The sequence below is a fragment of the Eucyclogobius newberryi genome, unplaced genomic scaffold, assembly GCF_026437365.1.
Source record: "Eucyclogobius newberryi isolate DKJ021-1_F unplaced genomic scaffold, fEucNew1.0.hap1 SCAF_2, whole genome shotgun sequence".
Taxonomy (NCBI): Eukaryota; Metazoa; Chordata; class Actinopteri; order Gobiiformes; family Gobiidae; genus Eucyclogobius; species Eucyclogobius newberryi.
The window spans coordinates 8,333,792-8,477,970 of NW_027315834.1; positions in this window are offsets into that span (position 1 = coordinate 8,333,792).

Genomic DNA, 144,179 nt, shown 5'->3' on the forward strand with positions numbered 1-144,179 from the left:
TATGTTTTGGATTTATAGCTGTCTTTGTGTCTATTGCTTCAAAAGCATTTTCAGATGATTTGTGTTTTCTGAAGAAACTACAAGAGATATCTAACCCATACTTTCTGTGCAAGAGGGGCCTGTACATCTGCACAACATGTCTTTTAAAGTTTGAACCTATCTTATTGCGTTTTTGAGTTATAGCAGTTTTTACTGTTTTATTGCTCCAAAAGCCTTTTCAGCCCATGAACAGTTGTTTGTGAGTTTTGAAAAAAAGAGCAAGAGCTATTCAAACCCTTTTTGCTGGGCAAGTAGGACCTGTAAATCTACACAATATAGAGTTTAAAGTTTGAGTCTATCATATTAGGTTTTGGATTTATAGCTGTTTTTGTGTCTATTGCTTCAAAAGCATTTTCAGATGATTTGTGTTTTCTGAAGAAACTACAAGAGATATCTAACCCATACTTTCTGTGCAAGAGGGGCCTGTACATCTGCACAATATGTCTTTTAAAGTTTGAACCTATCTTATTGCGTTTTTGAGTTATAGCAGTTTTTACTGTTTTATTGCTCCAAAAGCCTTTTCAGCCCATGAACAGTTGTTTGTGAGTTTTGAAAAAAAGAGCAAGAGCTATTCAAACCCTTTTTGCTGGGCAAGTAGGACCTGTAAATCTACACAATATAGAGTTTAAAGTTTGAGTCTATCATATTAGGTTTTGGATTTATAGCTGTTTTTGTGTCTATTGCTTCAAAAGCATTTTCAGATGATTTGTGTTTTCTGAAGAAACTACAAGAGATATCTAACCCATACTTTCTGTGCAAGAGGGGCCTGTACATCTGCACAATATGTCTTTTAAAGTTTGAACCTATCTTATTGCGTTTTTGAGTTATAGCAGTTTTTACTGTTTTATTGCTCCAAAAGCCTTTTCAGCCCATGAACAGTTGTTTGTGAGTTTTGAAAAAAAGAGCAAGAGCTATTCAAACCCTTTTTGCTGGGCAAGTAGGACCTGTAAATCTACACAATATAGAGTTTAAAGTTTGAGTCTATCATATTAGGTTTTGGATTTATAGCTGTTTTTGTGTCTTTTGCTTCAAAAGCATTTTCAGATAATTTGTGTGTTCTGAAGAAACCACAAGAGATATCCAACCCATACTTTCTGTGCAAGAGGGGCTTGTACATCTGCACAACATGTCTTTTAAAGTTTGAACCTATCTTATTGCGTTTTTGAGTTATAGCAGTTTTTACTGTTTTATTGCTCCAAAAGCCTTTTCAGCCCATGAACAGTTGTTTGTGAGTTTTGAAAAAAAGAGCAAGAGCTATTCAAACCCTTTTTGCTGGGCAAGTAGGACCTGTAAATCTACACAATATAGAGTTTAAAGTTTGAGTCTATCATATTAGGTTTTGGATTTATAGCTGTTTTTGTGTCTATTGCTTCAAAAGCATTTTCAGATGATTTGTGTTTTCTGAAGAAACTACAAGAGATATCTAACCCATACTTTCTGTGCAAGAGGGGCCTGTACATCTGCACAACATGTCTTTTAAAGTTTGAACCTATCTTATTGCATTTTTGAGTTATAGCAGTTTTTACTGTTTTATTGCTCCAAAAGCCTTTTCAGCCCATGAACAGTTGTTTGTGAGTTTTGAAAAAAAGAGCAAGAGCTATTCAAACCCTTTTTGCTGGGCAAGTAGGACCTGTAAATCTACACAATATAGAGTTTAAAGTTTGAGTCTATCATATTAGGTTTTAGATTTATAGCTGTTTTTGTGTCTATTGCTTCAAAAGCATTTTCAGATGATTTGTGTTTTCTGAAGAAACTACAAGAGATATCTAACCCATACTTTCTGTGCAAGAGGGGCCTGTACATCTGCACAACATGTCTTTTAAAGTTTGAACCTATCTTATTGCGTTTTTGAGTTATAGCAGTTTTTACTGTTTTATTGCTCCAAAAGCCTTTTCAGCCCATGAACAGTTGTTTGTGAGTTTTGAAAAAAAGAGCAAGAGCTATTCAAACCCTTTTTGCTGGGCAAGTAGGACCTGTAAATCTACACAATATAGAGTTTAAAGTTTGAGTCTATCATATTAGGTTTTGGATTTATAGCTGTTTTTGTGTCTATTGCTTCAAAAGCATTTTCAGATGATTTGTGTTTTCTGAAGAAACTACAAGAGATATCTAACCCATACTTTCTGTGCAAGAGGGGCCTGTACATCTGCACAACATGTCTTTTAAAGTTTGAACCTATCTTATTGCATTTTTGAGTTATAGCAGTTTTTACTGTTTTATTGTTTCAAAAGCCTTTTCAGCCCATGAACAGTTGTTTGTGAGTTTTGAAAAAAAGAGCAAGAGCTATTCAAACCCTTTTTGCTGGGCAAGTAGGACCTGTAAATCTACACAATATAGAGTTTAAAGTTTGAGTCTATCATATTATGTTTTGGATTTATAGCTGTTTTTGTGTCTATTGCTTCAAAAGCATTTTCAGATGATTTGTGTTTTCTGAAGAAACTACAAGAGATATCTAACCCATACTTTCTGTGCAAGAGGGGCCTGTACATCTGCACAACATGTCTTTTAAAGTTTGAACCTATCTTATTGCGTTTTTGAGTTATAGCAGTTTTTACTGTTTTATTGCTCCAAAAGCCTTTTCAGCCCATGAACAGTTGTTTGTGAGTTTTGAAAAAAAGAGCAAGAGCTATTCAAACCCTTTTTGCTGGGCAAGTAGGACCTGTAAATCTACACAATATAGAGTTTAAAGTTTGAGTCTATCATATTAGGTTTTGGATTTATAGCTGTTTTTGTGTCTATTGCTTCAAAAGCATTTTCAGATGATTTGTGTTTTCTGAAGAAACTACAAGAGATATCTAACCCATACTTTCTGTGCAAGAGGGGCCTGTACATCTGCACAATATGTCTTTTAAAGTTTGAACCTATCTTATTGCGTTTTTGAGTTATAGCAGTTTTTACTGTTTTATTGCTCCAAAAGCCTTTTCAGCCCATGAACAGTTGTTTGTGAGTTTTGAAAAAAAGAGCAAGAGCTATTCAAACCCTTTTTGCTGGGCAAGTAGGACCTGTAAATCTACACAATATAGAGTTTAAAGTTTGAGTCTATCATATTAGGTTTTGGATTTATAGCTGTTTTTGTGTCTATTGCTTCAAAAGCATTTTCAGATGATTTGTGTTTTCTGAAGAAACTACAAGAGATATCTAACCCATACTTTCTGTGCAAGAGGGGCCTGTACATCTGCACAATATGTCTTTTAAAGTTTGAACCTATCTTATTGCATTTTGAGTTATAGCAGTTTTTACTGTTTTATTGCTCCAAAAGCCTTTTCAGCCCATGAACAGTTGTTTGTGAGTTTTGAAAAAAAGAGCAAGAGCTATTCAAACCCTTTTTGCTGGGCAAGTAGGACCTGTAAATCTACACAATATAGAGTTTAAAGTTTGAGTCTATCATATTAGGTTTTGGATTTATAGCTGTTTTTGTGTCTATTGCTTCAAAAGCATTTTCAGATGATTTGTGTTTTCTGAAGAAACTACAAGAGATATCTAACCCATACTTTCTGTGCAAGAGGGGCCTGTACATCTGCACAATATGTCTTTTAAAGTTTGAACCTATCTTATTGCGTTTTTGAGTTATAGCAGTTTTTACTGTTTTATTGCTCCAAAAGCCTTTTCAGCCCATGAACAGTTGTTTGTGAGTTTTGAAAAAAAGAGCAAGAGCTATTCAAACCCTTTTTGCTGGGCAAGTAGGACCTGTAAATCTACACAATATAGAGTTTAAAGTTTGAGTCTATCATATTAGGTTTTGGATTTATAGCTGTTTTTGTGTCTATTGCTTCAAAAGCATTTTCAGATGATTTGTGTTTTCTGAAGAAACTACAAGAGATATCTAACCCATACTTTCTGTGCAAGAGGGGCCTGTACATCTGCACAACATGTCTTTTAAAGTTTGAATTTATCTTATTGCGTTTTTGAGTTATAGCAGTTTTTACTGTTTTATTGCTCCAAAAGCCTTTTCAGCCCAGTTTGTGAGTTTTGAAAAAAAGAGCAAGAGCTATTCAAACCCTTTTTGCTGGGCAAGTAGGACCTGTAAATCTACACAATATAGAGTTTAAAGTTTGAGTCTATCATATTAGGTTTTGGATTTATAGCTGTTTTTGTGTCTTTTGCTTCAAAAGCATTTTCAGATAATTTGTGTGTTCTGAAGAAACTACAAGAGATATCCAACCCATTCTTTCTGTACAAGAGGGGCTTGTACATCTGCACAACATGTCTTTTAAAGTTTGAACCTATCTTATTGCGTTTTTGAGTTATAGCAGTTTTTACTGTTTTATTGCTCCAAAAGCCTTTTCAGCCCATGAACAGTTGTTTGTGAGTTTTGAAAAAAAGAGCAAGAGCTATTCAAACCCTTTTTGCTGGGCAAGTAGGACCTGTAAATCTACACAATATAGAGTTTAAAGTTTGAGTCTATCATATTAGGTTTTGGATTTATAGCTGTTTTTGTGTCTATTGCTTCAAAAGCATTTTCAGATGATTTGTGTTTTCTGAAGAAACTACAAGAGATATCTAACCCATACTTTCTGTGCAAGAGGGGCCTGTACATCTGCACAACATGTCTTTTAAAGTTTGAACCTATCTTATTGCATTTTTGAGTTATAGCAGTTTTTACTGTTTTATTGCTCCAAAAGCCTTTTCAGCCCATGAACAGTTGTTTGTGAGTTTTGAAAAAAAGAGCAAGAGCTATTCAAACCCTTTTTGCTGGGCAAGTAGGACCTGTAAATCTACACAATATAGAGTTTAAAGTTTGAGTCTATCATATTAGGTTTTGGATTTATAGCTGTTTTTGTGTCTATTGCTTCAAAAGCATTTTCAGATGATTTGTGTTTTCTGAAGAAACTACAAGAGATATCTAACCCATACTTTCTGTGCAAGAGGGGCCTGTACATCTGCACAACATGTCTTTTAAAGTTTGAACCTATCTTATTGCATTTTTGAGTTATAGCAGTTTTTACTGTTTTATTGCTCCAAAAGCCTTTTCAGCCCATGAACAGTTGTTTGTGAGTTTTGAAAAAAAGAGCAAGAGCTATTCAAACCCTTTTTGCTGGGCAAGTAGGACCTGTAAATCTACACAATATAGAGTTTAAAGTTTGAGTCTATCATATTATGTTTTGGATTTATAGCTGTTTTTGTGTCTATTGCTTCAAAAGCATTTTCAGATGATTTGTGTTTTCTGAAGAAACTACAAGAGATATCTAACCCATACTTTCTGTGCAAGAGGAGCCTGTACATCTGCACAACATGTCTTTTAAAGTTTGAACCTATCTTATTGCGTTTTTGAGTTATAGCAGTTTTTACTGTTTTATTGCTCCAAAAGCCTTTTCAGCCCATGAACAGTTGTTTGTGAGTTTTGAAAAAAAGAGCAAGAGCTATTCAAACCCTTTTTGCTGGGCAAGTAGGACCTATAAATCTACACAATATAGAGTTTAAAGTTTGAGTCTATCATATTAGGTTTTGGATTTATAGCTGTTTTTGTGTCTATTGCTTCAAAAGCATTTTCAGATGATTTGTGTTTTCTGAAGAAACTACAAGAGATATCTAACCCATACTTTCTGTGCAAGAGGGGCCTGTACATCTGCACAACATGTCTTTTAAAGTTTGAACTTATCTTATTGCGTTTTTGAGTTATAGCAGTTTTTACTGTTTTATTGCTCCAAAAGCCTTTTCAGCCCATGAACAGTTGTTTGTGAGTTTTGAAAAAAAGAGCAAGAGCTATTCAAACCCTTTTTGCTGGGCAAGTAGGACCTGTAAATCTACACAATATAGAGTTTAAAGTTTGAGTCTATCATATTAGGTTTTGGATTTATAGCTGTTTTTGTGTCTATTGCTTCAAAAGCATTTTCAGATGATTTGTGTTTTCTGAAGAAACTACAAGAGATATCTAACCCATACTTTCTGTGCAAGAGGGGCCTGTACATCTGCACAATATGTCTTTTAAAGTTTGAACCTATCTTATTGCGTTTTTGAGTTATAGCAGTTTTTACTGTTTTATTGCTCCAAAAGCCTTTTCAGCCCATGAACAGTTGTTTGTGAGTTTTGAAAAAAAGAGCAAGAGCTATTCAAACCCTTTTTGCTGGGCAAGTAGGACCTATAAATCTACACAATATAGAGTTTAAAGTTTGAGTCTATCATATTAGGTTTTGGATTTATAGCTGTTTTTGTGTCTATTTCTTCAAAAGCATTTTCAGATGATTTGTGTTTTCTGAAGAAACTACAAGAGATATCTAACCCATACTTTCTGTGCAAGAGGGGCCTGTACATCTGCACAACATGTCTTTTAAAGTTTGAACCTATCTTATTGCGTTTTTGAGTTATAGCAGTTTTTACTGTTTTATTGCTCCAAAAGCCTTTTCAGCCCATGAACAGTTGTTTGTGAGTTTTGAAAAAAAGAGCAAGAGCTATTCAAACCCTTTTTGCTGGGCAAGTAGGACCTGCAAATCTACACAATATAGAGTTTAAAGTTTGAGTCTATCATATTAGGTTTTGGATTTATAGCTGTTTTTGTGTCTATTGCTTCAAGGCAAGGCAAGGCAAGGCAAGTTTATTTGTAGAGCACATTTCATACACAAGGCAATTCAAAGTGCTTCACAGCAGGAAAAATGCATTCAAATCACAAAGAAATTACAGAAACAGAAATACAATAAAATTAACTAAATAAAAAATTATCAATCCAACTGATTTTCTAAACTAATAAAATCACAAACAAAAGAGAAGAGTGCAAAGAAAAAATCCTTTCAGTCATATGCGCAGCTAAGCAAAACTGTTTTTCAAAAGCATTTTCAGATAATTTGTGTTTTCTGAAGAAACTACAAGAGATATCTAACCCATACTTTCTGTGCAAGAGAAGCCTGTACATCTGCACAATATGTCTTTTAAAGTTTGAACCTATCTTATTGCGTTTTTGAGTTATAGCAGTTTTTACTGTTTTATTGCTCCAAAAGCCTTTTCAGCCAATGAACAGTTGTTTGTGAGTTTTGAAAAAAGAGCAAGAGCTATTCAAACCCTTTTTGCTGGGCAAGTAGGACCTGTAAATCTACACAATATAGAGTTTAAAGTTTGAGTCTATCATATTATGTTTTGGATTTATAGCTGTTTTTGTGTCTATTGCTTCAAAAGCATTTTCAGATGATTTGTGTTTTCTGAAGAAACTACAAGAGATATCTAACCCATACTTTCTGTGCAAGAGGAGCCTGTACATCTGCACAACATGTCTTTTAAAGTTTGAACCTATCTTATTGCGTTTTTGAGTTATAGCAGTTTTTACTGTTTTATTGCTCCAAAAGCCTTTTCAGCCCATGAACAGTTGTTTGTGAGTTTTGAAAAAAAGAGCAAGAGCTATTCAAACCCTTTTTGCTGGGCAAGTAGGACCTATAAATCTACACAATATAGAGTTTAAAGTTTGAGTCTATCATATTAGGTTTTGGATTTATAGCTGTTTTTGTGTCTATTGCTTCAAAAGCATTTTCAGATGATTTGTGTTTTCTGAAGAAACTACAAGAGATATCTAACCCATACTTTCTGTGCAAGAGGGGCCTGTACATCTGCACAACATGTCTTTTAAAGTTTGAACTTATCTTATTGCGTTTTTGAGTTATAGCAGTTTTTACTGTTTTATTGCTCCAAAAGCCTTTTCAGCCCATGAACAGTTGTTTGTGAGTTTTGAAAAAAAGAGCAAGAGCTATTCAAACCCTTTTTGCTGGGCAAGTAGGACCTGTAAATCTACACAATATAGAGTTTAAAGTTTGAGTCTATCATATTAGGTTTTGGATTTATAGCTGTTTTTGTGTCTATTGCTTCAAAAGCATTTTCAGATGATTTGTGTTTTCTGAAGAAACTACAAGAGATATCTAACCCATACTTTCTGTGCAAGAGGGGCCTGTACATCTGCACAATATGTCTTTTAAAGTTTGAACCTATCTTATTGCGTTTTTGAGTTATAGCAGTTTTTACTGTTTTATTGCTCCAAAAGCCTTTTCAGCCCATGAACAGTTGTTTGTGAGTTTTGAAAAAAAGAGCAAGAGCTATTCAAACCCTTTTTGCTGGGCAAGTAGGACCTATAAATCTACACAATATAGAGTTTAAAGTTTGAGTCTATCATATTAGGTTTTGGATTTATAGCTGTTTTTGTGTCTATTTCTTCAAAAGCATTTTCAGATGATTTGTGTTTTCTGAAGAAACTACAAGAGATATCTAACCCATACTTTCTGTGCAAGAGGGGCCTGTACATCTGCACAACATGTCTTTTAAAGTTTGAACCTATCTTATTGCGTTTTTGAGTTATAGCAGTTTTTACTGTTTTATTGCTCCAAAAGCCTTTTCAGCCCATGAACAGTTGTTTGTGAGTTTTGAAAAAAAGAGCAAGAGCTATTCAAACCCTTTTTGCTGGGCAAGTAGGACCTGTAAATCTACACAATATAGAGTTTAAAGTTTGAGTCTATCATATTAGGTTTTGGATTTATAGCTGTTTTTGTGTCTATTGCTTCAAGGCAAGGCAAGGCAAGGCAAGTTTATTTGTAGAGCACATTTCATACACAAGGCAATTCAAAGTGCTTCACAGCAGGAAAAATGCATTCAAATCACAAAGAAATTACAGAAACAGAAATACAATAAAATTAACTAAATAAAAAATTATCAATCCAACTGATTTTCTAAACTAATAAAATCACAAACAAAAGAGAAGAGTGCAAAGAAAAAATCCTTTCAGTCATATGCGCAGCTAAGCAAAACTGTTTTTCAAAAGCATTTTCAGATAATTTGTGTTTTCTGAAGAAACTACAAGAGATATCTAACCCATACTTTCTGTGCAAGAGAAGCCTGTACATCTGCACAATATGTCTTTTAAAGTTTGAACCTATCTTATTGCGTTTTTGAGTTATAGCAGTTTTTACTGTTTTATTGCTCCAAAAGCCTTTTCAGCCAATGAACAGTTGTTTGTGAGTTTTGAAAAAAGAGCAAGAGCTATTCAAACCCTTTTTGCTGGGCAAGTAGGACCTGTAAATCTACACAATATAGAGTTTAAAGTTTGAGTCTATCATATTATGTTTTGGATTTATAGCTGTTTTTGTGTCTATTGCTTCAAAAGCATTTTCAGATGATTTGTGTTTTCTGAAGAAACTAAAAGAGATATCTAACCCATACTTTCTGTGCAAGAGGGGCCTGTACATCTGCACAATATGTCTTTTAAAGTTTGAACCTATCTTATTGCGTTTTTGAGTTATAGCAGTTTTTACTGTTTTATTGCTCCAAAAGCCTTTTCAGCCCATGAACAGTTGTTTGTGAGTTTTGAAAAAAAGAGCAAGAGCTATTCAAACCCTTTTTGCTGGGCAAGTAGGACCTGTAAATCTACACAATATAGAGTTTAAAGTTTGAGTCTATCATATTAGGTTTTGGATTTATAGCTGTTTTTGTGTCTATTGCTTCAAAAGCATTTTCAGATGATTTGTGTTTTCTGAAGAAACTACAAGAGATATCTAACCCATACTTTCTGTGCAAGAGGGGCCTGTACATCTGCACAATATCTCATTTAAAGTTTGAACCTATCTTATTGCGTTTTTGAGTTATAGCAGTTTTTACTGTTTTATTGCTCCAAAAGCCTTTTCAGCCCATGAACAGTTGTTTGTGAGTTTTGAAAAAAGAGCAAGAGCTATTCAAACCCTTTTTGCTGGGCAAGTAGGACCTGTAAATCTACACAATATAGAGTTTAAAGTTTGAGTCTATCATATTATGTTTTGGATTTATAGCTGTTTTTGTGTCTATTGCTTCAAAAGCATTTTCAGATGATTTGTGTTTTCTGAAGAAACTACAAGAGATATCTAACCCATACTTTCTGTGCAAGAGGGGCCTGTACATCTGCACAATATGTCTTTTAAAGTTTGAACTTATCTTATTGCGTTTTTGAGTTATAGCAGTTTTTACTGTTTTATTGCTCCAAAAGCCTTTTCAGCCCATGAACAGTTGTTTGTGAGTTTTGAAAAAAAGAGCAAGAGCTATTCAAACCCTTTTTGCTGGGCAAGTAGGACCTGTAAATCTACACAATATAGAGTTTAAAGTTTGAGTCTATCATATTAGGTTTTGGATTTATAGCTGTTTTTGTGTCTATTGCTTCAAAAGCATTTTCAGATGATTTGTGTTTTCTGAAGAAACTACAAGAGATATCTAACCCATACTTTCTGTGCAAGAGGGGCCTGTACATCTGCACAACATGTTTTTTAAAGTTTGAACTTATCTTATTGCGTTTTTGAGTTATAGCAGTTTTTACTGTTTTATTGCTCCAAAAGCCTTTTCAGCCCATGAACAGTTGTTTGTGAGTTTTGAAAAAAAGAGCAAGAGCTATTCAAACCCTTTTTGCTGGGCAAGTAGGACCTATAAATCTACACAATATAGAGTTTAAAGTTTGAGTCTATCATATTAGGTTTTGGATTTATAGCTGTTTTTGTGTCTATTGCTTCAAAAGCATTTTCAGATGATTTGTGTTTTCTGAAGAAACTACAAGAGATATCTAACCCATACTTTCTGTGCAAGAGGGGCCTGTACATCTGCACAACATGTTTTTTAAAGTTTGAACTTATCTTATTGCGTTTTTGAGTTATAGCAGTTTTTACTGTTTTATTGCTCCAAAAGCCTTTTCAGCCCATGAACAGTTGTTTGTGAGTTTTGAAAAAAAGAGCAAGAGCTATTCAAACCCTTTTTGCTGGGCAAGTAGGACCTGTAAATCTACACAATATAGAGTTTAAAGTTTGAGTCTATCATATTAGGTTTTGGATTTATAGCTGTTTTTGTGTCTATTGCTTCAAAAGCATTTTCAGATGATTTGTGTTTTCTGAAGAAACTACAAGAGATATCTAACCCATACTTTCTGTGCAAGAGGGGCCTGTACATCTGCACAACATGTCTTTTAAAGTTTGAACCTATCTTATTGCGTTTTTGAGTTATAGCAGTTTTTACTGTTTTATTGCTCCAAAAGCCTTTTCAGCCCATGAACAGTTGTTTGTGAGTTTTGAAAAAAAGAGCAAGAGCTATTCAAACCCTTTTTGCTGGGCAAGTAGGACCTGTAAATCTACACAATATAGAATTTAAAGTTTGAGTCTATCATATTAGGTTTTGGATTTATAGCTGTTTTTGTGTCTATTGCTTCAAAAGCATTTTCAGATGATTTGTGTTTTCTGAAGAAACTACAAGAGATATCTAACCCATACTTTCTGTGCAAGAGGGGCCTGTACATCTGCACAACATGTCTTTTAAAGTTTGAACCTATCTTATTGCGTTTTTGAGTTATAGCAGTTTTTACTGTTTTATTGCTCCAAAAGCCTTTTCAGCCCATGAACAGTTGTTTGTGAGTTTTGAAAAAAAGAGCAAGAGCTATTCAAACCCTTTTTGCTGGGCAAGTAGGACCTGTAAATCTACACAATATAGAGTTTAAAGTTTGAGTCTATCATATTAGGTTTTGGATTTATAGCTGTTTTTGTGTCTATTGCTTCAAAAGCATTTTCAGATGATTTGTGTTTTCTGAAGAAACTACAAGAGATATCTAACCCATACTTTCTGTGCAAGAGGGGCCTGTACATCTGCACAATATGTCTTTTAAAGTTTGAACCTATCTTATTGCGTTTTTGAGTTATAGCAGTTTTTACTGTTTTATTGCTCCAAAAGCCTTTTCAGCCCATGAACAGTTGTTTGTGAGTTTTGAAAAAAAGAGCAAGAGCTATTCAAACCCTTTTTGCTGGGCAAGTAGGACCTGTAAATCTACACAATATAGAGTTTAAAGTTTGAGTCTATCATTTTAGGTTTTGGATTTATAGCTGTTTTTGTGTCTATTGCTTCAAAAGCATTTTCAGATGATTTGTGTTTTCTGAAGAAACTACAAGAGATATCTAACCCATACTTTCTGTGCAAGAGGGGCCTGTACATCTGCACAATATGTCTTTTAAAGTTTGAACTTATCTTATTGCGTTTTTGAGTTATAGCAGTTTTTACTGTTTTATTGCTCCAAAAGCCTTTTCAGCCCATGAACAGTTGTTTGTGAGTTTTGAAAAAAAGAGCAAGAGCTATTCAAACCCTTTTTGCTGGGCAAGTAGGACCTGTAAATCTACACAATATAGAGTTTAAAGTTTGAGTCTATCATATTAGGTTTTGGATTTATAGCTGTTTTTGTGTCTATTGCTTCAAAAGCATTTTCAGATGATTTGTGTTTTCTGAAGAAACTACAAGAGATATCTAACCCATACTTTCTGTGCAAGAGGGGCCTGTACATCTGCACAACATGTCTTTTAAAGTTTGAACCTATCTTATTGCGTTTTTGAGTTATAGCAGTTTTTACTGTTTTATTGCTCCAAAAGCCTTTTCAGCCCATGAACAGTTGTTTGTGAGTTTTGAAAAAAAGAGCAAGAGCTATTCAAACCCTTTTTGCTGGGCAAGTAGGACCTATAAATCTACACAATATAGAGTTTAAAGTTTGAGTCTATCATATTAGGTTTTGGATTTATAGCTGTTTTTGTGTCTATTGCTTCAAAAGCATTTTCAGATGATTTGTGTTTTCTGAAGAAACTACAAGAGATATCTAACCCATACTTTCTGTGCAAGAGGGGCCTGTACATCTGCACAACATGTCTTTTAAAGTTTGAACCTATCTTATTGCGTTTTTGAGTTATAGCAGTTTTTACTGTTTTATTGCTCCAAAAGCCTTTTCAGCCCATGAACAGTTGTTTGTGAGTTTTGAAAAAAAGAGCAAGAGCTATTCAAACCCTTTTTGCTGGGCAAGTAGGACCTGTAAATCTACACGATATAGAGTTTAAAGTTTGAGTCTATCATATTAGGTTTAGTTTGAGTCTATCATATTAGGTTTTGGATTTATAGCTGTTTTTGTGTCTATTGCTTCAAAAGCATTTTCAGATGATTTGTGTTTTCTGAAGAAACTACAAGAGATATCTAACCCATACTTTCTGTGCAAGAGGGGCCTGTACATCTGCACAATATGTCTTTTAAAGTTTGAACCTATCTTATTGCGTTTTTGAGTTATAGCAGTTTTTACTGTTTTATTGCTCCAAAAGCCTTTTCAGCCCATGAACAGTTGTTTGTAAGTTTTGAAAAAAAGAGCAAGAGCTATTCAAACCCTTTTTGCTGGGCAAGTAGGACCTGTAAATCTACACAATATAGAGTTTAAAGTTTGAGTCTATTATATTAGGTTTTGGATTTATAGCTGTTTTTGTGTCTATTGCTTCAAAAGCATTTTCAGATGATTTGTGTTTTCTGAAGAAACTACAAGAGATATCTAACCCATACTTTCTGTGCAAGAGGGGCCTGTACATCTGCACAACATGTCTTTTAAAGTTTGAACTTATCTTATTGCGTTTTTGAGTTATAGCAGTTTTTACTGTTTTATTGCTCCAAAAGCCTTTTCAGCCCATGAACAGTTGTTTGTGAGTTTTGAAAAAAAGAGCAAGAGCTATTCAAACCCTTTTTGCTGGGCAAGTAGGACCTGTAAATCTACACAATATAGAGTTTAAAGTTTGAGTCTATCATATTAGGTTTTGGATTTATAGCTGTTTTTGTGTCTATTGCTTCAAAAGCATTTTCAGATGATTTGTGTTTTCTGAAGAAACTACAAGAGATATCTAACCCATACTTTCTGTGCAAGAGGGGCCTGTACATCTGCACAACATGTCTTTTAAAGTTTGAACCTATCTTATTGCGTTTTTGAGTTATAGCAGTTTTTACTGTTTTATTGCTCCAAAAGCCTTTTCAGCCCATGAACAGTTGTTTGTGAGTTTTGAAAAAAAGAGCAAGAGCTATTCAAACCCTTTTTGCTGGGCAAGTAGGACCTGTAAATCTACACAATATAGAGTTTAAAGTTTGAGTCTATCATATTAGGTTTTGGATTTATAGCTGTTTTTGTGTCTATTGCTTCAAAAGCATTTTCAGATGATTTGTGTTTTCTGAAGAAACTACAAGAGATATCTAACCCATATTTTCTGTGCAAGAGGGGCCTGTACATCTGCACAACATGTCTTTTAAAGTTTGAACTTATCTTATTGCGTTTTTGAGTTATAGCAGTTTTTACTGTTTTATTGCTCCAAAAGCCTTTTCAGCCCATGAACAGTTGTTTGTGAGTTTTGAAAAAAAGAGCAAGAGCTATTCAAACCCTTTTTGCTGGGAAAGTAGGACCTGTAAATCTACACAATATAGAGTTTAAAGTTTGAGTCTATCATATTAGGTTTTGGATTTATAGCTGTTTTTGTGTCTATTGCTTCAAAAGCATTTTCAGATGATTTGTGTTTTCTGAAGAAACTACAAGAGATATCTAACCCATACTTTCTGTGCAAGAGGGGCCTGTACATCTGCACAACATGTCTTTTAAAGTTTGAACCTATCTTATTGCGTTTTTGAGTTATAATAGTTTTTACTGTTTTATTGCTCCAAAAGCCTTTTCAGCCCATGAACAGTTGTTTGTGAGTTTTGAAAAAAAGAGCAAGAGCTATTCAAAGCCTTTTTGCAGGGCAAGTAGGACCTGTAAATCTACACAATATAGAGTTTAAAGTTTGAGTCTATCATATTAGGTTTTGGATTTATAGCTGTTTTTGTGTCTATAGCTTCAAAAGCATTTTCAGATGATTTGTGTTTTCTGAAGAAAATACAAGAGATATCTAACCCATACTTTCTGTGCAAGAGGGGCCTGTACATCTGCACAACATGTCTTTTAAAGTTTGAACCTATCTTATTGCGTTTTTGAGTTATAGCAGTTTTTACTGTTTTATTGCTCCAAAAGCCTTTTCAGCCCATGAACAGTTGTTTGTGAGTTTTGAAAAAATGAGCAAGAGCTATTCAAACCCTTTTTGCTGGGCAAGTAGGACCTGTAAATCTACACAATATAGAGTTTAAAGTTTGAGTCTATCATATTAGGTTTTGGATTTATAGCTGTTTTTGTGTCTATTGCTTCAAAAGCATTTTCAGATGATTTGTGTTTTCTGAAGAAACTACAAGAGATATCTAACCCATACTTTCTGTGCAAGAGGGGCTTGTACATCTGCACAACATGTCTTTTAAAGTTTGAACCTATCTTATTGCGTTTTTGAGTTATAGCAGTTTTTACTGTTTTATTGCTCCAAAAGCCTTTTCAGCCCATGAACAGTTGTTTGTGAGTTTTGAAAAAAAGAGCAAGAGCTATTCAAACCCTTTTTAATGGGCAAGTAGGACCTGTAAATCTACACAATATAGAGTTTAAAGTTTGAGTCTATCATATTAGGTTTTGGATTTATAGCTGTTTTTGTGTCTATTGCTTCAAAAGCATTTTCAGATAATTTGTGTTTTCTGAAGAAACTACAAGAGATATCTAACCCATACTTTCTGTGCAAGAGGGGCTTGTACATCTGCACAACATGTCTTTTAAAGTTTGAACCTATCTTATTGCGTTTTTGAGTTATAGCAGTTTTTACTGTTTTATTGCTCCAAAAGCCTTTTCAGCCCATGAACAGTTGTTTGTGAGTTTTGAAAAAAAGAGCAAGAGCTATTCAAAGCCTTTTTGCTGGGCAAGTAGGACCTGTAAATCTACACAATATAGAGTTTAAAGTTTGAGTCTATCATATTAGGTTTTGGATTTATAGCTGTTTTTGTGTCTATTGCTTCAAAAGCATTTTCAGATGATTTGTGTTTTCTGAAGAAACTACAAGAGATATCTAACCCATACTTTCTGTGCAAGAGGGGCCTGTACATCTGCACAACATGTCTTTTAAAGTTTGAACTTATCTTATTGCGTTTTTGAGTTATAGCAGTTTTTACTGTTTTATTGCTCCAAAAGCCTTTTCAGCCCATGAACAGTTGTTTGTGAGTTTTGAAAAAAAGAGCAAGAGCTATTCAAACCCTTTTTGCTGGGCAAGTAGGACCTGTAAATCTACACAATATAGAGTTTAAAGTTTGAGTCTATCATATTATGTTTTGGATTTATAGCTGTTTTTGTGTCTATTGCTTCAAAAGCATTTTCAGATGATTTGTGTTTTCTGAAGAAACTACAAGAGATATCTAACCCATACTTTCTGTGCAAGAGGGGCCTGTAGATCTGCACAATATGTCTTTTAAAGTTTGAACTTATCTTATTGCGTTTTTGAGTTATAGCAGTTTTTACTGTTTTATTGCTCCAAAAGCCTTTTCAGCCCATGAACAGTTGTGTGTGAGTTTTGAAAAAAAGAGCAAGAGCTATTCAAACCCTTTTTGCTGGGCAAGTAGGACCTGTAAATCTACACAATATAGAGTTTAAAGTTTGAGTCTATCATATTAGGTTTTGGATTTATAGCTGTTTTTGTGTCTATTGCTTCAAAAGCATTTTCAGATGATTTGTGTTTTCTGAAGAAACTACAAGAGATATCTAACCCATACTTTCTGTGCAAGAGGGGCCTGTACATCTGCACAACATGTCTTTTAAAGTTTGAACCTATCTTATTGCGTTTTTGAGTTATAGCAGTTTTTACTGTTTTATTGCTCCAAAAGCCTTTTCAGCCCATGAACAGTTGTTTGTGAGTTTTGAAAAAAAGAGCAAGAGCTATTCAAACCCTTTTTGCTGGGCAAGTAGGACCTGTAAATCTACACAATATAGAGTTTAAAGTTTGAGTCTATCATATTAGGTTTTGGATTTATAGCTGTTTTTGTGTCTATTGCTTCAAAAGCATTTTCAGATGATTTGTGTTTTCTGAAGAAACTACAAGAGATATCTAACCCATATTTTCTGTGCAAGAGGGGCCTGTACATCTGCACAACATGTCTTTTAAAGTTTGAACTTATCTTATTGCGTTTTTGAGTTATAGCAGTTTTTACTGTTTTATTGCTCCAAAAGCCTTTTCAGCCCATGAACAGTTGTTTGTGAGTTTTGAAAAAAAGAGCAAGAGCTATTCAAACCCTTTTTGCTGGGAAAGTAGGACCTGTAAATCTACACAATATAGAGTTTAAAGTTTGAGTCTATCATATTAGGTTTTGGATTTATAGCTGTTTTTGTGTCTATTGCTTCAAAAGCATTTTCAGATGATTTGTGTTTTCTGAAGAAACTACAAGAGATATCTAACCCATACTTTCTGTGCAAGAGGGGCCTGTACATCTGCACAACATGTCTTTTAAAGTTTGAACCTATCTTATTGCGTTTTTGAGTTATAATAGTTTTTACTGTTTTATTGCTCCAAAAGCCTTTTCAGCCCATGAACAGTTGTTTGTGAGTTTTGAAAAAAAGAGCAAGAGCTATTCAAACCCTTTTTAATGGGCAAGTAGGACCTGTAAATCTACACAATATAGAGTTTAAAGTTTGAGTCTATCATATTAGGTTTTGGATTTATAGCTGTTTTTGTGTCTATTGCTTCAAAAGCATTTTCAGATAATTTGTGTTTTCTGAAGAAACTACAAGAGATATCTAACCCATACTTTCTGTGCAAGAGGGGCCTGTACATCTGCACAACATGTCTTTTAAAGTTTGAACCTATCTTATTGCGTTTTTGAGTTATAGCAGTTTTTACTGTTTTATTGCTCCAAAAGCCTTTTCAGCCCATGAACAGTTGTTTGTGAGTTTTGAAAAAAAGAGCAAGAGCTATTCAAAGCCTTTTTGCTGGGCAAGTAGGACCTGTAAATCTACACAATATAGAGTTTAAAGTTTGAGTCTATCATATTAGGTTTTGGATTTATAGCTGTTTTTGTGTCTATTGCTTCAAAAGCATTTTCAGATGATTTGTGTTTTCTGAAGAAACTACAAGAGATATCTAACCCATACTTTCTGTGCAAGAGGGGCCTGTACATCTGCACAACATGTCTTTTAAAGTTTGAACTTATCTTATTGCGTTTTTGAGTTATAGCAGTTTTTACTGTTTTATTGCTCCAAAAGCCTTTTCAGCCCATGAACAGTTGTTTGTGAGTTTTGAAAAAAAGAGCAAGAGCTATTCAAACCCTTTTTGCTGGGCAAGTAGGACCTGTAAATCTACACAATATAGAGTTTAAAGTTTGAGTCTATCATATTATGTTTTGGATTTATAGCTGTTTTTGTGTCTATTGCTTCAAAAGCATTTTCAGATGATTTGTGTTTTCTGAAGAAACTACAAGAGATATCTAACCCATACTTTCTGTGCAAGAGGGGCCTGTAGATCTGCACAATATGTCTTTTAAAGTTTGAACTTATCTTATTGCGTTTTTGAGTTATAGCAGTTTTTACTGTTTTATTGCTCCAAAAGCCTTTTCAGCCCATGAACAGTTGTTTGTGAGTTTTGAAAAAAAGAGCAAGAGCTATTCAAACCCTTTTTGCTGGGCAAGTAGGACCTGTAAATCTACACAATATAGAGTTTAAAGTTTGAGTCTATCATATTAGGTTTTGGATTTATAGCTGTTTTTGTGTCTATTGCTTCAAAAGCATTTTCAGATGATTTGTGTTTTCTGAAGAAACTACAAGAGATATCTAACCCATACTTTCTGTGCAAGAGGGGCCTGTACATCTGCACAACATGTCTTTTAAAGTTTGAACCTATCTTATTGCGTTTTTGAGTTATAGCAGTTTTTACTGTTTTATTGCTCCAAAAGCCTTTTCAGCCCATGAACAGTTGTTTGTGAGTTTTGAAAAAAAGAGCAAGAGCTATTCAAACCCTTTTTGCTGGGCAAGTAGGACCTGTAAATCTACACAATATAGAGTTTAAAGTTTGAGTCTATCATATTAGGTTTTGGATTTATAGCTGTTTTTGTGTCTATTGCTTCAAAAGCATTTTCAGATGATTTGTGTTTTCTGAAGAAACTACAAGAGATATCTAACCCATATTTTCTGTGCAAGAGGGGCCTGTACATCTGCACAACATGTCTTTTAAAGTTTGAACTTATCTTATTGCGTTTTTGAGTTATAGCAGTTTTTACTGTTTTATTGCTCCAAAAGCCTTTTCAGCCCATGAACAGTTGTTTGTGAGTTTTGAAAAAAAGAGCAAGAGCTATTCAAACCCTTTTTGCTGGGAAAGTAGGACCTGTAAATCTACACAATATAGAGTTTAAAGTTTGAGTCTATCATATTAGGTTTTGGATTTATAGCTGTTTTTGTGTCTATTGCTTCAAAAGCATTTTCAGATGATTTGTGTTTTCTGAAGAAACTACAAGAGATATCTAACCCATACTTTCTGTGCAAGAGGGGCCTGTACATCTGCACAACATGTCTTTTAAAGTTTGAACCTATCTTATTGCGTTTTTGAGTTATAATAGTTTTTACTGTTTTATTGCTCCAAAAGCCTTTTCAGCCCATGAACAGTTGTTTGTGAGTTTTGAAAAAAAGAGCAAGAGCTATTCAAAGCCTTTTTGCAGGGCAAGTAGGACCTGTAAATCTACACAATATAGAGTTTAAAGTTTGAGTCTATCATATTAGGTTTTGGATTTATAGCTGTTTTTGTGTCTATAGCTTCAAAAGCATTTTCAGATGATTTGTGTTTTCTGAAGAAAATACAAGAGATATCTAACCCATACTTTCTGTGCAAGAGGGGCCTGTACATCTGCACAACATGTCTTTTAAAGTTTGAACCTATCTTATTGCGTTTTTGAGTTATAGCAGTTTTTACTGTTTTATTGCTCCAAAAGCCTTTTCAGCCCATGAACAGTTGTTTGTGAGTTTTGAAAAAATGAGCAAGAGCTATTCAAACCCTTTTTGCTGGGCAAGTAGGACCTGTAAATCTACACAATATAGAGTTTAAAGTTTGAGTCTATCATATTAGGTTTTGGATTTATAGCTGTTTTTGTGTCTATTGCTTCAAAAGCATTTTCAGATGATTTGTGTTTTCTGAAGAAACTACAAGAGATATCTAACCCATACTTTCTGTGCAAGAGGGGCTTGTACATCTGCACAACATGTCTTTTAAAGTTTGAACCTATCTTATTGCGTTTTTGAGTTATAGCAGTTTTTACTGTTTTATTGCTCCAAAAGCCTTTTCAGCCCATGAACAGTTGTTTGTGAGTTTTGAAAAAAAGAGCAAGAGCTATTCAAACCCTTTTTAATGGGCAAGTAGGACCTGTAAATCTACACAATATAGAGTTTAAAGTTTGAGTCTATCATATTAGGTTTTGGATTTATAGCTGTTTTTGTGTCTATAGCTTCAAAAGCATTTTCAGATGATTTGTGTTTTCTGAAGAAAATACAAGAGATATCTAACCCATACTTTCTGTGCAAGAGGGGCCTGTACATCTGCACAACATGTCTTTTAAAGTTTGAACCTATCTTATTGCGTTTTTGAGTTATAGCAGTTTTTACTGTTTTATTGCTCCAAAAGCCTTTTCAGCCCATGAACAGTTGTTTGTGAGTTTTGAAAAAATGAGCAAGAGCTATTCAAACCCTTTTTGCTGGGCAAGTAGGACCTGTAAATCTACACAATATAGAGTTTAAAGTTTGAGTCTATCATATTAGGTTTTGGATTTATAGCTGTTTTTGTGTCTATTGCTTCAAAAGCATTTTCAGATGATTTGTGTTTTCTGAAGAAACTACAAGAGATATCTAACCCATACTTTCTGTGCAAGAGGGGCTTGTACATCTGCACAACATGTCTTTTAAAGTTTGAACCTATCTTATTGCGTTTTTGAGTTATAGCAGTTTTTACTGTTTTATTGCTCCAAAAGCCTTTTCAGCCCATGAACAGTTGTTTGTGAGTTTTGAAAAAAAGAGCAAGAGCTATTCAAACCCTTTTTAATGGGCAAGTAGGACCTGTAAATCTACACAATATAGAGTTTAAAGTTTGAGTCTATCATATTAGGTTTTGGATTTATAGCTGTTTTTGTGTCTATTGCTTCAAAAGCATTTTCAGATAATTTGTGTTTTCTGAAGAAACTACAAGAGATACCTAACCCATACTTTCTGTGCAAGAGGGGCTTGTACATCTGCACAACATGTCTTTTAAAGTTTGAACCTATCTTATTGCGTTTTTGAGTTATAGCAGTTTTTACTGTTTTATTGCTCCAAAAGCCTTTTCAGCCCATGAACAGTTGTTTGTGAGTTTTGAAAAAAAGAGCAAGAGCTATTCAAAGCCTTTTTGCTGGGCAAGTAGGACCTGTAAATCTACACAATATAGAGTTTAAAGTTTGAGTCTATCATATTAGGTTTTGGATTTATAGCTGTTTTTGTGTCTATTGCTTCAAAAGCATTTTCAGATGATTTGTGTTTTCTGAAGAAACTACAAGAGATATCTAACCCATACTTTCTGTGCAAGAGGGGCCTGTACATCTGCACAACATGTCTTTTAAAGTTTGAACTTATCTTATTGCGTTTTTGAGTTATAGCAGTTTTTACTGTTTTATTGCTCCAAAAGCCTTTTCAGCCCATGAACAGTTGTTTGTGAGTTTTGAAAAAAAGAGCAAGAGCTATTCAAACCCTTTTTGCTGGGCAAGTAGGACCTGTAAATCTACACAATATAGAGTTTAAAGTTTGAGTCTATCATATTATGTTTTGGATTTATAGCTGTTTTTGTGTCTATTGCTTCAAAAGCATTTTCAGATGATTTGTGTTTTCTGAAGAAACTACAAGAGATATCTAACCCATACTTTCTGTGCAAGAGGGGCCTGTAGATCTGCACAATATGTCTTTTAAAGTTTGAACTTATCTTATTGCGTTTTTGAGTTATAGCAGTTTTTACTGTTTTATTGCTCCAAAAGCCTTTTCAGCCCATGAACAGTTGTTTGTGAGTTTTGAAAAAAAGAGCAAGAGCTATTCAAACCCTTTTTGCTGGGCAAGTAGGACCTGTAAATCTACACAATATAGAGTTTAAAGTTTGAGTCTATCATATTAGGTTTTGGATTTATAGCTGTTTTTGTGTCTATTGCTTCAAAAGCATTTTCAGATGATTTGTGTTTTCTGAAGAAACTACAAGAGATATCTAACCCATACTTTCTGTGCAAGAGGGGCCTGTACATCTGCACAACATGTCTTTTAAAGTTTGAACCTATCTTATTGCGTTTTTGAGTTATAGCAGTTTTTACTGTTTTATTGCTCCAAAAGCCTTTTCAGCCCATGAACAGTTGTTTGTGAGTTTTGAAAAAAAGAGCAAGAGCTATTCAAACCCTTTTTGCTGGGCAAGTAGGACCTGTAAATCTACACAATATAGAGTTTAAAGTTTGAGTCTATCATATTAGGTTTTGGATTTATAGCTGTTTTTGTGTCTATTGCTTCAAAAGCATTTTCAGATGATTTGTGTTTTCTGAAGAAACTACAAGAGATATCTAACCCATACTTTCTGTGCAAGAGGGGCCTGTACATCTGCACAACATGTCTTTTAAAGTTTGAACCTATCTTATTGCGTTTTTGAGTTATAGCAGTTTTTACTGTTTTATTGCTCCAAAAGCCTTTTCAGCCCATGAACAGTTGTTTGTGAGTTTTGAAAAAAAGAGCAAGAGCTATTCAAACCCTTTTTGCTGGGCAAGTAGGACCTGTAAATCTACACAATATAGAGTTTAAAGTTTGAGTCTATCATATTAGGTTTTGGATTTATAGCTGTTTTTGTGTCTATTGCTTCAAAAGCATTTTCAGATGATTTGTGTTTTCTGAAGAAACTACAAGAGATATCTAACCCATATTTTCTGTGCAAGAGGGGCCTGTACATCTGCACAACATGTCTTTTAAAGTTTGAACTTATCTTATTGCGTTTTTGAGTTATAGCAGTTTTTACTGTTTTATTGCTCCAAAAGCCTTTTCAGCCCATGAACAGTTGTTTGTGAGTTTTGAAAAAAAGAGCAAGAGCTATTCAAACCCTTTTTGCTGGGAAAGTAGGACCTGTAAATCTACACAATATAGAGTTTAAAGTTTGAGTCTATCATATTAGGTTTTGGATTTATAGCTGTTTTTGTGTCTATTGCTTCAAAAGCATTTTCAGATGATTTGTGTTTTCTGAAGAAACTACAAGAGATATCTAACCCATACTTTCTGTGCAAGAGGGGCTTGTACATCTGCACAATATGTCTTTTAAAGTTTGAACCTATCTTATTGCGTTTTTGAGTTATAGCAGTTTTTACTGTTTTATTGCTCCAAAAGCCTTTTCAGCCCATGAACAGTTGTTTGTGAGTTTTGAAAAAATGAGCAAGAGCTATTCAAACCCTTTTTGCTGGGCAAGTAGGACCTGTAAATCTACACAATATAGAGTTTAAAGTTTGAGTCTATCATATTAGGTTTTGGATTTATAGCTGTTTTTGTGTCTATTGCTTCAAAAGCATTTTCAGATGATTTGTGTTTTCTGAAGAAACTACAAGAGATATCTAACCCATACTTTCTGTGCAAGAGGGGCTTGTACATCTGCACAACATGTCTTTTAAAGTTTGAACCTATCTTATTGCGTTTTTGAGTTATAGCAGTTTTTACTGTTTTATTGCTCCAAAAGCCTTTTCAGCCCATGAACAGTTGTTTGTGAGTTTTGAAAAAAAGAGCAAGAGCTATTCAAACCCTTTTTAATGGGCAAGTAGGACCTGTAAATCTACACAATATAGAGTTTAAAGTTTGAGTCTATCATATTAGGTTTTGGATTTATAGCTGTTTTTGTGTCTATAGCTTCAAAAGCATTTTCAGATGATTTGTGTTTTCTGAAGAAAATACAAGAGATATCTAACCCATACTTTCTGTGCAAGAGGGGCCTGTACATCTGCACAACATGTCTTTTAAAGTTTGAACCTATCTTATTGCGTTTTTGAGTTATAGCAGTTTTTACTGTTTTATTGCTCCAAAAGCCTTTTCAGCCCATGAACAGTTGTTTGTGAGTTTTGAAAAAATGAGCAAGAGCTATTCAAACCCTTTTTGCTGGGCAAGTAGGACCTGTAAATCTACACAATATAGAGTTTAAAGTTTGAGTCTATCATATTAGGTTTTGGATTTATAGCTGTTTTTGTGTCTATTGCTTCAAAAGCATTTTCAGATGATTTGTGTTTTCTGAAGAAACTACAAGAGATATCTAACCCATACTTTCTGTGCAAGAGGGGCTTGTACATCTGCACAACATGTCTTTTAAAGTTTGAACCTATCTTATTGCGTTTTTGAGTTATAGCAGTTTTTACTGTTTTATTGCTCCAAAAGCCTTTTCAGCCCATGAACAGTTGTTTGTGAGTTTTGAAAAAAAGAGCAAGAGCTATTCAAACCCTTTTTAATGGGCAAGTAGGACCTGTAAATCTACACAATATAGAGTTTAAAGTTTGAGTCTATCATATTAGGTTTTGGATTTATAGCTGTTTTTGTGTCTATTGCTTCAAAAGCATTTTCAGATAATTTGTGTTTTCTGAAGAAACTACAAGAGATATCTAACCCATACTTTCTGTGCAAGAGGGGCTTGTACATCTGCACAACATGTCTTTTAAAGTTTGAACCTATCTTATTGCGTTTTTGAGTTATAGCAGTTTTTACTGTTTTATTGCTCCAAAAGCCTTTTCAGCCCATGAACAGTTGTTTGTGAGTTTTGAAAAAAAGAGCAAGAGCTATTCAAAGCCTTTTTGCTGGGCAAGTAGGACCTGTAAATCTACACAATATAGAGTTTAAAGTTTGAGTCTATCATATTAGGTTTTGGATTTATAGCTGTTTTTGTGTCTATTGCTTCAAAAGCATTTTCAGATGATTTGTGTTTTCTGAAGAAACTACAAGAGATATCTAACCCATACTTTCTGTGCAAGAGGGGCCTGTACATCTGCACAACATGTCTTTTAAAGTTTGAACTTATCTTATTGCGTTTTTGAGTTATAGCAGTTTTTACTGTTTTATTGCTCCAAAAGCCTTTTCAGCCCATGAACAGTTGTTTGTGAGTTTTGAAAAAAAGAGCAAGAGCTATTCAAACCCTTTTTGCTGGGCAAGTAGGACCTGTAAATCTACACAATATAGAGTTTAAAGTTTGAGTCCATCATATTATGTTTTGGATTTATAGCTGTTTTTGTGTCTATTGCTTCAAAAGCATTTTCAGATGATTTGTGTTTTCTGAAGAAACTACAAGAGATATCTAACCCATACTTTCTGTGCAAGAGGGGCCTGTAGATCTGCACAATATGTCTTTTAAAGTTTGAACTTATCTTATTGCGTTTTTGAGTTATAGCAGTTTTTACTGTTTTATTGCTCCAAAAGCCTTTTCAGCCCATGAACAGTTGTTTGTGAGTTTTGAAAAAAAGAGCAAGAGCTATTCAAACCCTTTTTGCTGGGCAAGTAGGACCTGTAAATCTACACAATATAGAGTTTAAAGTTTGAGTCTATCATATTATGTTTTGGATTTATAGCTGTTTTTGTGTCTATTGCTTCAAAAGCATTTTCAGATGATTTGTGTTTTCTGAAGAAACTACAAGAGATATCTAACCCATACTTTCTGTGCAAGAGGGGCCTGTAGATCTGCACAATATGTCTTTTAAAGTTTGAACTTATCTTATTGCGTTTTTGAGTTATAGCAGTTTTTACTGTTTTATTGCTCCAAAAGCCTTTTCAGCCCATGAACAGTTGTTTGTGAGTTTTGAAAAAAAGAGCAAGAGCTATTCAAACCCTTTTTGCTGGGCAAGTAGGACCTGTAAATCTACACATTATAGAGTTTAAAGTTTGAGTCTATCATATTAGGTTTTGGATTTATAGCTGTTTTTGTGTCTATTGCTTCAAAAGCATTTTCAGATGATTTGTGTTTTCTGAAGAAACTACAAGAGATATCTAACCCATACTTTCTGTGCAAGAGGGGCCTGTACATCTGCACAACATGTCTTTTAAAGTTTGAACCTATCTTATTGCGTTTTTGAGTTATAGCAGTTTTTACTGTTTTATTGCTCCAAAAGCCTTTTCAGCCCATGAACAGTTGTTTGTGAGTTTTGAAAAAATGAGCAAGAGCTATTCAAACCCTTTTTGCTGGGCAAGTAGGACCTGTAAATCTACACAATATAGAGTTTAAAGTTTGAGTCTATCATATTAGGTTTTGGATTTATAGCTGTTTTTGTGTCTATTGCTTCAAAAGCATTTTCAGATGATTTGTGTTTTCTGAAGAAACTACAAGAGATATCTAACCCATACTTTCTGTGCAAGAGGGGCTTGTACATCTGCACAACATGTCTTTTAAAGTTTGAACCTATCTTATTGCGTTTTTGAGTTATAGCAGTTTTTACTGTTTTATTGCTCCAAAAGCCTTTTCAGCCCATGAACAGTTGTTTGTGAGTTTTGAAAAAAAGAGCAAGAGCTATTCAAACCCTTTTTAATGGGCAAGTAGGACCTGTAAATCTACACAATATAGAGTTTAAAGTTTGAGTCTATCATATTAGGTTTTGGATTTATAGCTGTTTTTGTGTCTATTGCTTCAAAAGCATTTTCAGATAATTTGTGTTTTCTGAAGAAACTACAAGAGATATCTAACCCATACTTTCTGTGCAAGAGGGGCTTGTACATCTGCACAACATGTCTTTTAAAGTTTGAACCTATCTTATTGCGTTTTTGAGTTATAGCAGTTTTTACTGTTTTATTGCTCCAAAAGCCTTTTCAGCCCATGAACAGTTGTTTGTGAGTTTTGAAAAAAAGAGCAAGAGCTATTCAAAGCCTTTTTGCTGGGCAAGTAGGACCTGTAAATCTACACAATATAGAGTTTAAAGTTTGAGTCTATCATATTAGGTTTTGGATTTATAGCTGTTTTTGTGTCTATTGCTTCAAAAGCATTTTCAGATGATTTGTGTTTTCTGAAGAAACTACAAGAGATATCTAACCCATACTTTCTGTGCAAGAGGGGCCTGTACATCTGCACAACATGTCTTTTAAAGTTTGAACTTATCTTATTGCGTTTTTGAGTTATAGCAGTTTTTACTGTTTTATTGCTCCAAAAGCCTTTTCAGCCCATGAACAGTTGTTTGTGAGTTTTGAAAAAAAGAGCAAGAGCTATTCAAACCCTTTTTGCTGGGCAAGTAGGACCTGTAAATCTACACAATATAGAGTTTAAAGTTTGAGTCTATCATATTATGTTTTGGATTTATAGCTGTTTTTGTGTCTATTGCTTCAAAAGCATTTTCAGATGATTTGTGTTTTCTGAAGAAACTACAAGAGATATCTAACCCATACTTTCTGTGCAAGAGGGGCCTGTAGATCTGCACAATATGTCTTTTAAAGTTTGAACTTATCTTATTGCGTTTTTGAGTTATAGCAGTTTTTACTGTTTTATTGCTCCAAAAGCCTTTTCAGCCCATGAACAGTTGTTTGTGAGTTTTGAAAAAAAGAGCAAGAGCTATTCAAACCCTTTTTGCTGGGCAAGTAGGACCTGTAAATCTACACAATATAGAGTTTAAAGTTTGAGTCTATCATATTAGGTTTTGGATTTATAGCTGTTTTTGTGTCTATTGCTTCAAAAGCATTTTCAGATGATTTGTGTTTTCTGAAGAAACTACAAGAGATATCTAACCCATACTTTCTGTGCAAGAGGGGCCTGTACATCTGCACAACATGTCTTTTAAAGTTTGAACCTATCTTATTGCGTTTTTGAGTTATAGCAGTTTTTACTGTTTTATTGCTCCAAAAGCCTTTTCAGCCCATGAACAGTTGTTTGTGAGTTTTGAAAAAAAGAGCAAGAGCTATTCAAACCCTTTTTGCTGGGCAAGTAGGACCTGTAAATCTACACAATATAGAGTTTAAAGTTTGAGTCTATCATATTAGGTTTTGGATTTATAGCTGTTTTTGTGTCTATTGCTTCAAAAGCATTTTCAGATGATTTGTGTTTTCTGAAGAAACTACAAGAGATATCTAACCCATACTTTCTGTGCAAGAGGGGCCTGTACATCTGCACAACATGTCTTTTAAAGTTTGAACCTATCTTATTGCGTTTTTGAGTTATAGCAGTTTTTACTGTTTTATTGCTCCAAAAGCCTTTTCAGCCCATGAACAGTTGTTTGTGAGTTTTGAAAAAAAGAGCAAGAGCTATTCAAACCCTTTTTGCTGGGCAAGTAGGACCTGTAAATCTACACAATATAGAGTTTAAAGTTTGAGTCTATCATATTAGGTTTTGGATTTATAGCTGTTTTTGTGTCTATTGCTTCAAAAGCATTTTCAGATGATTTGTGTTTTCTGAAGAAACTACAAGAGATATCTAACCCATATTTTCTGTGCAAGAGGGGCCTGTACATCTGCACAACATGTCTTTTAAAGTTTGAACTTATCTTATTGCGTTTTTGAGTTATAGCAGTTTTTACTGTTTTATTGCTCCAAAAGCCTTTTCAGCCCATGAACAGTTGTTTGTGAGTTTTGAAAAAAAGAGCAAGAGCTATTCAAACCCTTTTTGCTGGGAAAGTAGGACCTGTAAATCTACACAATATAGAGTTTAAAGTTTGAGTCTATCATATTAGGTTTTGGATTTATAGCTGTTTTTGTGTCTATTGCTTCAAAAGCATTTTCAGATGATTTGTGTTTTCTGAAGAAACTACAAGAGATATCTAACCCATACTTTCTGTGCAAGAGGGGCCTGTACATCTGCACAACATGTCTTTTAAAGTTTGAACCTATCTTATTGCGTTTTTGAGTTATAATAGTTTTTACTGTTTTATTGCTCCAAAAGCCTTTTCAGCCCATGAACAGTTGTTTGTGAGTTTTGAAAAAAAGAGCAAGAGCTATTCAAAGCCTTTTTGCAGGGCAAGTAGGACCTGTAAATCTACACAATATAGAGTTTAAAGTTTGAGTCTATCATATTAGGTTTTGGATTTATAGCTGTTTTTGTGTCTATAGCTTCAAAAGCATTTTCAGATGATTTGTGTTTTCTGAAGAAAATACAAGAGATATCTAACCCATACTTTCTGTGCAAGAGGGGCCTGTACATCTGCACAACATGTCTTTTAAAGTTTGAACCTATCTTATTGCGTTTTTGAGTTATAGCAGTTTTTACTGTTTTATTGCTCCAAAAGCCTTTTCAGCCCATGAACAGTTGTTTGTGAGTTTTGAAAAAATGAGCAAGAGCTATTCAAACCCTTTTTGCTGGGCAAGTAGGACCTGTAAATCTACACAATATAGAGTTTAAAGTTTGAGTCTATCATATTAGGTTTTGGATTTATAGCTGTTTTTGTGTCTATTGCTTCAAAAGCATTTTCAGATGATTTGTGTTTTCTGAAGAAACTACAAGAGATATCTAACCCATACTTTCTGTGCAAGAGGGGCTTGTACATCTGCACAACATGTCTTTTAAAGTTTGAACCTATCTTATTGCGTTTTTGAGTTATAGCAGTTTTTACTGTTTTATTGCTCCAAAAGCCTTTTCAGCCCATGAACAGTTGTTTGTGAGTTTTGAAAAAAAGAGCAAGAGCTATTCAAACCCTTTTTAATGGGCAAGTAGGACCTGTAAATCTACACAATATAGAGTTTAAAGTTTGAGTCTATCATATTAGGTTTTGGATTTATAGCTGTTTTTGTGTCTATTGCTTCAAAAGCATTTTCAGATAATTTGTGTTTTCTGAAGAAACTACAAGAGATATCTAACCCATACTTTCTGTGCAAGAGGGGCTTGTACATCTGCACAACATGTCTTTTAAAGTTTGAACCTATCTTATTGCGTTTTTGAGTTATAGCAGTTTTTACTGTTTTATTGCTCCAAAAGCCTTTTCAGCCCATGAACAGTTGTTTGTGAGTTTTGAAAAAAAGAGCAAGAGCTATTCAAAGCCTTTTTGCTGGGCAAGTAGGACCTGTAAATCTACACAATATAGAGTTTAAAGTTTGAGTCTATCATATTAGGTTTTGGATTTATAGCTGTTTTTGTGTCTATTGCTTCAAAAGCATTTTCAGATAATTTGTGTTTTCTGAAGAAACTACAAGAGATATCTAACCCATACTTTCTGTGCAAGAGGGGCTTGTACATCTGCACAACATGTCTTTTAAAGTTTGAACCTATCTTATTGCGTTTTTGAGTTATAGCAGTTTTTACTGTTTTATTGCTCCAAAAGCCTTTTCAGCCCATGAACAGTTGTTTGTGAGTTTTGAAAAAAAGAGCAAGAGCTATTCAAAGCCTTTTTGCTGGGCAAGTAGGATCTGTAAATCTACACAATATAGAGTTTAAAGTTTGAGTCTATCATATTAGGTTTTGGATTTATAGCTGTTTTTGTGTCTATTGCTTCAAAAGCATTTTCAGATGATTTGTGTTTTCTGAAGAAACTACAAGAGATATCTAACCCATACTTTCTGTGCAAGAGGGGCCTGTACATCTGCACAACATGTCTTTTAAAGTTTGAACCTATCTTATTGCGTTTTTGAGTTATAGCAGTTTTTACTGTTTTATTGCTCCAAAAGCCTTTTCAGCCCATGAACAGTTGTTTGTGAGTTTTGAAAAAAAGAGCAAGAGCTATTCAAAGCCTTTTTGCTGGGCAAGTAGGACCTGTAAATCTACACAATATAGAGTTTAAAGTTTGAGTCTATCATATTAGGTTTTGGATTTATAGCTGTTTTTGTGTCTATTGCTTCAAAAGCATTTTCAGATAATTTGTGTTTTCTGAAGAAACTACAAGAGATATCTAACCCATACTTTCTGTGCAAGAGGGGCTTGTACATCTGCACAACATGTCTTTTAAAGTTTGAACCTATCTTATTGCGTTTTTGAGTTATAGCAGTTTTTACTGTTTTATTGCTCCAAAAGCCTTTTCAGCCCATGAACAGTTGTTTGTGAGTTTTGAAAAAAAGAGCAAGAGCTATTCAAAGCCTTTTTGCTGGGCAAGTAGGACCTGTAAATCTACACAATATAGAGTTTAAAGTTTGAGTCTATCATATTAGGTTTTGGATTTATAGCTGTTTTTGTGTCTATTGCTTCAAAAGCATTTTCAGATGATTTGTGTTTTCTGAAGAAACTACAAGAGATATCTAACCCATACTTTCTGTGCAAGAGGGGCCTGTACATCTGCACAACATGTCTTTTAAAGTTTGAACCTATCTTATTGCGTTTTTGAGTTATAGCAGTTTTTACTGTTTTATTGCTCCAAAAGCCTTTTCAGCCCATGAACAGTTGTTTGTGAGTTTTGAAAAAAAGAGCAAGAGCTATTCAAACCCTTTTTCTGGGCAAGTAGGACCTGTAAATCTACACAATATAGAGTTTAAAGTTTGAGTCTATCATATTAGGTTTTGGATTTATAGCTGTTTTTGTGTCTATTGCTTCAAAAGCATTTTCAGATGATTTGTGTTTTCTGAAGAAACTACATGAGATATCTAACCCATACTTTCTGTGCAAGAGGGGCTTGTACATCTGCACAACATGTGTTTTAAAGTTTGAACCTATCTTATTGCGTTTTTGAGTTATAATAGTTTTTACTGTTTTATTGCTCCAAAAGCCTTTTCAGCCCATGAACAGTTGTTTGTGAGTTTTGAAAAAAAGAGCAAGAGCTATTCAAAGCCTTTTTGCAGGGCAAGTAGGACCTGTAAATCTACACAATATAGAGTTTAAAGTTTGAGTCTATCATATTAGGTTTTGGATTTATAGCTGTTTTTGTGTCTATAGCTTCAAAAGCATTTTCAGATGATTTGTGTTTTCTGAAGAAAATACAAGAGATATCTAACCCATACTTTCTGTGCAAGAGGGGCCTGTACATCTGCACAACATGTCTTTTAAAGTTTGAACCTATCTTATTGCGTTTTTGAGTTATAGCAGTTTTTACTGTTTTATTGCTCCAAAAGCCTTTTCAGCCCATGAACAGTTGTTTGTGAGTTTTGAAAAAATGAGCAAGAGCTATTCAAACCCTTTTTGCTGGGCAAGTAGGACCTGTAAATCTACACAATATAGAGTTTAAAGTTTGAGTCTATCATATTAGGTTTTGGATTTATAGCTGTTTTTGTGTCTATTGCTTCAAAAGCATTTTCTGATTATTTGTGTTTTCTGAAGAAACTACAAGAGATATCTAACCCATACTTTCTGTGCAAGAGGGGCTTGTACATCTGCACAACATGTCTTTTAAAGTTTGAACCTATCTTATTGCGTTTTTGAGTTATAGCAGTTTTTACTGTTTTATTGCTCCAAAAGCCTTTTCAGCCCATGAACAGTTGTTTGTGAGTTTTGAAAAAAAGAGCAAGAGCTATTCAAAGCCTTTTTGCTGGGCAAGTAGGACCTGTAAATCTACACAATATAGAGTTTAAAGTTTGAGTCTATCATATTAGGTTTTGGATTTATAGCTGTTTTTGTGTCTATTGCTTCAAAAGCATTTTCAGATAATTTGTGTTTTCTGAAGAAACTACAAGAGATATCTAACCCATACTTTCTGTGCAAGAGGGGCTTGTACATCTGCACAACATGTCTTTTAAAGTTTGAACCTATCTTATTGCGTTTTTGAGTTATAGCAGTTTTTACTGTTTTATTGCTCCAAAAGCCTTTTCAGCCCATGAACAGTTGTTTGTGAGTTTTGAAAAAAAGAGCAAGAGCTATTCAAAGCCTTTTTGCTGGGCCAGTAGGACCTGTAAATCTACACAATATAGAGTTTAAAGTTTGAGTCTATCATATTAGGTTTTGGATTTATAGCTGTTTTTGTGTCTATTGCTTCAAAAGCATTTTCAGATGATTTGTGTTTTCTGAAGAAACTACAAGAGATATCTAACCCATACTTTCTGTGCAAGAGGGGCCTGTACATCTGCACAACATGTCTTTTAAAGTTTGAACCTATCTTATTGCGTTTTTGAGTTATAGCAGTTTTTACTGTTTTATTGCTCCAAAAGCCTTTTCAGCCCATGAACAGTTGTTTGTGAGTTTTGAAAAAAAGAGCAAGAGCTATTCAAACCATTTTTGCTGGGCAAGTAGGACCTGTAAATCTACACAATATAGAGTTTAAAGTTTGAGTCTATCATATTAGGTTTTGGATTTATAGCTGTTTTTGTGTCTATTGCTTCAAAAGCATTTTCAGATGATTTGTGTTTTCTGAAGAAACTACAAGAGATATCTAACCCATACTTTCTGTGCAAGAGGGGCCTGTACATCTGCACAACATGTCTTTTAAAGTTTGAACTTATCTTATTGCGTTTTTGTGTTATAGCAGTTTTTACTGTTTTATTGCTCCAAAAGCCTTTTCAGCCCATGAACAGTTGTTTGTGAGTTTTGAAAAAAAGAGCAAGAGCTATTCAAACCATTTTTGCTGGGCAAGTAGGACCTGTAAATCTACACAATATAGAGTTTAAAGTTTGAGTCTATCATATTAGGTTTTGGATTTATAGCTGTTTTTGTGTCTATTGCTTTAAAAGCATTTTCAGATAATTTGTGTGTTCTGAAGAAACTACAAGAGATATCCAACCCATAATTTCTGTGCAAGAGGGGCTTGTACATCTGCACAACATGTCTTTTAAAGTCTGAACCTATCTTATTGCGTTTTTGAGTTATAGCAGTTTTTACTGTTTTAGTGCTCCAAAAGCCTTTTCAGCCCATGAACAGTTGTTTGTGAGTTTTGAAAAAAAGAGCAAGAGCTATTCAAACCCTTTTTGCTGGGCAAGTAGGACCTGTAAATCTACACAATATAGAGTTTAAAGTTTGAGTCTATCATATTAGGTTTTGGATTTATAGCTGTTTTTGTGTCTGTTGCTTCAAAAGCATTTTCAGATAATTTGTGTTTTCTGAAGAAACTACAAGAGATATCTAACCCATACTTTCTGTGCAAGAGGGGCTTGTACATCTGCACAACATGTCTTTTAAAGTTTGAACCTATCTTATTGCGTTTTTGAGTTATAGCAGTTTTTACTGTTTTATTGCTCCAAAAGCCTTTTCAGCCCATGAACAGTTGTTTGTGAGTTTTGAAAAAAAGAGCAAGAGCTATTCAAACCCTTTTTGCTGGGCAAGTAGGACCTGTAAATCTACACAATATAGAGTTTAAAGTTTGAGTCTATCATATTATGTTTTGGATTTATAGCTGTTTTTGTGTCTATTGCTTCAAAAGCATTTTCAGTTGATTTGTGTTTTCTGAAGAAACTACAAGAGATATCTAACCCATACTTTCTGTGCAAGAGGGGCCTGTACATCTGCACAACATGTATTTTAAAGTTTGAACCTATCTTATTGCATTTTTGAGTTTTAGCAGTTTTTACTGTTTTATTGCTCCAAAAGCCTTTTCAGCCCATGAACAGTTGTTTGTGAGTTTTGAAAAAAAGAGCAAGAGCTATTCAAACCCTTTTTGCTGGGCAAGTAGGACCTATAAATCTACACAATATAGAGTTTAAAGTTTGAGTCTATCATATTAGGTTTGGGATTTATAGCTGTTTTTGTGTCTATTGCTTCAAAAGCATTTTCAGATAATTTGTGTGTTCTGAAGAAACTACAAGAGATATCCAACCCATACTTTCTGTGCAAGAGGGGCTTGTACATCTGCACAACATGTCTTTTAAAGTTTGAACCTATCTTATTGCGTTTTTGAGTTATAGCAGTTTTTACTGTTTCATTGCTCCAAAAGCCTTTTCAGCCCATAAACAGTTGTTTGTGGGTTTTGAAAAAAAGAGCAAGAGCTATTCAAACCCTTTTTGCTGGGCAAGTAGGACCTGTAAATCTACACAATATAGAGTTTAAAGTTTGAGTCTATCATATTAGGTTTTGGATTTATAGCTGTTTTTGTGTCTATTGCTTCAAAAGCATTTTCAGGTAATTTGTGTGTTCTGAAGAAACTACAAGAGATATCTAACCCATACTTTCTGCGCAAGAGGGGCTTGTACATCTGCACAACATGTCTTTTAAAGTTTGAACCTATCTTATTGCGTTTTTGAGTTATAGCAGTTTTTACTGTTTTATTGCTCCAAAAGCCTTTTCAGCCCCTGAACAGTTGTTTGTGAGTTTTGAAAAAAAAGAGCAAGAGCTATTCAAAGCCTTTTTGCTGGGCAAGTAGGACCTGTAAATCTACACAATATAGAGTTTAAAGTTTGAGTCTATCATATTAGGTTTTGGATTTATAGCTGTTTTTGTGTCTATTGCTTCAAAAGCATTTTCAGATGATTTGTGTTTTCTGAAGAAACTACAAGAGATATCTAACCCATACATTCTGTGCAAGAGGGGCCTGTACACCTGCACAACATGTCTTTTAAAGTTTGAACCTATATTATTGCGTTTTTGAGTTATAGCAGTTTTTACTGTTTTATTGCTCCAAAAGCCTTTTCAGCCCATGAACAGTTGTTTGTGAGTTTTGAAAAAAAGAGCAAGAGCTATTCAAACCCTTTTTGCTGGGCAAGTAGGACCTATAAATCTACACAATATAGAGTTTAAAGTTTGAGTCTATCATATTAGGTTTTGGATTTATAGCTGTTTTTGTGTCTATTGCTTCAAAAGCATTTTCAGATAATTTGTGTGTTCTGAAGAAACTACAAGAGATATCTAACCCATACTTTCTGTGCAAGAGGGGCTTGTACATCTGCACAACATGTCTTTTAAAGTTTGAACCTATCTTATTGCGTTTTTGAGTTATAGCAGTTTTTACTGTTTTAGTGCTCCAAAAGCCTTTTCAGCCCATGAACAGTTGTTTGTGAGTTTTGAAAAAAAGAGCAAGAGCTATTCAAACCCTTTTTGCTGGGCAAGTAGGACCTGTAAATCTACACAATAAATAGTTTAAAGTTTGATTCTATCATATTAGGTTTTGGATTTATAGCTGTTTTTGTGTCTATTGCTTCAAAAGCATTTTCAGATGATTTGTGTTTTCTGAAGAAACTACAAGAGATATCTAACCCATACTTTCTGTGCAAGAGGGGCTTGTACATCTGCACAACATGTCTTTTAAAGTTTGAACCTATCTTATTGCGTTTTTGAGTTATAGCAGTTTTTACTGTTTTAGTGCTCCAAAAGCATTTTCAGCCCATGAACAGTTGTTTGTGAGTTTTGAAAAAAAGAGCAAGAGCTATTCAAACCCTTTTTGCTGGGCAAGTAGGACCTATAAATCTACACAATATAGAGTTTAAAGTTTGAGTCTATCATATTAGGTTTTGGATTTATAGCTGTTTTTGTGTCTATTGCTTCAAAAGCATTTTCAGATAATTTGTGTGTTCTGAAGAAACTACAAGAGATATCCAACCCATACTTTCTGTGCAAGAGGGGCCTGTACATCTGCACAATATGTCTTTTAAAGTTTGAACCTATCTTATTGCGTTTTTGAGTTATAGCAGTTTTTACTGTTTTATTGCTCCAAAAGCCTTTTCAGCCCATGAACAGTTGTTTGTGAGTTTTGAAAAAAAGAGCAAGAGCTATTCAAACCCTTTTTGCTGGGCAAGTAGGACCTGTAAATCTACACAATATAGAGTTTAAAGTTTGAGTCTATCATATTATGTTTTGGATTTATAGCTGTTTTTGTGTCTATTGCTTCAAAAGCATTTTCAGTTGATTTGTGTTTTCTGAAGAAACTACAAGAGATATCTAACCCATACTTTCTGTGCAAGAGGGGCCTGTACATCTGCACAACATGTATTTTAAAGTTTGAACCTATCTTATTGCATTTTTGAGTTTTAGCAGTTTTTACTGTTTTATTGCTCCAAAAGCCTTTTCAGCCCATGAACAGTTGTTTGTGAGTTTTGAAAAAAAGAGCAAGAGCTATTCAAACCCTTTTTGCTGGGCAAGTAGGACCTATAAATCTACACAATATAGAGTTTAAAGTTTGAGTCTATCATATTAGGTTTGGGATTTATAGCTGTTTTTGTGTCTATTGCTTCAAAAGCATTTTCAGATAATTTGTGTGTTCTGAAGAAACTACAAGAGATATCCAACCCATACTTTCTGTGCAAGAGGGGCTTGTACATCTGCACAACATGTCTTTTAAAGTTTGAACCTATCTTATTGCGTTTTTGAGTTATAGCAGTTTTTACTGTTTCATTGCTCCAAAAGCCTTTTCAGCCCATAAACAGTTGTTTGTGGGTTTTGAAAAAAAGAGCAAGAGCTATTCAAACCCTTTTTGCTGGGCAAGTAGGACCTGTAAATCTACACAATATAGAGTTTAAAGTTTGAGTCTATCATATTAGGTTTTGGATTTATAGCTGTTTTTGTGTCTATTGCTTCAAAAGCATTTTCAGGTAATTTGTGTGTTCTGAAGAAACTACAAGAGATATCTAACCCATACTTTCTGCGCAAGAGGGGCTTGTACATCTGCACAACATGTCTTTTAAAGTTTGAACCTATCTTATTGCGTTTTTGAGTTATAGCAGTTTTTACTGTTTTATTGCTCCAAAAGCCTTTTCAGCCCATGAACAGTTGTTTGTGAGTTTTGAAAAAAAAGAGCAAGAGCTATTCAAAGCCTTTTTGCTGGGCAAGTAGGACCTGTAAATCTACACAATATAGAGTTTAAAGTTTGAGTCTATCATATTAGGTTTTGGATTTATAGCTGTTTTTGTGTCTATTGCTTCAAAAGCATTTTCAGATGATTTGTGTTTTCTGAAGAAACTACAAGAGATATCTAACCCATACATTCTGTGCAAGAGGGGCCTGTACACCTGCACAACATGTCTTTTAAAGTTTGAACCTATATTATTGCGTTTTTGAGTTATAGCAGTTTTTACTGTTTTATTGCTCCAAAAGCCTTTTCAGCCCATGAACAGTTGTTTGTGAGTTTTGAAAAAAAGAGCAAGAGCTATTCAAACCCTTTTTGCTGGGCAAGTAGGACCTATAAATCTACACAATATAGAGTTTAAAGTTTGAGTCTATCATATTAGGTTTTGGATTTATAGCTGTTTTTGTGTCTATTGCTTCAAAAGCATTTTCAGATAATTTGTGTGTTCTGAAGAAACTACAAGAGATATCTAACCCATACTTTCTGTGCAAGAGGGGCTTGTACATCTGCACAACATGTCTTTTAAAGTTTGAACCTATCTTATTGCGTTTTTGAGTTATAGCAGTTTTTACTGTTTTAGTGCTCCAAAAGCCTTTTCAGCCCATGAACAGTTGTTTGTGAGTTTTGAAAAAAAGAGCAAGAGCTATTCAAACCCTTTTTGCTGGGCAAGTAGGACCTGTAAATCTACACAATAAATAGTTTAAAGTTTGAGTCTATCATATTAGGTTTTGGATTTATAGCTGTTTTTGTGTCTATTGCTTCAAAAGCATTTTCAGATGATTTGTGTTTTCTGAAGAAACTACAAGAGATATCTAACCCATACTTTCTGTGCAAGAGGGGCTTGTACATCTGCACAACATGTCTTTTAAAGTTTGAACCTATCTTATTGCGTTTTTGAGTTATAGCAGTTTTTACTGTTTTAGTGCTCCAAAAGCATTTTCAGCCCATGAACAGTTGTTTGTGAGTTTTGAAAAAAAGAGCAAGAGCTATTCAAACCCTTTTTGCTGGGCAAGTAGGACCTATAAATCTACACAATATAGAGTTTAAAGTTTGAGTCTATCATATTAGGTTTTGGATTTATAGCTGTTTTTGTGTCTATTGCTTCAAAAGCATTTTCAGATAATTTGTGTGTTCTGAAGAAACTACAAGAGATATCCAACCCATACTTTCTGTGCAAGAGGGGCCTGTACATCTGCACAATATGTCTTTTAAAGTTTGAACCTATCTTATTGCGTTTTTGAGTTATAGCAGTTTTTACTGTTTTATTGCTCCAAAAGCCTTTTCAGCCCATGAACAGTTGTTTGTGAGTTTTGAAAAAAAGAGCAAGAGCTATTCAAAGCCTTTTTGCTGGGCAAGTAGGACCTGTAAATCTACAAAATATAGAGTTTAAAGTTTGAGTCTATCATATTAGGTTTTGGATTTATAGCTGTTTTTGTGTCTATTGCTTCAAAAGCATTTTCAGATAATTTGTGTGTTCTGAAGAAACTACAAGAGATATCTAACCCATACTTTCTGTGCAAGAGGGGCCTGTACATCTGCACAACATGTCTTTTAAAGTTTGAACCTATCTTATTGCGTTTTTGAGTTATAGCAGTTTTTACTGTTTTATTGCTCCAAAAGCCTTTTCAGCCCATGAACAGTTGTTTGTGAGTTTTGAAAAAAAGAGCACGAGCTATTCAAAGCCTTTTTGCTGGGCAAGTAGGACCTGTAAATCTACACAATATAGAGTTTAAAGTTTGAGTCTATCATATTAGGTTTTGGATTTATAGCTGTTTTTGTGTCTATTGCTTCAAAAGCATTTTCAGATGATTTGTGTTTTCTGAAGAAACTACAAGAGATATCTAACCCATACGTTCTGTGCAAGAGGGGCCTGTACATCTGCACAACATGTCTTTTAAAGTTTGAACCTATCTTATTGCGTTTTTGAGTTATAGCAGTTTTTACTGTTTTATTGCTCCAAAAGCCTTTTCAGCCCATGAACAGTTGTTTGTGAGTTTTGAAAAAAAGAGCAAGAGCTATTCAAAGCCTTTTTGCTGGGCAAGTAGGACCTGTAAATCTACAAAATATAGAGTTTAAAGTTTGAGTCTATCATATTAGGTTTTGGATTTATAGCTGTTTTTGTGTCTATTGCTTCAAAAGCATTTTCAGATGATTTGTGTTTTCTGAAGAAACTACAAGAGATATCTAACCCATACTTTCTGTGCAAGAGGGGCCTGTACATCTGCACAACATGTCTTTTAAAGTTTGAACCTATCTTATTGCGTTTTTGAGTTATAGCAGTTTTTACTGTTTTATTGCTCCAAAAGCCTTTTCAGCCCATGAACAGTTGTTTGTGAGTTTTGAAAAAAAGAGCAAGAGCTATTCAAACCCTTTTTGCTGGGCAAGTAGGACCTGTAAATCTACACAATAAATAGTTTAAAGTTTGAGTCTATCATATTAGGTTTCGGATTTATAGCTGTTTTTGTGTGTATTGCTTCAAAAGCATTTTCAGATGATTTGTGTTTTCTGAAGAAACTACAAGAGATATCTAACCCATACTTTCTGTGCAAGAGGGGCTTGTACATCTGCACAACATGTCTTTTAAAGTTTGAACCTATCTTATTGCGTTTTTGAGTTATAGCAGTTTTTACTGTTTTATTGCTCCAAAAGCCTTTTCAGCCCATGAACAGTTGTTTGTGAGTTTTGAAAAAAAGAGAAAGAGCTATTCAAAGCCTTTTTGCAGGGCAAGTAGGACCTGTAAATCTACACAATATAGAGTTTAAAGTTTGAGTCTATCATATTAGGTTTTGGATTTATAGCTGTTTTTGTGTCTATTGCTTCAAAAGCATTTTCAGATGATTTGTGTTTTCTGAAGAAACTACAAGAGATATCTAACCCATACTTTCTGTGCAAGAGGGGCCTGTACATCTGCACAACATGTCTTTTAAAGTTTGAACCTATCTTATTGCGTTTTTGAGTTTTAGCAGTTTTTACTGTTTTATTGCTCCAAAAGCCTTTTCAGCCCATGAACTGTTGTTTGTGAGTTTTGAAAAAAAGAGCAAGAGCTATTCAAAGCCTTTTTGCTGGACAAGTAGGACCTGTAAATCTACACAATATAGAGTTTAAAGTTTGAGTCTATCATATTAGGTTTTGGATTTATAGCTGTTTTTGTGTCTATTGCTTCAAAAGCATTTTCAGATAATTTGTGTGTTCTGAAGAAACTACAAGAGATATCTAACCCATACTTTCTGTACAAGAGGGGCCTGTACATCTGCACAACATGTCTTTTAAAGTTTGAACCTATCTTATTGCGTTTTTGAGTTATAGCAGTTTTTACTGTTTTAGTGCTCCAAAAGCCTTTTCAGCCCATGAACAGTTGTTTGTGAGTTTTGAAAAAAAGAGCAAGAGCTATTCAAAGCCTTTTTGCTGGGCAAGTAGGACCTGTAAATCTACAAAATATAGAGTTTAAAGTTTGAGTCTATCATATTAGGTTTTGGATTTATAGCTGTTTTTGTGTCTATTGCTTCAAAAGCATTTTCAGATGATTTGTGTTTTCTGAAGAAACTACAAGAGATATCTAACCCATACGTTCTGTGCAAGAGGGGCCTGTACATCTGCACAACATGTCTTTTAAAGTTTGAACCTATCTTATTGCGTTTTTGAGTTATAGCAGTTTTTACTGTTTTATTGCTCCAAAAGCCTTTTCAGCCCATGAACAGTTGTTTGTGAGTTTTGAAAAAAAGAGCAAGAGCTATTCAAAGCCTTTTTACTGGGCAAGTAGGACCTGTAAATCTACAAAATATAGAGTTTAAAGTTTGAGTCTATCATATTAGGTTTTGGATTTATAGCTGTTTTTGTGTCTATTGCTTCAAAAGCATTTTCAGATGATTTGTGTTTTCTGAAGAAACTACAAGAGATATCTAACCCATACTTTCTGTGCAAGAGGGGCCTGTACATCTGCACAACATGTCTTTTAAAGTTTGAACCTATCTTATTGCGTTTTTGAGTTATAGCAGTTTTTACTGTTTTATTGCTCCAAAAGCCTTTTCAGCCCATGAACAGTTGTTTGTGAGTTTTGAAAAAAAGAGCACGAGCTATTCAAAGCCTTTTTGCTGGGCAAGTAGGACCTGTAAATCTACACAATATAGAGTTTAAAGTTTGAGTCTATCATATTAGGTTTTGGATTTATAGCTGTTTTTGTGTCTATTGCTTCAAAAGCATTTTCAGATGATTTGTGTTTTCTGAAGAAACTACAAGAGATATCTAACCCATACGTTCTGTGCAAGAGGGGCCTGTACATCTGCACAACATGTCTTTTAAAGTTTGAACCTATCTTATTGCGTTTTTGAGTTATAGCAGTTTTTACTGTTTTATTGCTCCAAAAGCCTTTTCAGCCCATGAACAGTTGTTTGTGAGTTTTGAAAAAAAGAGCAAGAGCTATTCAAAGCCTTTTTGCTGGGCAAGTAGGACCTGTAAATCTACAAAATATAGAGTTTAAAGTTTGAGTCTATCATATTAGGTTTTGGATTTATAGCTGTTTTTGTGTCTATTGCTTCAAAAGCATTTTCAGATGATTTGTGTTTTCTGAAGAAACTACAAGAGATATCTAACCCATACTTTCTGTGCAAGAGGGGCCTGTACATCTGCACAACATGTCTTTTAAAGTTTGAACCTATCTTATTGCGTTTTTGAGTTATAGCAGTTTTTACTGTTTTATTGCTCCAAAAGCCTTTTCAGCCCATGAACAGTTGTTTGTGAGTTTTGAAAAAAAGAGCAAGAGCTATTCAAACCCTTTTTGCTGGGCAAGTAGGACCTGTAAATCTACACAATAAATAGTTTAAAGTTTGAGTCTATCATATTAGGTTTCGGATTTATAGCTGTTTTTGTGTGTATTGCTTCAAAAGCATTTTCAGATGATTTGTGTTTTCTGAAGAAACTACAAGAGATATCTAACCCATACTTTCTGTGCAAGAGGGGCTTGTACATCTGCACAACATGTCTTTTAAAGTTTGAACCTATCTTATTGCGTTTTTGAGTTATAGCAGTTTTTACTGTTTTATTGCTCCAAAAGCCTTTTCAGCCCATGAACAGTTGTTTGTGAGTTTTGAAAAAAAGAGAAAGAGCTATTCAAAGCCTTTTTGCAGGGCAAGTAGGACCTGTAAATCTACACAATATAGAGTTTAAAGTTTGAGTCTATCATATTAGGTTTTGGATTTATAGCTGTTTTTGTGTCTATTGCTTCAAAAGCATTTTCAGATGATTTGTGTTTTCTGAAGAAACTACAAGAGATATCTAACCCATACTTTCTGTGCAAGAGGGGCCTGTACATCTGCACAACATGTCTTTTAAAGTTTGAACCTATCTTATTGCGTTTTTGAGTTTTAGCAGTTTTTACTGTTTTATTGCTCCAAAAGCCTTTTCAGCCCATGAACTGTTGTTTGTGAGTTTTGAAAAAAAGAGCAAGAGCTATTCAAAGCCTTTTTGCTGGACAAGTAGGACCTGTAAATCTACACAATATAGAGTTTAAAGTTTGAGTCTATCATATTAGGTTTTGGATTTATAGCTGTTTTTGTGTCTATTGCTTCAAAAGCATTTTCAGATAATTTGTGTGTTCTGAAGAAACTACAAGAGATATCTAACCCATACTTTCTGTACAAGAGGGGCCTGTACATCTGCACAACATGTCTTTTAAAGTTTGAACCTATCTTATTGCGTTTTTGAGTTATAGCAGTTTTTACTGTTTTAGTGCTCCAAAAGCCTTTTCAGCCCATGAACGGTTGTTTGTGAGTTTTGAAAAAAAGAGCAAGAGCTATTCAAAGCCTTTTTGCTGGGCAAGTAGGACCTGTAAATCTACAAAATATAGAGTTTAAAGTTTGAGTCTATCATATTAGGTTTTGGATTTATAGCTGTTTTTGTGTCTATTGCTTCAAAAGCATTTTCAGATGATTTGTGTTTTCTGAAGAAACTACAAGAGATATCTAACCCATACGTTCTGTGCAAGAGGGGCCTGTACATCTGCACAACATGTCTTTTAAAGTTTGAACCTATCTTATTGCGTTTTTGAGTTATAGCAGTTTTTACTGTTTTATTGCTCCAAAAGCCTTTTCAGCCCATGAACAGTTGTTTGTGAGTTTTGAAAAAAAGAGCAAGAGCTATTCAAAGCCTTTTTACTGGGCAAGTAGGACCTGTAAATCTACAAAATATAGAGTTTAAAGTTTGAGTCTATCATATTAGGTTTTGGATTTATAGCTGTTTTTGTGTCTATTGCTTCAAAAGCATTTTCAGATGATTTGTGTTTTCTGAAGAAACTACAAGAGATATCTAACCCATACTTTCTGTGCAAGAGGGGCCTGTACATCTGCACAACATGTCTTTTAAAGTTTGAACCTATCTTATTGCGTTTTTGAGTTTTAGCAGTTTTTACTGTTTTATTGCTCCAAAAGCCTTTTCAGCCCATGAACAGTTGTTTGTGAGTTTTGAAAAAAAGAGCAAGAGCTATTCAAACCCTTTTTGCTGGACAAGTAGGACCTGTAAATCTACACAATATAGAGTTTAAAGTTTGAGTCTATCATATTAGGTTTTGGATTTATAGCTGTTTTTGTGTCTATTGCTTCAAAAGCATTTTCAGATAATTTGTGTGTTCTGAAGAAACTACAAGAGATATCTAACCCATACTTTCTGTGCAAGAGGGGCCTGTACATCTGCACAACATGTCTTTTAAAGTTTGAACCTATCTTATTGCGTTTTTGAGTTATAGCAGTTTTTACTGTTTTATTTCTCCAAAAGCCTTTTCAGCCCATGAACAGTTGTTTGTGAGTTTTGAAAAAAAGAGCAAGAGCTATTCAAACCCTTTTTGCTGGACAAGTAGGACCTGTAAATCTACACAATATAGAGTTTAAAGTTTGAGTCTATCATATTAGGTTTTGGATTTATAGCTGTTTTTGTGTCTATTGCTTCAAAAGCATTTTCAGATGATTTGTGTTTTCTGAAGAAACTACAAGAGATATCTAACCCATACTTTCTGTGCAAGAGGGGCCTGTACATCTGCACAACATGTCTTTTAAAGTTTGAACCTATCTTATTGCGTTTTTGAGTTATAGCAGTTTTTACTGTTTTACTGCTCCAAAAGCCTTTTCAGCCCATGAACAGTTGTTTGTGAGTTTTGAAAAAAAGAGCAAGAGCTATTCAAACCCTTTTTGCTGGGCAAGTAGGACCTGTAAATCTACACAATATAGAGTTTAAAGTTTGAGTCTATCACATTAGGTTTTGGATTTATAGCTGTTTTTGTGTCTATTGCGTCAAAAGCATTTTCAGATGATTTGTGTTTTCTGAAGAAACTACAAGAGATATCTAACCCATACTTTCTGTGCAAGAGGGGCCTGTACATCTGCACAACATGTCTTTTAAAGTTTGAACCTATCTTATTGCGTTTTTGAGTTATAGCAGTTTTTACTGTTTTATTGCTCCAAAAGCCTTTTCAGCCCATGAACAGTTGTTTGTGAGTTTTGAAAAAAAGAGCAAGAGCTATTCAAACCCTTTTTGCTGGGCAAGTAGGACCTGTAAATCTACACAATATAGAGTTTAAAGTTTGAGTCTATCACATTAGGTTTTGGATTTATAGCTGTTTTTGTGTCTATTGCGTCAAAAGCATTTTCAGATGATTTGTGTTTTCTGAAGAAACTACAAGAGATATCCAACCCATACTTTCTGTGCAAGAGGGGCCTGTACATCTGCACAACATGTCTTTTAAAGTTTGAACCTATCTTATTGCGTTTTTGAGTTATAGCAGTTTTTACTGTTTTATTGCTCCAAAAGCCTTTTCAGCCCATGAACAGTTGTTTGTGAGTTTTGAAAAAAAGAGAAAGAGCTAATCAAAGCCTTTTTGCAGGGCAAGTAGGACCTGTAAATCTACACAATATAGAGTTTAAAGTTTGAGTCTATCATTTTAGGTTTTGGATTTATAGCTGTTTTTGTGTCTATTGCTTCAAAAGCATTTTCAGATGATTTGTGTTTTCTGAAGAAACTACAAGAGATATCTAACCCATACGTTCTGTGCAAGAGGGGCCTGTACATCTGCACAACATGTCTTTTAAAGTTCGAACCTATCTTATTGCGTTTTTGAGTTTTAGCAGTTTTTACTGTTTTATTGCTCCAAAAGCCTTTTCAGCCCATGAACAGTTGTTTGTGAGTTTTGAAAAAAAGAGCAAGAGCTATTCAAACCCTTTTTGCTGGACAAGTAGGACCTGTAAATCTACACAATATAGAGTTTAAAGTTTGAGTCTATCATATTAGGTTTTGGATTTATAGCTGTTTTTGTGTCTATTGCTTCAAAAGCATTTTCAGATGATTTGTGTTTTCTGAAGAAACTACAAGAGATATCTAACCCATACGTTCTGTGCAAGAGGGGCTTGTACATCTGCACAACATGTCTTTTAAAGTTTGAACCTATCTTATTGCGTTTTTGAGTTATAGCAGTTTTTACTGTTTTAGTGCTCCAAAAGCATTTTCAGCCCATGAACAGTTGTTTGTGAGTTTTGAAAAAAAGAGTAAGAGCTATTCAAACCCTTTTTGCTGGGCAAGTAGGACCTGTAAATTTACACAGTAAATAGTTTAAAGTTTGAGTCTATCATATTAGGTTTTGGATTTATAGCTGTTTTTGTGTCTATTGCTTCAAAAGCATTTTCAGATGATTTGTGTTTTCTGAAGAAACTACAAGAGATATCTAACCCATACTTTCTGTGCAAGAGGGGCCTGTACATCTGCACAACATGTCTTTTAAAGTTTGAACCTATCTTATTGCGTTTTTGAGTTATAGCAGTTTTTACTGTTTTATTGCTCCAAAAGCCTTTTCAGCCCATGAACAGTTGTTTGTGAGTTTTGAAAAAAAGAGCAAGAGCTATTCAAACCCTTTTTGCTGGGCAAGTAGGACCTGTAAATCTACACAATATAGAGTTTAAAGTTTGAGTCTATCACTTTAGGTTTTGGATTTATAGCTGTTTTTGTGTCTATTGCGTCAAAAGCATTTTCAGATAATTTGTGTGTTCTGAAGAAACTACAAGAGATATCTAACCCATACTTTCTGTGCAAGAGGGGCCTGTACATCTGCACAACATGTCTTTTAAAGTTTGAACCTATCTTATTGCGTTTTTGAGTTATAGCAGTTTTTACTGTTTTATTGCTCCAAAAGCCTTTTCAGCCCATGAACAGTTGTTTGTGAGTTTTGAAAAAAAGAGCAAGAGCTATTCAAACCCTTTTTGCTGGGCAAGTAGGACCTGTAAATCTACACAATATAGAGTTTAAAGTTTGAGTCTATCACATTAGGTTTTGGATTTATAGCTGTTTTTGTGTCTATTGCGTCAAAAGCATTTTCAGATGATTTGTGTTTTCTGAAGAAACTACAAGAGATATCCAACCCATACTTTCTGTGCAAGAGGGGCTTGTACATCTGCACAACATGTCTTTTAAAGTTTGAACCTATCTTATTGCGTTTTTGAGTTATAGCAGTTTTTACTGTTTTATTGCTCCAAAAGCCTTTTCAGCCCATGAACAGTTGTTTGTGAGTTTTGAAAAAAAGAGAAAGAGCTATTCAAAGCCTTTTTGCAGGGCAAGTAGGACCTGTAAATCTACACAATATAGAGTTTAAAGTTTGAGTCTATCATATTAGGTTTTGGATTTATAGCTGTTTTTGTGTCTATTGCTTCAAAAGCATTTTCAGATGATTTGTGTTTTCTGAAGAAACTACAAGAGATATCTAACCCATACTTTCTGTGCAAGAGGGGCCTGTACATCTGCACAACATGTCTTTTAAAGTTTGAACCTATCTTATTGCGTTTTTGAGTTTTAGCAGTTTTTACTGTTTTATTGCTCCAAAAGCCTTTTCAGCCCATGAAAAGTTGTTTGTGAGTTTTGAAAAAAAGAGCAAGAGCTATTCAAACCCTTTTTGCTGGGCAAGTAGGACCTGTAAATCTACACAATATAGAGTTTAAAGTTTGAGTCTATCATATTAGGTTTTGGATTTATAGCTGTTTTTGTGTCTATTGCTTCAAAATCATTTTCAGATGATTTGTGTTTTCTGAAGAAACTACAAGAGATATCTAACCCATACTTTCTGTGCAAGAGGGGCTTGTACATCTGCACAACATGTCTTTTAAAGTTTGAACCTATCTTATTGCGTTTTGGAGTTATAGCAGTTTTTACTGTTTCAGTGCTCCAAAAGCATTTTTTAGCCCATGAACAGTTGTTTGTGAGTTTTGAAAAAAAGAGTAAGAGCTATTCAAACCCTTTTTGCTGGGCAAGTAGGACCTGTAAATCTACACAGTAAATAGTTTAAAGTTTGAGTCTATCGTATTAGGTTTTGGATTTATAGCTGTTTTTGTGTATATTGCTTCAAAAGCATTTTCAGATGATTTGTGTTTTCTGAAGAAACTACAAGAGATATCTAACCCATACTTTCTGTGCAAGAGGGGCCTGTACATCTGCACAACATGTCTTTTAAAGTTTGAACCTATCTTATTGCGTTTTTGAGTTATAGCAGTTTTTACTGTTTTAGTGCTCCAAAAGCATTTTCAGCCCATGAACAGTTGTTTGTGAGTTTTGAAAAAAAGAGTAAGAGCTATTCAAACCCTTTTTGCTGGGCAAGTAGGACCTGTAAATTTACACAGTAAATAGTTTAAAGTTTGAGTCTATCATATTAGGTTTTGGATTTATAGCTGTTTTTGTGTCTATTGCTTCAAAAGCATTTTCAGATGATTTGTGTTTTCTGAAGAAACTACAAGAGATATCTAACCCATACTTTCTGTGCAAGAGGGGCCTGTACATCTGCACAACATGTCTTTTAAAGTTTGAACCTATCTTATTGCGTTTTTGAGTTATAGCAGTTTTTACTGTTTTATTGCTCCAAAAGCCTTTTCAGCCCATGAACAGTTGTTTGTGAGTTTTGAAAAAAAGAGCAAGAGCTATTCAAACCCTTTTTGCTGGGCAAGTAGGACCTGTAAATCTACACAATATAGAGTTTAAAGTTTGAGTCTATCACATTAGGTTTTGGATTTATAGCTGTTTTTGTGTCTATTGCGTCAAAAGCATTTTCAGATAATTTGTGTGTTCTGAAGAAACTACAAGAGATATCTAACCCATACTTTCTGTGCAAGAGGGGCCTGTACATCTGCACAACATGTCTTTTAAAGTTTGAACCTATCTTATTGCGTTTTTGAGTTATAGCAGTTTTTACTGTTTTATTGCTCCAAAAGCCTTTTCAGCCCATGAACAGTTGTTTGTGAGTTTTGAAAAAAAGAGCAAGAGCTATTCAAACCCTTTTTGCTGGGCAAGTAGGACCTGTAAATCTACACAATATAGAGTTTAAAGTTTGAGTCTATCACATTAGGTTTTGGATTTATAGCTGTTTTTGTGTCTATTGCGTCAAAAGCATTTTCAGATGATTTGTGTTTTCTGAAGAAACTACAAGAGATATCCAACCCATACTTTCTGTGCAAGAGGGGCTTGTACATCTGCACAACATGTCTTTTAAAGTTTGAACCTATCTTATTGCGTTTTTGAGTTATAGCAGTTTTTACTGTTTTATTGCTCCAAAAGCCTTTTCAGCCCATGAACAGTTGTTTGTGAGTTTTGAAAAAAAGAGAAAGAGCTATTCAAAGCCTTTTTGCAGGGCAAGTAGGACCTGTAAATCTACACAATATAGAGTTTAAAGTTTGAGTCTATCATATTAGGTTTTGGATTTATAGCTGTTTTTGTGTCTATTGCTTCAAAAGCATTTTCAGATGATTTGTGTTTTCTGAAGAAACTACAAGAGATATCTAACCCATACTTTCTGTGCAAGAGGGGCCTGTACATCTGCACAACATGTCTTTTAAAGTTTGAACCTATCTTATTGCGTTTTTGAGTTTTAGCAGTTTTTACTGTTTTATTGCTCCAAAAGCCTTTTCAGCCCATGAAAAGTTGTTTGTGAGTTTTGAAAAAAAGAGCAAGAGCTATTCAAACCCTTTTTGCTGGGCAAGTAGGACCTGTAAATCTACACAATATAGAGTTTAAAGTTTGAGTCTATCATATTAGGTTTTGGATTTATAGCTGTTTTTGTGTCTATTGCTTCAAAAGCATTTTCAGATGATTTGTGTTTTCTGAAGAAACTACAAGAGATATCTAACCCATACTTTCTGTGCAAGAGGGGCTTGTACATCTGCACAACATGTCTTTTAAAGTTTGAACCTATCTTATTGCGTTTTTGAGTTATAGCAGTTTTTACTGTTTCAGTGCTCCAAAAGCATTTTTTAGCCCATGAACAGTTGTTTGTGAGTTTTGAAAAAAAGAGCAAGAGCTATTCAAAGCCTTTTTGCTGGGCAAGTAGGACCTGTAAATCTACACAATATAGAGTTTAAAGTTTGAGTCTATCACATTAGGTTTTGGATTTATAGCTGTTTTTGTGTCTATTGCGTCAAAAGCATTTTCAGATGATTTGTGTGTTCTGAAGAAACTACAAGAGATATCTAACCCATACTTTCTGTGCAAGAGGGGCCTGTACATCTGCACAACATGTCTTTTAAAGTTTGAACCTATCTTATTGCGTTTTTGAGTTATAGCAGTTTTTACTGTTTTATTGCTACAAAAGCCTTTTCAGCCCATGAACAGTTGTTTGTGAGTTTTGAAAAAAAGAGCAAGAGCTATTCAAACCCTTTTTGCTGGGCAAGTAGGACCTGTAAATCTACACAATATAGAGTTTAAAGTTTGAGTCTATCACATTAGGTTTTGGATTTATAGCTGTTTTTGTGTCTATTGCGTCAAAAGCATTTTCAGATGATTTGTGCTTTCTGAAGAAACTACAAGAGATATCCAACCCATACTTTCTGTGCAAGAGGGGCTTGTACATCTGCACAACATGTCTTTTAAAGTTTGAACCTATCTTATTGCGTTTTTGAGTTATAGCAGTTTTTACTGTTTCAGTGCTCCAAAAGCCTTTTCAGCCCATGAACAGTTGTTTGTGAGTTTTGAAAAAAAGAGCAAGAGCTATTCAAACCCTTTTTGCAGGGCAAGTAGGACCTGTAAATCTACACAATAAATAGTTTAAAGTTTGAGTCTATCATATTAGGTTTCTGATTTATAGCTGTTTTTGTGTCTATTGCTTCAAAAGCATTTTCAGATAATTTGTGTGTTCTGAAGAAACTACAAAAGATATCTAACCCATACGTTCTGTGCAAGAGGGGCCTGTACATCTGCACAACATGTCTTTTAAAGTTTGAACCTATCTTATTGCGTTTTTGAGTTATAGCAGTTTTTACTGTTTTATTGCTACAAAAGCCTTTTCAGCCCATGAACAGTTGTTTGTGAGTTTTGAAAAAAAGAGCAAGAGCTATTCAAACCCTTTTTGCTGGGCAAGTAGGACCTGTAAATCTACACAATATAGAGTTTAAAGTTTGAGTCTATCACATTAGGTTTTGGATTTATAGCTGTTTTTGTGTCTATTGCTTCAAAAGCATTTTCAGATGATTTGTGCTTTCTGAAGAAACTACAAGAGATATCCAACCCATACTTTCTGTGCAAGAGGGGCTTGTACATCTGCACAACATGTCTTTTAAAGTTTGAACCTATCTTATTGCGTTTTTGAGTTATAGCAGTTTTTACTGTTTCAGTGCTCCAAAAGCCTTTTCAGCCCATGAACAGTTGTTTGTGAGTTTTGAAAAAAAGAGCAAGAGCTATTCAAACCCTTTTTGCAGGGCAAGTAGGACCTGTAAATCTACACAATAAATAGTTTAAAGTTTGAGTCTATCATATTAGGTTTCTGATTTATAGCTGTTTTTGTGTCTATTGCTTCAAAAGCATTTTCAGATAATTTGTGTGTTCTGAAGAAACTACAAAAGATATCTAACCCATACGTTCTGTGCAAGAGGGGCCTGTACATCTGCACAACATGTCTTTTAAAGTTTGAACCTATCTTATTGCGTTTTTGAGTTATAGCAGTTTTTACTGTTTTATTGCTCCAAAAGCCTTTTCAGCCCATGAACAGTTGTTTGTGAGTTTTGAAAAAAAGAGCAAGAGCTATTCAAAGCCTTTTTGCTGGGCAAGTAGGACCTGTAAATCTACAAAATATAGAGTTTAAAGTTTGAGTCTATCATATTAGGTTTCTGATTTATAGCTGTTTTTGTGTCTATTGCTTCAAAAGCATTTTCAGATAATTTGTGTGTTCTGAAGAAACTACAAAAGATATCTAACCCATACGTTCTGTGCAAGAGGGGCCTGTACATCTGCACAACATGTCTTTTAAAGTTTGAACCTATCTTATTGCGTTTTTGAGTTATAGCAGTTTTTACTGTTTTATTGCTACAAAAGCCTTTTCAGCCCATGAACAGTTGTTTGTGAGTTTTGAAAAAAAGAGCAAGAGCTATTCAAACCCTTTTTGCTGGGCAAGTAGGACCTGTAAATCTACACAATATAGAGTTTAAAGTTTGAGTCTATCACATTAGGTTTTGGATTTATAGCTGTTTTTGTGTCTATTGCGTCAAAAGCATTTTCAGATGATTTGTGCTTTCTGAAGAAACTACAAGAGATATCCAACCCATACTTTCTGTGCAAGAGGGGCTTGTACATCTGCACAACATGTCTTTTAAAGTTTGAACCTATCTTATTGCGTTTTTGAGTTATAGCAGTTTTTACTGTTTCAGTGCTCCAAAAGCCTTTTCAGCCCATGAACAGTTGTTTGTGAGTTTTGAAAAAAAGAGCAAGAGCTATTCAAACCCTTTTTGCAGGGCAAGTAGGACCTGTAAATCTACACAATAAATAGTTTAAAGTTTGAGTCTATCATATTAGGTTTCTGATTTATAGCTGTTTTTGTGTCTATTGCTTCAAAAGCATTTTCAGATAATTTGTGTGTTCTGAAGAAACTACAAAAGATATCTAACCCATACGTTCTGTGCAAGAGGGGCCTGTACATCTGCACAACATGTCTTTTAAAGTTTGAACCTATCTTATTGCGTTTTTGAGTTATAGCAGTTTTTACTGTTTTATTGCTCCAAAAGCCTTTTCAGCCCATGAACAGTTGTTTGTGAGTTTTGAAAAAAAGAGCAAGAGCTATTCAAAGCCTTTTTGCTGGGCAAGTAGGACCTGTAAATCTACAAAATATAGAGTTTAAAGTTTGAGTCTATCATATTAGGTTTCTGATTTATAGCTGTTTTTGTGTCTATTGCTTCAAAAGCATTTTCAGATAATTTGTGTGTTCTGAAGAAACTACAAAAGACATCTAACCCATACGTTCTGTGCAAGAGGGGCCTGTACATCTGCACAACATGTCTTTTAAAGTTTGAACCTATCTTATTGCGTTTTTGAGTTATAGCAGTTTTTACTGTTTTATTGCTCCAAAAGCCTTTTCAGCCCATGAACAGTTGTTTGTGAGTTTTGAAAAAAAGAGCAAGAGCTATTCAAACCCTTTTTGCTGGGCAAGTAGGACCTGTAAATCTACACAATATAGAGTTTAAAGTTTGAGTCTATCACATTAGGTTTTGGATTTATAGCTGTTTTTGTGTCTATTGCGTCAAAAGCATTTTCAGATGATTTGTGCTTTCTGAAGAAACTACAAGAGATATCCAACCCATACTTTCTGTGCAAGAGGGGCTTGTACATCTGCACAACATGTCTTTTAAAGTTTGAACCTATCTTATTGCGTTTTTGAGTTATAGCAGTTTTTACTGTTTTATTGCTCCAAAAGCCTTTTCAGCCCATGAACAGTTGTTTGTGAGTTTTGAAAAAAAGAGAAAGAGCTAATCAAAGCCTTTTTGCAGGGCAAGTAGGACCTGTAAATCTACACAATATAGAGTTTAAAGTTTGAGTCTATCATTTTAGGTTTTGGATTTATAGCTGTTTTTGTGTCTATTGCTTCAAAAGCATTTTCAGATGATTTGTGTTTTCTGAAGAAACTACAAGAGATATCTAACCCATACGTTCTGTGCAAGAGGGGCCTGTACATCTGCACAACATGTCTTTTAAAGTTCGAACCTATCTTATTGCGTTTTTGAGTTTTAGCAGTTTTTACTGTTTTATTGCTCCAAAAGCCTTTTCAGCCCATGAACAGTTGTTTGTGAGTTTTGAAAAAAAGAGCAAGAGCTATTCAAACCCTTTTTGCTGGACAAGTAGGACCTGTAAATCTACACAATATAGAGTTTAAAGTTTGAGTCTATCATATTAGGTTTTGGATTTATAGCTGTTTTTGTGTCTATTGCTTCAAAAGCATTTTCAGATGATTTGTGTTTTCTGAAGAAACTACAAGAGATATCTAACCCATACGTTCTGTGCAAGAGGGGCTTGTACATCTGCACAACATGTCTTTTAAAGTTTGAACCTATCTTATTGCGTTTTTGAGTTATAGCAGTTTTTACTGTTTTAGTGCTCCAAAAGCATTTTCAGCCCATGAACAGTTGTTTGTGAGTTTTGAAAAAAAGAGTAAGAGCTATTCAAACCCTTTTTGCTGGGCAAGTAGGACCTGTAAATTTACACAGTAAATAGTTTAAAGTTTGAGTCTATCATATTAGGTTTTGGATTTATAGCTGTTTTTGTGTCTATTGCTTCAAAAGCATTTTCAGATGATTTGTGTTTTCTGAAGAAACTACAAGAGATATCTAACCCATACTTTCTGTGCAAGAGGGGCCTGTACATCTGCACAACATGTCTTTTAAAGTTTGAACCTATCTTATTGCGTTTTTGAGTTATAGCAGTTTTTACTGTTTTATTGCTCCAAAAGCCTTTTCAGCCCATGAACAGTTGTTTGTGAGTTTTGAAAAAAAGAGCAAGAGCTATTCAAACCCTTTTTGCTGGGCAAGTAGGACCTGTAAATCTACACAATATAGAGTTTAAAGTTTGAGTCTATCACATTAGGTTTTGGATTTATAGCTGTTTTTGTGTCTATTGCGTCAAAAGCATTTTCAGATAATTTGTGTGTTCTGAAGAAACTACAAGAGATATCTAACCCATACTTTCTGTGCAAGAGGGGCCTGTACATCTGCACAACATGTCTTTTAAAGTTTGAACCTATCTTATTGCGTTTTTGAGTTATAGCAGTTTTTACTGTTTTATTGCTCCAAAAGCCTTTTCAGCCCATGAACAGTTGTTTGTGAGTTTTGAAAAAAAGAGCAAGAGCTATTCAAACCCTTTTTGCTGGGCAAGTAGGACCTGTAAATCTACACAATATAGAGTTTAAAGTTTGAGTCTATCACATTAGGTTTTGGATTTATAGCTGTTTTTGTGTCTATTGCGTCAAAAGCATTTTCAGATGATTTGTGTTTTCTGAAGAAACTACAAGAGATATCCAACCCATACTTTCTGTGCAAGAGGGGCTTGTACATCTGCACAACATGTCTTTTAAAGTTTGAACCTATCTTATTGCGTTTTTGAGTTATAGCAGTTTTTACTGTTTTATTGCTCCAAAAGCCTTTTCAGCCCATGAACAGTTGTTTGTGAGTTTTGAAAAAAAGAGAAAGAGCTATTCAAAGCCTTTTTGCAGGGCAAGTAGGACCTGTAAATCTACACAATATAGAGTTTAAAGTTTGAGTCTATCATATTAGGTTTTGGATTTATAGCTGTTTTTGTGTCTATTGCTTCAAAAGCATTTTCAGATGATTTGTGTTTTCTGAAGAAACTACAAGAGATATCTAACCCATACTTTCTGTGCAAGAGGGGCCTGTACATCTGCACAACATGTCTTTTAAAGTTTGAACCTATCTTATTGCGTTTTTGAGTTTTAGCAGTTTTTACTGTTTTATTGCTCCAAAAGCCTTTTCAGCCCATGAAAAGTTGTTTGTGAGTTTTGAAAAAAAGAGCAAGAGCTATTCAAACCCTTTTTGCTGGGCAAGTAGGACCTGTAAATCTACACAATATAGAGTTTAAAGTTTGAGTCTATCATATTAGGTTTTGGATTTATAGCTGTTTTTGTGTCTATTGCTTCAAAAGCATTTTCAGATGATTTGTGTTTTCTGAAGAAACTACAAGAGATATCTAACCCATACTTTCTGTGCAAGAGGGGCTTGTACATCTGCACAACATGTCTTTTAAAGTTTGAACCTATCTTATTGCGTTTTTGAGTTATAGCAGTTTTTACTGTTTCAGTGCTCCAAAAGCATTTTTTAGCCCATGAACAGTTGTTTGTGAGTTTTGAAAAAAAGAGTAAGAGCTATTCAAACCCTTTTTGCTGGGCAAGTAGGACCTGTAAATCTACACAGTAAATAGTTTAAAGTTTGAGTCTATCGTATTAGGTTTTGGATTTATAGCTGTTTTTGTGTATATTGCTTCAAAAGCATTTTCAGATGATTTGTGTTTTCTGAAGAAACTACAAGAGATATCTAACCCATACTTTCTGTGCAAGAGGGGCCTGTACATCTGCACAACATGTCTTTTAAAGTTTGAACCTATCTTATTGCGTTTTTGAGTTATAGCAGTTTTTACTGTTTTAGTGCTCCAAAAGCATTTTCAGCCCATGAACAGTTGTTTGTGAGTTTTGAAAAAAAGAGTAAGAGCTATTCAAACCCTTTTTGCTGGGCAAGTAGGACCTGTAAATTTACACAGTAAATAGTTTAAAGTTTGAGTCTATCATATTAGGTTTTGGATTTATAGCTGTTTTTGTGTCTATTGCTTCAAAAGCATTTTCAGATGATTTGTGTTTTCTGAAGAAACTACAAGAGATATCTAACCCATACTTTCTGTGCAAGAGGGGCCTGTACATCTGCACAACATGTCTTTTAAAGTTTGAACCTATCTTATTGCGTTTTTGAGTTATAGCAGTTTTTACTGTTTTATTGCTCCAAAAGCCTTTTCAGCCCATGAACAGTTGTTTGTGAGTTTTGAAAAAAAGAGCAAGAGCTATTCAAACCCTTTTTGCTGGGCAAGTAGGACCTGTAAATCTACACAATATAGAGTTTAAAGTTTGAGTCTATCACATTAGGTTTTGGATTTATAGCTGTTTTTGTGTCTATTGCGTCAAAAGCATTTTCAGATAATTTGTGTGTTCTGAAGAAACTACAAGAGATATCTAACCCATACTTTCTGTGCAAGAGGGGCCTGTACATCTGCACAACATATCTTTTAAAGTTTGAACCTATCTTATTGCGTTTTTGAGTTATAGCAGTTTTTACTGTTTTATTGCTCCAAAAGCCTTTTCAGCCCATGAACAGTTGTTTGTGAGTTTTGAAAAAAAGAGCAAGAGCTATTCAAACCCTTTTTGCTGGGCAAGTAGGACCTGTAAATCTACACAATATAGAGTTTAAAGTTTGAGTCTATCACATTAGGTTTTGGATTTATAGCTGTTTTTGTGTCTATTGCGTCAAAAGCATTTTCAGATGATTTGTGTTTTCTGAAGAAACTACAAGAGATATCCAACCCATACTTTCTGTGCAAGAGGGGCTTGTACATCTGCACAACATGTCTTTTAAAGTTTGAACCTATCTTATTGCGTTTTTGAGTTATAGCAGTTTTTACTGTTTTATTGCTCCAAAAGCCTTTTCAGCCCATGAACAGTTGTTTGTGAGTTTTGAAAAAAAGAGAAAGAGCTATTCAAAGCCTTTTTGCAGGGCAAGTAGGACCTGTAAATCTACACAATATAGAGTTTAAAGTTTGAGTCTATCATATTAGGTTTTGGATTTATAGCTGTTTTTGTGTCTATTGCTTCAAAAGCATTTTCAGATGATTTGTGTTTTCTGAAGAAACTACAAGAGATATCTAACCCATACTTTCTGTGCAAGAGGGGCCTGTACATCTGCACAACATGTCTTTTAAAGTTTGAACCTATCTTTTGCGTTTTTGAGTTTTAGCAGTTTTTACTGTTTTATTGCTCCAAAAGCCTTTTCAGCCCATGAAAAGTTGTTTGTGAGTTTTGAAAAAAAGAGCAAGAGCTATTCAAACCCTTTTTGCTGGGCAAGTAGGACCTGTAAATCTACACAATATAGAGTTTAAAGTTTGAGTCTATCATATTAGGTTTTGGATTTATAGCTGTTTTTGTGTCTATTGCTTCAAAAGCATTTTCAGATGATTTGTGTTTTCTGAAGAAACTACAAGAGATATCTAACCCATACTTTCTGTGCAAGAGGGGCTTGTACATCTGCACAACATGTCTTTTAAAGTTTGAACCTATCTTATTGCGTTTTTGAGTTATAGCAGTTTTTACTGTTTCAGTGCTCCAAAAGCATTTTTTAGCCCATGAACAGTTGTTTGTGAGTTTTGAAAAAAAGAGCAAGAGCTATTCAAAGCCTTTTTGCTGGGCAAGTAGGACCTGTAAATCTACACAATATAGAGTTTAAAGTTTGAGTCTATCACATTAGGTTTTGGATTTATAGCTGTTTTTGTGTCTATTGCGTCAAAAGCATTTTCAGATGATTTGTGTGTTCTGAAGAAACTACAAGAGATATCTAACCCATACTTTCTGTGCAAGAGGGGCCTGTACATCTGCACAACATGTCTTTTAAAGTTTGAACCTATCTTATTGCGTTTTTGAGTTATAGCAGTTTTTACTGTTTTATTGCTACAAAAGCCTTTTCAGCCCATGAACAGTTGTTTGTGAGTTTTGAAAAAAAGAGCAAGAGCTATTCAAACCCTTTTTGCTGGGCAAGTAGGACCTGTAAATCTACACAATATAGATTTTAAAGTTTGAGTCTATCACATTCGGTTTTGGATTTATAGCTGTTTTTGTGTCTATTGCGTCAAAAGCATTTTCAGATGATTTGTGCTTTCTGAAGAAACTACAAGAGATATCCAACCCATACTTTCTGTGCAAGAGGGGCTTGTACATCTGCACAACATGTCTTTTAAAGTTTGAACCTATCTTATTGCGTTTTTGAGTTATAGCAGTTTTTACTGTTTCAGTGCTCCAAAAGCCTTTTCAGCCCATGAACAGTTGTTTGTGAGTTTTGAAAAAAAGAGCAAGAGCTATTCAAACCCTTTTTGCAGGGCAAGTAGGACCTGTAAATCTACACAATAAATAGTTTAAAGTTTGAGTCTATCATATTAGGTTTCTGATTTATAGCTGTTTTTGTGTCTATTGCTTCAAAAGCATTTTCAGATAATTTGTGTGTTCTGAAGAAACTACAAAAGATATCTAACCCATACGTTCTGTACAAGAGGGGCCTGTACATCTGCACAACATGTCTTTTAAAGTTTGAACCTATCTTATTGCGTTTTTGAGTTATAGCAGTTTTTACTGTTTTATTGCTACAAAAGCCTTTTCAGCCCATGAACAGTTGTTTGTGAGTTTTGAAAAAAAGAGCAAGAGCTATTCAAACCCTTTTTGCTGGGCAAGTAGGACCTGTAAATCTACACAATATAGAGTTTAAAGTTTGAGTCTATCACATTAGGTTTTGGATTTATAGCTGTTTTTGTGTCTATTGCGTCAAAAGCATTTTCAGATGATTTGTGCTTTCTGAAGAAACTACAAGAGATATCCAACCCATACTTTCTGTGCAAGAGGGGCTTGTACATCTGCACAACATGTCTTTTAAAGTTTGAACCTATCTTATTGCGTTTTTGAGTTATAGCAGTTTTTACTGTTTCAGTGCTCCAAAAGCCTTTTCAGCCCATGAACAGTTGTTTGTGAGTTTTGAAAAAAAGAGCAAGAGCTATTCAAACCCTTTTTGCAGGGCAAGTAGGACCTGTAAATCTACACAATAAATAGTTTAAAGTTTGAGTCTATCATATTAGGTTTCTGATTTATAGCTGTTTTTGTGTCTATTGCTTCAAAAGCATTTTCAGATAATTTGTGTGTTCTGAAGAAACTACAAAAGATATCTAACCCATACGTTCTGTACAAGAGGGGCCTGTACATCTGCACAACATGTCTTTTAAAGCTTGAACCTATCTTATTGCGTTTTTGAGTTATAGCAGTTTTTACTGTTTTATTGCTACAAAAGCCTTTTCAGCCCATGAACAGTTGTTTGTGAGTTTTGAAAAAAAGAGCAAGAGCTATTCAAACCCTTTTTGCTGGGCAAGTAGGACCTGTAAATCTACACAATATAGAGTTTAAAGTTTGAGTCTATCACATTAGGTTTTGGATTTATAGCTGTTTTTGTGTCTATTGCGTCAAAAGCATTTTCAGATGATTTGTGCTTTCTGAAGAAACTACAAGAGATATCCAACCCATACTTTCTGTGCAAGAGGGGCTTGTACATCTGCACAACATGTCTTTTAAAGTTTGAACCTATCTTATTGCGTTTTTGAGTTATAGCAGTTTTTACTGTTTCAGTGCTCCAAAAGCCTTTTCAGCCCATGAACAGTTGTTTGTGAGTTTTGAAAAAAAGAGCAAGAGCTATTCAAACCCTTTTTGCAGGGCAAGTAGGACCTGTAAATCTACACAATAAATAGTTTAAAGTTTGAGTCTATCATATTAGGTTTCTGATTTATAGCTGTTTTTGTGTCTATTGCTTCAAAAGCATTTTCAGATAATTTGTGTGTTCTGAAGAAACTACAAAAGATATCTAACCCATACGTTCTGTGCAAGAGGGGCCTGTACATCTGCACAACATGTCTTTTAAAGTTTGAACCTATCTTATTGCGTTTTTGAGTTATAGCAGTTTTTACTGTTTTATTGCTCCAAAAGCCTTTTCAGCCCATGAACAGTTGTTTGTGAGTTTTGAAAAAAAGAGCAAGAGCTATTCAAAGCCTTTTTGCTGGGCAAGTAGGACCTGTAAATCTACAAAATATAGAGTTTAAAGTTTGAGTCTATCATATTAGGTTTCTGATTTATAGCTGTTTTTGTGTCTATTGCTTCAAAAGCATTTTCAGATAATTTGTGTGTTCTGAAGAAACTACAAAAGATATCTAACCCATACGTTCTGTGCAAGAGGGGCCTGTACATCTGCACAACATGTCTTTTAAAGTTTGAACCTATCTTATTGCGTTTTTGAGTTATAGCAGTTTTTACTGTTTTATTGCTACAAAAGCCTTTTCAGCCCATGAACAGTTGTTTGTGAGTTTTGAAAAAAAGAGCAAGAGCTATTCAAAGCCTTTTTGCTGGGCAAGTAGGACCTGTAAATCTACACAATATAGAGTTTAAAGTTTGAGTCTATCACATTAGGTTTTGGATTTATAGCTGTTTTTGTGTCTATTGCGTCAAAAGCATTTTCAGATGATTTGTGTGTTCTGAAGAAACTACAAGAGATATCTAACCCATACTTTCTGTGCAAGAGGGGCCTGTACATCTGCACAACATGTCTTTTAAAGTTTGAACCTATCTTATTGCGTTTTTGAGTTATAGCAGTTTTTACTGTTTTATTGCTACAAAAGCCTTTTCAGCCCATGAACAGTTGTTTGTGAGTTTTGAAAAAAAGAGCAAGAGCTATTCAAACCCTTTTTGCTGGGCAAGTAGGACCTGTAAATCTACACAATATAGAGTTTAAAGTTTGAGTCTATCACATTAGGTTTTGGATTTATAGCTGTTTTTGTGTCTATTGCGTCAAAAGCATTTTCAGATGATTTGTGCTTTCTGAAGAAACTACAAGAGATATCCAACCCATACTTTCTGTGCAAGAGGGGCTTGTACATCTGCACAACATGTCTTTTAAAGTTTGAACCTATCTTATTGCGTTTTTGAGTTATAGCAGTTTTTACTGTTTCAGTGCTCCAAAAGCCTTTTCAGCCCATGAACAGTTGTTTGTGAGTTTTGAAAAAAAGAGCAAGAGCTATTCAAACCCTTTTTGCAGGGCAAGTAGGACCTGTAAATCTACACAATAAATAGTTTAAAGTTTGAGTCTATCATATTAGGTTTCTGATTTATAGCTGTTTTTGTGTCTATTGCTTCAAAAGCATTTTCAGATAATTTGTGTGTTCTGAAGAAACTACAAAAGATATCTAACCCATACGTTCTGTACAAGAGGGGCCTGTACATCTGCACAACATGTCTTTTAAAGCTTGAACCTATCTTATTGCGTTTTTGAGTTATAGCAGTTTTTACTGTTTTATTGCTACAAAAGCCTTTTCAGCCCATGAACAGTTGTTTGTGAGTTTTGAAAAAAAGAGCAAGAGCTATTCAAACCCTTTTTGCTGGGCAAGTAGGACCTGTAAATCTACACAATATAGAGTTTAAAGTTTGAGTCTATCACATTAGGTTTTGGATTTATAGCTGTTTTTGTGTCTATTGCGTCAAAAGCATTTTCAGATGATTTGTGCTTTCTGAAGAAACTACAAGAGATATCCAACCCATACTTTCTGTGCAAGAGGGGCTTGTACATCTGCACAACATGTCTTTTAAAGTTTGAACCTATCTTATTGCGTTTTTGAGTTATAGCAGTTTTTACTGTTTCAGTGCTCCAAAAGCCTTTTCAGCCCATGAACAGTTGTTTGTGAGTTTTGAAAAAAAGAGCAAGAGCTATTCAAACCCTTTTTGCAGGGCAAGTAGGACCTGTAAATCTACACAATAAATAGTTTAAAGTTTGAGTCTATCATATTAGGTTTCTGATTTATAGCTGTTTTTGTGTCTATTGCTTCAAAAGCATTTTCAGATAATTTGTGTGTTCTGAAGAAACTACAAAAGATATCTAACCCATACGTTCTGTGCAAGAGGGGCCTGTACATCTGCACAACATGTCTTTTAAAGTTTGAACCTATCTTATTGCGTTTTTGAGTTATAGCAGTTTTTACTGTTTTATTGCTCCAAAAGCCTTTTCAGCCCATGAACAGTTGTTTGTGAGTTTTGAAAAAAAGAGCAAGAGCTATTCAAAGCCTTTTTGCTGGGCAAGTAGGACCTGTAAATCTACAAAATATAGAGTTTAAAGTTTGAGTCTATCATATTAGGTTTCTGATTTATAGCTGTTTTTGTGTCTATTGCTTCAAAAGCATTTTCAGATAATTTGTGTGTTCTGAAGAAACTACAAAAGATATCTAACCCATACGTTCTGTGCAAGAGGGGCCTGTACATCTGCACAACATGTCTTTTAAAGTTTGAACCTATCTTATTGCGTTTTTGAGTTATAGCAGTTTTTACTGTTTTATTGCTACAAAAGCCTTTTCAGCCCATGAACAGTTGTTTGTGAGTTTTGAAAAAAAGAGCAAGAGCTATTCAAACCCTTTTTGCTGGGCAAGTAGGACCTGTAAATCTACACAATATAGAGTTTAAAGTTTGAGTCTATCACATTAGGTTTTGGATTTATAGCTGTTTTTGTGTCTATTGCGTCAAAAGCATTTTCAGATGATTTGTGCTTTCTGAAGAAACTACAAGAGATATCCAACCCATACTTTCTGTGCAAGAGGGGCTTGTACATCTGCACAACATGTCTTTTAAAGTTTGAACCTATCTTATTGCGTTTTTGAGTTATAGCAGTTTTTACTGTTTCAGTGCTCCAAAAGCCTTTTCAGCCCATGAACAGTTGTTTGTGAGTTTTGAAAAAAAGAGCAAGAGCTATTCAAACCCTTTTTGCAGGGCAAGTAGGACCTGTAAATCTACACAATAAATAGTTTAAAGTTTGAGTCTATCATATTAGGTTTCTGATTTATAGCTGTTTTTGTGTCTATTGCTTCAAAAGCATTTTCAGATAATTTGTGTGTTCTGAAGAAACTACAAAAGATATCTAACCCATACGTTCTGTGCAAGAGGGGCCTGTACATCTGCACAACATGTCTTTTAAAGTTTGAACCTATCTTATTGCGTTTTTGAGTTATAGCAGTTTTTACTGTTTTATTGCTCCAAAAGCCTTTTCAGCCCATGAACAGTTGTTTGTGAGTTTTGAAAAAAAGAGCAAGAGCTATTCAAAGCCTTTTTGCTGGGCAAGTAGGACCTGTAAATCTACAAAATATAGAGTTTAAAGTTTGAGTCTATCATATTAGGTTTCTGATTTATAGCTGTTTTTGTGTCTATTGCTTCAAAAGCATTTTCAGATAATTTGTGTGTTCTGAAGAAACTACAAAAGATATCTAACCCATACGTTCTGTGCAAGAGGGGCCTGTACATCTGCACAACATGTCTTTTAAAGTTTGAACCTATCTTATTGCGTTTTTGAGTTATAGCAGTTTTTACTGTTTTATTGCTACAAAAGCCTTTTCAGCCCATGAACAGTTGTTTGTGAGTTTTGAAAAAAAGAGCAAGAGCTATTCAAACCCTTTTTGCTGGGCAAGTAGGACCTGTAAATCTACACAATATAGAGTTTAAAGTTTGAGTCTATCACATTAGGTTTTGGATTTATAGCTGTTTTTGTGTCTATTGCGTCAAAAGCATTTTCAGATGATTTGTGCTTTCTGAAGAAACTACAAGAGATATCCAACCCATACTTTCTGTGCAAGAGGGGCTTGTACATTCGCACAACATGTCTTTTAAAGTTTGAACCTATCTTATTGCGTTTTTGAGTTATAGCAGTTTTTACTGTTTCAGTGCTCCAAAAGCCTTTTCAGCCCATGAACAGTTGTTTGTGAGTTTTGAAAAAAAGAGCAAGAGCTATTCAAACCCTTTTTGCAGGGCAAGTAGGACCTGTAAATCTACACAATAAATAGTTTAAAGTTTGAGTCTATCATATTAGGTTTCTGATTTATAGCTGTTTTTGTGTCTATTGCTTCAAAAGCATTTTCAGATAATTTGTGTGTTCTGAAGAAACTACAAAAGATATCTAACCCATACGTTCTGTGCAAGAGGGGCCTGTACATCTGCACAACATGTCTTTTAAAGTTTGAACCTATCTTATTGCGTTTTTGAGTTATAGCAGTTTTTACTGTTTTATTGCTCCAAAAGCCTTTTCAGCCCATGAACAGTTGTTTGTGAGTTTTGAAAAAAAGAGCAAGAGCTATTCAAAGCCTTTTTGCTGGGCAAGTAGGACCTGTAAATCTACAAAATATAGAGTTTAAAGTTTGAGTCTATCATATTAGGTTTTGGATTTATAGCTGTTTTTGTGTCTATTGCTTCAAAAGCATTTTCAGATGATTTGTGTTTTCTGAAGAAACTACAAGAGATATCTAACCCATACGTTCTGTGCAAGAGGGGCCTGTACATCTGCACAACATGTCTTTTAAAGTTTGAACCTATCTTATTGCGTTTTTGAGTTATAGCAGTTTTTACTGTTTTATTGCTCCAAAAGCCTTTTCAGCCCATGAACAGTTGTTTGTGAGTTTTGAAAAAAAGAGCAAGAGCTATTCAAAGCCTTTTTGCTGGGCAAGTAGGACCTGTAAATCTACAAAATATAGAGTTTAAAGTTTGAGTCTATCATATTAGGTTTTGGATTTATAGCTGTTTTTGTGTCTATTGCTTCAAAAGCATTTTCAGATGATTTGTGTTTTCTGAAGAAACTACAAGAGATATCTAACCCATACTTTCTGTGCAAGAGGGGCCTGTACATCTGCACAACATGTCTTTTAAAGTTTGAACCTATCTTATTGCGTTTTTGAGTTATAGCAGTTTTTACTGTTTTATTGCTCCAAAAGCCTTTTCAGCCCATGAACAGTTGTTTGTGAGTTTTGAAAAAAAGAGCAAGAGCTATTCAAAGCCTTTTTGCTGGGCAAGTAGGACCTGTAAATCTACAAAATATAGAGTTTAAAGTTTGAGTCTATCATATTAGGTTTTGGATTTATAGCTGTTTTTGTGTCTATTGCTTCAAAAGCATTTTCAGATGATTTGTGTTTTCTGAAGAAACTACAAGAGATATCTAACCCATACGTTCTGTGCAAGAGGGGCCTGTACATCTGCACAACATGTCTTTTAAAGTTTGAACCTATCTTATTGCGTTTTTGAGTTATAGCAGTTTTTACTGTTTTATTGCTCCATAAGCCTTTTCAGCCCATGAACAGTTATTTGTGAGTTTTGAAAAAAAGAGCAAGAGCTATTCAAAGCCTTTTTGCTGGGCAAGTAGGACCTGTAAATCTACAAAATATAGAGTTTAAAGTTTGAGTCTATCACATTAGGTTTTGGATTTATAGCTGTTTTTGTGTCTATTGCTTCAAAAGCATTTTCAGATGATTTGTGTTTTCTGAAGAAACTACAAGAGATATCTAACCCATACTTTCTGTGCAAGAGGGGCCTGTACATCTGCACAACATGTCTTTTAAAGTTTGAACCTATCTTATTGCGTTTTTGAGTTATAGCAGTTTTTACTGTTTTATTGCTCCAAAAGCCTTTTCAGCCCATGAACAGTTGTTTGTGAGTTTTGAAAAAAAGAGCAAGAGCTATTCAAACCCTTTTTGCTGGGCAAGTAGGACCTGTAAATCTACACAATATAGAGTTTAAAGTTTGAGTCTATCACATTAGGTTTTGGATTTATAGCTGTTTTTGTGTCTATTGCTTCAAAAGCATTTTCAGATAATTTGTGTGTTCTGAAGAAACTACAAGAGATATCTAACCCATACTTTCTGTGCAAGAGGGGCCTGTACATCTGCACAACATGTCTTTTAAAGTTTGAACCTATCTTATTGCGTTTTTGAGTTATAGCAGTTTTTACTGTTTTATTGCTCCAAAAGCCTTTTCAGCCCATGAACAGTTGTTTGTGAGTTTTGAAAAAAAGAGCAAGAGCTATTCAAACCCTTTTTGCTGGGCAAGTAGGACCTGTAAATCTACAAAATATAGAGTTTAAAGTTTGAGTCTATCATATTAGGTTTTGGATTTATAGCTGTTTTTGTGTCTATTGCTTCAAAAGCATTTTCAGATGATTTGTGTTTTCTGAAGAAACTACAAGAGATATCTAACCCATACTTTCTGTGCAAGAGGGGCCTGTACATCTGCACAATATGTCTTTTAAATTTTGAACCTATCTTATTGCGTTTTTGAGTTATAGCAGTTTTTACTGTTTTATTGCTCCAAAAGCCTTTTCAGCCCATGAACAGTTGTTTGTGAGTTTTGAAAAAAAGAGCAAGAGCTATTCAAACCCTTTTTGCTGGGCAAGTAGGACCTGTAAATCTACACAATATAGAGTTTAAAGTTTGAGTCTATCATATTATGTTTTGGATTTATAGCTGTTTTTGTGTCTATTGCTTCAAAAGCATTTTAAGATGATTTGTGTTTTCTGAAGAAACTACAAGAGATATCTAACCCATACTTTCTGTGCAAGAGGGGCCTGTACATCTGCACAACATGTCTTTTAAAGTTTGAACCTATCTTATTGCGTTTTTGAGTTATAGCAGTTTTTACTGTTTTATTGCTCCAAAAGCCTTTTCAGCCCATGAACAGTTGTTTGTGAGTTTTGAAAAAAAGAGCAAGAGCTATTCAAACCCTTTTTGCTGGGCAAGTAGGACCTTTAAATCTACACAATATAGAGTTTAAAGTTTGAGTCTATCACATTAGGTTTTGGATTTATAGCTGTTTTTGTGTCTATTGCGTCAAAAGCATTTTCAGATAATTTGTGTGTTCTGAAGAAACTACAAGAGATATCTAACCCATACTTTCTGTGCAAGAGGGGCCTGTACATCTGCACAACATGTCTTTTAAAGTTTGAACCTATCTTATTGCGTTTTTGAGTTATAGCAGTTTTTACTGTTTTAGTGCTCCAAAAGCCTTTTCAGCCCATGAACAGTTGTTTGTGAGTTTTGAAAAAAAGAGCAAGAGCTATTCAAACCCTTTTTGCAGGGCAAGTAGGACCTGTAAATCTACACAATAAATAGTTTAAAGTTTGAGTCTATCATATTAGGTTTCTGATTTATAGCTGTTTTTGTGTCTATTGCTTCAAAAGCATTTTCAGATAATTTGTGTGTTCTGAAGAAACTACAAGAGATATCTAACCCATACGTTCTGTGCAAGAGGGGCCTGTACATCTGCACAACATGTCTTTTAAAGTTTGAACCTATCTTATTGCGTTTTTGAGTTATAGCAGTTTTTACTGTTTTATTGCTCCAAAAGCCTTTTCAGCCCATGAACAGTTGTTTGTGAGTTTTGAAAAAAAGAGCAAGAGCTATTCAAAGCCTTTTTGCTGGGCAAGTAGGACCTGTAAATCTACAAAATATAGAGTTTAAAGTTTGAGTCTATCATATTAGGTTTTGGATTTATAGCTGTTTTTGTGTCTATTGCTTCAAAAGCATTTTCAGATGATTTGTGTTTTCTGAAGAAACTACAAGAGATTTCTAACCCATACGTTCTGTGCAAGAGGGGCCTGTACATCTGCACAACATGTCTTTTAAAGTTTGAACCTATCTTATTGCGTTTTTGAGTTATAGCAGTTTTTACTGTTTTAATGCTCCAAAAGCCTTTTCAGCCCATGAACAGTTGTTTGTGAGTTTTGAAAAAAAGAGCAAGAGCTATTCAAACCCTTTTTGCTGGACAAGTAGGACCTGTAAATCTACACAATATAGAGTTTAAAGTTTGAGTCTATCATATTAGGTTTTGGATTTATAGCTGTTTTTGTGTCTATTGCTTCAAAAGCATTTTCAGATGATTTGTGTTTTCTGAAGAAACCACAAGAGATATCTAACCCATACGTTCTGTGCAAGAGGGGCCTGTACATCTGCACAACATGTCTTTTAAAGTTTGAACCTATCTTATTGCGTTTTTGAGTTATAGCAGTTTTTACTGTTTTATTGCTCCAAAAGCCTTTTCAGCCCATGAACAGTTGTTTGTGAGTTTTGAAAAAAAGAGCAAGAGCTATTCAAACCCTTTTTGCTGGGCAAGTAGGACCTGTAAATCTACACAATATAGAGTTTAAAGTTTGAGTCTATCATATTAGGTTTTGGATTTATAGCTGTTTTTGTGTCTATTGCTTCAAAAGCATTTTCAGATGATTTGTGTTTTCTAAAGAAACTACAAGAGATATCTAACCCATACTTTCTGTGCAAGAGGGGCCTGTACATCTGCACAACATGTCTTTTAAAGTTTGAACCTATCTTATTGCGTTTTTGAGTTATAGCAGTTTTTACTGTTTTATTGCTCCAAAAGCCTTTTCAGCCCATGAACAGTTGTTTGTGAGTTTTGAAAAAAAGAGCAAGAGCTATTCAAAGCCTTTTTGCTGGGCAAGTAGGACCTGTAAATCTACAAAATATAGAGTTTAAAGTTTGAGTCTATAATATTAGGTTTTGGATTTATAGCTGTTTTTGTGTCTATTGCTTCAAAAGCATTTTCAGATGATTTGTGTTTTCTGAAGAAACTACAAGAGATATCTAACCCATACTTTCTGTGCAAGAGGGGCCTGTACATCTGCACAACATGTCTTTTAAAGTTTGAACCTATCTTATTGCGTTTTTGAGTTATAGCAGTTTTTACTGTTTTATTGCTCCAAAAGCCTTTTCAGCCCATGAACAGTTGTTTGTGAGTTTTGAAAAAAAGAGCAAGAGCTATTCAAAGCCTTTTTGCTGGGCAAGTAGGACCTGTAAATCTACAAAATATAGAGTTTAAAGTTTGAGTCTATCATATTAGGTTTTGGATTTATAGCTGTTTTTGTGTCTATTGCTTCAAAAGCATTTTCAGATGATTTGTGTTTTCTGAAGAAACTACAAGAGATATCTAAACCATACTTTCTGTGCAAGAGGGGCCTGTACATCTGCACAACATGTCTTTTAAAGTTTTAACCTATCTTATTGCGTTTTTGAGTTATAGCAGTTTTTACTGTTTTATTGCTCCAAAAGCCTTTTCAGCCCATGAACAGTTGTTTGTGAGTTTTGAAAAAAAGAGCAAGAGCTATTCAAACCCTTTTTGCTGGGCAAGTAGGACCTGTAAATCTACACAATATAGAGTTTAAAGTTTGAGTCTATCATATTAGGTTTTGGATTTATAGCTGTTTTTGTGTCTATTGCTTCAAAAGCATTTTCAGATGATTTGTGTTTTCTGAAGAAACTACAAGAGATATCTAACCCATACTTTCTGTGCAAGAGGGGCCTGTAGATCTGCACAATATGTCTTTTAAAGTTTGAACCTATCTTATTGCGTTTTTGAGTTATAGCAGTGTTTACTGTTTTATTGCTCCAAAAGCCTTTTCAGCCCATGAACAGTTGTTTGTGAGTTTTGAAAAAAAGAGCAAGAGCTATTCAAACCCTTTTTGCTGGGCAAGTAGGACCTGTAAATCTACACAATATAGAGTTTAAAGTTTGAGTCTATCATATTATGTTTTGGATTTATAGCTGTTTTTGTGTCTATTGCTTCAAAAGCATTTTCAGATGATTTGTGTTTTCTGAAGAAACTACAAGAGATATCTAACCCATACTTTCTGTGCAAGAGGGGCCTGTACATATGCACAACATGTCTTTTAAAGTTTGAACCTATCTTATTGCGTTTTTGAGTTATAGCAGTTTTTACTGTTTTATTGCTTCAAAAGCCTTTTCAGCCCATGAACAGTTGTTTGTGAGTTTTGAAAAAAAGAGCAAGAGCTATTCAAACCCTTATTGCTGGGCAAGTAGGACCTGTAAATCTACACAATATAGAGTTTAAAGTTTGAGTCTATCATATTATGTTTTGGATTTATAGCTGTTTTTGTGTCTATTGCTTCAAAAGCATTTTCAGATGATTTGTGTTTTCTGAAGAAACTACAAGAGATATCTAACCCATACTTTCTGTGCAAGAGGGGCCTGTACATCTGCACAACATGTCTTTTAAAGTTTGAACCTATCTTATTGCGTTTTTGAGTTATAGCAGTTTTTACTGTTTTATTGCTCCAAAAGCCTTTTCAGCCCATGAACAGTTGTTTGTGAGTTTTGAAAAAAAGAGCAAGAGCTATTCAAACCCTTTTTGCTGGGCAATTAGGACCTGTAAATCTACACAATATAGAGTTCAAAGTTTGAGTCTATCATATTAGGTTTTGGATTTATAGCTGTTTTTGTGTCTATTGCTTCAAAAGCATTTTCAGATGATTTGTGTTTTCTGAAGAAACTACAAGAGATATCTAACCCATACGTTCTGTGCAAGAGGGGCCTGTACATCTGCACAACATGTCTTTTAAAGTTTGAACCTATCTTATTGCGTTTTTGAGTTTTAGCAGTTTTTACTGTTTTATTTCTCCAAAAGCCTTTTCAGCCCATGAAAAGTTGTTTGTGAGTTTTGAAAAAAAGAGCAAGAGCTATTCAAACCCTTTTTGCTGGACAAGTAGGACCTGTAAATCTACACAATATAGAGTTTAAAGTTTGAGTCTATCATATTAGGTTTTGGATTTATAGCTGTTTTTGTGTCTATTCCTTCAAAAGCATTTTCAGATGATTTGTGTTTTCTGAAGAAACTACAAGAGATATCTAACCCATACTTTCTGTGCAAGAGGGGCCTGTACATCTGCACAACATGTCTTTTAAAGTTTGAACCTATCTTATTGCGTTTTTGAGTTATAGCAGTTTTTACTGTTTTATTGCTCCAAAAGCCTTTTCAGCCCATGAACAGTTGTTTGTGAGTTTTGAAAAAAAGAGCAAGAGCTATTCAAACCCTTTTTGCTGGGCAATTAGGACCTGTAAATCTACACAATATAGAGTTCAAAGTTTGAGTCTATCATATTAGGTTTTGGATTTATAGCTGTTTTTGTGTCTATTGCTTCAAAAGCATTTTCAGATGATTTGTGTTTTCTGAAGAAACTACAAGAGATATCTAACCCATACTTTCTGTGCAAGAGGGGCCTGTACATCTGCACAACATGTCTTTTAAAGTTTGAACCTATCTTATTGCGTTTTTGAGTTATAGCAGTTTTTACTGTTTTATTGCTCCAAAAGCCTTTTCAGCCCATGAACAGTTGTTTGTGAGTTTTGAAAAAAAGAGCAAGAGCTATTCAAACCCTTTTTGCAGGGCAAGTAGGACCTGTAAATCTACACAATATAGAGTTTAAAGTTTGAGTCTATCATATTAGGTTTTGGATTTATAGCTTTTTTTGTGTCTATTGCTTCAAAAGCATTTTCAGATGATTTGTGTTTTCTGAAGAAACTACAAGAGATATCTAACCCATACTTTCTGTGCAAGAGGGGCTTGTACATCTGCACAACATGTCTTTTAAAGTTTGAACCTATCTTATTGCGTTTTTGAGTTATAGCAGTTTATACTGTTTTAGTGCTCCAAAAGCATTTTCAGCCCATGAACAGTTGTTTGTGAGTTTTGAAAAAAAGAGCAAGAGCTATTCAAACCCTTTTTGCTGGGCAAGTAGGACTTGTAAATCTACACAATATAGAGTTTAAAGTTTGAGTCTATCACATTAGGTTTTGGATTTATAGCTGTTTTTGTGTCTATTGCGTCAAAAGCATTTTCAGATAATTTGTGTGTTCTGAAGAAACTACAAGAGATATCTAACCCATACTTTCTGTGCAAGAGGGGCCTGTACATCTGCACAACATGTCTTTTAAAGTTTGAACCTATCTTATTGCGTTTTTGAGTTATAGCAGTTTTTACTGTTTTATTGCTCCAAAAGCCTTTTCAGCCCATGAACAGTTGTTTGTGAGTTTTGAAAAAAAGAGCAAGAGCTATTCAAACCCTTTTTGCTGGACAAGTAGGACCTGTAAATCTACACAATATAGAGTTTAAAGTTTGAGTCTATCATATTAGGTTTTGGATTTATAGCTGTTTTTGTGTCTATTGCTTCAAAAGCATTTTCAGATGATTTGTGTTTTCTGAAGAAACTACAAGAGATATCTAACCCATACTTTCTGTGCAAGAGGGGCTTGTACATCTGCACAATATGTCTTTTAAAGTTTGAACCTATCTTATTGCGTTTTTGAGTTATAGCAGTTTTTACTGTTTTATTGCTCCAAAAGCCTTTTCAGCCCATGAACAGTTGTTTGTGAGTTTTGAAAAAAGAGCAAGAGCTATTCAAACCCTTTTTGCTGGACAAGTAGGACCTGTAAATCTACACAATATAGAGTTTAAAGTTTGAGTCTATCATATTAGGTTTTGGATTTATAGCTGTTTTTGTGTCTATTGCTTCAAAAGCATTTTCAGATGATTTGTGTTTTCTGAAGAAACCACAAGAGATATCTAACCCATACGTTCTGTGCAAGAGGGGCCTGTACATCTGCACAACATGTCTTTTAAAGTTTGAACCTATCTTATTGCGTTTTTGAGTTATAGCAGTTTTTACTGTTTTATTGCTCCAAAAGCCTTTTCAGCCCATGAACAGTTGTTTGTGAGTTTTGAAAAAAAGAGCAAGAGCTATTCAAACCCTTTTTGCTGGGCAAGTAGGACCTGTAAATCTACACAATATAGAGTTTAAAGTTTGAGTCTATCATATTAGGTTTTGGATTTATAGCTGTTTTTGTGTCTATTGCTTCAAAAGCATTTTCAGATGATTTGTGTTTTCTAAAGAAACTACAAGAGATATCTAACCCATACTTTCTGTGCAAGAGGGGCCTGTACATCTGCACAACATGTCTTTTAAAGTTTGAACCTATCTTATTGCGTTTTTGAGTTATAGCAGTTTTTACTGTTTTATTGCTCCAAAAGCCTTTTCAGCCCATGAACAGTTGTTTGTGAGTTTTGAAAAAAAGAGCAAGAGCTATTCAAAGCCTTTTTGCTGGGCAAGTAGGACCTGTAAATCTACAAAATATAGAGTTTAAAGTTTGAGTCTATCATATTAGGTTTTGGATTTATAGCTGTTTTTGTGTCTATTGCTTCAAAAGCATTTTCAGATGATTTGTGTTTTCTGAAGAAACTACAAGAGATATCTAACCCATACTTTCTGTGCAAGAGGGGCCTGTACATCTGCACAACATGTCTTTTAAAGTTTTAACCTATCTTATTGCGTTTTTGAGTTATAGCAGTTTTTACTGTTTTATTGCTCCAAAAGCCTTTTCAGCCCATGAACAGTTGTTTGTGAGTTTTGAAAAAAAGAGCAAGAGCTATTCAAACCCTTTTTGCTGGGCAAGTAGGACCTGTAAATCTACACAATATAGAGTTTAAAGTTTGAGTCTATCATATTAGGTTTTGGATTTATAGCTGTTTTTGTGTCTATTGCTTCAAAAGCATTTTCAGATGATTTGTGTTTTCTGAAGAAACTACAAGAGATATCTAACCCATACTTTCTGTGCAAGAGGGGCCTGTAGATCTGCACAATATGTCTTTTAAAGTTTGAACCTATCTTATTGCGTTTTTGAGTTATAGCAGTGTTTACTGTTTTATTGCTCCAAAAGCCTTTTCAGCCCATGAACAGTTGTTTGTGAGTTTTGAAAAAAAGAGCAAGAGCTATTCAAACCCTTTTTGCTGGGCAAGTAGGACCTGTAAATCTACACAATATAGAGTTTAAAGTTTGAGTCTATCATATTATGTTTTGGATTTATAGCTGTTTTTGTGTCTATTGCTTCAAAAGCATTTTCAGATGATTTGTGTTTTCTGAAGAAACTACAAGAGATATCTAACCCATACTTTCTGTGCAAGAGGGGCCTGTACATATGCACAACATGTCTTTTAAAGTTTGAACCTATCTTATTGCGTTTTTGAGTTATAGCAGTTTTTACTGTTTTATTGCTTCAAAAGCCTTTTCAGCCCATGAACAGTTGTTTGTGAGTTTTGAAAAAAAGAGCAAGAGCTATTCAAACCCTTATTGCTGGGCAAGTAGGACCTGTAAATCTACACAATATAGAGTTTAAAGTTTGAGTCTATCATATTATGTTTTGGATTTATAGCTGTTTTTGTGTCTATTGCTTCAAAAGCATTTTCAGATGATTTGTGTTTTCTGAAGAAACTACAAGAGATATCTAACCCATACTTTCTGTGCAAGAGGGGCCTGTACATCTGCACAACATGTCTTTTAAAGTTTGAACCTATCTTATTGCGTTTTTGAGTTATAGCAGTTTTTACTGTTTTATTGCTCCAAAAGCCTTTTCAGCCCATGAACAGTTGTTTGTGAGTTTTGAAAAAAAGAGCAAGAGCTATTCAAACCCTTTTTGCTGGGCAATTAGGACCTGTAAATCTACACAATATAGAGTTCAAAGTTTGAGTCTATCATATTAGGTTTTGGATTTATAGCTGTTTTTGTGTCTATTGCTTCAAAAGCATTTTCAGATGATTTGTGTTTTCTGAAGAAACTACAAGAGATATCTAACCCATACGTTCTGTGCAAGAGGGGCCTGTACATCTGCACAACATGTCTTTTAAAGTTTGAACCTATCTTATTGCGTTTTTGAGTTTTAGCAGTTTTTACTGTTTTATTTCTCCAAAAGCCTTTTCACCCCATGAAAAGTTGTTTGTGAGTTTTGAAAAAAAGAGCAAGAGCTATTCAAACCCTTTTTGCTGGACAAGTAGGACCTGTAAATCTACACAATATAGAGTTTAAAGTTTGAGTCTATCATATTAGGTTTTGGATTTATAGCTGTTTTTGTGTCTATTGCTTCAAAAGCATTTTCAGATGATTTGTGTTTTCTGAAGAAACTACAAGAGATATCTAACCCATACTTTCTGTGCAAGAGGGGCCTGTACATCTGCACAACATGTCTTTTAAAGTTTGAACCTATCTTATTGCGTTTTTGAGTTATAGCAGTTTTTACTGTTTTATTGCTCCAAAAGCCTTTTCAGCCCATGAACAGTTGTTTGTGAGTTTTGAAAAAAAGAGCAAGAGCTATTCAAACCCTTTTTGCTGGGCAATTAGGACCTGTAAATCTACACAATATAGAGTTCAAAGTTTGAGTCTATCATATTAGGTTTTGGATTTATAGCTGTTTTTGTGTCTATTGCTTCAAAAGCATTTTCAGATGATTTGTGTTTTCTGAAGAAACTACAAGAGATATCTAACCCATACTTTCTGTGCAAGAGGGGCCTGTACATCTGCACAACATGTCTTTTAAAGTTTGAACCTATCTTATTGCGTTTTTGAGTTATAGCAGTTTTTACTGTTTTATTGCTCCAAAAGCCTTTTCAGCCCATGAACAGTTGTTTGTGAGTTTTGAAAAAAAGAGCAAGAGCTATTCAAACCCTTTTTGCTGGGCAAGTAGGACCTGTAAATCTACACAATATAGAGTTTAAAGTTTGAGTCTATCATATTAGGTTTTGGATTTATAGCTTTTTTTGTGTCTATTGCTTCAAAAGCATTTTCAGATGATTTGTGTTTTCTGAAGAAACTACAAGAGATATCTAACCCATACTTTCTGTGCAAGAGGGGCTTGTACATCTGCACAACATGTTTTTTAAAGTTTGAACCTATCTTATTGCGTTTTTGAGTTATAGCAGTTTATACTGTTTTAGTGCTCCAAAAGCATTTTCAGCCCATGAACAGTTGTTTGTGAGTTTTGAAAAAAAGAGCAAGAGCTATTCAAACCCTTTTTGCTGGGCAAGTAGGACCTGTAAATCTACACAATATAGAGTTTAAAGTTTGAGTCTATCACATTAGGTTTTGGATTTATAGCTGTTTTTGTGTCTATTGCGTCAAAAGCATTTTCAGATAATTTGTGTGTTCTGAAGAAACTACAAGAGATATCTAACCCATACTTTCTGTGCAAGAGGGGCCTGTACATCTGCACAACATGTCTTTTAAAGTTTGAACCTATCTTATTGCGTTTTTGAGTTATAGCAGTTTTTACTGTTTTATTGCTCCAAAAGCCTTTTCAGCCCATGAACAGTTGTTTGTGAGTTTTGAAAAAAAGAGCAAGAGCTATTCAAACCCTTTTTGCTGGACAAGTAGGACCTGTAAATCTACACAATATAGAGTTTAAAGTTTGAGTCTATCATATTAGGTTTTGGATTTATAGCTGTTTTTGTGTCTATTGCTTCAAAAGCATTTTCAGATGATTTGTGTTTTCTGAAGAAACTACAAGAGATATCTAACCCATACTTTCTGTGCAAGAGGGGCTTGTACATCTGCACAATATGTCTTTTAAAGTTTGAACCTATCTTATTGCGTTTTTGAGTTATAGCAGTTTTTACTGTTTTATTGCTCCAAAAGCCTTTTCAGCCCATGAACAGTTGTTTGTGAGTTTTGAAAAAAGAGCAAGAGCTATTCAAACCCTTTTTGCTGGGCAAGTAGGACCTGTAAATCTACACAATATAGAGTTCAAAGTTTGAGTCTATCATATTAGGTTTTGGATTTATAGCTGTTTTTGTGTCTATTGCTTCAAAAGCATTTTCAGATGATTTGTGTTTTCTGAAGAAACTACAAGAGATATCTAACCCATACTTTCTGTGCAAGAGGGGCCTGTACATCTGCACAACATGTCTTTTAAAGTTTGAACCTATCTTATTGCGTTTTTGAGTTATAGCAGTTTTTACTGTTTTATTGCTCCAAAAGCCTTTTCAGCCCATGAACAGTTGTTTGTGAGTTTTGAAAAAAAGAGCAAGAGCTATTCAAACCCTTTTTGCTGGGCAAGTAGGACCTGTAAATCTACACAATATAGAGTTTAAAGTTTGAGTCTATCATATTAGGTTTTGGATTTATAGCTGTTTTTGTGTCTATTGCTTCAAAAGCATTTTCAGATGATTTGTGTTTTCTGAAGAAACTACAAGAGATATCCAACCCATACTTTCTGTGCAAGAGGGGCCTGTACATCTGCACAACATGTCTTTTAAAGTTTGAACCTATCTTATTGCGTTTTTGAGTTATAGCAGTTTTTACTGTTTTAGTGCTCCAAAAGCATTTTCAGCCCATGAACAGTTGTTTGTGAGTTTTGAAAAAAAGAGTAAGAGCTATTCAAACCCTTTTTGCTGGGCAAGTAGGACCTGTAAATTTACACAGTAAATAGTTTAAAGTTTGAGTCTATCATATTAGGTTTTGGATTTATAGCAGTTTTTGTGTCTATTGCGTCAAAAGCATTTTCAGATAATTTGTGTGTTCTGAAGAAACTACAAGAGATATCTAACCCATACTTTCTGTGCAAGAGGGGCCTGTACATCTGCACAACATGTCTTTTAAAGTTTGAACCTATCTTATTGCGTTTTTGAGTTATAGCAGTTTTTACTGTTTTATTGCTCCAAAAGCCTTTTCAGCCCATGAACAGTTGTTTGTGAGTTTTGAAAAAAAGAGCAAGAGCTATTCAAACCCTTTTTGCTGGGCAAGTAGGACCTGTAAATCTACACAGTAAATAGTTTAAAGTTTGAGTCTATCATATTAGGTTTTGGATTTATAGCTGTTTTTGTGTATATTGCTTCAAAAGCATTTTCAGATGATTTGTGTTTTCTGAAGAAACTACAAGAGATATCTAACCCATACTTTCTGTGCAAGAGGGGCCTGTACATCTGCACAACATGTCTTTTAAAGTTTGAACCTATCTTATTGCGTTTTTGAGTTATAGCAGTTTTTACTGTTTTATTGCTCCAAAAGCCTTTTCAGCCCATGAACAGTTGTTTGTGAGTTTTGAAAAAAAGAGCAAGAGCTATTCAAACCCTTTTTGCTGGGCAAGTAGGACCTGTAAATCTACACAATATAGAGTTTAAAGTTTGAGTCTATCACATTAGGTTTTGGATTTATAGCAGTTTTTGTGTCTATTGCGTCAAAAGCATTTTCAGATAATTTGTGTGTTCTGAAGAAACTACAAGAGATATCTAACCCATACTTTCTGTGCAAGAGGGGCCTGTACATCTGCACAACATGTCTTTTAAAGTTTGAACCTATCTTATTGCGTTTTTGAGTTATAGCAGTTTTTACTGTTTTATTGCTCCAAAAGCCTTTTCAGCCCATGAACAGTTGTTTGTGAGTTTTGAAAAAAAGAGCAAGAGCTATTCAAACCCTTTTTGCTGGACAAGTAGGACCTGTAAATCTACACAATATAGAGTTTAAAGTTTGAGTCTATCATATTAGGTTTTGGATTTATAGCTGTTTTTGTGTCTATTGCTTCAAAAGCATTTTCAGATGATTTGTGTTTTCTGAAGAAACTACAAGAGATATCTAACCCATACTTTCTGTGCAAGAGGGGCTTGTACATCTGCACAATATGTCTTTTAAAGTTTGAACCTATCTTATTGCGTTTTTGAGTTATAGCAGTTTTTACTGTTTTATTGCTCCAAAAGCCTTTTCAGCCCATGAACAGTTGTTTGTGAGTTTTGAAAAAAAGAGCAAGAGCTATTCAAACCCTTTTTGCTGGGCAAGTAGGACCTGTAAATCTACACAATATAGAGTTTAAAGTTTGAGTCTATCACATTAGGTTTTGGATTTATAGCAGTTTTTGTGTCTATTGCGTCAAAAGCATTTTCAGATAATTTGTGTGTTCTGAAGAAACTACAAGAGATATCTAACCCATACTTTCTGTGCAAGAGGGGCCTGTACATCTGCACAACATGTCTTTTAAAGTTTGAACCTATCTTATTGCGTTTTTGAGTTATAGCAGTTTTTACTGTTTTATTGCTCCAAAAGCCTTTTCAGCCCATGAACAGTTGTTTGTGAGTTTTGAAAAAAAGAGCAAGAGCTATTCAAACCCTTTTTGCTGGACAAGTAGGACCTGTAAATCTACACAATATAGAGTTTAAAGTTTGAGTCTATCATATTAGGTTTTGGATTTATAGCTGTTTTTGTGTCTATTGCTTCAAAAGCATTTTCAGATGATTTGTGTTTTCTGAAGAAACTACAAGAGATATCTAACCCATACTTTCTGTGCAAGAGGGGCTTGTACATCTGCACAATATGTCTTTTAAAGTTTGAACCTATCTTATTGCGTTTTTGAGTTATAGCAGTTTTTACTGTTTTATTGCTCCAAAAGCCTTTTCAGCCCATGAACAGTTGTTTGTGAGTTTTGAAAAAAGAGCAAGAGCTATTCAAACCCTTTTTGCTGGGCAATTAGGACCTGTAAATCTACACAATATAGAGTTCAAAGTTTGAGTCTATCATATTAGGTTTTGGATTTATAGCTGTTTTTGTGTCTATTGCTTCAAAAGCATTTTCAGATGATTTGTGTTTTCTGAAGAAACTACAAGAGATATCTAACCCATACTTTCTGTGCAAGAGGGGCCTGTACATCTGCACAACATGTCTTTTAAAGTTTGAACCTATCTTATTGCGTTTTTGAGTTATAGCAGTTTTTACTGTTTTAGTGCTCCAAAAGCATTTTCAGCCCATGAACAGTTGTTTGTGAGTTTTGAAAAAAAGAGTAAGAGCTATTCAAACCCTTTTTGCTGGGCAAGTAGGACCTGTAAATCTACACAGTAAATAGTTTAAAGTTTGAGTCTATCATATTAGGTTTTGGATTTATAGCTGTTTTTGTGTATATTGCTTCAAAAGCATTTTCAGATGATTTGTGTTTTCTGAAGAAACTACAAGAGATATCTAACCCATACTTTCTGTGCAAGAGGGGCCTGTACATCTGCACAACATGTCTTTTAAAGTTTGAACCTATCTTATTGCGTTTTTGAGTTATAGCAGTTTTTACTGTTTTATTGCTCCAAAAGCCTTTTCAGCCCATGAACAGTTGTTTGTGAGTTTTGAAAAAAAGAGCAAGAGCTATTCAAACCCTTTTTGCTGGGCAAGTAGGACCTGTAAATCTACACAATATAGAGTTTAAAGTTTGAGTCTATCACATTAGGTTTTGGATTTATAGCATTTTTTGTGTCTATTGCGTCAAAAGCATTTTCAGATAATTTGTGTGTTCTGAAGAAACTACAAGAGATATCTAACCCATACTTTCTGTGCAAGAGGGGCCTGTACATCTGCACAACATGTCTTTTAAAGTTTGAACCTATCTTATTGCGTTTTTGAGTTATAGCAGTTTTTACTGTTTTATTGCTCCAAAAGCCTTTTCAGCCCATGAACAGTTATTTGTGAGTTTTGAAAAAAAGAGCAAGAGCTATTCAAACCCTTTTTGCTGGGCAAGTAGGACCTGTAAATCTACACAATATAGAGTTTAAAGTTTGAGTCTATCATATTATGTTTTGGATTTATAGCTGTTTTTGTGTCTATTGCTTCAAAAGCATTTTCAGTTGATTTGTGTTTTCTGAAGAAACTACAAGAGATATCTAACCCATACTTTCTGTGCAAGAGGGGCCTGTACATCTGCACAACAGGTCTTTTAAAGTTTGAACTTATCTTATTGCGTTTTTGAGTTATAGCAGTTTTTACTGTTTTATTGCTCCAAAAGCCTTTTCAGCCCATGAACAGTTGTTTGTGAGTTTTGAAAAAAAGAGCAAGAGCTATTCAAACCCTTTTTGCTGGGCAAGTAGGACCTATAAATCTACACAATATAGAATTTAAAGTTTGAGTCTATCATATTAGGTTTTGGATTTATAGCTGTTTTTGTGTCTATTGCTTCAAAAGCATTTTCAGATAATTTGTGTGTTCTGAAGAAACTACAAGAGATATCTAACCCATACTTTCTGTGCAAGAGGGGCCTGTACATCTGCACAACAGGTCTTTTAAAGTTTGAACTTATCTTATTGCGTTTTTGAGTTATAGCAGTTTTTACTGTTTTATTGCTCCAAAAGCCTTTTCAGCCCATGAACAGTTGTTTGTGAGTTTTGAAAAAAAGAGCAAGAGCTATTCAAACCCTTTTTGCTGGGCAAGTAGGACCTATAAATCTACACAATATAGAATTTAAAGTTTGAGTCTATCATATTAGGTTTTGGATTTATAGCTGTTTTTGTGTATATTGCTTCAAAAGCATTTTCAGATGATTTGTGTTTTCTGAAGAAACTACAAGAGATATCTAACCCATACTTTCTGTGCAAGAGGGGCCTGTACATCTGCACAACATGTCTTTTAAAGTTTGAACCTATCTTATTGCGTTTTTGAGTTATAGCAGTTTTTACTGTTTTATTGCTCCAAAAGCCTTTTCAGCCCATGAACAGTTGTTTGTGAGTTTTGAAAAAAAGAGCAAGAGCTATTCAAACCCTTTTTGCTGGGCAAGTAGGACCTGTAAATCTACACAATATAGAGTTTAAAGTTTGAGTCTATCACATTAGGTTTTGGATTTATAGCAGTTTTTGTGTCTATTGCGTCAAAAGCATTTTCAGATAATTTGTGTGTTCTGAAGAAACTACAAGAGATATCTAACCCATACTTTCTGTGCAAGAGGGGCCTGTACATCTGCACAACATGTCTTTTAAAGTTTGAACCTATCTTATTGCGTTTTTGAGTTATAGCAGTTTTTACTGTTTTATTGCTCCAAAAGCCTTTTCAGCCCATGAACAGTTGTTTGTGAGTTTTGAAAAAAAGAGCAAGAGCTATTCAAACCCTTTTTGCTGGGCAAGTAGGACCTGTAAATCTACACAGTAAATAGTTTAAAGTTTGAGTCTATCATATTAGGTTTTGGATTTATAGCTGTTTTTGTGTATATTGCTTCAAAAGCATTTTCAGATGATTTGTGTTTTCTGAAGAAACTACAAGAGATATCTAACCCATACTTTCTGTGCAAGAGGGGCCTGTACATCTGCACAACATGTCTTTTAAAGTTTGAACCTATCTTATTGCGTTTTTGAGTTATAGCAGTTTTTACTGTTTTATTGCTCCAAAAGCCTTTTCAGCCCATGAACAGTTGTTTGTGAGTTTTGAAAAAAAGAGCAAGAGCTATTCAAACCCTTTTTGCTGGGCAAGTAGGACCTGTAAATCTACACAATATAGAGTTTAAAGTTTGAGTCTATCACATTAGGTTTTGGATTTATAGCAGTTTTTGTGTCTATTGCGTCAAAAGCATTTTCAGATAATTTGTGTGTTCTGAAGAAACTACAAGAGATATCTAACCCATACTTTCTGTGCAAGAGGGGCCTGTACATCTGCACAACATGTCTTTTAAAGTTTGAACCTATCTTATTGCGTTTTTGAGTTATAGCAGTTTTTACTGTTTTATTGCTCCAAAAGCCTTTTCAGCCCATGAACAGTTGTTTGTGAGTTTTGAAAAAAAGAGCAAGAGCTATTCAAACCCTTTTTGCTGGACAAGTAGGACCTGTAAATCTACACAATATAGAGTTTAAAGTTTGAGTCTATCATATTAGGTTTTGGATTTATAGCTGTTTTTGTGTCTATTGCTTCAAAAGCATTTTCAGATGATTTGTGTTTTCTGAAGAAACTACAAGAGATATCTAACCCATACTTTCTGTGCAAGAGGGGCTTGTACATCTGCACAATATGTCTTTTAAAGTTTGAACCTATCTTATTGCGTTTTTGAGTTATAGCAGTTTTTACTGTTTTAGTGCTCCAAAAGCATTTTCAGCCCATGAACAGTTGTTTGTGAGTTTTGAAAAAAAGAGTAAGAGCTATTCAAACCCTTTTTGCTGGGCAAGTAGGACCTGTAAATCTACACAGTAAATAGTTTAAAGTTTGAGTCTATCATATTAGGTTTTGGATTTATAGCTGTTTTTGTGTATATTGCTTCAAAAGCATTTTCAGATGATTTGTGTTTTCTGAAGAAACTACAAGAGATATCTAACCCATACTTTCTGTGCAAGAGGGGCCTGTACATCTGCACAACATGTCTTTTAAAGTTTGAACCTATCTTATTGCGTTTTTGAGTTATAGCAGTTTTTACTGTTTTATTGCTCCAAAAGCCTTTTCAGCCCATGAACAGTTGTTTGTGAGTTTTGAAAAAAAGAGCAAGAGCTATTCAAACCCTTTTTGCTGGGCAAGTAGGACCTGTAAATCTACACAGTAAATAGTTTAAAGTTTGAGTCTATCATATTAGGTTTTGGATTTATAGCTGTTTTTGTGTATATTGCTTCAAAAGCATTTTCAGATGATTTGTGTTTTCTGAAGAAACTACAAGAGATATCTAACCCATACTTTCTGTGCAAGAGGGGCCTGTACATCTGCACAACATGTCTTTTAAAGTTTGAACCTATCTTATTGCGTTTTTGAGTTATAGCAGTTTTTACTGTTTTATTGCTCCAAAAGCCTTTTCAGCCCATGAACAGTTGTTTGTGAGTTTTGAAAAAAAGAGCAAGAGCTATTCAAACCCTTTTTGCTGGGCAAGTAGGACCTGTAAATCTACACAATATAGAGTTTAAAGTTTGAGTCTATCACATTAGGTTTTGGATTTATAGCAGTTTTTGTGTCTATTGCGTCAAAAGCATTTTCAGATAATTTGTGTGTTCTGAAGAAACTACAAGAGATATCTAACCCATACTTTCTGTGCAAGAGGGGCCTGTACATCTGCACAACATGTCTTTTAAAGTTTGAACCTATCTTATTGCGTTTTTGAGTTATAGCAGTTTTTACTGTTTTATTGCTCCAAAAGCCTTTTCAGCCCATGAACAGTTGTTTGTGAGTTTTGAAAAAAAGAGCAAGAGCTATTCAAACCCTTTTTGCTGGACAAGTAGGACCTGTAAATCTACACAATATAGAGTTTAAAGTTTGAGTCTATCATATTAGGTTTTGGATTTATAGCTGTTTTTGTGTCTATTGCTTCAAAAGCATTTTCAGATGATTTGTGTTTTCTGAAGAAACTACAAGAGATATCTAACCCATACTTTCTGTGCAAGAGGGGCTTGTACATCTGCACAATATGTCTTTTAAAGTTTGAACCTATCTTATTGCGTTTTTGAGTTATAGCAGTTTTTACTGTTTTATTGCTCCAAAAGCCTTTTCAGCCCATGAACAGTTGTTTGTGAGTTTTGAAAAAAAGAGCAAGAGCTATTCAAACCCTTTTTGCTGGGCAAGTAGGACCTGTAAATCTACACAATATAGAGTTTAAAGTTTGAGTCTATCACATTAGGTTTTGGATTTATAGCATTTTTTGTGTCTATTGCGTCAAAAGCATTTTCAGATAATTTGTGTGTTCTGAAGAAACTACAAGAGATATCTAACCCATACTTTCTGTGCAAGAGGGGCCTGTACATCTGCACAACATGTCTTTTAAAGTTTGAACCTATCTTATTGCGTTTTTGAGTTATAGCAGTTTTTACTGTTTTATTGCTCCAAAAGCCTTTTCAGCCCATGAACAGTTATTTGTGAGTTTTGAAAAAAAGAGCAAGAGCTATTCAAACCCTTTTTGCTGGGCAAGTAGGACCTGTAAATCTACACAATATAGAGTTTAAAGTTTGAGTCTATCATATTATGTTTTGGATTTATAGCTGTTTTTGTGTCTATTGCTTCAAAAGCATTTTCAGTTGATTTGTGTTTTCTGAAGAAACTACAAGAGATATCTAACCCATACTTTCTGTGCAAGAGGGGCCTGTACATCTGCACAACAGGTCTTTTAAAGTTTGAACTTATCTTATTGCGTTTTTGAGTTATAGCAGTTTTTACTGTTTTATTGCTCCAAAAGCCTTTTCAGCCCATGAACAGTTGTTTGTGAGTTTTGAAAAAAAGAGCAAGAGCTATTCAAACCCTTTTTGCTGGGCAAGTAGGACCTATAAATCTACACAATATAGAATTTAAAGTTTGAGTCTATCATATTAGGTTTTGGATTTATAGCTGTTTTTGTGTCTATTGCTTCAAAAGCATTTTCAGATAATTTGTGTGTTCTGAAGAAACTACAAGAGATATCTAACCCATACTTTCTGTGCAAGAGGGGCCTGTACATCTGCACAACAGGTCTTTTAAAGTTTGAACTTATCTTATTGCGTTTTTGAGTTATAGCAGTTTTTACTGTTTTATTGCTCCAAAAGCCTTTTCAGCCCATGAACAGTTGTTTGTGAGTTTTGAAAAAAAGAGCAAGAGCTATTCAAACCCTTTTTGCTGGGCAAGTAGGACCTATAAATCTACACAATATAGAATTTAAAGTTTGAGTCTATCATATTAGGTTTTGGATTTATAGCTGTTTTTGTGTCTATTGCTTCAAAAGCATTTTCAGATAATTTGTGTGTTCTGAAGAAACTACAAGAGATATCCAACCCATACTTTCTGTGCAAGAGGGGCTTGTACATCTGCACAACATGTCTTTTAAAGTTTGAACCTATTTTATTGCGTTTTTGAGTTATAGCAGTTTTTACTGTTTTATTGCTCCAAAAGCCTTTTCAGCCCATGAACAGTTGTTTGTGAGTTTTGAAAAAAAGAGCAAGAGCTATTCAAACCCTTTTTGCTGGGCAAGTAGGACCTGTAAATCTACACAATATAGAGTTTAAAGTTTGAGTCTATCACATTAGGTTTTGGATTTATAGCATTTTTTGTGTCTATTGCGTCAAAAGCATTTTCAGATAATTTGTGTGTTCTGAAGAAACTACAAGAGATATCTAACCCATACTTTCTGTGCAAGAGGGGCCTGTACATCTGCACAACATGTCTTTTAAAGTTTGAACCTATCTTATTGCGTTTTTGAGTTATAGCAGTTTTTACTGTTTTATTGCTCCAAAAGACTTTTCAGCCCATGAACAGTTATTTGTGAGTTTTGAAAAAAAGAGCAAGAGCTATTCAAACCTTTTTTGCTGGGCAAGTAGGACCTGTAAATCTACACAATATAGAGTTTAAAGTTTGAGTCTATCATATTATGTTTTGGATTTATAGCTGTTTTTGTGTCTATTGCTTCAAAAGCATTTTCAGTTGATTTGTGTTTTCTGAAGAAACTACAAGAGATATCTAACCCATACTTTCTGTGCAAGAGGGGCCTGTACATCTGCACAACAGGTCTTTTAAAGTTTGAACTTATCTTATTGCGTTTTTGAGTTATAGCAGTTTTTACTGTTTTATTGCTCCAAAAGCCTTTTCAGCCCATGAACAGTTGTTTGTGAGTTTTGAAAAAAAGAGCAAGAGCTATTCAAACCCTTTTTGCTGGGCAAGTAGGACCTGTAAATCTACACAATATAGAGTTTAAAGTTTGAGTCTATCACATTAGGTTTTGGATTTATAGCATTTTTTGTGTCTATTGCGTCAAAAGCATTTTCAGATAATTTGTGTGTTCTGAAGAAACTACAAGAGATATCTAACCCATACTTTCTGTGCAAGAGGGGCCTGTACATCTGCACAACATGTCTTTTAAAGTTTGAACCTATCTTATTGCGTTTTTGAGTTATAGCAGTTTTTACTGTTTTATTGCTCCAAAAGCCTTTTCAGCCCATGAACAGTTGTTTGTGAGTTTTGAAAAAAAGAGCAAGAGCTATTCAAACCCTTTTTGCTGGGCAAGTAGGACCTGTAAATCTACACAATATAGAGTTTAAAGTTTGAGTCTATCACATTAGCTTTTGGATTTATAGCTGTTTTTGTGTCTATTGCGTCAAAAGCATTTTCAGATGATTTGTGTTTTATGAAGAAACTACAAGAGATATCCAACCCATACTTTCTGTGCAAGAGGGGCTTGTACATCTGCACAACAGGTCTTTTAAAGTTTGAACCTATCTTATTGCGTTTTTGAGTTATAGCAGTTTTTACTGTTTTATTGCTCCAAAAGCCTTTTCAGCCCATGAACAGTTATTTGTGAGTTTTGAAAAAAAGAGCAAGAGCTATTCAAACCCTTTTTGCTGGGCAAGTAGGACCTGTAAATCTACACAATATAGAGTTTAAAGTTTGAGTCTATCATATTATGTTTTGGATTTATAGCTGTTTTTGTGTCTATTGCTTCAAAAGCATTTTCAGTTGATTTGTGTTTTCTGAAGAAACTACAAGAGATATCTAACCCATACTTTCTGTGCAAGAGGGGCCTGTACATCTGCACAACAGGTCTTTTAAAGTTTGAACTTATCTTATTGCGTTTTTGAGTTATAGCAGTTTTTACTGTTTTATTGCTCCAAAAGCCTTTTCAGCCCATGAACAGTTGTTTGTGAGTTTTGAAAAAAAGAGCAAGAGCTATTCAAACCCTTTTTGCTGGGCAAGTAGGACCTATAAATCTACACAATATAGAATTTAAAGTTTGAGTCTATCATATTAGGTTTTGGATTTATAGCTGTTTTTGTGTCTATTGCTTCAAAAGCATTTTCAGATAATTTGTGTGTTCTGAAGAAACTACAAGAGATATCCAACCCATACTTTCTGTGCAAGAGGGGCTTGTACATCTGCACAACATGTCTTTTAAAGTTTGAACCTATTTTATTGCGTTTTTGAGTTATAGCAGTTTTTACTGTTTTATTGCTCCAAAAGCCTTTTCAGCCCATGAACAGTTGTTTGTGAGTTTTGAATAAAAGAGCAAGAGCTATTCAAACCCTTTTTGCTGGGCAAGTAGGACCTGTAAATCTACACAATATAGAGTTTAAAGTTTGAGTCTATCACATTAGGTTTTGGATTTATAGCATTTTTTGTGTCTATTGCGTCAAAAGCATTTTCAGATAATTTGTGTGTTCTGAAGAAACTACAAGAGATATCTAACCCATACTTTCTGTGCAAGAGGGGCCTGTACATCTGCACAACATGTCTTTTAAAGTTTGAACCTATCTTATTGCGTTTTTGAGTTATAGCAGTTTTTACTGTTTTATTGCTCCAAAAGCCTTTTCAGCCCATGAACAGTTGTTTGTGAGTTTTGAAAAAAAGAGCAAGAGCTATTCAAACCCTTTTTGCTGGGCAAGTAGGACCTGTAAATCTACACAATATAGAGTTTAAAGTTTGAGTCTATCACATTAGCTTTTGGATTTATAGCTGTTTTTGTGTCTATTGCGTCAAAAGCATTTTCAGATGATTTGTGTTTTATGAAGAAACTACAAGAGATATCCAACCCATACTTTCTGTGCAAGAGGGGCTTGTACATCTGCACAACATGTCTTTTAAAGTTTGAACCTATCTTATTGCGTTTTTGAGTTATAGCAGTTTTTACTGTTTTATTGCTCCAAAAGCCTTTTCAGCCCATGAACAGTTATTTGTGAGTTTTGAAAAAAAGAGCAAGAGCTATTCAAACCCTTTTTGCTGGGCAAGTAGGACCTGTAAATCTACACAATATAGAGTTTAAAGTTTGAGTCTATCATATTATGTTTTGGATTTATAGCTGTTTTTGTGTCTATTGCTTCAAAAGCATTTTCAGTTGATTTGTGTTTTCTGAAGAAACTACAAGAGATAGCTAACCCATACTTTCTGTGCAAGAGGGGCCTGTACATCTGCACAACAGGTCTTTTAAAGTTTGAACTTATCTTATTGCGTTTTTGAGTTATAGCAGTTTTTACTGTTTTATTGCTCCAAAAGCCTTTTCAGCCCATGAACAGTTGTTTGTGAGTTTTGAAAAAAGAGCAAGAGCTATTCAAACTCTTTTTGCTGGGCAAGTAGGACCTATAAATCTACACAATATAGAATTTAAAGTTTGAGTCTATCATATTAGGTTTTGGATTTATAGCTGTTTTTGTGTCTATTGCTTCAAAAGCATTTTCAGATAATTTGTGTGTTCTGAAGAAACTACAAGAGATATCCAACCCATACTTTCTGTGCAAAGAGGGGCTTGTACATCTGCACAACATGTCTTTTAAAGTTTGAACCTATTTTATTGCGTTTTTGAGTTAAAGCAGTTTTTACTGTTTTATTGCTCCAAAAGCCTTTTCAGCCCATGAACAGTTGTTTGTGAGTTTTGAAAAAAAGAGCAAGAGCTATTCAAAGCCTTTTTGCTGGGCAAGTAGGACCTGTAAATCTACAAAATATAGAGTTTAAAGTTTGAGTCTATCATATTAGGTTTTGGATTTATAGCATTTTTTGTGTCTATTGCTTCAAAAGCATTTTCAGATGATTTGTGTTTTCTGAAGAAACTACAAGAGATATCTAACCCATACTTTCTGTGCAAGAGGGGCCTGTACATCTGCACAACATGTCTTTTAAAGTTTGAACCTATCTTATTGCGTTTTTGAGTTATAGCAGTTTTTACTGTTTTATTGCTCCAAAAGCCTTTTCAGCCCATGAACAGTTGTTTGTGAGTTTTGAAAAAAAGAGCAAGAGCTATTCAAACCCTTTTTGCTGGGCAAGTAGGACCTGTAAATCTACACAATATAGAGTTTAAAGTTTGAGTCTATCATATTATGTTTTGGATTTATAGCTGTTTTTGTGTCTATTGCTTCAAAAGCATTTTCAGTTGATTTGTGTTTTCTGAAGAAACTACAAGAGATATCTAACCCATACTTTCTGTGCAAGAGGGGCCTGTACATCTGCACAACAGGTCTTTTAAAGTTTGAACTTATCTTATTGCGTTTTTGAGTTATAGCAGTTTTTACTGTTTTATTGCTCCAAAAGCCTTTTCAGCCCATGAACAGTTGTTTGTGAGTTTTGAAAAAAAGAGCAAGAGCTATTCAGACCCTTTTTGCTGGGCAAGTAGGACCTATAAATCTACACAATATAGAATTTAAAGTTTGAGTCTATCATATTAGGTTTTGGATTTATAGCTGTTTTTGTGTCTATTGCTTCAAAAGCATTTTCAGATAATTTGTGTGTTCTGAAGAAACTACAAGAGATATCCAACCCATACTTTCTGTGCAAGAGGGGCTTGTACATCTGCACAACATGTCTTTTAAAGTTTGAACCTATTTTATTGCGTTTTTGAGTTATAGCAGTTTTTACTGTTTTATTGCTCCAAAAGCCTTTTCAGCCCATGAACAGTTGTTTGTGAGTTTTGAAAAAAAGAGCAAGAGCTATTCAAAGCCTTTTTGCTGGGCAAGTAGGACCTGTAAATCTACAAAATATAGAGTTTAAAGTTTGAGTCTATCATATTAGGTTTTGGATTTATAGCTGTTTTTGTGTCTATTGCTTCAAAAGCATTTTCAGATGATTTGTGTTTTCTGAAGAAACTACAAGAGATATCTAACCCATACTTTCTGTGCAAGAGGGGCTTGTACATCTGCACAACATGTCTTTTAAAGTTTGAACCTATCTTATTGCGTTTTTGAGTTATAGCAGTTTTTACTGTTTTAGTGCTCCAAAAGCCTTTTCAGCCCATGAACAGTTGTTTGTGAGTTTTGAAAAAAAGAGCAAGAGCTATTCAAAGCCTTTTTGCTGGGAAAGTAGGACCTGTAAATCTACACAATATAGAATTTAAAGTTTGAGTCTATCATATTAGGTTTTGGATTTATAGCTGTTTTTGTGTATATTGCTTCAAAAGCATTTTCAGATGATTTGTGTTTTCTGAAGAAACTACAAGAGATATCTAACCCATACTTTCTGTGCAAGAGGGGCCTGTACATCTGCACAACATGTCTTTTAAAGTTTGAACCTATCTTATTGCGTTTTTGAGTTATAGCAGTTTTTACTGTTTTATTGCTCCAAAAGCCTTTTCAGCCCATGAACAGTTGTTTGTGAGTTTTGAAAAAAAGAGCAAGAGCTATTCAAACCCTTTTTGCTGGGCAAGTAGGACCTGTAAATCTACACAATATAGAGTTTAAAGTTTGAGTCTATCACATTAGGTTTTGGATTTATAGCATTTTTTGTGTCTATTGCGTCAAAAGCATTTTCAGATAATTTGTGTTTTATGAAGAAACTACAAGAGATATCCAACCCATACTTTCTGTGCAAGAGGGGCTTGTACATCTGCACAACATGTCTTTTAAAGTTTGAACCTATCTTATTGCGTTTTTGAGTTATAGCAGTTTTTACTGTTTTATTGCTCCAAAAGCCTTTTCAGCCCATGAACAGTTATTTGTGAGTTTTGAAAAAAAGAGCAAGAGCTATTCAAAGCCTTTTTGCTGGGCAAGTAGGACCTGTAAATCTACAAAATATAGAGTTTAAAGTTTGAGTCTATCATATTAGGTTTTGGATTTATAGCTGTTTTTGTGTCTATTGCTTCAAAAGCATTTTCAGATAATTTGTGTTTTCTGAAGAAACTACAAGAGATATCCAACCCATACTTTCTGTGCAAGAGGGGCTTGTACATCTGCACAACATGTCTTTTAAAGTTTGAACCTATCTTATTGCGTTTTTGAGTTATAGCAGTTTTTACTGTTTTATTGCTCCAAAAGCCTTTTCAGCCCATGAACAGTTGTTTGTGAGTTTTGAAAAAAAGAGCAAGAGCTATTCAAAGCCTTTTTGCTGGGCAAGTAGGACCTGTAAATCTACAAAATATAGAGTTTAAAGTTTGAGTCTATCATATTAGGTTTTGGATTTATAGCTGTTTTTGTGTCTATTGCTTCAAAAGCATTTTCAGATAATTTGTGTTTTCTGAAGAAACTACAAGAGATATCTAACCCATACTTTCTGTGCAAGAGGGGCCTGTACATCTGCACAACATGTCTTTTAAAGTTTGAACCTATCTTATTGCGTTTTTGAGTTATAGCAGTTTTTACTGTTTTATTGCTCCAAAAGCCTTTTCAGCCCATGAACAGTTGTTTGTGAGTTTTGAAAAAAAGAGCAAGAGCTATTCAAACCCTTTTTGCTGGGCAAGTAGGACCTGTAAATCTACACAATATAGTGTTTAAAGTTTGAGTCTATCACATTAGGTTTTGGATTTATAGCATTTTTTGTGTCTATTGCGTCAAAAGCATTTTCAGATAATTTGTGTGTTCTGAAGAAACTACAAGAGATATCTAACCCATACTTTCTGTGCAAGAGGGGCCTGTACATCTGCACAACATGTCTTTTAAAGTTTGAACCTATCTTATTGCGTTTTTGAGTTATAGCAGTTTTTACTATTTTATTGCTCCAAAAGCCTTTTCAGCCCATGAACAGTTGTTTGTGAGTTTTGAAAAAAAGAGCAAGAGCTATTCAAACCCTTTTTGCTGGGCAAGTAGGACCTGTAAATCTACACAATATAGAGTTTAAAGTTTGAGTCTATCACATTAGCTTTTGGATTTATAGCTGTTTTTGTGTCTATTGCGTCAAAAGCATTTTCAGATGATTTGTGTTTTATGAAGAAACTACAAGAGATATCCAACCCATACTTTCTGTGCAAGAGGGGCTTGTACATCTGCACAACATGTCTTTTAAAGTTTGCACCTATCTTATTGCGTTTTTGAGTTATAGCAGTTTTTACTGTTTTATTGCTCCAAAAGCCTTTTCAGCCCATGAACAGTTATTTGTGAGTTTTGAAAAAAAGAGCAAGAGCTATTCAAACCCTTTTTGCTGGGCAAGTAGGACCTGTAAATCTACACAATATAGAGTTTAAAGTTTGAGTCTATCATATTAGGTTTTGGATTTATAGCTGTTTTTGTGTCTATTGCTTCAAAAGCATTTTCAGTTGATTTGTGTTTTCTGAAGAAACTACAAGAGATATCTAACCCATACTTTCTGTGCAAGAGGGGCCTGTACATCTGCACAACAGGTCTTTTAAAGTTTGAACTTATCTTATTGCGTTTTTGAGTTATAGCAGTTTTTACTGTTTTATTGCTCCAAAAGCCTTTTCAGCCCATGAACAGTTGTTTGTGAGTTTTGAAAAAAAGAGCAAGAGCTATTCAAACCCTTTTTGCTGGGCAAGTAGGACCTGTAAATCTACACAATATAGAGTTTAAAGTTTGAGTCTATCACATTAGGTTTTGGATTTATAGCTGTTTTTGTGTCTATTGCGTCAAAAGCATTTTCAGATGATTTGTGTTTTATGAAGAAACTACAAGAGATATCCAACCCATACTTTCTGTGCAAGAGGGGCTTGTACATCTGCACAACATGTCTTTTAAAGTTTGAACCTATCTTATTGCGTTTTTGAGTTATAGCAGTTTTTACTGTTTTATTGCTCCAAAAGCCTTTTCAGCCCATGAACAGTTGTTTGTGAGTTTTGAAAAAAAGAGCAAGAGCTATTCAAAGCCTTTTTGCTGGGCAAGTAGGACCTGTAAATCTACAAAATATAGAGTTTAAAGTTTGAGTCTATCATATTAGGTTTTGGATTTATAGCTGTTTTTGTGTCTATTGCTTCAAAAGCATTTTCAGATAATTTGTGTTTTCTGAAGAAACTACAAGAGATATCTAACCCATACTTTCTGTGCAAGAGGGGCCTGTACATCTGCACAACATGTCTTTTAAAGTTTGAACCTATCTTATTGCGTTTTTGAGTTATAGCAGTTTTTACTGTTTTATTGCTCCAAAAGCCTTTTCAGCCCATGAACAGTTGTTTGTGAGTTTTGAAAAAAAGAGCAAGAGCTATTCAAACCCTTTTTGCTGGGCAAGTAGGACCTGTAAATCTACACAATATAGTGTTTAAAGTTTGAGTCTATCACATTAGGTTTTGGATTTATAGCATTTTTTGTGTCTATTGCGTCAAAAGCATTTTCAGATAATTTGTGTGTTCTGAAGAAACTACAAGAGATATCTAACCCATACTTTCTGTGCAAGAGGGGCCTGTACATCTGCACAACATGTCTTTTAAAGTTTGAACCTATCTTATTGCGTTTTTGAGTTATAGCAGTTTTTACTATTTTATTGCTCCAAAAGCCTTTTCAGCCCATGAACAGTTGTTTGTGAGTTTTGAAAAAAAGAGCAAGAGCTATTCAAACCCTTTTTGCTGGGCAAGTAGGACCTGTAAATCTACACAATATAGAGTTTAAAGTTTGAGTCTATCACATTAGCTTTTGGATTTATAGCTGTTTTTGTGTCTATTGCGTCAAAAGCATTTTCAGATGATTTGTGTTTTATGAAGAAACTACAAGAGATATCCAACCCATACTTTCTGTGCAAGAGGGGCTTGTACATCTGCACAACATGTCTTTTAAAGTTTGCACCTATCTTATTGCGTTTTTGAGTTATAGCAGTTTTTACTGTTTTATTGCTCCAAAAGCCTTTTCAGCCCATGAACAGTTATTTGTGAGTTTTGAAAAAAAGAGCAAGAGCTATTCAAACCCTTTTTGCTGGGCAAGTAGGACCTGTAAATCTACACAATATAGAGTTTAAAGTTTGAGTCTATCATATTAGGTTTTGGATTTATAGCTGTTTTTGTGTCTATTGCTTCAAAAGCATTTTCAGTTGATTTGTGTTTTCTGAAGAAACTACAAGAGATATCCAACCCATACTTTCTGTGCAAGAGGGGCTTGTACATCTGCACAACATGTCTTTTAAAGTTTGAACCTATCTTATTGCGTTTTTGAGTTATAGCAGTTTTTACTGTTTTATTGCTCCAAAAGCCTTTTCAGCCCATGAACAGTTGTTTGTGAGTTTTGAAAAAAAGAGCAAGAGCTATTCAAAGCCTTTTTGCTGGGCAAGTAGGACCTGTAAATCTACAAAATATAGAGTTTAAAGTTTGAGTCTATCATATTAGGTTTTGGATTTATAGCTGTTTTTGTGTCTATTGCTTCAAAAGCATTTTCAGATAATTTGTGTTTTCTGAAGAAACTACAAGAGATATCTAACCCATACTTTCTGTGCAAGAGGGGCCTGTACATCTGCACAACATGTCTTTTAAAGTTTGAACCTATCTTATTGCGTTTTTGAGTTATAGCAGTTTTTACTGTTTTATTGCTCCAAAAGCCTTTTCAGCCCATGAACAGTTGTTTGTGAGTTTTGAAAAAAAGAGCAAGAGCTATTCAAACCCTTTTTGCTGGGCAAGTAGGACCTGTAAATCTACACAATATAGTGTTTAAAGTTTGAGTCTATCACATTAGGTTTTGGATTTATAGCATTTTTTGTGTCTATTGCGTCAAAAGCATTTTCAGATAATTTGTGTGTTCTGAAGAAACTACAAGAGATATCTAACCCATACTTTCTGTGCAAGAGGGGCCTGTACATCTGCACAACATGTCTTTTAAAGTTTGAACCTATCTTATTGCGTTTTTGAGTTATAGCAGTTTTTACTGTTTTATTGCTCCAAAAGCCTTTTCAGCCCATGAACAGTTGTTTGTGAGTTTTGAAAAAAAGAGCAAGAGCTATTCAAACCCTTTTTGCTGGGCAAGTAGGACCTGTAAATCTACACAATATAGTGTTTAAAGTTTGAGTCTATCACATTAGGTTTTGGATTTATAGCATTTTTTGTGTCTATTGCGTCAAAAGCATTTTCAGATAATTTGTGTGTTCTGAAGAAACTACAAGAGATATCTAACCCATACTTTCTGTGCAAGAGGGGCCTGTACATCTGCACAACATGTCTTTTAAAGTTTGAACCTATCTTATTGCGTTTTTGAGTTATAGCAGTTTTTACTATTTTATTGCTCCAAAAGCCTTTTCAGCCCATGAACAGTTGTTTGTGAGTTTTGAAAAAAAGAGCAAGAGCTATTCAAACCCTTTTTGCTGGGCAAGTAGGACCTGTAAATCTACACAATATAGAGTTTAAAGTTTGAGTCTATCACATTAGCTTTTGGATTTATAGCTGTTTTTGTGTCTATTGCGTCAAAAGCATTTTCAGATGATTTGTGTTTTATGAAGAAACTACAAGAGATATCCAACCCATACTTTCTGTGCAAGAGGGGCTTGTACATCTGCACAACATGTCTTTTAAAGTTTGCACCTATCTTATTGCGTTTTTGAGTTATAGCAGTTTTTACTGTTTTATTGCTCCAAAAGCCTTTTCAGCCCATGAACAGTTATTTGTGAGTTTTGAAAAAAAGAGCAAGAGCTATTCAAACCCTTTTTGCTGGGCAAGTAGGACCTGTAAATCTACACAATATAGAGTTTAAAGTTTGAGTCTATCATATTAGGTTTTGGATTTATAGCTGTTTTTGTGTCTATTGCTTCAAAAGCATTTTCAGTTGATTTGTGTTTTCTGAAGAAACTACAAGAGATATCTAACCCATACTTTCTGTGCAAGAGGGGCCTGTACATCTGCACAACAGGTCTTTTAAAGTTTGAACTTATCTTATTGCGTTTTTGAGTTATAGCAGTTTTTACTGTTTTATTGCTCCAAAAGCCTTTTCAGCCCATGAACAGTTGTTTGTGAGTTTTGAAAAAAAGAGCAAGAGCTATTCAAACCCTTTTTGCTGGGCAAGTAGGACCTGTAAATCTACACAATATAGAGTTTAAAGTTTGAGTCTATCACATTAGGTTTTGGATTTATAGCTGTTTTTGTGTCTATTGCGTCAAAAGCATTTTCAGATGATTTGTGTTTTATGAAGAAACTACAAGAGATATCCAACCCATACTTTCTGTGCAAGAGGGGCTTGTACATCTGCACAACATGTCTTTTAAAGTTTGAACCTATCTTATTGCGTTTTTGAGTTATAGCAGTTTTTACTGTTTTATTGCTCCAAAAGCCTTTTCAGCCCATGAACAGTTGTTTGTGAGTTTTGAAAAAAAGAGCAAGAGCTATTCAAAGCCTTTTTGCTGGGCAAGTAGGACCTGTAAATCTACAAAATATAGAGTTTAAAGTTTGAGTCTATCATATTAGGTTTTGGATTTATAGCTGTTTTTGTGTCTATTGCTTCAAAAGCATTTTCAGATAATTTGTGTTTTCTGAAGAAACTACAAGAGATATCTAACCCATACTTTCTGTGCAAGAGGGGCCTGTACATCTGCACAACATGTCTTTTAAAGTTTGAACCTATCTTATTGCGTTTTTGAGTTATAGCAGTTTTTACTGTTTTATTGCTCCAAAAGCCTTTTCAGCCCATGAACAGTTGTTTGTGAGTTTTGAAAAAAAGAGCAAGAGCTATTCAAACCCTTTTTGCTGGGCAAGTAGGACCTGTAAATCTACACAATATAGTGTTTAAAGTTTGAGTCTATCACATTAGGTTTTGGATTTATAGCATTTTTTGTGTCTATTGCGTCAAAAGCATTTTCAGATAATTTGTGTGTTCTGAAGAAACTACAAGAGATATCTAACCCATACTTTCTGTGCAAGAGGGGCCTGTACATCTGCACAACATGTCTTTTAAAGTTTGAACCTATCTTATTGCGTTTTTGAGTTATAGCAGTTTTTACTATTTTATTGCTCCAAAAGCCTTTTCAGCCCATGAACAGTTGTTTGTGAGTTTTGAAAAAAAGAGCAAGAGCTATTCAAACCCTTTTTGCTGGGCAAGTAGGACCTGTAAATCTACACAATATAGAGTTTAAAGTTTGAGTCTATCACATTAGCTTTTGGATTTATAGCTGTTTTTGTGTCTATTGCGTCAAAAGCATTTTCAGATGATTTGTGTTTTATGAAGAAACTACAAGAGATATCCAACCCATACTTTCTGTGCAAGAGGGGCTTGTACATCTGCACAACATGTCTTTTAAAGTTTGCACCTATCTTATTGCGTTTTTGAGTTATAGCAGTTTTTACTGTTTTATTGCTCCAAAAGCCTTTTCAGCCCATGAACAGTTATTTGTGAGTTTTGAAAAAAAGAGCAAGAGCTATTCAAACCCTTTTTGCTGGGCAAGTAGGACCTGTAAATCTACACAATATAGAGTTTAAAGTTTGAGTCTATCATATTAGGTTTTGGATTTATAGCTGTTTTTGTGTCTATTGCTTCAAAAGCATTTTCAGTTGATTTGTGTTTTCTGAAGAAACTACAAGAGATATCTAACCCATACTTTCTGTGCAAGAGGGGCCTGTACATCTGCACAACAGGTCTTTTAAAGTTTGAACTTATCTTATTGCGTTTTTGAGTTATAGCAGTTTTTACTGTTTTATTGCTCCAAAAGCCTTTTCAGCCCATGAACAGTTGTTTGTGAGTTTTGAAAAAAAGAGCAAGAGCTATTCAAACCCTTTTTGCTGGGCAAGTAGGACCTATAAATCTACACAATATAGAATTTAAAGTTTGAGTCTATCATATTAGGTTTTGGATTTATAGCTGTTTTTGTGTCTATTGCTTCAAAAGCATTTTCAGATAATTTGTGTGTTCTGAAGAAACTACAAGAGATATCCAACCCATACTTTCTGTGCAAGAGGGGCTTGTACATCTGCACAACATGTCTTTTAAAGTTTGAACCTATTTTATTGCGTTTTTGAGTTATAGCAGTTTTTACTGTTTTATTGCTCCAAAAGCCTTTTCAGCCCATGAACAGTTGTTTGTGAGTTTTGAAAAAAAGAGCAAGAGCTATTCAAAGCCTTTTTGCTGGGCAAGTAGGACCTGTAAATCTACAAAATATAGAGTTTAAAGTTTGAGTCTATCATATTAGGTTTTGGATTTATAGCTGTTTTTGTGTCTATTGCTTCAAAAGCATTTTCAGATGATTTGTGTTTTCTGAAGAAACTACAAGAGATATCTAACCCATACTTTCTGTGCAAGAGGGGCTTGTACATCTGCACAACATGTCTTTTAAAGTTTGAACCTATCTTATTGCGTTTTTGAGTTATAGCAGTTTTTACTGTTTTAGTGCTCCAAAAGCCTTTTCAGCCCATGAACAGTTGTTTGTGAGTTTTGAAAAAAAGAGCAAGAGCTATTCAAAGCCTTTTTGCTGGGCAAGTAGGACCTGTAAATCTACACAATATAGAATTTAAAGTTTGAGTCTATCACATTAGCTTTTGGATTTATAGCTGTTTTTGTGTCTATTGCGTCAAAAGCATTTTCAGATGATTTGTGTTTTATGAAGAAACTACAAGAGATATCCAACCCATACTTTCTGTGCAAGAGGGGCTTGTACATCTGCACAACATGTCTTTTAAAGTTTGCACCTATCTTATTGCGTTTTTGAGTTATAGCAGTTTTTACTGTTTTATTGCTCCAAAAGCCTTTTCAGCCCATGAACAGTTATTTGTGAGTTTTGAAAAAAAGAGCAAGAGCTATTCAAACCCTTTTTGCTGGGCAAGTAGGACCTGTAAATCTACACAATATAGAGTTTAAAGTTTGAGTCTATCATATTAGGTTTTGGATTTATAGCTGTTTTTGTGTCTATTGCTTCAAAAGCATTTTCAGTTGATTTGTGTTTTCTGAAGAAACTACAAGAGATATCTAACCCATACTTTCTGTGCAAGAGGGGCCTGTACATCTGCACAACAGGTCTTTTAAAGTTTGAACTTATCTTATTGCGTTTTTGAGTTATAGCAGTTTTTACTGTTTTATTGCTCCAAAAGCCTTTTCAGCCCATGAACAGTTGTTTGTGAGTTTTGAAAAAAAGAGCAAGAGCTATTCAAACCCTTTTTGCTGGGCAAGTAGGACCTATAAATCTACACAATATAGAATTTAAAGTTTGAGTCTATCATATTAGGTTTTGGATTTATAGCTGTTTTTGTGTCTATTGCTTCAAAAGCATTTTCAGATAATTTGTGTGTTCTGAAGAAACTACAAGAGATATCCAACCCATACTTTCTGTGCAAGAGGGGCTTGTACATCTGCACAACATGTCTTTTAAAGTTTGAACCTATTTTATTGCGTTTTTGAGTTATAGCAGTTTTTACTGTTTTATTGCTCCAAAAGCCTTTTCAGCCCATGAACAGTTGTTTGTGAGTTTTGAAAAAAAGAGCAAGAGCTATTCAAAGCCTTTTTGCTGGGCAAGTAGGACCTGTAAATCTACAAAATATAGAGTTTAAAGTTTGAGTCTATCATATTAGGTTTTGGATTTATAGCTGTTTTTGTGTCTATTGCTTCAAAAGCATTTTCAGATGATTTGTGTTTTCTGAAGAAACTACAAGAGATATCTAACCCATACTTTCTGTGCAAGAGGGGCTTGTACATCTGCACAACATGTCTTTTAAAGTTTGAACCTATCTTATTGCGTTTTTGAGTTATAGCAGTTTTTACTGTTTTAGTGCTCCAAAAGCCTTTTCAGCCCATGAACAGTTGTTTGTGAGTTTTGAAAAAAAGAGCAAGAGCTATTCAAAGCCTTTTTGCTGGGCAAGTAGGACCTGTAAATCTACACAATATAGAATTTAAAGTTTGAGTCTATCATATTAGGTTTTGGATTTATAGCTGTTTTTGTGTATATTGCTTCAAAAGCATTTTCAGATGATTTGTGTTTTCTGAAGAAACTACAAGAGATATCTAACCCATACTTTCTGTGCAAGAGGGGCCTGTACATCTGCACAACATGTCTTTTAAAGTTTGAACCTATCTTATTGCGTTTTTGAGTTATAGCAGTTTTTACTGTTTTATTGCTCCAAAAGCCTTTTCAGCCCATGAACAGTTGTTTGTGAGTTTTGAAAAAAAGAGCAAGAGCTATTCAAACCCTTTTTGCTGGGCAAGTAGGACCTGTAAATCTACACAATATAGAGTTTAAAGTTTGAGTCTATCACATTAGGTTTTGGATTTATAGCATTTTTTGTGTCTATTGCGTCAAAAGCATTTTCAGATAATTTGTGTTTTATGAAGAAACTACAAGAGATATCCAACCCATACTTTCTGTGCAAGAGGGGCTTGTACATCTGCACAACATGTCTTTTAAAGTTTGAACCTATCTTATTGCGTTTTTGAGTTATAGCAGTTTTTACTGTTTTATTGCTCCAAAAGCCTTTTCAGCCCATGAACAGTTATTTGTGAGTTTTGAAAAAAAGAGCAAGAGCTATTCAAACCCTTTTTGCTGGGCAAGTAGGACCTGTAAATCTACACAATATAGAGTTTAAAGTTTGAGTCTATCATATTATGTTTTGGATTTATAGCTGTTTTTGTGTCTATTGCTTCAAAAGCATTTTCAGTTGATTTGTGTTTTCTGAAGAAACTACAAGAGATATCTAACCCATACTTTCTGTGCAAGAGGGGCCTGTACATCTGCACAACAGGTCTTTTAAAGTTTGAACTTATCTTATTGCGTTTTTGAGTTATAGCAGTTTTTACTGTTTTATTGCTCCAAAAGCCTTTTCAGCCCATGAACAGTTGTTTGTGAGTTTTGAAAAAAAGAGCAAGAGCTATTCAAACCCTTTTTGCTGGGCAAGTAGGACCTATAAATCTACACAATATATAATTTAAAGTTTGAGTCTATCATATTAGGTTCTGGATTTATAGCTGTTTTTGTGTCTATTGCTTCAAAAGCATTTTCAGATAATTTGTGTGTTCTGAAGAAACTACAAGAGATATCCAACCCATACTTTCTGTGCAAGAGGGGCTTGTACATCTGCACAACATGTCTTTTAAAGTTTGAACCTATCTTATTGCGTTTTTGAGTTATAGCAGTTTTTACTGTTTTATTGCTCCAAAAGCCTTTTCAGCCCATGAACAGTTGTTTGTGAGTTTTGAAAAAAAGAGCAAGAGCTATTCAAACCCTTTTTGCTGGGCAAGTAGGACCTGTAAATCTACACAATATAGAGTTTAAAGTTTGAGTCTATCACATTAGCTTTTGGATTTATAGCTGTTTTTGTGTCTATTGCGTCAAAAGCATTTTCAGATGATTTGTGTTTTATGAAGAAACTACAAGAGATATCCAACCCATACTTTCTGTGCAAGAGGGGCTTGTACATCTGCACAACATGTCTTTTAAAGTTTGCACCTATCTTATTGCGTTTTTGAGTTATAGCAGTTTTTACTGTTTTATTGCTCCAAAAGCCTTTTCAGCCCATGAACAGTTATTTGTGAGTTTTGAAAAAAAGAGCAAGAGCTATTCAAACCCTTTTTGCTGGGCAAGTAGGACCTGTAAATCTACACAATATAGAGTTTAAAGTTTGAGTCTATCATATTAGGTTTTGGATTTATAGCTGTTTTTGTGTCTATTGCTTCAAAAGCATTTTCAGTTGATTTGTGTTTTCTGAAGAAACTACAAGAGATATCTAACCCATACTTTCTGTGCAAGAGGGGCCTGTACATCTGCACAACAGGTCTTTTAAAGTTTGAACTTATCTTATTGCGTTTTTGAGTTATAGCAGTTTTTACTGTTTTATTGCTCCAAAAGCCTTTTCAGCCCATGAACAGTTGTTTGTGAGTTTTGAAAAAAAGAGCAAGAGCTATTCAAACCCTTTTTGCTGGGCAAGTAGGACCTGTAAATCTACACAATATAGAGTTTAAAGTTTGAGTCTATCACATTAGCTTTTGGATTTATAGCTGTTTTTGTGTCTATTGCGTCAAAAGCATTTTCAGATGATTTGTGTTTTATGAAGAAACTACAAGAGATATCCAACCCATACTTTCTGTGCAAGAGGGGCTTGTACATCTGCACAACATGTCTTTTAAAGTTTGAACCTATCTTATTGCGTTTTTGAGTTATAGCAGTTTTTACTGTTTTATTGCTCCAAAAGCCTTTTCAGCCCATGAACAGTTGTTTGTGAGTTTTGAAAAAAAGAGCAAGAGCTATTCAAACCCTTTTTGCTGGGCAAGTAGGACCTGTAAATCTACAAAATATAGAGTTTAAAGTTTGAGTCTATCATATTAGGTTTTGGATTTATAGCTGTTTTTGTGTCTATTGCTTCAAAAGCATTTTCAGATAATTTGTGTTTTCTGAAGAAACTACAAGAGATATCTAACCCATACTTTCTGTGCAAGAGGGGCCTGTACATCTGCACAACATGTCTTTTAAAGTTTGAACCTATCTTATTGCGTTTTTGAGTTATAGCAGTTTTTACTGTTTTATTGCTCCAAAAGCCTTTTCAGCCCATGAACAGTTGTTTGTGAGTTTTGAAAAAAAGAGCAAGAGCTATTCAAACCCTTTTTGCTGGGCAAGTAGGACCTGTAAATCTACACAATATAGTGTTTAAAGTTTGAGTCTATCACATTAGGTTTTGGATTTATAGCATTTTTTGTGTCTATTGCGTCAAAAGCATTTTCAGATAATTTGTGTGTTCTGAAGAAACTACAAGAGATATCTAACCCATACTTTCTGTGCAAGAGGGGCCTGTACATCTGCACAACATGTCTTTTAAAGTTTGAACCTATCTTATTGCGTTTTTGAGTTATAGCAGTTTTTACTATTTTATTGCTCCAAAAGCCTTTTCAGCCCATGAACAGTTGTTTGTGAGTTTTGAAAAAAAGAGCAAGAGCTATTCAAACCCTTTTTGCTGGGCAAGTAGGACCTGTAAATCTACACAATATAGAGTTTAAAGTTTGAGTCTATCACATTAGCTTTTGGATTTATAGCTGTTTTTGTGTCTATTGCGTCAAAAGCATTTTCAGATGATTTGTGTTTTATGAAGAAACTACAAGAGATATCCAACCCATACTTTCTGTGCAAGAGGGGCTTGTACATCTGCACAACATGTCTTTTAAAGTTTGCACCTATCTTATTGCGTTTTTGAGTTATAGCAGTTTTTACTGTTTTATTGCTCCAAAAGCCTTTTCAGCCCATGAACAGTTATTTGTGAGTTTTGAAAAAAAGAGCAAGAGCTATTCAAACCCTTTTTGCTGGGCAAGTAGGACCTGTAAATCTACACAATATAGAGTTTAAAGTTTGAGTCTATCATATTAGGTTTTGGATTTATAGCTGTTTTTGTGTCTATTGCTTCAAAAGCATTTTCAGTTGATTTGTGTTTTCTGAAGAAACTACAAGAGATATCTAACCCATACTTTCTGTGCAAGAGGGGCCTGTACATCTGCACAACAGGTCTTTTAAAGTTTGAACTTATCTTATTGCGTTTTTGAGTTATAGCAGTTTTTACTGTTTTATTGCTCCAAAAGCCTTTTCAGCCCATGAACAGTTGTTTGTGAGTTTTGAAAAAAAGAGCAAGAGCTATTCAAACCCTTTTTGCTGGGCAAGTAGGACCTATAAATCTACACAATATAGAATTTAAAGTTTGAGTCTATCATATTAGGTTTTGGATTTATAGCTGTTTTTGTGTCTATTGCTTCAAAAGCATTTTCAGATAATTTGTGTGTTCTGAAGAAACTACAAGAGATATCCAACCCATACTTTCTGTGCAAGAGGGGCTTGTACATCTGCACAACATGTCTTTTAAAGTTTGAACCTATTTTATTGCGTTTTTGAGTTATAGCAGTTTTTACTGTTTTATTGCTCCAAAAGCCTTTTCAGCCCATGAACAGTTGTTTGTGAGTTTTGAAAAAAAGAGCAAGAGCTATTCAAAGCCTTTTTGCTGGGCAAGTAGGAACTGTAAATCTACAAAATATAGAGTTTAAAGTTTGAGTCTATCATATTAGGTTTTGGATTTATAGCTGTTTTTGTGTCTATTGCTTCAAAAGCATTTTCAGATGATTTGTGTTTTCTGAAGAAACTACAAGAGATATCTAACCCATACTTTCTGTGCAAGAGGGGCTTGTACATCTGCACAACATGTCTTTTAAAGTTTGAACCTATCTTATTGCGTTTTTGAGTTATAGCAGTTTTTACTGTTTTAGTGCTCCAAAAGCCTTTTCAGCCCATGAACAGTTGTTTGTGAGTTTTGAAAAAAAGAGCAAGAGCTATTCAAAGCCTTTTTGCTGGGCAAGTAGGACCTGTAAATCTACACAATATAGAATTTAAAGTTTGAGTCTATCATATTAGGTTTTGGATTTATAGCTGTTTTTGTGTATATTGCTTCAAAAGCATTTTCAGATGATTTGTGTTTTCTGAAGAAACTACAAGAGATATCTAACCCATACTTTCTGTGCAAGAGGGGCCTGTACATCTGCACAACATGTCTTTTAAAGTTTGAACCTATCTTATTGCGTTTTTGAGTTATAGCAGTTTTTACTGTTTTATTGCTCCAAAAGCCTTTTCAGCCCATGAACAGTTGTTTGTGAGTTTTGAAAAAAAGAGCAAGAGCTATTCAAACCCTTTTTGCTGGGCAAGTAGGACCTGTAAATCTACACAATATAGAGTTTAAAGTTTGAGTCTATCACATTAGGTTTTGGATTTATAGCATTTTTTGTGTCTATTGCGTCAAAAGCATTTTCAGATAATTTGTGTTTTATGAAGAAACTACAAGAGATATCCAACCCATACTTTCTGTGCAAGAGGGGCTTGTACATCTGCACAACATGTCTTTTAAAGTTTGAACCTATCTTATTGCGTTTTTGAGTTATAGCAGTTTTTACTGTTTTATTGCTCCAAAAGCCTTTTCAGCCCATGAACAGTTATTTGTGAGTTTTGAAAAAAAGAGCAAGAGCTATTCAAACCCTTTTTGCTGGGCAAGTAGGACCTGTAAATCTACACAATATAGAGTTTAAAGTTTGAGTCTATCATATTATGTTTTGGATTTATAGCTGTTTTTGTGTCTATTGCTTCAAAAGCATTTTCAGTTGATTTGTGTTTTCTGAAGAAACTACAAGAGATATCTAACCCATACTTTCTGTGCAAGAGGGGCCTGTACATCTGCACAACAGGTCTTTTAAAGTTTGAACTTATCTTATTGCGTTTTTGAGTTATAGCAGTTTTTACTGTTTTATTGCTCCAAAAGCCTTTTCAGCCCATGAACAGTTGTTTGTGAGTTTTGAAAAAAAGAGCAAGAGCTATTCAAACCCTTTTTGCTGGGCAAGTAGGACCTATAAATCTACACAATATATAATTTAAAGTTTGAGTCTATCATATTAGGTTCTGGATTTATAGCTGTTTTTGTGTCTATTGCTTCAAAAGCATTTTCAGATAATTTGTGTGTTCTGAAGAAACTACAAGAGATATCCAACCCATACTTTCTGTGCAAGAGGGGCTTGTACATCTGCACAACATGTCTTTTAAAGTTTGAACCTATCTTATTGCGTTTTTGAGTTATAGCAGTTTTTACTGTTTTATTGCTCCAAAAGCCTTTTCAGCCCATGAACAGTTGTTTGTGAGTTTTGAAAAAAAGAGCAAGAGCTATTCAAACCCTTTTTGCTGGGCAAGTAGGACCTGTAAATCTACACAATATAGAGTTTAAAGTTTGAGTCTATCACATTAGCTTTTGGATTTATAGCTGTTTTTGTGTCTATTGCGTCAAAAGCATTTTCAGATGATTTGTGTTTTATGAAGAAACTACAAGAGATATCCAACCCATACTTTCTGTGCAAGAGGGGCTTGTACATCTGCACAACATGTCTTTTAAAGTTTGAACCTATCTTATTGCGTTTTTGAGTTATAGCAGTTTTTACTGTTTTATTGCTCCAAAAGCCTTTTCAGCCCATGAACAGTTATTTGTGAGTTTTGAAAAAAAGAGCAAGAGCTATTCAAACCCTTTTTGCTGGGCAAGTAGGACCTGTAAATCTACACAATATAGAGTTTAAAGTTTGAGTCTATCATATTATGTTTTGGATTTATAGCTGTTTTTGTGTCTATTGCTTCAAAAGCATTTTCAGTTGATTTGTGTTTTCTGAAGAAACTACAAGAGATATCTAACCCATACTTTCTGTGCAAGAGGGGCCTGTACATCTGCACAACAGGTCTTTTAAAGTTTGAACTTATCTTATTGCGTTTTTGAGTTATAGCAGTTTTTACTGTTTTATTGCTCCAAAAGCCTTTTCAGCCCATGAACAGTTGTTTGTGAGTTTTGAAAAAAAGAGCAAGAGCTATTCAAACCCTTTTTGCTGGGCAAGTAGGACCTATAAATCTACACAATATAGAATTTAAAGTTTGAGTCTATCATATTAGGTTCTGGATTTATAGCTGTTTTTGTGTCTATTGCTTCAAAAGCATTTTCAGATAATTTGTGTGTTCTGAAGAAACTACAAGAGATATCCAACCCATACTTTCTGTGCAAGAGGGGCTTGTACATCTGCACAACATGTTTTTTAAAGTTTGAACCTATCTTATTGCGTTTTTGAGTTATAGCAGTTTTTACTGTTTTATTGCTCCAAAAGCCTTTTCAGCCCATGAACAGTTGTTTGTGAGTTTTGAAAAAAAGAGCAAGAGCTATTCAAAGCCTTTTTGCTGGGCAAGTAGGACCTGTAAATCTACAAAATATAGAGTTTAAAGTTTGAGTCTATCATATTAGGTTTTGGATTTATAGCTGTTTTTGTGTCTATTGCTTCAAAAGCATTTTCAGATGATTTGTGTTTTCTGAAGAAACTACAAGAGATATCTAACCCATACGTTCTGTGCAAGAGGGGCCTGTACATCTGCACAACATGTCTTTTAAAGTTTGAACCTATCTTATTGCGTTTTTTTTAGTTATAGCAGTTTTTACTGTTTTATTGCTCCAAAAGCCTTTTCAGCCCATGAACAGTTGTTTGTGAGTTTTGAAAAAAAGAGCAAGAGCTATTCAAAGCCTTTTTGCTGGGCAAGTAGGACCTGTAAATCTACAAAATATAGAGTTTAAAGTTTGAGTCTATCATATTAGGTTTTGGATTTATAGCTGTTTTTGTGTCTATTGCTTCAAAAGCATTTTCAGATGATTTGTGTTTTCTGAAGAAACTACAAGAGATATCTAACCCATACTTTCTGTGCAAGAGGGGCCTGTACATCTGCACAACATGTCTTTTAAAGTTTGAACATATCTTATTGCGTTTTTGAGTTATAGCAGTTTTTACTGTTTTATTGCTCCAAAAGCCTTTTCAGCCCATGAACAGTTGTTTGTGAGTTTTGAAAAAAAGAGCAAGAGCTATTCAAACCCTTTTTGCTGGGCAAGTAGGACCTGTAAATCTACACAATATAGAGTTTAAAGTTTGAGTCTATCACATTAGGTTTTGGATTTATAGCTGTTTTTGTGTCTATTGCGTCAAAAGCATTTTCAGATGATTTGTGTTTTCTGAAGAAACTACAAGAGATATCCAACCCATACTTTCTGTGCAAGAGGGGCTTGTACATCTGCACAACATGTCTTTTAAAGTTTGAACCTATCTTATTGCGTTTTTGAGTTATAGCAGTTTTTACTGTTTTATTGCTCCAAAAGCCTTTTCAGCCCATGAACAGTTGTTTGTGAGTTTTGAAAAAAAGAGAAAGAGCTATTCAAAGCCTTTTTGCAGGGCAAGTAGGACCTGTAAATCTACACAATATAGAGTTTAAAGTTTGAGTCTATCATATTAGGTTTTGGATTTATAGCTGTTTTTGTGTCTATTGCTTCAAAAGTATTTTCAGATGATTTGTGTTTTCTGAAGAAACTACAAGAGATATCTAACCCATACTTTCTGTGCAAGAGGGGCTTGTACATCTGCACAACATGTCTTTTAAAGTTTGAACCTATCTTATTGCGTTTTTGAGTTATAGCAGTTTTTACTGTTTTAGTGCTCCAAAAGCATTTTCAGCCCATGAACAGTTGTTTGTGAGTTTTGAAAAAAAGAGTAAGAGCTATTCAAACCCTTTTTGCTGGGCAAGTAGGACCTGTAAATCTACACAGTAAATAGTTTAAAGTTTGAGTCTATCATATTAGGTTTTGGATTTATAGCTGTTTTTGTGTATATTGCTTCAAAAGCATTTTCAGATGATTTGTGTTTTCTGAAGAAACTACAAGAGATATCTAACCCATACTTTCTGTGCAAGAGGGGCCTGTACATCTGCACAACATGTCTTTTAAAGTTTGAACCTATCTTATTGCGTTTTTGAGTTATAGCAGTTTTTACTGTTTTATTGCTCCAAAAGCCTTTTCAGCCCATGAACAGTTGTTTGTGAGTTTTGAAAAAAAGAGCAAGAGCTATTCAAAGCCTTTTTGCTGGGCAAGTAGGACCTGTAAATCTACACAGTAAATAGTTTAAAGTTTGAGTCTATCATATTAGGTTTTGGATTTATAGCTGTTTTTGTGTATATTGCTTCAAAAGCATTTTCAGATGATTTGTGTTTTCTGAAGAAACTACAAGAGATATCTAACCCATACTTTCTGTGCAAGAGGGGCCTGTACATCTGCACAACATGTCTTTTAAAGTTTGAACCTATCTTATTGCGTTTTTGAGTTTTAGCAGTTTTTACTGTTTTATTGCTCCAAAAGCCTTTTCAGCCCATGAACAGTTGTTTGTGAGTTTTGAAAAAAAAGAAAGAGCTATTCAAAGCCTTTTTGCAGGGCAAGTAGGACCTGTAAATCTACACAATATAGAGTTTAAAGTTTGAGTCTATCATTTTAGGTTTTGGATTTATAGCTGTTTTTGTGTCTATTGCTTCAAAAGCATTTTCAGATGATTTGTGTTTTCTGAAGAAACTACAAGAGATATCTAACCCATACGTTCTGTGCAAGAGGGGCCTGTACATCTGCACAACATGTCTTTTAAAGTTTGAACCTATCTTATTGCGTTTTTGAGTTATAGTAGTTTTTACTGTTTTATTGTTCCAAAAGCCTTTTCAGCCCATGAACAGTTGTTTGTGAGTTTTGAAAAAAAGAGCAAGAGCTATTCAAACCCTTTTTGCTGGACAAGTAGGACCTGTAAATCTACACAATATAGAGTTTAAAGTTTGAGTCTATCATATTAGGTTTTGGATTTATAGCTGTTTTTGTGTCTATTGCTTCAAAAGCATTTTCAGATGATTTGTGTTTTCTGAAGAAACTACAAGAGATATCTAACCCATACTTTCTGTGCAAGAGGGGCCTGTACATCTGCACAACATGTCTTTTAAAGTTTGAACCTATCTTATTGCGTTTTTGAGTTATAGCAGTTTTTACTGTTTTATTGCTCCAAAAGCCTTTTCAGCCCATGAACAGTTGTTTGTGAGTTTTGAAAAAAAGAGCAAGAGCTATTCAAAGCCTTTTTGCTGGGCAAGTAGGACCTGTAAATCTACACAATATAGAGTTTAAAGTTTGAGTCTATCATATTAGGTTTTGGATTTATAGCTGTTTTTGTGTCTATTGCTTCAAAAGCATTTTCAGATGATTTGTGTTTTCTGAAGAAACTACAAGAGATATCTAACCCATACTTTCTGTGCAAGAGGGGCTTGTACATCTGCACAACATGTCTTTTAAAGTTTGAACCTATCTTATTGCGTTTTTGAGTTATAGCAGTTTTTACTGTTTTAGTGCTCCAAAAGCATTTTCAGCCCATGAACAGTTGTTTGTGAGTTTTGAAAAAAAGAGTAAGAGCTATTCAAACCCTTTTTGCTGGGCAAGTAGGACCTGTAAATCTACACAGTAAATAGTTTAAAGTTTGAGTCTATCATATTAGGTTTTGGATTTATAGCTGTTTTTGTGTATATTGCTTCAAAAGCATTTTCAGATGATTTGTGTTTTCTGAAGAAACTACAAGAGATATCTAACCCATACTTTCTGTGCAAGAGGGGCCTGTACATCTGCACAACATGTCTTTTAAAGTTTGAACCTATCTTATTGCGTTTTTGAGTTATAGCAGTTTTTACTGTTTTATTGCTCCAAAAGCCTTTTCAGCCCATGAACAGTTGTTTGTGAGTTTTGAAAAAAAGAGCAAGAGCTATTCAAAGCCTTTTTGCTGGGCAAGTAGGACCTGTAAATCTACACAATATAGAGTTTAAAGTTTGAGTCTATCATATTAGGTTTTGGATTTATAGCTGTTTTTGTGTCTATTGCTTCAAAAGTATTTTCAGATGATTTGTGTTTTCTGAAGAAACTACAAGAGATATCTAACCCATACTTTCTGTGCAAAAGGGGCTTGTACATCTGCACAACATGTCTTTTAAAGTTTGAACCTATCTTATTGCGTTTTTGAGTTATAGCAGTTTTTACTGTTTTAGTGCTCCAAAAGCATTTTCAGCCCATGAACAGTTGTTTGTGAGTTTTGAAAAAAAGAGTAAGAGCTATTCAAACCCTTTTTGCTGGGCAAGTAGGACCTGTAAATCTACACAGTAAATAGTTTAAAGTTTGAGTCTATCATATTAGGTTTTGGATTTATAGCTGTTTTTGTGTCTATTGCTTCAAAAGCATTTTCAGATGATTTGTGTTTTCTGAAGAAACTACAAGAGATATCTAACCCATACTTTCTGTGCAAGAGGGGCCTGTACATCTGCACAACATGTCTTTTAAAGTTTGAACCTATCTTATTGCGTTTTTGAGTTATAGCAGTTTTTACTGTTTTATTGCTCCAAAAGCCTTTTCAGCCCATGAACAGTTGTTTGTGAGTTTTGAAAAAAAGAGCAAGAGCTATTCAAACCCTTTTTGCTGGGCAAGTAGGACCTGTAAATCTACACAATATAGAGTTTAAAGTTTGAGTCTATCACATTAGGTTTTGGATTTATAGCTGTTTTTGTGTCTATTGCGTCAAAAGCATTTTCAGATGATTTGTGTTTTCTGAAGAAACTACAAGAGATATCTAACCCATACTTTCTGTGCAAGAGGGGCCTGTACATCTGCACAACATGTCTTTTAAAGTTTGAACCTATCTTATTGCGTTTTTGAGTTATAGCAGTTTTTACTGTTTTATTGCTCCAAAAGCCTTTTCAGCCCATGAACAGTTGTTTGTGAGTTTTGAAAAAAAAGAAAGAGCTATTCAAAGCCTTTTTGCAGGGCAAGTAGGACCTGTAAATCTACACAATATAGAGTTTAAAGTTTGAGTCTATCATATTAGGTTTTGGATTTATAGCTGTTTTTGTGTCTATTGCTTCAAAAGCATTTTCAGATGATTTGTGTTTTCTGAAGAAACTACAAGAGATATCTAACCCATACGTTCTGTGCAAGAGGGGCCTGTACATCTGCACAACATGTCTTTTAAAGTTTGAACCTATCTTATTGCGTTTTTGAGTTTTAGCAGTTTTTACTGTTTTATTGCTCCAAAAGCCTTTTCAGCCCATGAACAGTTGTTTGTGAGTTTTGAAAAAAAGAGCAAGAGCTATTCAAACCCTTTTTGCTGGACAAGTAGGACCTGTAAATCTACACAATATAGAGTTTAAAGTTTGAGTCTATCACATTAGGTTTTGGATTTATAGCTGTTTTTGTGTCTATTGCTTCAAAAGCATTTTCAGTTGATTTGTGTTTTCTGAAGAAACTACAAGAGATATCTAACCCATACTTTCTGTGCAAGAGGGGCCTGTACATCTGCACAACAGGTCTTTTAAAGTTTGAACTTATCTTATTGCGTTTTTGAGTTATAGCAGTTTTTACTGTTTTATTGCTCCAAAAGCCTTTTCAGCCCATGAACAGTTGTTTGTGAGTTTTGAAAAAAAGAGCAAGAGCTATTCAAACCCTTTTTGCTGGGCAAGTAGGACCTATAAATCTACACAATATAGAATTTAAAGTTTGAGTCTATCATATTAGGTTCTGGATTTATAGCTGTTTTTGTGTCTATTGCTTCAAAAGCATTTTCAGATAATTTGTGTGTTCTGAAGAAACTACAAGAGATATCCAACCCATACTTTCTGTGCAAGAGGGGCTTGTACATCTGCACAACATGTTTTTTAAAGTTTGAACCTATCTTATTGCGTTTTTGAGTTATAGCAGTTTTTACTGTTTTATTGCTCCAAAAGCCTTTTCAGCCCATGAACAGTTGTTTGTGAGTTTTGAAAAAAAGAGCAAGAGCTATTCAAACCCTTTTTGCTGGGCAAGTAGGACCTGTAAATCTACAAAATATAGAGTTTAAAGTTTGAGTCTATCATATTAGGTTTTGGATTTATAGCTGTTTTTGTGTCTATTGCTTCAAAAGCATTTTCAGATGATTTGTGTTTTCTGAAGAAACTACAAGAGATATCTAACCCATACTTTCTGTGCAAGAGGGGCCTGTACATCTGCACAACATGTCTTTTAAAGTTTGAACCTATCTTATTGCGTTTTTGAGTTATAGCAGTTTTTACTGTTTTAGTGCTCCAAAAGCTTTTTCAGCCCATGAACAGTTGTTTGTGAGTTTTGAAAAAAAGAGTAAGAGCTATTCAAACCCTTTTTGCTGGGCAAGTAGGACCTGTAAATCTACACAGTAAATAGTTTAAAGTTTGAGTCTATCATATTAGGTTTTGGATTTATAGCTGTTTTTGTGTATATTGCTTCAAAAGCATTTTCAGATGATTTGTGTTTTCTGAAGAAACTACAAGAGATATCTAACCCATACTTTCTGTGCAAGAGGGGCCTGTACATCTGCACAACATGTCTTTTAAAGTTTGAACCTATCTTATTGCGTTTTTGAGTTATAGCAGTTTTTACTGTTTTATTGCTCCAAAAGCCTTTTCAGCCCATGAACAGTTGTTTGTGAGTTTTGAAAAAAAGAGCAAGAGCTATTCAAACCCTTTTGGTGGGCAAGTAGGACCTGTAAATCTACACAATATAGAGTTTAAAGTTTGAGTCTATCACATTAGGTTTTGGATTTATAGCTGTTTTTGTGTCTATTGCGTCAAAAGCATTTTCAGATAATTTGTGTGTTCTGAAGAAACTACAAGAGATATCTAACCCATACTTTCTGTGCAAGAGGGGCCTGTACATCTGCACAACATGTCTTTTAAAGTTTGAACCTATCTTATTGCGTTTTTGAGTTATAGCAGTTTTTACTGTTTTATTGCTCCAAAAGCCTTTTCAGCCCATGAACAGTTGTTTGTGAGTTTTGAAAAAAAGAGCAAGAGCTATTCAAACCCTTTTTGCTGGGCAAGTAGGACCTGTAAATCTACACAATATAGAGTTTAAAGTTTGAGTCTATCACATTAGGTTTTGGATTTATAGCTGTTTTTGTGTCTATTGCGTCAAAAGCATTTTCAGATGATTTGTGTTTTCTGAAGAAACTACAAGAGATATCCAACCCATACTTTCTGTGCAAGAGGGGCCTGTACATCTGCACAACATGTCTTTTAAAGTTTGAACCTATCTTATTGCGTTTTTTGAGTTATAGCAGTTTTTACTGTTTTATTGCTCCAAAAGCCTTTTCAGCCCATGAACAGTTGTTTGTGAGTTTTGAAAAAAAAGAAAGAGCTATTCAAAGCCTTTTTGCAGGGCAAGTAGGACCTGTAAATCTACACAATATAGAGTTTAAAGTTTGAGTCTATCATTTTAGGTTTTGGATTTATAGCTGTTTTTGTGTCTATTGCTTCAAAAGCATTTTCAGATGATTTGTGTTTTCTGAAGAAACTACAAGAGATATCTAACCCATACGTTCTGTGCAAGAGGGGCCTGTACATCTGCACAACATGTCTTTTAAAGTTTGAACCTATCTTATTGCGTTTTTGAGTTATAGCAGTTTTTACTGTTTTATTGCTCCAAAAGCCTTTTCAGCCCATGAACAGTTGTTTGTGAGTTTTGAAAAAAAGAGCAAGAGCTATTCAAAGCCTTTTTGCTGGGCAAGTAGGACCTGTAAATCTACACAATATAGAGTTTAAAGTTTGAGTCTATCATATTAGGTTTTGGATTTATAGCTGTTTTTGTGTCTATTGCTTCAAAAGCATTTTCAGATGATTTGTGTTTTCTGAAGAAACTACAAGAGATATCTAACCCATACTTTCTGTGCAAGAGGGGCTTGTACATCTGCACAACATGTCTTTTAAAGTTTGAACCTATCTTATTGCGTTTTTGAGTTATAGCAGTTTTTACTGTTTTAGTGCTCCAAAAGCATTTTCAGCCCATGAACAGTTGTTTGTGAGTTTTGAAAAAAAGAGTAAGAGCTATTCAAACCCTTTTTGCTGGGCAAGTAGGACCTGTAAATCTACACAGTAAATAGTTTAAAGTTTGAGTCTATCATATTAGGTTTTGGATTTATAGCTGTTTTTGTGTCTATTGCTTCAAAAGCATTTTCAGATGATTTGTGTTTTCTGAAGAAACTACAAGAGATATCTAACCCATACTTTCTGTGCAAGAGGGGCCTGTACATCTGCACAACATGTCTTTTAAAGTTTGAACCTATCTTATTGCGTTTTTGAGTTATAGCAGTTTTTACTGTTTTATTGCTCCAAAAGCCTTTTCAGCCCATGAACAGTTGTTTGTGAGTTTTGAAAAAAAGAGCAAGAGCTATTCAAAGCCTTTTTGCTGGGCAAGTAGGACCTGTAAATCTACACAATATAGAGTTTAAAGTTTGAGTCTATCATATTAGGTTTTGGATTTATAGCTGTTTTTGTGTCTATTGCTTCAAAAGTATTTTCAGATGATTTGTGTTTTCTGAAGAAACTACAAGAGATATCTAACCCATACTTTCTGTGCAAGAGGGGCTTGTACATCTGCACAACATGTCTTTTAAAGTTTGAACCTATCTTATTGCGTTTTTGAGTTATAGCAGTTTTTACTGTTTTAGTGCTCCAAAAGCATTTTCAGCCCATGAACAGTTGTTTGTGAGTTTTGAAAAAAAGAGTGAGAGCTATTCAAACCCTTTTTGCTGGGCAAGTAGGACCTGTAAATCTACACAGTAAATAGTTTAAAGTTTGAGTCTATCACATTAGGTTTTGGATTTATAGCTGTTTTTGTGTCTATTGCGTCAAAAGCATTTTCAGATAATTTGTGTGTTCTGAAGAAACTACAAGAGATATCTAACCCATACTTTCTGTGCAAGAGGGGCCTGTACATCTGCACAACATGTCTTTTAAAGTTTGAACCTATCTTATTGCGTTTTTGAGTTATAGCAGTTTTTACTGTTTTATTGCTCCAAAAGCCTTTTCAGCCCATGAACAGTTGTTTGTGAGTTTTGAAAAAAAGAGCAAGAGCTATTCAAACCCTTTTTGCTGGGCAAGTAGGACCTGTAAATCTACACAATATAGAGTTTAAAGTTTGAGTCTATCACATTAGGTTTTGGATTTATAGCTGTTTTTGTGTCTATTGCGTCAAAAGCATTTTCAGATGATTTGTGTTTTCTGAAGAAACTACAAGAGATATCCAACCCATACTTTCTGTGCAAGAGGGGCTTGTACATCTGCACAACATGTCTTTTAAAGTTTGAACCTATCTTATTGCGTTTTTGAATTATAGCAGTTTTTACTGTTTTATTGCTCCAAAAGCCTTTTCAGCCCATGAACAGTTGTTTGTGAGTTTTGAAAAAAAAGAAAGAGCTATTCAAAGCCTTTTTGCAGGGCAAGTAGGACCTGTAAATCTACACAATATAGAGTTTAAAGTTTGAGTCTATCATATTAGGTTTTGGATTTATAGCTGTTTTTGTGTCTATTGCTTCAAAAGCATTTTCAGATGATTTGTGTTTTCTGAAGAAACTACAAGAGATATCTAACCCATACGTTCTGTGCAAGAGGGGCCTGTACATCTGCACAACATGTCTTTTAAAGTTTGAACCTATCTTATTGCGTTTTTGAGTTTTAGCAGTTTTTACTGTTTTATTGCTCCAAAAGCCTTTTCAGCCCATGAACAGTTGTTTGTGAGTTTTGAAAAAAAGAGCAAGAGCTATTCAAACCCTTTTTGCTGGACAAGTAGGACCTGTAAATCTACACAATATAGAGTTTAAAGTTTGAGTCTATCACATTAGGTTTTGGATTTATAGCTGTTTTTGTGTCTATTGCTTCAAAAGCATTTTCAGTTGATTTGTGTTTTCTGAAGAAACTACAAGAGATATCTAACCCATCCTTTCTGTGCAAGAGGGGCCTGTACATCTGCACAACAGGTCTTTTAAAGTTTGAACTTATCTTATTGCGTTTTTGAGTTATAGCAGTTTTTACTGTTTTATTGCTCCAAAAGCCTTTTCAGCCCATGAACAGTTGTTTGTGAGTTTTGAAAAAAAGAGCAAGAGCTATTCAAACCCTTTTTGCTGGGCAAGTAGGACCTATAAATCTACACAATATAGAATTTAAAGTTTGAGTCTATCATATTAGGTTCTGGATTTATAGCTGTTTTTGTGTCTATTGCTTCAAAAGCATTTTCAGATAATTTGTGTGTTCTGAAGAAACTACAAGAGATATCCAACCCATACTTTCTGTGCAAGAGGGGCTTGTACATCTGCACAACATGTTTTTTAAAGTTTGAACCTATCTTATTGCGTTTTTGAGTTATAGCAGTTTTTACTGTTTTATTGCTCCAAAAGCCTTTTCAGCCCATGAACAGTTGTTTGTGAGTTTTGAAAAAAAGAGCAAGAGCTATTCAAACCCTTTTTGCTGGGCAAGTAGGACCTGTAAATCTACAAAATATAGAGTTTAAAGTTTGAGTCTATCATATTAGGTTTTGGATTTATAGCTGTTTTTGTGTCTATTGCTTCAAAAGCATTTTCAGATGATTTGTGTTTTCTGAAGAAACTACAAGAGATATCTAACCCATACTTTCTGTGCAAGAGGGGCCTGTACATCTGCACAACATGTCTTTTAAAGTTTGAACCTATCTTATTGCGTTTTTTTTAGTTATAGCAGTTTTTACTGTTTTATTGCTCCAAAAGCCTTTTCAGCCCATGAACAGTTGTTTGTGAGTTTTGAAAAAAAGAGCAAGAGCTATTCAAAGCCTTTTTGCTGGGCAAGTAGGACCTGTAAATCTACAAAATATAGAGTTTAAAGTTTGAGTCTATCATATTAGGTTTTGGATTTATAGCTGTTTTTGTGTCTATTGCTTCAAAAGCATTTTCAGATGATTTGTGTTTTCTGAAGAAACTACAAGAGATATCTAACCCATACTTTCTGTGCAAGAGGGGCCTGTACATCTGCACAACATGTCTTTTAAAGTTTGAACCTATCTTATTGCGTTTTTGAGTTATAGCAGTTTTTACTGTTTTATTGCTCCAAAAGCCTTTTCAGCCCATGAACAGTTGTTTGTGAGTTTTGAAAAAAAGAGCAAGAGCTATTCAAAGCCTTTTTGCTGGGCAAGTAGGACCTGTAAATCTACACAATATAGAGTTTAAAGTTTGAGTCTATCATATTAGGTTTTGGATTTATAGCTGTTTTTGTGTCTATTGCTTCAAAAGTATTTTCAGATGATTTGTGTTTTCTGAAGAAACTACAAGAGATATCTAACCCATACTTTCTGTGCAAGAGGGGCTTGTACATCTGCACAACATGTCTTTTAAAGTTTGAACCTATCTTATTGCGTTTTTGAGTTATAGCAGTTTTTACTGTTTTAGTGCTCCAAAAGCATTTTCAGCCCATGAACAGTTGTTTGTGAGTTTTGAAAAAAAGAGTGAGAGCTATTCAAACCCTTTTTGCTGGGCAAGTAGGACCTGTAAATCTACACAGTAAATAGTTTAAAGTTTGAGTCTATCACATTAGGTTTTGGATTTATAGCTGTTTTTGTGTCTATTGCGTCAAAAGCATTTTCAGATAATTTGTGTGTTCTGAAGAAACTACAAGAGATATCTAACCCATACTTTCTGTGCAAGAGGGGCCTGTACATCTGCACAACATGTCTTTTAAAGTTTGAACCTATCTTATTGCGTTTTTGAGTTATAGCAGTTTTTACTGTTTTATTGCTCCAAAAGCCTTTTCAGCCCATGAACAGTTGTTTGTGAGTTTTGAAAAAAAGAGCAAGAGCTATTCAAACCCTTTTTGCTGGGCAAGTAGGACCTGTAAATCTACACAATATAGAGTTTAAAGTTTGAGTCTATCACATTAGGTTTTGGATTTATAGCTGTTTTTGTGTCTATTGCGTCAAAAGCATTTTCAGATGATTTGTGTTTTCTGAAGAAACTACAAGAGATATCCAACCCATACTTTCTGTGCAAGAGGGGCTTGTACATCTGCACAACATGTCTTTTAAAGTTTGAACCTATCTTATTGCGTTTTTGAATTATAGCAGTTTTTACTGTTTTATTGCTCCAAAAGCCTTTTCAGCCCATGAACAGTTGTTTGTGAGTTTTGAAAAAAAAGAAAGAGCTATTCAAAGCCTTTTTGCAGGGCAAGTAGGACCTGTAAATCTACACAATATAGAGTTTAAAGTTTGAGTCTATCATATTAGGTTTTGGATTTATAGCTGTTTTTGTGTCTATTGCTTCAAAAGCATTTTCAGATGATTTGTGTTTTCTGAAGAAACTACAAGAGATATCTAACCCATACGTTCTGTGCAAGAGGGGCCTGTACATCTGCACAACATGTCTTTTAAAGTTTGAACCTATCTTATTGCGTTTTTGAGTTTTAGCAGTTTTTACTGTTTTATTGCTCCAAAAGCCTTTTCAGCCCATGAACAGTTGTTTGTGAGTTTTGAAAAAAAGAGCAAGAGCTATTCAAACCCTTTTTGCTGGACAAGTAGGACCTGTAAATCTACACAATATAGAGTTTAAAGTTTGAGTCTATCACATTAGGTTTTGGATTTATAGCTGTTTTTGTGTCTATTGCTTCAAAAGCATTTTCAGTTGATTTGTGTTTTCTGAAGAAACTACAAGAGATATCTAACCCATCCTTTCTGTGCAAGAGGGGCCTGTACATCTGCACAACAGGTCTTTTAAAGTTTGAACTTATCTTATTGCGTTTTTGAGTTATAGCAGTTTTTACTGTTTTATTGCTCCAAAAGCCTTTTCAGCCCATGAACAGTTGTTTGTGAGTTTTGAAAAAAAGAGCAAGAGCTATTCAAACCCTTTTTGCTGGGCAAGTAGGACCTATAAATCTACACAATATAGAATTTAAAGTTTGAGTCTATCATATTAGGTTCTGGATTTATAGCTGTTTTTGTGTCTATTGCTTCAAAAGCATTTTCAGATAATTTGTGTGTTCTGAAGAAACTACAAGAGATATCCAACCCATACTTTCTGTGCAAGAGGGGCTTGTACATCTGCACAACATGTTTTTTAAAGTTTGAACCTATCTTATTGCGTTTTTGAGTTATAGCAGTTTTTACTGTTTTATTGCTCCAAAAGCCTTTTCAGCCCATGAACAGTTGTTTGTGAGTTTTGAAAAAAAGAGCAAGAGCTATTCAAACCCTTTTTGCTGGGCAAGTAGGACCTGTAAATCTACAAAATATAGAGTTTAAAGTTTGAGTCTATCATATTAGGTTTTGGATTTATAGCTGTTTTTGTGTCTATTGCTTCAAAAGCATTTTCAGATGATTTGTGTTTTCTGAAGAAACTACAAGAGATATCTAACCCATACTTTCTGTGCAAGAGGGGCCTGTACATCTGCACAACATGTCTTTTAAAGTTTGAACCTATCTTATTGCGTTTTTTTTAGTTATAGCAGTTTTTACTGTTTTATTGCTCCAAAAGCCTTTTCAGCCCATGAACAGTTGTTTGTGAGTTTTGAAAAAAAGAGCAAGAGCTATTCAAAGCCTTTTTGCTGGGCAAGTAGGACCTGTAAATCTACAAAATATAGAGTTTAAAGTTTGAGTCTATCATATTAGGTTTTGGATTTATAGCTGTTTTTGTGTCTATTGCTTCAAAAGCATTTTCAGATGATTTGTGTTTTCTGAAGAAACTACAAGAGATATCTAACCCATACTTTCTGTGCAAGAGGGGCCTGTACATCTGCACAACATGTCTTTTAAAGTTTGAACCTATCTTATTGCGTTTTTGAGTTATAGCAGTTTTTACTGTTTTATTGCTCCAAAAGCCTTTTCAGCCCATGAACAGTTGTTTGTGAGTTTTGAAAAAAAGAGCAAGAGCTATTCAAAGCCTTTTTGCTGGGCAAGTAGGACCTGTAAATCTACACAATATAGAGTTTAAAGTTTGAGTCTATCATATTAGGTTTTGGATTTATAGCTGTTTTTGTGTCTATTGCTTCAAAAGCATTTTCAGATAATTTGAGTGTTCTGAAGAAACTACAAGAGATATCTAACCCATACTTTCTGTGCAGCAGGGGCTTGTACATCTGCACAACATGTATTTTAAAGTTCGAACTTATTTTATTGCATTTTTGAGTTATAGCAGTTTTTACTGTTTTATTGCTCCCAAAGCCTTTTCAGCCCATGAACAGTTGTTTGTGAGTTTTGAAAAAAGTGCAAAAGCTATTCGAACCCTTTTTGCTGGGCAAGTAGGACATGTAAATCTACACAATATAGAGTTTAAAGTTTGAGTCTATCCTATTAGGTTTTGGATAGCTGTTTTTGTGTCTATTGCTTCAAAAGCATTTTCAGATAATTTGTGTGTTCTGAAAAAACTACAAGAGATATCCAACCCATACTTTCTGTGCAAGAGGGGCTTGTACATCTGCACAACATGTCTTTTAAAGTTTGAACCTATCTTATTGCATTTTTGAGTTATAGCAGTTTTTACTGTTTTATTGCTCTAAAAGCCTTTTCAGCCCATGAACAGTTGTTTGTGAGTTTTGAAAAAAGTGCAAGAGCTATTCGAACCCTTTTCGCTGGGCAAGTAGGACCTGTAAATCTACACAATATAGAGTTTAAAGTTTGAGTCTATCATATTAGGTTTTGGATTTATAGCTGTTTTTGTGTCTATTGCTTCAAAAGCATTTTCAGATAATTTGTGTGTTCTAAAGAAACTACAAGAGATATCTAACCCATACTTTCTGTGCAGCAGGGGCTTGTACATCTGCACAACATGTATTTTAAAGTTCAAACTTATCTTATTGCATTTTTGAGTTATAGCAGTTTTTACTGTTTTATTGCTCCCACAGCCTTTTCAGCCCATGAACAGTTGTTTGTGAGTTTTGAAAAAAGTGCTAAAGCTATTCCAACCCTTTTTGCTGGGCAAGTAGGACATGTAAATCTACACAATATAGAGTTTAAAGTTTGAGTTTATCATATTAGGCTTTGGATTTATAGCTGTTTTTGTGTCTATTGCTTCAAAAGCATTTTCAGATAATTTGTGTGTTCTGAAGAAACTACAAGAGATATCTAACCCATACTTTCTGTGCAAGAGGGGCTTGTACATCTGCATAACATGTCTTTTAAAGTTTGAACCTATCTTATTGCATTTTTGAGATATAGCAGTTTTTACTGTTTTATTGCTCCAAAAGCCTTTTCAAGCCCATGAACAGTTGTTTGTGAGTTTTGAAAAAAAGAGCAAGAGCTATTCAAAGCCTTTTTGCTGGGCAAGTAGGACCTGTAAATCTACACAATATAGTGTTTAAAGTTTGAGTCTATCATATTAGGTTTTGGATTTATAGCTGTTTTTGTGTCTATTGCTTCAAAAGCATTTTCAGATAATTTGTGTGTTCTGAAGAAACTACAAGAGATATCTAACCCATACTTTCTGTGCAAGAGGGGCCTGTACATCTGCACAACATGTCTTTTAAAGTTTGAACCTATCTTATTGCGTTTTTGAGTTATAGCAGTTTTTACTGTTTTATTGCTCCAAAAGCCTTTTCAGCCCATGAACAGTTGTTTGTGAGTTTTGAAAAAAAGAGCAAGAGCTATTCAAACCCTTTTTGCTGGGCAAGTAGGACCTGTAAATCTACACAATATAGAGTTTAAAGTTTGAGTCTATCACATTAGGTTTTGGATTTATAGCTGTTTTTGTGTCTATTGCGTCAAAAGCATTTTCAGATGATTTGTGTTTTCTGAAGAAACTACAAGAGATATCCAACCCATACTTTCTGTGCAAGAGGGGCCTGTACATCTGCACAACATGTCTTTTAAAGTTTGAACCTATCTTATTGCGTTTTTTGAGTTATAGCAGTTTTTACTGTTTTATTGCTCCAAAAGCCTTTTCAGCCCATGAACAGTTGTTTGTGAGTTTTGAAAAAAAAGAAAGAGCTATTCAAAGCCTTTTTGCAGGGCAAGTAGGACCTGTAAATCTACACAATATAGAGTTTAAAGTTTGAGTCTATCATTTTAGGTTTTGGATTTATAGCTGTTTTTGTGTCTATTGCTTCAAAAGCATTTTCAGATGATTTGTGTTTTCTGAAGAAACTACAAGAGATATCTAACCCATACGTTCTGTGCAAGAGGGGCCTGTACATCTGCACAACATGTCTTTTAAAGTTTGAACCTATCTTATTGCGTTTTTGAGTTTTAGCAGTTTTTACTGTTTTATTGCTCCAAAAGCCTTTTCAGCCCATGAACAGTTGTTTGTGAGTTTTGAAAAAAAGAGCAAGAGCTATTCAAAGCCTTTTTGCTGGGCAAGTAGGACCTGTAAATCTACACAATATAGAGTTTAAAGTTTGAGTCTATCATATTAGGTTTTGGATTTATAGCTGTTTTTGTGTCTATTGCTTCAAAAGCATTTTCAGATGATTTGTGTTTTCTGAAGAAACTACAAGAGATATCTAACCCATACTTTCTGTGCAAGAGGGGCTTGTACATCTGCACAACATGTCTTTTAAAGTTTGAACCTATCTTATTGCGTTTTTGAGTTATAGCAGTTTTTACTGTTTTAGTGCTCCAAAAGCATTTTCAGCCCATGAACAGTTGTTTGTGAGTTTTGAAAAAAAGAGTAAGAGCTATTCAAACCCTTTTTGCTGGGCAAGTAGGACCTGTAAATCTACACAGTAAATAGTTTAAAGTTTGAGTCTATCATATTAGGTTTTGGATTTATAGCTGTTTTTGTGTCTATTGCTTCAAAAGCATTTTCAGATGATTTGTGTTTTCTGAAGAAACTACAAGAGATATCTAACCCATACTTTCTGTGCAAGAGGGGCCTGTACATCTGCACAACATGTCTTTTAAAGTTTGAACCTATCTTATTGCGTTTTTGAGTTATAGCAGTTTTTACTGTTTTATTGCTCCAAAAGCCTTTTCAGCCCATGAACAGTTGTTTGTGAGTTTTGAAAAAAAGAGCAAGAGCTATTCAAAGCCTTTTTGCTGGGCAAGTAGGACCTGTAAATCTACACAATATAGAGTTTAAAGTTTGAGTCTATCATATTAGGTTTTGGATTTATAGCTGTTTTTGTGTCTATTGCTTCAAAAGTATTTTCAGATGATTTGTGTTTTCTGAAGAAACTACAAGAGATATCTAACCCATACTTTCTGTGCAAGAGGGGCTTGTACATCTGCACAACATGTCTTTTAAAGTTTGAACCTATCTTATTGCGTTTTTGAGTTATAGCAGTTTTTACTGTTTTAGTGCTCCAAAAGCATTTTCAGCCCATGAACAGTTGTTTGTGAGTTTTGAAAAAAAGAGCAAGAGCTATTCAAACCCTTTTTGCTGGGCAAGTAGGACCTGTAAATCTACACAGTAAATAGTTTAAAGTTTGAGTCTATCACATTAGGTTTTGGATTTATAGCTGTTTTTGTGTCTATTGCGTCAAAAGCATTTTCAGATAATTTGTGTGTTCTGAAGAAACTACAAGAGATATCTAACCCATACTTTCTGTGCAAGAGGGGCCTGTACATCTGCACAACATGTCTTTTAAAGTTTGAACCTATCTTATTGCGTTTTTGAGTTATAGCAGTTTTTACTGTTTTATTGCTCCAAAAGCCTTTTCAGCCCATGAACAGTTGTTTGTGAGTTTTGAAAAAAAGAGCAAGAGCTATTCAAACCCTTTTTGCTGGGCAAGTAGGACCTGTAAATCTACACAATATAGAGTTTAAAGTTTGAGTCTATCACATTAGGTTTTGGATTTATAGCTGTTTTTGTGTCTATTGCGTCAAAAGCATTTTCAGATGATTTGTGTTTTCTGAAGAAACTACAAGAGATATCCAACCCATACTTTCTGTGCAAGAGGGGCTTGTACATCTGCACAACATGTCTTTTAAAGTTTGAACCTATCTTATTGCGTTTTTGAATTATAGCAGTTTTTACTGTTTTATTGCTCCAAAAGCCTTTTCAGCCCATGAACAGTTGTTTGTGAGTTTTGAAAAAAAAGAAAGAGCTATTCAAAGCCTTTTTGCAGGGCAAGTAGGACCTGTAAATCTACACAATATAGAGTTTAAAGTTTGAGTCTATCATATTAGGTTTTGGATTTATAGCTGTTTTTGTGTCTATTGCTTCAAAAGCATTTTCAGATGATTTGTGTTTTCTGAAGAAACTACAAGAGATATCTAACCCATACGTTCTGTGCAAGAGGGGCCTGTACATCTGCACAACATGTCTTTTAAAGTTTGAACCTATCTTATTGCGTTTTTGAGTTTTAGCAGTTTTTACTGTTTTATTGCTCCAAAAGCCTTTTCAGCCCATGAACAGTTGTTTGTGAGTTTTGAAAAAAAGAGCAAGAGCTATTCAAACCCTTTTTGCTGGACAAGTAGGACCTGTAAATCTACACAATATAGAGTTTAAAGTTTGAGTCTATCACATTAGGTTTTGGATTTATAGCTGTTTTTGTGTCTATTGCTTCAAAAGCATTTTCAGTTGATTTGTGTTTTCTGAAGAAACTACAAGAGATATCTAACCCATACTTTCTGTGCAAGAGGGGCCTGTACATCTGCACAACAGGTCTTTTAAAGTTTGAACTTATCTTATTGCGTTTTTGAGTTATAGCAGTTTTTACTGTTTTATTGCTCCAAAAGCCTTTTCAGCCCATGAACAGTTGTTTGTGAGTTTTGAAAAAAAGAGCAAGAGCTATTCAAACCCTTTTTGCTGGGCAAGTAGGACCTATAAATCTACACAATATAGAATTTAAAGTTTGAGTCTATCATATTAGGTTCTGGATTTATAGCTGTTTTTGTGTCTATTGCTTCAAAAGCATTTTCAGATAATTTGTGTGTTCTGAAGAAACTACAAGAGATATCCAACCCATACTTTCTGTGCAAGAGGGGCTTGTACATCTGCACAACATGTTTTTTAAAGTTTGAACCTATCTTATTGCGTTTTTGAGTTATAGCAGTTTTTACTGTTTTATTGCTCCAAAAGCCTTTTCAGCCCATGAACAGTTGTTTGTGAGTTTTGAAAAAAAGAGCAAGAGCTATTCAAACCCTTTTTGCTGGGCAAGTAGGACCTGTAAATCTACAAAATATAGAGTTTAAAGTTTGAGTCTATCATATTAGGTTTTGGATTTATAGCTGTTTTTGTGTCTATTGCTTCAAAAGCATTTTCAGATGATTTGTGTTTTCTGAAGAAACTACAAGAGATATCTAACCCATACGTTCTGTGCAAGAGGGGCCTGTACATCTGCACAACATGTCTTTTAAAGTTTGAACCTATCTTATTGCGTTTTTTTTAGTTATAGCAGTTTTTACTGTTTTATTGCTCCAAAAGCCTTTTCAGCCCATGAACAGTTGTTTGTGAGTTTTGAAAAAAAGAGCAAGAGCTATTCAAAGCCTTTTTGCTGGGCAAGTAGGACCTGTAAATCTACAAAATATAGAGTTTAAAGTTTGAGTCTATCATATTAGGTTTTGGATTTATAGCTGTTTTTGTGTCTATTGCTTCAAAAGCATTTTCAGATGATTTGTGTTTTCTGAAGAAACTACAAGAGATATCTAACCCATACTTTCTGTGCAAGAGGGGCCTGTACATCTGCACAACATGTCTTTTAAAGTTTGAACCTATCTTATTGCGTTTTTGAGTTATAGCAGTTTTTACTGTTTTATTGCTCTAAAAGCCTTTTCAGCCCATGAACAGTTGTTTGTGAGTTTTGAAAAAAGTGCAAGAGCTATTCGAACCCTTTTCGCTGGGCAAGTAGGACCTGTAAATCTACACAATATAGAGTTTAAAGTTTGAGTCTATCATATTAGGTTTTGGATTTATAGCTGTTTTTGTGTCTATTGCTTCAAAAGCATTTTCAGATAATTTGTGTGTTCTAAAGAAACTACAAGAGATATCTAACCCATACTTTCTGTGCAGCAGGGGCTTGTACATCTGCACAACATGTATTTTAAAGTTCAAACTTATCTTATTGCATTTTTGAGTTATAGCAGTTTTTACTGTTTTATTGCTCCCACAGCCTTTTCAGCCCATGAACAGTTGTTTGTGAGTTTTGAAAAAAGTGCAAAAGCTATTCCAACCCTTTTTGCTGGGCAAGTAGGACATGTAAATCTACACAATATAGAGTTTAAAGTTTGAGTTTATCATATTAGGCTTTGGATTTATAGCTGTTTTTGTGTCTATTGCTTCAAAAGCATTTTCAGATAATTTGTGTGTTCTGAAGAAACTACAAGAGATATCTAACCCATACTTTCTGTGCAAGAGGGGCTTGTACATCTGCATAACATGTCTTTTAAAGTTTGAACCTATCTTATTGCATTTTTGAGATATAGCAGTTTTTACTGTTTTATTGCTCCAAAAGCCTTTTCAAGCCCATGAACAGTTGTTTGTGAGTTTTGAAAAAAAGAGCAAGAGCTATTCAAAGCCTTTTTGCTGGGCAAGTAGGACCTGTAAATCTACACAATATAGTGTTTAAAGTTTGAGTCTATCATATTAGGTTTTGGATTTATAGCTGTTTTTGTGTCTATTGCTTCAAAAGCATTTTCAGATAATTTGTGTGTTCTGAAGAAACTACAAGAGATATCTAACCCATACTTTCTGTGCAAGAGGGGCCTGTACATCTGCACAACATGTCTTTTAAAGTTTGAACCTATCTTATTGCGTTTTTGAGTTATAGCAGTTTTTACTGTTTTATTGCTCCAAAAGCCTTTTCAGCCCATGAACAGTTGTTTGTGAGTTTTGAAAAAAAGAGCAAGAGCTATTCAAACCCTTTTTGCTGGGCAAGTAGGACCTGTAAATCTACACAATATAGAGTTTAAAGTTTGAGTCTATCACATTAGGTTTTGGATTTATAGCTGTTTTTGTGTCTATTGCGTCAAAAGCATTTTCAGATGATTTGTGTTTTCTGAAGAAACTACAAGAGATATCCAACCCATACTTTCTGTGCAAGAGGGGCCTGTACATCTGCACAACATGTCTTTTAAAGTTTGAACCTATCTTATTGCGTTTTTTGAGTTATAGCAGTTTTTACTGTTTTATTGCTCCAAAAGCCTTTTCAGCCCATGAACAGTTGTTTGTGAGTTTTGAAAAAAAAGAAAGAGCTATTCAAAGCCTTTTTGCAGGGCAAGTAGGACCTGTAAATCTACACAATATAGAGTTTAAAGTTTGAGTCTATCATTTTAGGTTTTGGATTTATAGCTGTTTTTGTGTCTATTGCTTCAAAAGCATTTTCAGATGATTTGTGTTTTCTGAAGAAACTACAAGAGATATCTAACCCATACGTTCTGTGCAAGAGGGGCCTGTACATCTGCACAACATGTCTTTTAAAGTTTGAACCTATCTTATTGCGTTTTTGAGTTTTAGCAGTTTTTACTGTTTTATTGCTCCAAAAGCCTTTTCAGCCCATGAACAGTTGTTTGTGAGTTTTGAAAAAAAGAGCAAGAGCTATTCAAAGCCTTTTTGCTGGGCAAGTAGGACCTGTAAATCTACACAATATAGAGTTTAAAGTTTGAGTCTATCATATTAGGTTTTGGATTTATAGCTGTTTTTGTGTCTATTGCTTCAAAAGCATTTTCAGATGATTTGTGTTTTCTGAAGAAACTACAAGAGATATCTAACCCATACTTTCTGTGCAAGAGGGGCCTGTACATCTGCACAACATGTATTTTAAAGTTTGAACCTATCTTATTGCGTTTTTGAGTTATAGCAGTTTTTACTGTTTTATTGCTCCAAAAGCCTTTTCAGCCCATGAACAGTTGTTTGTGAGTTTTGAAAAAAAGAGCAAGAGCTATTCAAAGCCTTTTTGCTGGGCAAGTAGGACCTGTAAATCTACACAATATAGAGTTTAAAGTTTGAGTCTATCATATTAGGTTTTGGATTTATAGCTGTTTTTGTGTCTATTGCTTCAAAAGCATTTTCAGATGATTTGTGTTTTCTGAAGAAACTACAAGAGATATCTAACCCATACTTTCTGTGCAAGAGGGGCCTGTACATCTGCACAACATGTCTTTTAAAGTTTGAACATATCTTATTGCGTTTTTGAGTTATAGCAGTTTTTACTGTTTTAGTGCTCCAAAAGCATTTTCAGCCCATGAACAGTTGTTTGTGAGTTTTGAAAAAAAGAGTAAGAGCTATTCAAACCCTTTTTGCTGGGCAAGTAGGACCTGTAAATCTACACAGTAAATAGTTTAAAGTTTGAGTCTATCATATTAGGTTTTGGATTTATAGCTGTTTTTGTGTATATTGCTTCAAAAGCATTTTCAGATGATTTGTGTTTTCTGAAGAAACTACAAGAGATATCTAACCCATACTTTCTGTGCAAGAGGGGCCTGTACATCTGCACAACATGTCTTTTAAAGTTTGAACCTATCTTATTGCGTTTTTGAGTTATAGCAGTTTTTACTGTTTTATTGCTCCAAAAGCCTTTTCAGCCCATGAACAGTTGTTTGTGAGTTTTGAAAAAAAGAGCAAGAGCTATTCAAAGCCTTTTTGCTGGGCAAGTAGGACCTGTAAATCTACACAATATAGAGTTTAAAGTTTGAGTCTATCATATTAGGTTTTGGATTTATAGCTGTTTTTGTGTCTATTGCTTCAAAAGCATTTTCAGATGATTTGTGTTTTCTGAAGAAACTACAAGAGATATCTAACCCATACTTTCTGTGCAAGAGGGGCTTGTACATCTGCACAACATGTCTTTTAAAGTTTGAACCTATCTTATTGCGTTTTTGAGTTATAGCAGTTTTTACTGTTTTAGTGCTCCAAAAGCATTTTCAGCCCATGAACAGTTGTTTGTGAGTTTTGAAAAAAAGAGCAAGAGCTATTCAAACCCTTTTTGCTGGGCAAGTAGGACCTGTAAATCTACACAATATAGAGTTTAAAGTTTGAGTCTATCACATTAGGTTTTGGATTTATAGCTGTTTTTGTGTCTATTGCGTCAAAAGCATTTTCAGATGATTTGTGTTTTCTGAAGAAACTACAAGAGATATCCAACCCATACTTTCTGTGCAAGAGGGGCCTGTACATCTGCACAACATGTCTTTTAAAGTTTGAACCTATCTTATTGCGTTTTTTGAGTTATAGCAGTTTTTACTGTTTTATTGCTCCAAAAGCCTTTTCAGCCCATGAACAGTTGTTTGTGAGTTTTGAAAAAAAAGAAAGAGCTATTCAAAGCCTTTTTGCAGGGCAAGTAGGACCTGTAAATCTACACAATATAGAGTTTAAAGTTTGAGTCTATCATTTTAGGTTTTGGATTTATAGCTGTTTTTGTGTCTATTGCTTCAAAAGCATTTTCAGATGATTTGTGTTTTCTGAAGAAACTACAAGAGATATCTAACCCATACGTTCTGTGCAAGAGGGGCCTGTACATCTGCACAACATGTCTTTTAAAGTTTGAACCTATCTTATTGCGTTTTTGAGTTTTAGCAGTTTTTACTGTTTTATTGCTCCAAAAGCCTTTTCAGCCCATGAACAGTTGTTTGTGAGTTTTGAAAAAAAGAGCAAGAGCTATTCAAAGCCTTTTTGCTGGGCAAGTAGGACCTGTAAATCTACACAATATAGAGTTTAAAGTTTGAGTCTATCATATTAGGTTTTGGATTTATAGCTGTTTTTGTGTCTATTGCTTCAAAAGCATTTTCAGATGATTTGTGTTTTCTGAAGAAACTACAAGAGATATCTAACCCATACTTTCTGTGCAAGAGGGGCCTGTACATCTGCACAACATGTATTTTAAAGTTTGAACCTATCTTATTGCGTTTTTGAGTTATAGCAGTTTTTACTGTTTTATTGCTCCAAAAGCCTTTTCAGCCCATGAACAGTTGTTTGTGAGTTTTGAAAAAAAGAGCAAGAGCTATTCAAAGCCTTTTTGCTGGGCAAGTAGGACCTGTAAATCTACACAATATAGAGTTTAAAGTTTGAGTCTATCATATTAGGTTTTGGATTTATAGCTGTTTTTGTGTCTATTGCTTCAAAAGCATTTTCAGATGATTTGTGTTTTCTGAAGAAACTACAAGAGATATCTAACCCATACTTTCTGTGCAAGAGGGGCCTGTACATCTGCACAACATGTCTTTTAAAGTTTGAACATATCTTATTGCGTTTTTGAGTTATAGCAGTTTTTACTGTTTTAGTGCTCCAAAAGCATTTTCAGCCCATGAACAGTTGTTTGTGAGTTTTGAAAAAAAGAGTAAGAGCTATTCAAACCCTTTTTGCTGGGCAAGTAGGACCTGTAAATCTACACAGTAAATAGTTTAAAGTTTGAGTCTATCATATTAGGTTTTGGATTTATAGCTGTTTTTGTGTATATTGCTTCAAAAGCATTTTCAGATGATTTGTGTTTTCTGAAGAAACTACAAGAGATATCTAACCCATACTTTCTGTGCAAGAGGGGCCTGTACATCTGCACAACATGTCTTTTAAAGTTTGAACCTATCTTATTGCGTTTTTGAGTTATAGCAGTTTTTACTGTTTTATTGCTCCAAAAGCCTTTTCAGCCCATGAACAGTTGTTTGTGAGTTTTGAAAAAAAGAGCAAGAGCTATTCAAAGCCTTTTTGCTGGGCAAGTAGGACCTGTAAATCTACACAATATAGAGTTTAAAGTTTGAGTCTATCATATTAGGTTTTGGATTTATAGCTGTTTTTGTGTCTATTGCTTCAAAAGCATTTTCAGATGATTTGTGTTTTCTGAAGAAACTACAAGAGATATCTAACCCATACTTTCTGTGCAAGAGGGGCTTGTACATCTGCACAACATGTCTTTTAAAGTTTGAACCTATCTTATTGCGTTTTTGAGTTATAGCAGTTTTTACTGTTTTAGTGCTCCAAAAGCATTTTCAGCCCATGAACAGTTGTTTGTGAGTTTTGAAAAAAAGAGTAAGAGCTATTCAAACCCTTTTTGCTGGGCAGGTAGGACCTGTAAATCTACACAGTAAATAGTTTAAAGTTTGAGTCTATCATATTAGGTTTTGGATTTATAGCTGTTTTTGTGTATATTGCTTCAAAAGCATTTTCAGATGATTTGTGTTTTCTGAAGAAACTACAAGAGATATCTAACCCATACTTTCTGAGCAAGAGGGGCCTGTACATCTGCACAACATGTCTTTTAAAGTTTGAACCTATCTTATTGCGTTTTTGAGTTATAGCAGTTTTTACTGTTTTATTGCTCCAAAAGCCTTTTCAGCCCATGAACAGTTGTTTGTGAGTTTTGAAAAAAAGAGCAAGAGCTATTCAAACCCTTTTTGCTGGGCAAGTAGGACCTGTAAATCTACACAATATAGAGTTTAAAGTTTGAGTCTATCACATTAGGTTTTGGATTTATAGCTGTTTTTGTGTCTATTGCGTCAAAAGCATTTTCAGATAATTTGTGTGTTCTGAAGAAACTACAAGAGATATCTAACCCATACTTTCTGTGCAAGAGGGGCCTGTACATCTGCACAACATGTCTTTTAAAGTTTGAACCTATCTTATTGCGTTTTTGAGTTATAGCAGTTTTTACTGTTTTATTGCTCCAAAAGCCTTTTCAGCCCATGAACAGTTGTTTGTGAGTTTTGAAAAAAAGAGCAAGAGCTATTCAAACCCTTTTTGCTGGGCAAGTAGGACCTGTAAATCTACACAATATAGAGTTTAAAGTTTGAGTCTATCACATTAGGTTTTGGATTTATAGCTGTTTTTGTGTCTATTGCGTCAAAAGCATTTTCAGATGATTTGTGTTTTCTGAAGAAACTACAAGAGATATCCAACCCATACTTTCTGTGCAAGAGGGGCTTGTACATCTGCACAACATGTCTTTTAAAGTTTGAACCTATCTTATTGCGTTTTTGAGTTATAGCAGTTTTTACTGTTTTATTGCTCCAAAAGCCTTTTCAGCCCATGAACAGTTGTTTGTGAGTTTTGAAAAAAAAGAAAGAGCTATTCAAAGCCTTTTTGCAGGGCAAGTAGGACCTGTAAATCTACACAATATAGAGTTTAAAGTTTGAGTCTATCATATTAGGTTTTGGATTTATAGCTGTTTTTGTGTCTATTGCTTCAAAAGCATTTTCAGATGATTTGTGTTTTCTGAAGAAACTACAAGAGATATCTAACCCATACGTTCTGTGCAAGAGGGGCCTGTACATCTGCACAACATGTCTTTTAAAGTTTGAACCTATCTTATTGCGTTTTTGAGTTTTAGCAGTTTTTACTGTTTTATTGCTCCAAAAGCCTTTTCAGCCCATGAACAGTTGTTTGTGAGTTTTGAAAAAAAGAGCAAGAGCTATTCAAACCCTTTTTGCTGGACAAGTAGGACCTGTAAATCTACACAATATAGAGTTTAAAGTTTGAGTCTATCACATTAGGTTTTGGATTTATAGCTGTTTTTGTGTCTATTGCGTCAAAAGCATTTTCAGATGATTTGTGTTTTCTGAAGAAACTACAAGAGATATCCAACCCATACTTTCTGTGCAAGAGGGGCTTGTACATCTGCACAACATGTCTTTTAAAGTTTGAACCTATCTTATTGCGTTTTTTGAGTTATAGCAGTTTTTACTGTTTTATTGCTCCAAAAGCCTTTTCAGCCCATGAACAGTTGTTTGTGAGTTTTGAAAAAAAAGAAAGAGCTATTCAAAGCCTTTTTGCAGGGCAAGTAGGACCTGTAAATCTACACAATATAGAGTTTAAAGTTTGAGTCTATCATTTTAGGTTTTGGATTTATAGCTGTTTTTGTGTCTATTGCTTCAAAAGCATTTTCAGATGATTTGTGTTTTCTGAAGAAACTACAAGAGATATCTAACCCATACGTTCTGTGCAAGAGGGGCCTGTACTTCTGCACAACATGTCTTTTAAAGTTTGAACCTATCTTATTGCGTTTTTGAGTTTTAGCAGTTTTTACTGTTTTATTGCTCCAAAAGCCTTTTCAGCCCATGAACAGTTGTTTGTGAGTTTTGAAAAAAAGAGCAAGAGCTATTCAAACCCTTTTTGCTGGACAAGTAGGACCTGTAAATCTACACAATATAGAGTTTAAAGTTTGAGTCTATCATATTAGGTTTTGGATTTATAGCTGTTTTTGTGTCTATTGCTTCAAAAGCATTTTCAGATGATTTGTGTTTTCTGAAGAAACTACAAGAGATATCTAACCCATACTTTCTGTGCAAGAGGGGCCTGTACATCTGCACAACATGTCTTTTAAAGTTTGAACCTATCTTATTGCGTTTTTGAGTTATAGCAGTTTTTACTGTTTTATTGCTCCAAAAGCCTTTTCAGCCCATGAACAGTTGTTTGTGAGTTTTGAAAAAAAGAGCAAGAGCTATTCAAAGTCTTTTTGCTGGGCAAGTAGGACCTGTAAATCTACACAATATAGAGTTTAAAGTTTGAGTCTATCATATTAGGTTTTGGATTTATAGCTGTTTTTGTGTATATTGCTTCAAAAGCATTTTCAGATGATTTGTGTTTTCTGAAGAAACTACAAGAGATATCTAACCCATACTTTCTGTGCAAGAGGGGCCTGTTTATCTGCACAACATGTCTTTTAAAGTTTGAACCTATCTTATTGCGTTTTTGAGTTATAGCAGTTTTTACTGTTTTATTGCTCCAAAAGCCTTTTCAGCCCATGAACAGTTGTTTGTGAGTTTTGAAAAAAAGAGCAAGAGCTATTCAAAGCCTTTTTGCTGGGCAAGTAGGACCTGTAAATCTACACAATATAGAGTTTAAAGTTTGAGTCTATCATATTAGGTTTTGGATTTATAGCTGTTTTTGTGTCTATTGCTTCAAAAGCATTTTCAGATAATGTGTGTGTTCTGAAGAAACTACATGAGATATCTAACCCATACTTTCTGTGCAAGAGGGGCCTGTACATCTGCACAACATGTCTTTTAAAGTTTGAACCTATCTTATTGCGTTTTTGAGTTATAGCAGTTTTTACTGTTTTATTGCTCCAAAAGCCTTTTCAGCCCATGAACAGTTGTTTGTGAGTTTTGAAAAAAAGAGCAAGAGCTATTCAAACCCTTTTTGCTGGGCAAGTAGGACCTGTAAATCTACACAATATAGAGTTTAAAGTTTGAGTCTATCATATTAGGTTTTGGATTTATAGCTGTTTTTGTGTATATTGCTTCAAAAGCATTTTCAGATAATTTGTGTGTTCTGAAGAAACTACAAGAGATATCTAACCCATACTTTCTGTGCAGCAGGGGCTTGTACATCTGCACAAATTGTTTTTAAAGTTCGAACTTATCTTATTGCATTTTTGAGTTATAGCAGTTTTTACTGTTTTATTGCTCCCAAAGCTTTTTCAGCCCATGAACAGTTGTTTGTGAGTTTTGAAAAAAGTGCAAGAGTTATTCAAACCCTTTTTGCTGGGCAAGTAGGACCTGTAAATCTATAATTTAAAGTTTGAGTCTATCATATTAGGTTTTGGATTTATAGCTGTTTTTGTGTCTATTGCTTCAAAAGCATTTTCAGATAATTTGAGTGTTCTGAAGAAACTACAAGAGATATCTAACCCATACTTTCTGTGCAGCAGGGGCTTGTACATCTGCACAACATGTATTTTAAAGTTCGAACTTATCTTATTGCATTTTTGAGTTATAGCAGTTTTTACTGTTTTATTGCTCCCAAAGCCTTTTCAGCCCATGAACAGTTGTTTGTGAGTTTTGAAAAAAGTGCAAAAGCTATTCGAACCCTTTTTGCTGGGCAAGTAGGACATGTAAATCTACACAATATAGAGTTTAAAGTTTGAGTCTATCATATTAGGTTTTGGATAGCTGTTTTTGTGTCTATTGCTTCAAAAGCATTTTCAGATAATTTGTGTGTTCTGAAAAAACTACAAGAGATATCCAACCCATACTTTCTGTGCAAGAGGGGCTTGTACATCTGCACAACATGTCTTTTAAAGTTTGAACCTATCTTATTGCATTTTTGAGTTATAGCAGTTTTTACTGTTTTATTGCTCCAAAAGCCTTTTCAGCCCATGAACAGTTGTTTGTGAGTTTTGAAAAAAGTGCAAGAGCTATTCGAACCCTTTTCGCTGGGCAAGTAGGACCTGTAAATCTACACAATATAGAGTTTAAAGTTTGAGTCTATCATATTAGGTTTTGGATTTATAGCTGTTTTTGTGTCTATTGCTTCAAAAGCATTTTCAGATAATTTGTGTGTTCTAAAGAAACTACAAGAGATATCTAACCCATACTTTCTGTGCAGCAGGGGCTTGTACATCTGCACAACATGTATTTTAAAGTTCAAACTTATCTTATTGCATTTTTGAGTTATAGCAGTTTTTACTGTTTTATTGCTCCCAAAGCCTTTTCAGCCCATGAACAGTTGTTTGTGAGTTTTGAAAAAAAGAGCAAGAGCTATTCAAACCCTTTTTGCTGGACAAGTAGGACATGTAAATCTACACAATATAGAGTTTAAAGTTTGAGTCTATCATATTAGGTTTTGGATTTATAGCTGTTTTTGTTTCTATTGCTTCAAAAGCATTTTCAGATGATTTGTGTTTTCTGAAGAAACTACAAGAGATATCTAACCCATACTTTCTGTGCAAGAGGGGCCTGTACATCTGCACAACATGTCTTTTAAAGTTTGAACCTATCTTATTGCGTTTTTGAGTTATAGCAGTTTTTACTGTTTTATTGCTCCAAAAGCCTTTTCAGCCCATGAACAGTTGTTTGTGAGTTTTGAAAAAAAGAGCAAGAGCTATTCAAAGCCTTTTTGCTGGGCAAGTAGGACCTGTAAATCTACACAATATAGAGTTTAAAGTTTGAGTCTATCATATTAGGTTTTGGATTTATAGCTGTTTTTGTGTCTATTGCTTCAAAAGCATTTTCAGATGATTTGTGTTTTCTGAAGAAACTACAAGAGATATCTAACCCATACTTTCTGTGCAAGAGGGGCTTGTACATCTGCACAACATGTCTTTTAAAGTTTGAACCTATCTTATTGCGTTTTTGAGTTATAGCAGTTTTTACTGTTTTAGTGCTCCAAAAGCATTTTCAGCCCATGAACAGTTGTTTGTGAGTTTTGAAAAAAAGAGTAAGAGCTATTCAAACCCGTTTTGCTGGGCAAGTAGGACCTGTAAATCTACACAGTAAATAGTTTAAAGTTTGAGTCTATCATATTAGGTTTTGGATTTATAGCTGTTTTTGTGTCTATTGCTTCAAAAGCATTTTCAGATGATTTGTGTTTTCTGAAGAAACTACAAGAGATATCCAACCCATACTTTCTGTGCAAGAGGGGCCTGTACATCTGCACAACATGTCTTTTAAAGTTTGAACCTATCTTATTGCGTTTTTGAGTTATAGCAGTTTTTACTGTTTTATTGCTCCAAAAGCATTTTCAGCCCATGAACAGTTGTTTGTGAGTTTTGAAAAAAAGAGCAAGAGCTATTCAAAGCCTTTTTGCTGGGCAAGTAGGACCTGTAAATCTACACAATATAGAGTTTAAAGTTTGAGTCTATCATATTAGGTTTTGGATTTATAGCTGTTTTTGTGTCTATTGCTTCAAAAGTATTTTCAGATGATTTGTGTTTTCTGAAGAAACTACAAGAGATATCTAACCCATACTTTCTGTGCAAGAGGGGCTTGTACATCTGCACAACATGTCTTTTAAAGTTTGAACCTATCTTATTGCGTTTTTGAGTTATAGCAGTTTTTACTGTTTTAGTGCTCCAAAAGCATTTTCAGCCCATGAACAGTTGTTTGTGAGTTTTGAAAAAAAGAGTAAGAGCTATTCAAACCCTTTTTGCTGGGCAAGTAGGACCTGTAAATCTACACAGTAAATAGTTTAAAGTTTGAGTCTATCATATTAGGTTTTGGATTTATAGCTGTTTTTGTGTATATTGCTTCAAAAGCATTTTCAGATGATTTGTGTTTTCTGAAGAAACTACAAGAGATATCTAACCCATACTTTCTGTGCAAGAGGGGCCTGTACATCTGCACAACATGTCTTTTAAAGTTTGAACCTATCTTATTGCGTTTTTGAGTTATAGCAGTTTTTACTGTTTTATTGCTCCAAAAGCCTTTTCAGCCCATGAACAGTTGTTTGTGAGTTTTGAAAAAAATATCAAGAGCTATTCAAACCCTTTTTGCTGGGCAAGTAGGACCTGTAAATCTACACAATATAGAGTTTAAAGTTTGAGTCTATCACATTAGGTTTTGGATTTATAGCTGTTTTTGTGTCTATTGCGTCAAAAGCATTTTCAGATAATTTGTGTGTTCTGAAGAAACTACAAGAGATATCTAACCCATACTTTCTGTGCAAGAGGGGCCTGTACATCTGCACAACATGTCTTTTAAAGTTTGAACCTATCTTATTGCGTTTTTGAGTTATAGCAGTTTTTACTGTTTTATTGCTCCAAAAGCCTTTTCAGCCCATGAACAGTTGTTTGTGAGTTTTGAAAAAAAGAGCAAGAGCTATTCAAACCCTTTTTGCTGGGCAAGTAGGACCTGTAAATCTACACAATATAGAGTTTAAAGTTTGAGTCTATCACATTAGGTTTTGGATTTATAGCTGTTTTTGTGTCTATTGCGTCAAAAGCATTTTCAGATGATTTGTGTTTTCTGAAGAAACTACAAGAGATATCCAACCCATACTTTCTGTGCAAGAGGGGCTTGTACATCTGCACAACATGTCTTTTAAAGTTTGAACCTATCTTATTGCGTTTTTGAGTTATAGCAGTTTTTACTGTTTTATTGCTCCAAAAGCCTTTTCAGCCCATGAACAGTTGTTTGTGAGTTTTGAAAAAAAAGAAAGAGCTATTCAAAGCATTTTTGCAGGGCAAGTAGGACCTGTAAATCTACACAATATAGAGTTTAAAGTTTGAGTCTATCATATTAGGTTTTGGATTTATAGCTGTTTTTGTGTCTATTGCTTCAAAAGCATTTTCAGATGATTTGTGTTTTCTGAAGAAACTACAAGAGATATCTAACCCATACGTTCTGTGCAAGAGGGACCTGTACATCTGCACAACATGTCTTTTAAAGTTTGAACCTATCTTATTGCGTTTTTGAGTTTTAGCAGTTTTTACTGTTTTATTGCTCCAAAAGCCTTTTCAGCCCATGAACAGTTGTTTGTGAGTTTTGAAAAAAAGAGCAAGAGCTATTCAAACCCTTTTTGCTGGACAAGTAGGACCTGTAAATCTACACAATATAGAGTTTAAAGTTTGAGTCTATCATATTAGGTTTTGGATTTATAGCTGTTTTTGTGTCTATTGCTTCAAAAGCATATTCAGATGATTTGTGTTTTCTGAAGAAACTACAAGAGATATCTAACCCATACTTTCTGTGCAGCAGGGGCTTGTACATCTGCACAACATGTATTTTAAAGTTCAAACTTATCTTATTGCATTTTTGAGTTATAGCAGTTTTTACTGTTTTATTGCTCCCAAAGCCTTTTCAGCCCATGAACAGTTGTTTGTGAGTTTTGAAAAAAAAGAAAGAGCTATTCAAAGCCTTTTTGCAGGGCAAGTAGGACCTGTAAATCTACACAATATAGAGTTTAAAGTTTGAGTCTATCACATTAGGTTTTGGATTTATAGCTGTTTTTGTGTCTATTGCGTCAAAAGCATTTTCAGATGATTTGTGTTTTCTGAAGAAACTACAAGAGATATCCAACCCATACTTTCTGTGCAAGAGGGGCTTGTACATCTGCACAACATGTCTTTTAAAGTTTGAACCTATCTTATTGCGTTTTTTGAGTTATAGCAGTTTTTACTGTTTTATTGCTCCAAAAGCCTTTTCAGCCCATGAACAGTTGTTTGTGAGTTTTGAAAAAAAAGAAAGAGCTATTCAAAGCCTTTTTGCAGGGCAAGTAGGACCTGTAAATCTACACAATATAGAGTTTAAAGTTTGAGTCTATCATTTTAGGTTTTGGATTTATAGCTGTTTTTGTGTCTATTGCTTCAAAAGCATTTTCAGATGATTTGTGTTTTCTGAAGAAACTACAAGAGATATCTAACCCATACGTTCTGTGCAAGAGGGGCCTGTACATCTGCACAACATGTCTTTTAAAGTTTGAACCTATCTTATTGCGTTTTTGAGTTTTAGCAGTTTTTACTGTTTTATTGCTCCAAAAGCCTTTTCAGCCCATGAACAGTTGTTTGTGAGTTTTGAAAAAAAGAGCAAGAGCTATTCAAACCCTTTTTGCTGGACAAGTAGGACCTGTGAATCTACACAATATAGAGTTTAAAGTTTGAGTCTATCATATTAGGTTTTGGATTTATAGCTGTTTTTGTGTCTATTGCTTCAAAAGCATTTTCAGATGATTTGTGTTTTCTGAAGAAACTACAAGAGATATCTAACCCATACTTTCTGTGCAAGAGGGGCCTGTACATCTGCACAACATGTCTTTTAAAGTTTGAACCTATCTTATTGCGTTTTTGAGTTATAGCAGTTTTTACTGTTTTATTGCTCCAAAAGCCTTTTCAGCCCATGAACAGTTGTTTGTGAGTTTTGAAAAAAAGAGCAAGAGCTATTCAAAGCCTTTTTGCTGGGCAAGTAGGACCTGTAAATCTACACAATATAGAGTTTAAAGTTTGAGTCTATCATATTAGGTTTTGGATTTATAGCTGTTTTTGTGTCTATTGCTTCAAAAGCATTTTCAGATGATTTGTGTTTTCTGAAGAAACTACAAGAGATATCTAACCCATACTTTCTGTGCAAGAGGGGCCTGTACATCTGCACAACATGTCTTTTAAAGTTTGAACCTATCTTATTGCGTTTTTGAGTTATAGCAGTTTTTACTGTTTTAGTGCTCCAAAAGCATTTTCAGCCCATGAACAGTTGTTTGTGAGTTTTGAAAAAAAGAGTAAGAGCTATTCAAACCCTTTTTGCTGGGCAAGTAGGACCTGTAAATCTACACAGTAAATAGTTTAAAGTTTGAGTCTATCATATTAGGTTTTGGATTTATAGCTGTTTTTGTGTATATTGCTTCAAAAGCATTTTCAGATGATTTGTGTTTTCTGAAGAAACTACAAGAGATATCTAACCCATACTTTCTGTGCAAGAGGGGCCTGTACATCTGCACAACATGTCTTTTAAAGTTTGAACCTATCTTATTGCGTTTTTGAGTTATAGCAGTTTTTACTGTTTTATTGCTCCAAAAGCCTTTTCAGCCCATGAACAGTTGTTTGTGAGTTTTGAAAAAAAGAGCAAGAGCTATTCAAAGCCTTTTTGCTGGGCAAGTAGGACCTGTAAATCTACACAATATAGAGTTTAAAGTTTGAGTCTATCATATTAGGTTTTGGATTTATAGCTGTTTTTGTGTCTATTGCTTCAAAAGCATTTTCAGATAATTTGTGTGTTCTGAAGAAACTACAAGAGATATCCAACCCATACTTTCTGTGCAAGAGGGGCTTGTACATCTGCACAACATGTCTTTTAAAGTTTGAACCTATCTTATTGCGTTTTTGAGTTATAGCAGTTTTTACTGTTTTATTGCTCCAAAAGCCTTTTCAGCCCATGAACAGTTGTTTGTGAGTTTTGAAAAAAAGAGCAAGAGCTATTCAAAGCCTTTTTGCTGGGCAAGTAGGACCTGTAAATCTACAAAATATAGAGTTTAAAGTTTGAGTCTATCATATTAGGTTTTGGATTTATAGCTGTTTTTGTGTCTATTGCTTCAAAAGCATTTTCAGATGATTTGTGTTTTCTGAAGAAACTACATGAGATATCTAACCCATACTTTCTGTGCAAGAGGGGCCTGTACATCTGCACAACATGTCTTTTAAAGTTTGAACCTATCTTATTGCGTTTTTGAGTTATAGCAGTTTTTACTGTTTTATTGCTCCAAAAGCCTTTTCAGCCCATGAACAGTTGTTTGTGAGTTTTGAAAAAAAGAGCAAGAGCTATTCAAAGCCTTTTTGCTGGGCAAGTAGGACCTGTAAATCTACACAATATAGAGTTTAAAGTTTGAGTCTATCATATTAGGTTTTGGATTTATAGCTGTTTTTGTGTCTATTGCTTCAAAAGCATTTTCAGATGATTTGTGTTTTCTGAAGAAACTACAAGAGATATCTAACCCATACTTTCTGTGCAAGAGGGGCCTGTACATCTGCACAACATGTCTTTTAAAGTTTGAACCTATCTTATTGCGTTTTTGAGTTATAGCAGTTTTTACTGTTTTAGTGCTCCAAAAGCATTTTCAGCCCATGAACAGTTGTTTGTGAGTTTTGAAAAAAAGAGTAAGAGCTATTCAAACCCTTTTTGCTGGGCAAGTAGGACCTGTAAATCTACACAGTAAATAGTTTAAAGTTTGAGTCTATCATATTAGGTTTTGGATTTATAGCTGTTTTTGTGTATATTGCTTCAAAAGCATTTTCAGATGATTTGTGTTTTCTGAAGAAACTACAAGAGATATCTAACCCATACTTTCTGTGCAAGAGGGGCCTGTACATCTGCACAACATGTCTTTTAAAGTTTGAACCTATCTTATTGCGTTTTTGAGTTATAGCAGTTTTTACTGTTTTATTGCTCCAAAAGCCTTTTCAGCCCATGAACAGTTGTTTGTGAGTTTTGAAAAAAAGAGCAAGAGCTATTCAAAGCCTTTTTGCTGGGCAAGTAGGACCTGTAAATCTACACAATATAGAGTTTAAAGTTTGAGTCTATCATATTAGGTTTTGGATTTATAGCTGTTTTTGTGTCTATTGCTTCAAAAGCATTTTCAGATAATTTGTGTGTTCTGAAGAAACTACAAGAGATATCCAACCCATACTTTCTGTGCAAGAGGGGCTTGTACATCTGCACAACATGTCTTTTAAAGTTTGAACCTATCTTATTGCGTTTTTGAGTTATAGCAGTTTTTACTGTTTTATTGCTCCAAAAGCCTTTTCAGCCCATGAACAGTTGTTTGTGAGTTTTGAAAAAAAGAGCAAGAGCTATTCAAAGCCTTTTTGCTGGGCAAGTAGGACCTGTAAATCTACAAAATATAGAGTTTAAAGTTTGAGTCTATCATATTAGGTTTTGGATTTATAGCTGTTTTTGTGTCTATTGCTTCAAAAGCATTTTCAGATGATTTGTGTTTTCTGAAGAAACTACATGAGATATCTAACCCATACTTTCTGTGCAAGAGGGGCCTGTACATCTGCACAACATGTCTTTTAAAGTTTGAACCTATCTTATTGCGTTTTTGAGTTATAGCAGTTTTTACTGTTTTATTGCTCCAAAAGCCTTTTCAGCCCATGAACAGTTGTTTGTGAGTTTTGAAAAAAAGAGCAAGAGCTATTCAAACCCTTTTTGCTGGGCAAGTAGGACCTGTAAATCTACACAATATAGAGTTTAAAGTTTGAGTCTATCATATTATGTTTTGGATTTATAGCTGTTTTTGTGTATATTGCTTCAAAAGCATTTTCAGATAATTTGTGTGTTCTGAAGAAACTACAAGAGATATCTAACCCATACTTTCTGTGCAGCAGGGGCTTGTACATCTGCACAACATGTTTTTAAAGTTCGAACTTATCTTATTGCATTTTTGAGTTATAGCAGTTTTTACTGTTTTATTGCTCCCAAAGCTTTTTCAGCCCATGAACAGTTGTTTGTGAGTTTTGAAAAAAGTGCAAGAGTTATTCAAACCCTTTTTGCTGGGCAAGTAGGACCTGTAAATCTATAATTTAAAGTTTGAGTCTATCAAATTAGGTTTTGGATTTATAGCTGTTTTTGTGTCTATTGCTTCAAAAGCATTTTCAGATAATTTGAGTGTTCTGAAGAAACTACAAGAGATATCTAACCCATACTTTCTGTGCAGCAGGGGCTTGTACATCTGCACAACATGTATTTTAAAGTTCGAACTTATCTTATTGCATTTTTGAGTTATAGCAGTTTTTACTGTTTTATTGCTCCCAAAGCCTTTTCAGCCCATGAACAGTTGTTTGTGAGTTTTGAAAAAAGTGCAAAAGCTATTCGAACCCTTTTTGCTGGGCAAGTAGGACATGTAAATCTACACAATATAGAGTTTAAAGTTTGAGTCTATCATATTAGGTTTTGGATAGCTGTTTTTGTGTCTATTGCTTCAAAAGCATTTTCAGATAATTTGTGTGTTCTGAAAAAACTACAAGAGATATCCAACCCATACTTTCTGTGCAAGAGGGGCTTGTACATCTGCACAACATGTCTTTTAAAGTTTGAACCTATCTTATTGCATTTTTGAGTTATAGCAGTTTTTACTGTTTTATTGCTCCAAAAGCCTTTTCAGCCCATGAACAGTTGTTTGTGAGTTTTGAAAAAAGTGCAAGAGCTATTCGAACCCTTTTCGCTGGGCAAGTAGGACCTGTAAATCTACACAATATAGAGTTTAAAGTTTGAGTCTATCATATTAGGTTTTGGATTTATAGCTGTTTTTGTGTCTATTGCTTCAAAAGCATTTTCAGATAATTTGTGTGTTCTAAAGAAACTACAAGAGATATCTAACCCATACTTTCTGTGCAGCAGGGGCTTGTACATCTGCACAACATGTATTTTAAAGTTCAAACTTATCTTATTGCATTTTTGAGTTATAGCAGTTTTTACTGTTTTATTGCTCCCAAAGCCTTTTCAGCCCATGAACAGTTGTTTGTGAGTTTTGAAAAAAGTGCAAAAGCTATTCGAACCCTTTTTGCTGGGCAAGTAGGACATGTATTTCTACACAATATAGAGTTTAAAGTTTGAGTTTATCATATTAGGCTTTGGATTTATAGCTGTTTTTGTGTCTATTGCTTCAAAAGCATTTTCAGATAATTTGTGTGTTCTGAAGAAACTACAAGAGATATCTAACCCATACTTTCTGTGCAAGAGGGGCTTGTACATCTGCATAACATGTCTTTTAAAGTTTGAACCTATCTTATTGCATTTTTGAGATATAGCAGTTTTTACTGTTTTATTGCTCCAAAAGCCTTTTCAGCCCATGAACAGTTGTTTGTGAGTTTTGAAAAAAAAGAAAGAGCTATTCAAAGCCTTTTTGCAGGGCAAGTAGGACCTGTAAATCTACACAATATAGAGTTTAAAGTTTGAGTCTATCATTTTAGGTTTTGGATTTATAGCTGTTTTTGTGTCTATTGCTTCAAAAGCATTTTCAGATGATTTGTGTTTTCTGAAGAAACTACAAGAGATATCTAACCCATACGTTCTGTGCAAGAGGGGCCTGTACATCTGCACAACATGTCTTTTAAAGTTTGAACCTATCTTATTGCGTTTTTGAGTTTTAGCAGTTTTTACTGTTTTATTGCTCCAAAAGCCTTTTCAGCCCATGAACAGTTGTTTGTGAGTTTTGAAAAAAAGAGCAAGAGCTATTCAAAGCCTTTTTGCAGGACAAGTAGGACCTGTAAATCTACACAATATAGAGTTTAAAGTTTGAGTCTATCATATTAGGTTTTGGATTTATAGCTGTTTTTGTGTCTATTGCTTCAAAAGCATTTTCAGATGATTTGTGTTTTCTGAAGAAACTACAAGAGATATCTAACCCATACTTTCTGTGCAAGAGGGGCCTGTACATCTGCACAACATGTCTTTTAAAGTTTGAACCTATCTTATTGCGTTTTTGAGTTATAGCAGTTTTTACTGTTTTATTGCTCCAAAAGCCTTTTCAGCCCATGAACAGTTGTTTGTGAGTTTTGAAAAAAAGAGCAAGAGCTATTCAAAGCCTTTTTGCTGGGCAAGTAGGACCTGTAAATCTACACAATATAGAGTTTAAAGTTTGA